The sequence below is a fragment of the Centroberyx gerrardi genome, chromosome 23 (genome assembly GCF_048128805.1).
Source record: "Centroberyx gerrardi isolate f3 chromosome 23, fCenGer3.hap1.cur.20231027, whole genome shotgun sequence".
Classification (NCBI taxonomy): Eukaryota; Metazoa; Chordata; class Actinopteri; order Beryciformes; family Berycidae; genus Centroberyx; species Centroberyx gerrardi.
Window position 1 is genome coordinate 19,527,890 of NC_136019.1, and position 137,284 is coordinate 19,665,173.

The following is a 137,284-nucleotide window of genomic DNA, read 5'->3' on the forward strand; positions in this document are numbered from 1 at the left end:
TTACTCTTCCTTTTTAGCCAACAAAAGCTGATAACAGGTCTCAATGGAATCTCAATGGATTTCAGGGTGTGGGATGGATTCACCTCAGAAAACATGAGTATAGTGTGGAATGTGAGGTTCACTTATGGATGGCATTGGGGTCCAGGTCTTCATGTTTCAAAGAACAAATAAAATAAATACATGAAAATGAATACATTTAAAAAAATAAATATGGATGCACTTTCACTGGAGTTTGTCCTGTCCAGTGTCTGAGAAGATAAACTCCAGTGAAACTGCACCTGTTATCCATTGCTACAGAAATGGATCAGGCATAATATTGTTGTCTGCCCCTATGCAGGAATATGTTGAGAATGCTCAGCATGCAAATGTATTAACGCCTGCATGAAAAATCATAATACATATTTGAATAGCAAAAAATGGGAGCCAACTGGGAGCTCAAACTGCAAGTGTGCCTTCAGCTTTAATACTAATCCACCAAGAATGGCACACTTGTGGCCTAAAGCCCCTTTAATTGGAGCGTTTTCTGTCAAGCCCTCTTCTGAATGGACACATCTCTTCATGCAAAGCCTTTAAAGGATCTTTTATACAAGATAATAATTTGGGGATGATGGTGTTGCAAAGTGTTAGTGAACTGGATGCAATCTCGATTAGCATGGCCCTGTGTACAAATAACTGTTATGTGGTCAAATTACTGAGATTTACATAGGATACATTTTGATCAGCACTATCAGGCGGCTTTGTGCACAGTTAATGAATCACACACAGTCAACAAAGAGGTGTTTCTCAGTGGGTTTATTACTTTATGTACAGGCATGTCTGTCCCCGAGGCGGAGACTGTCCGAGAAATACAATGTAGAAAGTAGAAAACGTCTAAGGTGCAAAAACAAACACTGCTGCATGAGCAGAGTCATCTTTTGGATTTCACTCTGAAGTTTTGATTCCTCATTTCCTGTGGAGAAAATTTCCCATCAGTGACCATACTGACACCAGAATTTAATTTGGGCAAATAGAGTGAATCTACGGATGGGACGTTCTTCTCTGTTGCAGCCCCACTTGCAGCATGCTCAGTAGTATAAAATGGTAAGTTAAAAAATGTTTGCCATTTCTGTATGTTGTGAAACTAAAACCAGCAACACTTATTTTCTTTCAATAACAATGTGAATGCTATGCTTGTGTCCTGCTCAACCGCTCTCACTGTATGAACAGTTTTTAAATAAATATATTCACATCTTTAAAAATAAAATAAAAGGTAAATAAGAACAGGCTGATTTGAGGGGTGGGGCGGTTTACGTGCCGGTCTTCAGCTCCCATTCCTGTGAAACAAACACACAGACACAGTTTGCATGTTCTTACATGACACCTTGAATCTGTCTAAGATGCGTATCAGTTTGTTTTTCATATTCTATCATATTGGGTGGGTGCATGAGGGCCTTATCTGCACATATGAGGAAAAATGCAAATATGTATTTTGTGCTGCTATTCAATGACATTAAATTTAGACCATTTCCATGCCAAAAAAAAATCCAGTATTCAGCATTTCCCCCAAAATTGTATTTTTGTCAGGGTGGAAAAGCCTCTGAAAGAACATTTAGACCATGGGACACTAAACTATCCATTGAAACCCAGGAGAATAATAATAATAATGATAATAATAATAATAATAATAATAATAATAATAATAATAATAATTAATTCTACATGTGTAGAATTTGATCAAAATGTTGATTTAGAATCAATTCAGGGCTTTTTATAAACAACCAGCAAGACATTAATCAATTCTACAATAAATACTAGAGGTGCACCGATACCAATGTTTTTAGAACCAATACTGAGAAGTTTATGAAGTAGATCAGTCAATACGAGTGCCGATCTCAATCTCAGTTACCTTTCATTGACTTACTATGAAACAACTGCAGGAACAACAGCTTCATTTGATCAAAATATACTTATAACAAAAGAAAACGATTACAAAACAGAAAATGAGCAGAATGTTCTTTTTCACAAATGTTGACATTTCAGCATTTTCATGTTGGTTTGCCTACCAGTGTCAGAAAAGAATAAATAAATAGTTTGAGGAAGCTGCTTGGCCTCTCCTCCACTCTCAACACTGCATACAGTATGTTCTATTCATATGTATATCCTCTCTGTTGCTGCAATGACTCACAGGAATCATTCAAATTTAATCAAATCTGATGTGAGACCGGTGTACAGCTTATGTTTGTGGAGTCGTGCGACCTGAGTTAAGTTAGTATCAACTGACCAGATATCCTAAACAACACTCATGTAGGATTTACACAAAAAGGCCCCATTAACTGCAGGCTAAACATGAAAAAGTCACAACATTCGGGTCATATTCGTTTGTTCCAGCCTGATCTCTTGAAATGATGTGAAATGAGCACAATGTGCTAAAATGCAAATATGTGCTCCGTGCACAAAAAGTGAGAGAAATGTGTTTTCCCACCAGGAAAGGGTTTTGTGAAGCAGGCACGACTATAAACTGATGTAGTATGACATGGAAATAATGCAGTAGAAAGTAAGGGTGTAGTGGTCAGGGTGGTGGATGGGCGTAAATCCTCAATTCCAAAGACCCAGGTTCCATTCCAAATTCATACCAAGAAGATTTCTACTATGAGTGAAGTTCTAACTTTTAGCTCAAGTTTTTCTTATTTAACCATGACCACAACCTTTCCCTAACCTTAACCAAATTGGTTTGCTTGCCTAACCTTTACCTAAACCATAACCCAAACCTTAACCCAAACCTTGACCAAGTTTTTTTGTTTGCCTAAACTTAACCACTAGCGGTAAAATGGCCTCTCCAATTCGAGCTTTTGTCAAATAATCCAATTTGTGGTGGAGGAACATAAACTTCACATAATTTGTGTCCACAACATGTAGTCTACGTTTCAGAGTTCATGCTCATTTCACAATTTTTAAAGGGGGTGGGCATGTAAAGAGAGGCACTGAGGCCAGAGTCCTTTACCTCCCTTCAGGACGGGGGAAGGTGTAGAGAGACACTGAGCCTCTTGATGCCGTTCATCACCAGCAGTGGAAATGCTGCTGGTGCTTGCACTACTGAAAAGGTCAGTCATTTTTGCACATTTTGATGCCTCAGCTTCACAGCCTTTATTTTTTTATCCCTCAATTCCTCTGCCCCACCTTTTCGTTTTTTATTTTGTTACGTTTTTTTTTTTTGGTTAATCATATATGCTTGAGTTGTTTTATCAATAGTATCCTTTTTCTGTTACAATGTTACTTTATCTGAGGAAATGGTAAACTGTAACAATTACCCCAAACCAAAATAGTTTGGACCAAGCCACCTAGGGAATATATATATATATAAGTGCATATTACTGTAAATAAATAGATTCTTCACATAGAATATTTCTGGACAGTAACAACAATAACAAAACAAAACAAAAAAAAAAAGAATGATAAAGAATTTGTTATACATGTGCTTACTAAGCAAAGTTAAAGAAGGGATTACAGAGTTGATGTGTTCTTTATTATGGCATGACATCACATACTGAGCACAGAGTTCCACTGTTTCAACATTTTCTCTAAGCAGGATACACATTTTTTCATTGATACTGAGATTTTGAAAATTCTCAAATTCTTTAAAGATTGAACAATGAAAGTTTTATTGTCAATTCATGATTTCCCTATCATCACTCCCTGCTCTCATTTGGTGAGCTAGGTGTTTGCTGCAGGGAGTGACAAGATCAGAGCCTAGACACCATACTAAACTCTGTCTCTATATTTGCATTCATTCTCAATAATCTGCTGACTGAAATGCTTTTATATCCTCATGTATCGACTACTGCAACTCCCTCTATTCTGCTCTCAGTAAAAAAGCACTAAAGAATGCAGCAGCTAGACTTTTAACTGGAACTAAGAGAATAGACCACATTACCCCCATTTTAGCATCCCTCCTTTGGCTTCCAATTACCTTTAGAATACATTTTAAGATTTTATTGATTACTTTTAAAGCTTTAAATGGATTAGCCCCAATTTACATTTCTGACCTACTCACACCATATGTACAGGGACGCTCACTAAGGTCATCAAAGTCTCTGTTCTTAGTTCCAAGGACTAATCTGGTAACCAAAGGGGAGAGGGCATCAGGGCACTTAAGCTGTGGAACGACCTTCCTTTTAAACTTTGTACGGTCACCTGTCTTATGTCTTTTAAACATCAACTGAAACCGCACTTTTTAAACTTGCTTTTAACCGACTTTTATTCTTATATTTTATTATTTTATTTATACATTTTATTCTGTTTTATTATTGTCTCTTTATGTACTCATGTTTATTGATGTTGAAATGTGAGTACTTACGTCTTAGATTCTTTTGTTTTTATTTTGTTTTATTCTTTACATGATCCATATTATTTACTCTAAGCACTTTGTAACAATTGTTAAGAAAAGTGCTATATAAATACAGTTATTGTTATTATTATTATTTGGTCAAATTTTTGACATATATAATGTACATATGTATGACCATGACAGGGGCATGACCAGCACTATCAGGCAGCTTTCCACACTTCACAGTTAATGACTAACACACAGTCAACAACATTAACTGGTAACAATGCAGCTAAACGAAAGAAGAATGAAAATACAACTTCTTATAAAAAGTGGTCCCTTGGCTCAATTTGCCCCAGGTTGGGGGTAAATTGATCCTAGCAAGTGGGTAAATTGAGCTGCTTGGGGGGCAAACTGAGCCACTGAATTATTCATGTTGGCATCTGGATAAAATACAAATAAATTATTTCTGTTACAAAGATGGATCATGTGAAAACGACAATGACATGTCTGTCTGTTTACAAGTTAAATTCACTTGAACACATTGTTTTATCACTCACATTGAGTTGAAAATAACACAGAATGTCTACTTTCTTCTTTCCCGACATTTTTACAACACAACCTGTCAGGTCCTGGCTCAGATTAAACTGTCTGTGCCTGTCATTTGATTGTGCGTTTGTTTAATGTGGCCCTGCTTCCCGGTTGGGTGGAGTTTTCCGTTTTGATGCACTGTGATTGGCCCGAAGATCCAAATACTGCCCAGCCGGCAAACTTTGGTAATAAAACGAACCAAACCAGTTGTTTAAGCACCAGGTGCAATCACCGGTATTGCTCTGCATTTTCTTTTTTAGAACAAATTCACTCCTGGAACACGGCCCAATGACACCCCTGGATATACGGTTAATATAAAACCTCCTCGCTTCCCTCTGTCAAAAGATTCGGGGCTAGTCAAAAAACATTCCCGGCTAAAGCCCCGGAAGCCCGATGCTGGTGACGCCACTGAGTTGCAGGACAGGGCGTCCTTGAGGTCTGAGTACAGAAACACTGCTCTATATTGTTCAAGATACTAAATAAATTAATTAATTAATGAATACATTAAGAAATTAATAAATTGCACAGTCACATTGCACATTCATTAAGATGCTATTGTTAATATCAGAAATCAACAAGGTGGACAACTGGCTCAATTTACCCCTTGGATTTTGGATCAACTTACCCCATAGCCACCTTTTCTACACACTAGTCTACACACTAGTTCACTGCTAACCTTTTGCTAATTAATTCATATGGTTTTAGTCCTTGGTAGTAGACCAACATTTATTGTATATATGTTTGAATGTAGCTAAATTGGTATTGAGACAACAGCCATTAAAATCTAAACTAAAAAATGTACTTTTTGTTGCAAAAAACAAAAGTTTTATGAGCATAAATGTACTTACTACTTAGTGGCTGATTCCATCACAGCCATGTTGAAATGGAAGTCTCTTCCTAAATGCCTGGTCACATGACACATAGTGCTTACCATTGCTAGGACACAGGGGGTGGTTCAACTTACCCACTGGCTCATCTTACCCCTCTATCCCCTACCTGACCAGCTGATGGCTGCTGCAGCAACGCTGACGAGCTAGCCTGGCCTAGCCTGGCCTAGCCTGGCCTAGCCTGGCACAGGGACTCCACTCTGCCTTCCTCCTCCTCCTCCCCCTCCTCCGCTCTAACATCAACCCCCATGTAATCCCAAGGAGGAGAGGGGGCGACCTCCCTCTATCTCCTCCTCATTCTCTCTCCTCCTCTGACTCTTCACCTCTACTCCACGGCCTCCTCAACTGGCCCGCTCACCTCCGTCCCGTCCTTCCTCCTTCCCCTCCGTCTCCGTCTCTTCTTCACCTGGGTGGATGGAGGGTGGATGGGGTGAATTTTTACATCATTTTGAATGATTACTAGACACTCTCACTCTTTAAAGGCAATAATATTCTTTCCAAGGAGAGAAGGATGAGATGAACCCTTATGGAACTTGCAGGAATTATGAAGAGTGTACTCAAACACAAGAGGGTGGTGTTGCACTTTCTTTAAACATCACACACACACACACACACACACACACACACACACACACACTGTATACGCCTATATTAGGCGTAGCCAGTAGTGGAATCAAGTCTCCATAAAGATTTGGTTTGTTGTATGTAAATGTGTAAATATGAAGAATCTCCACCTTGTACATAACGCCCTTGACATGAGAATGAGTGTTATACCAAAATGATACCAATCTTTTTTTGTCCCTTCACTTTCCCTTTCCAAGTGATGTGTCGTCTTTTTATCATGTTCCCCTTTAACAAAGGGTGACCATGTGAATTTGACCACACTATTAGATTTGTTTTCCCCTTTTGGCTGGTTTGTTTGTTGTATTGATTTTGGTATAAAGAAATGTTAAAGCATCCTCATCAGGAAGCGTAGTGCACTTAACCTGCATCCTGGAATAAATCACTCCCATAACTGTATGTTTATTGTTGTTTTTATATTTATATAAATGTCACTTGAGTTCACAAACAAACATGAAGCTGGTTACAAAGCGTCGGCTTGTAATTATGGTTTATTCAGGAGATGATTTAATGAAAACTCACAATAACATTGATGATGAAAGACCAAACTCTAGACAGGCTACACATTCAAGGCTATGGTTAAGTATTCATTATTCTGAAAACTACATGGTATATTCTGTTTAGTAGCAGTAATAGAAAGAACATTCACAGTGAAAATCACACTACACTCAGCAAATCTTAAGTTGGGTTAAAATTTCAAAGGTCTCTCTTTTCTTGCCACTTCCTTTTTTCTTTCTCATCAGGACTTTTTTCCTCCTTGTGGAAGACTTTTCCATCAGGTTGCTCTCGCCACTTCAGGACCACTCCAGTCACCCCTTGGTCCTTCAGTCTGTCCTGGAGCTGCAGGACACATACAGTAACTATTTTTACACACAAGGCTTTTGGAACACCCAACATTCATTAGATCCCATGTGAGAAGACTTGCCTTTTGTAAGATGTCTGCCTTCACAGCAGGGTCATTCAGATCCACAGAGGAGTCCTCCGGCTTTATCTTCAGCTTAAATATCTGCTTCATTTGCGCTTATAGGGACAAAGATAGAAGGAGAAGAGGAACAAAATATGCTGTGGGAACAAATACAATGGCATGGTGTTGCGAGTCTTTTAAATGTAAATGCTGTCTAAAGCATGAACAAATCATTTATAACATGAAGAGTTAGATGTTCATGGTCAGTATAGGGTATGGCTGGACCATGGAACATTCTTTCTCTCTCTCTCTCTCTCTTTTAAAAAGACGACACATCACTAGAAAACTAAGAACAAGCTGAACATGAGCAGAATATGTACAAAAGATGAACATCTCTCTCTCTCTCTCTCTCCCTCTCTCTCTCTCTCTCCCCCAGCATGGCTATCCATCATGTCTCTCTCCTCCCTGTGTCCCTGAGTAACCTTTGTTTGTTTGGAGACCATTTTTCTGACCCCGGTGCTGCTGCTTGGCTGGATAAACAGTTGGTTTACAACTGTTGTTAAATCTTAACAGTTTTTTTTAATTTGTTAGTATAAGTTACATTTACATTTGATATTATTTATATACATTTTTTGGTAATTTTTTTAAAAGTATATTTGTACTTTGGACTCTATGATGATGCTACTCCTAATCTAGTAATATTTATAGTTTACAGCTGAAAATGGTTTGCTTTATTAAAACATGTTTTCAACTGTTTGTCTATCAGTAATGGGTGACATAGATCATAACAAAGGGCTGTAGAAAAAAAAAGGTGTTGAATGTAATCGCACTATTTTCATGCAGAATTGACTGTTCCACCCAGGGGTATAATCTATTCAAGCAGAAACTGTTAAGTGAGTGCCAAACTATTTTATTTTTAAAAATAAATAGCTAGATTTTGTTCACTCTGTCATAGACTTCAATGGAACAGGAGCCACAAACTGGAATCCAATGGAATCTATTTTATTCAAAGCTTCAGAATGAGGTATGTTGTATCGGTATAATGTATAATGACTGGTGTTTGAGGCAAACTCTTTTTATTTTCTTATAAAATTCTATGCAATCCCTTGCAATACTGTGTGGGTGTTTACACAGAGTGTGGCATGGAGTCTATGACTTGTGGTGTATCGCTGAGCATGTGGGCCAGTTTGAGTGAAAAACGTCCAGGGCCATTTTATATTCCCAGTCTGTCCCTGACTGGAGGTACAGTATGGGATGTGGATTTCTGTGGATACAGAGCAGGCCAGATCAAAAGAGCAATCACAAGTAAAAAAAATTCTGTGTGGAGGTTGAAGTCACCTAAAAGAGTTAGAGGTGTCCCATCTTAAGAAAATCTGCTATCAGTGGTTCAACTAGAGTTTGCTGGGTTATATGAATAACAAATGACGTTTTTTTGATGCAATTCAGTATTCTATCTTCTCAACCAAAGTACAGCAAACCACTCACCAGGGAAGCTGTAGCAGACAAAGTAAAGTCTGTAATGACAAGGTATTGCTCTCCATTTGAATGAGTTCCGTTTGTTTGCAACAGCACACATCTCATTGGACAAGCTGTAATAAGGTGGGTCGTCCCAGTAAGTGAAGGAGGAGTCGCTCCCATCAGACCAGCGACTCTGAGGCTCTCTGTACAGGCCAATCCAGGCCCAGTCTCCCTGTGGCACCAACTTCTGGATCTCCTGGTTCTCAGTCTGGCTCCTAACACTGGCCAAGTCTATGAAGTTCTCCTTGCAGTACCTCTGAGCACTGGACCAATTCATTCGATCATTTATAACAACAAATTGGGGATCCATCGTTGTTCCTACAGTTAGATTTTGGCAAAGAAAATGATGAGTCCTTTGGAAAGGAATTCAAACCTACCATCAAACTTAAAGAAATGCCCCAGTTCATATCTGGGCTTGGTTTAAGCTAGACTTCATAATCATCTTCATGGGCAGAAAGCAGAAAATGCTTTACTATGTTCTTACCGTTATAACAGATGAATGGATAATTTGTGTTGCAATCGTGATCACTCCATCCCCCATTGTCTCTGATGTTCACACAAAACTGACGACCCCTATAATTATCAGGTTGATTGAAGTCTATGTTCCAGTTCCTGTAGTCAGCCCCACCCTCTGGGTAGTAAGACGCATCTGAAAAAGACCACCTCCAATCAATTACATCGCGCAGGCCAATCCAGACCGACCCAACGCTACCTAATTCTTTAACTGTGTTGATGAGGTGGTTCATTTCTTCCATATTGTCTATGGTGGCCAGGTCTGTGTATTTCTCTCTGCAGTAGCTCTGGGCTTCGGTCCAGTTCTTTGGTTCAGCAACATAGTGGTACTGACGAGGAAGGCATGTGGAGAAGGTGTGCCACCCTGTGAGGACAAAGTCTGTATGAGTGCTGTGAGGCTGTAGAGCTAGGTTTGCATCCACACTCTAAAGTCTGTGTCAACATACATGCCCACTAGTTATTAACATCTTTTAACATGTCAGGTAATGTGCTTGAGTTGCTCAAACTGACATCATGGTACTTTATCTCAGAGAGAATCAGCAGTATGGTAACAAGAATAAGAAAATCACCAGGGCCGGCCCCAGGGTTTTGGTGGCCCTAAACAAGAAATGTGTGGCCCTATAACACTAAACATTACACATGCGCAGCTGACCGGATAAACACATTTCCTTGCTTACAGCAGTCATCACATATGGAATGAAACTGTACAGCCCCTTTCATACCAAAGCAATGAGCTGGGTAAAAGTTAGAACTGGTGGTGTGAAAGGGTCTAACCAGGTGATCTCAGTAATGCAACCCTGGAATAGACTTTTTATTAGGCATTCAAAAAGTTGTTATAGTCTGAAAACTATTCCAAGCTTACTCAGAGGGATACAATTGTTGACAACTGTCTTGTGCAGTACAGTGTAATCTATCAAGACAAAAAAGATATAGATCATGTAAGGTTAGCTAGTTAATTATAAGCCTGTGTACTCGGATGTGTGTGTATGAGGCCTCATGTGTGGCCCTAAAAGAGCGCTTAAACTGTTTATGTCTGGGGCCGGCTCTGCAAATCACTATTGTACATAGAATTGTGTATTGTATTACAATAACACAATGCAAAGTTGTGAACAATATTATATCAGTATTATTCAGTAATATGCACAATTTGACCTTAACAAAGATTTCACTGACCTGAGAGAAAGAAGATACCCAACAAGACCTTTTCCTTCATGATGCTGGATGAGTGAACAGTTCCTCTGCGCTCTGTGCACAATGTGCTGTTGTACACCACTTTAAAGCATCTTCTACCTGTATTAATGATGCCAATAGGCAAATCAAGGGATATTTTTACACCTGCTTCTCACCTCTGCTAGTGATAACAATTGCCCGCTTTATGCAAAAACACACTTATGGTTGACTTTGTGAATAGGCTTTTGTTCTGATGTGAAGTTTTCCATCTGAAATGGAGTTGGAGTTGAGAGACGACGTCTACGACTGGATTGTTTCACAAGTAGCCAGTTTACACTAGTCCAAACTAGGTCCAGACGACATTTCGGCTAATCTCTATAAACAGATATCTGCATATGAGACGTCGTCTCTCAACTCCAACTCCATTCTCGCGTCTCAAGTTGCTAATCGGATTGTAAACAATGACCGGCGCACGGAAGAGGAAGTCTTCCGCTGGCTACACCGGAAACCCCGAAATATTGGCCGTCGCCCCCAGAGTCTAATTGTCATCAGACCGATAGACAATGGGTTCCGAGATTGGTCTTTTACCAGCTTCAGCTTTGAAAAAGAGTGTTCCACTGAAGCAGCTGTAATAGGACTATAGCTGCTAGCTGGCACTTATTTGCCACAGTAACATTAGCTTCAACTAAAGCTAGATGCCTCATTTTAACTTCAAAGCTAGCTATCAATAGCTTACCAAAACCATCAATAAAATACGAGATTGATTATAAGCTAGCTAGAGAAAATAACACAAAGCTAGCTGGAAAATAGGCTACTTGCTGAATTATTTGTTTGATTTGTTGAGGCAGACAGCAGCAGTTTCACTGCATATAGATGCTGCCTGGATGTTGCAGGATGCAATTTATCTATTTTCCTTGACTGCTGCAAAATCATTTTATATCAACTTGGTAAATGAAATTTAGCCAAGTAAAAAATCCTTCATTAAAGTCTGACCTAACACCAACATAATTTCAAATCAAAATTGATTGAATAGAATGACATGAAAACTGAATGAAGCTGAATGAAAACAATTATTAAGGTACTTTTAAAGTGGCACGACCTCATCAACCTACACTTACTGTGAACACACACATGTAAACAGACAACACATGTACACACACACACACACACACACACACACACACACACACACATACAAACACACAGTCTGGTGCTGCCTGGCTGACAGACCAACAGGTAAACAGTGAGTCAGTGCATCAACCAGCTGTTAGGTGTCCCATTGGATGAAAAAAGTGAGGGTTTCATGTTTTACTAGGGTGCCCCACAGTAGAAAAGAGACATAATTCATTTGCATTTTTCAGTCATTTTTGCCGTAATGTCACACCAGATGGGGTTTGAGCAGCTCAAGTGCCCCTCTGGTGTGACAGTAGGGCAAAAATGAAGCATGGAAGGGGCCGGAGCCCCGGTGGTTCAACAGGTGGAACGCGTACCATTACAGTTTTTTACAATTGGTTACAAACTTTTCTCAATACTGAGTCCACTTTTTCAAAACTCTTCACACTGTTGTCTGTACCAACACGCAGCTTGGCACAACAGTTAATTTCACACCCAAAATGCACCAAAACTACCAAAACACTGCATACTTGTGTCAAAGTCAAATAATAGCACTAGTTTTCTCCAACAGCAACACTTTGTCACTCATAACACAATTACCTAAAAAACGCTAACAACAGGTAACATTACAGTAGATGCGTCATTTTATGGCAATCTTTGATGTAGTAAATAATTTTGTGCTCTATAGTTTTTTGTTGTGTGTATATATATTTTTTGTTGTTATTGTTAATTGTATAAGAAATGTGTACATTGTCTTATTTTACAATAAACAAAGTTCCCATTACAAAATACAGTAAGAATGGTACCTCTTTATAGAATGTACTACAGTATACTACAGGAACAAGTCATAGGAATGCAACAGGAAAACAGGAAAAGCTTCAATGTGCTTTTTTTTTTTTTTACCATAAAGTAATTCAAAAATAAAGTAGAGTAAATGAAAATTGCTGTAAGGAAAACAAAAGTCAATACTGTAATAGTTTGCTCAAAAAACAAAACAAAAAACAAAACATACAAATCATGTTACAGTAGTCCACCCGGTCTCCTGCGTTTGGCCACAGGTTTTCGTCCACATCACACCTGTATAGGTGGTAATGAGATGGGACTGAGATGAAATCACCTGTGGTTGGTCTCATTTACATAATTTCAATAATAATTTTTCACTATTTGTCTCCATAACCATCTTTTTTTAGGATTTTGAATGTATTTCAATGGAATGGGAAGGCAAATTGCTGTCCACTTGAATGTATGTATGGTTTTGAACTTGTAAATTTAAGTTTTGAAAAGAGTATGTAAGCATTTGCAAAATGGGCTGTAGATACACATGGTTCTGCTGGTGGTCGACTTTGAGTGAGAAAAGAATTCAAGAATTCTGAAAGTTGTGGTCATTGAATGTCTTTTGTGTTAAACCAATGCATTTTGTGTTAAAGCAAGGCAAGAGTCAGTCACAGTTTGGTCCGCATACACTTCTGTTGTGTGAAGAGTTTTGAAAAAGTGAGTCTAGCATTGAGACATGCTTGTAACCAATTGTAAAAAACTGTAAAGCAGCGGCACAGGTTTGAATCTGGCCCGTGCCTCTGCTGCCTGTCATCCCCTCTCTCTGCCCTGTCTGTCCTGTCAATCTCTACTGCCCTGTCAATTAAGTTGAAAATGCCAAAAAAATAATGAAGTATTGGAAGTGGCCATTAGGGCCTGGACCTACCCTGGTTAAATGAAGGTATATAGCTAAAAAAAAACAGAAAAAAGGGGCACTTCAGCACTCACAGCGAAAAGGGCAGAGGCCTTTTGCCCCTATGCAGGAATATGAAAACTCAAGAGATGCTCTGGCCTGCTGTCAACAGACTGTTTTGAGAATGCTCAGCATGCAAATGTATTGACGCCTGCATGAAACATCATAATACATGTTTGAATAGCAAAAAATGTTGAAGTTGAAATACCCCCCTTCATCACCACATGGAAGCTCAAACTGCGAAGTGCCTTCAGCTTCAATACTAATCCACCGAGGCTAAAGCCCCTTTATAATTGGAGCATTTTCTGGTCTGTGAGATTTTCAGGTGGCTAAACCTCTTCTGAATGGACACATCTCTTTGTGCAAAGCCTTTAAAGGATATTTTATACACAATAATAATTTGGGGATGATGGTGATGCTTAGTTTAGTTTATTTGAGAATAAAAAGCAAGACAGGTGCAATAAACAAAATGCATCTCAGGTTAATTTGACAAGGATAACACAATAAAGTGGCATCAGGCAGGCAGAGACCTCAACAACAAACCAAACTAAAAACACATATAGCAAAAACAGGTTCAATTAACAATAACCCAATTAGTACAACCAAACCACACAATACCACAACAATTCAATCTGGATTATTCCTAGGCTAAATATATTTTCAAATTTTCTATGAGCCAGGTTTTGACCTGCTTTTTAAAAAGGTGTGGGTTGGCTCTACCTTTTATGTGCAGTGGGAATTAACTTATTCCAGTTCTCAGCACCACAAAACTTAAAAGAAAATTTACCGATGTTGGTTTTAAACCTAGGCAAAGATAAGTAAGTATGCAAAGTGTTAGTGAATTGGACGCAATCTCGATTAGCATGGTCCTGTGTACTAATAACTGTTATGTGGTCAAACTACTGAGATTTACATATAATATACTTTGACCAGCACTATCAGGCGGCTTTGTGCACAGTTAATGAATCACACACAGTCAACAAAGAGGTGTTTCTCAGTGGGTTTATTACTTTATGTACAGGCATGTCTGTCCCCGAGGTGGAGACTGTCTGAGAAATACAATGCAGTAGAAAACGTCTAAGGTGCAAAAACAAACACTGCTGCATGAGCAGAGTCATCTTTTGGATTTCACTCTGAAGTTTTGATTCCTCATTTCCTGTGGAGAAAATTTCCCATCAGTGACCATACTGACACCAGAATTTAATTTGGGCAAATAGAGTGAATCTACAGATGGGACGTTCTTCTCTGTTGCAGCCCCACTTCATGATTTAGACTGACGGGTGCATTTTTACATAAAAATCTTGCCTAGTGCAGCTTTAACGTTAATGCTTTAAATCATTTCTCAAATTAACATTAGATATTTGTTCTTCAAGATGTCTCGCAGCCATACCAATCCTCTTCCATTATAATTAACACTCGATTACAGTAACATGTTATTTCATGATGTTATTTGGCTGATCCTGAGAACAATCCTGCTTTTTGAAATGTGACCCTTGGTTGATCTTATTGCTTAATAGCACAAAATGGTGAGTTAAAAAAAGGTTGCCATTTCTGTATGTAGTGATACTTATACAAACACCAGCAACACTTATTTTATTTCAATAACAATGTGAATGCTATGCTTGTGTCCTCCTCAACCTCTCTCACTGTATGAACAGTTTTTAAATAAATATATTCACATTTTCTATACAAAAAAGGTAAATAAGAACAGGCTGATTTGAGGGGTGGGGCGGTTTATGTGTCGTTCTTCAGCTCCCATTCCTGTGAAACAAACACAGAGAGACACAGTTTGCATGCTGTTACATGTTTTCCTTGAATCTGTCTATGATGCGGATCAGTTTGTTTTTCATATTCTATATATATCGTATTGCGTGGGTGCATGAGGGCCTTATCTGCACATATGAGGAAAAATGCAAATATGTATTTTGTGCTGCTATTCAGTGTTATTACATTACGACCATTTCCATGCCAAAAATAAATAAATAAATAAAAATATTCAGCTTTTCCCCCAAATATTATTTTTGTCAGGGTGGAAAAGCCTCTGAAAGAGCATTTAGACCATGGGACACTAAACTATCCAGTGAAACCCAGGACTTCCGGCATTATTCTGACTGTCTGTGGCTGGTTTGAGGGAGCTGCTTCGCCTCTCCTCCGCTCTCAACACTGCCAGACAGCTTTGCTTGGCACAGCTGGTCACATCTCTGTTTCTCTACCCTGCTTCCAAACAACTCCTGAAGCAAGCTGCCCCTGTGAGTAAGAGAATCACAGTGTGGTCTGAAGAAGCTCAGTGTGTGTGACCAGTTACATCAGCACCTGCATTGATAACATAGTACCCACGTTACCCATACGTACATACCCCAATCAAAAGCCCCGGATAAACAGTCAGGTACGGCCCATGTTGCTGCTTTCAAATCAGGCAACGCTGAGGACTATAAGAAAGCAAGGTATGGCCTCCGAAGAAGAGTTAAAGATGTTAAGAAGCAGTACAGACAAAAACTGGAGGACTACTACTCTGTCTCTGATGCCCGTCATATGTGACAAGGCCTGCAACATATCACAGACTACAGGAGCAGGAGCTGTGAGGTAGCCACCATCTATGCCTCCCTACCAGACCAACTTAACATCTTCTGTGCTCGCTTCAAAGCTTCTAACACTGAGACACAGAGGACATCCCAAGCTGCTACTGGAACACAGCAGCCAACACTAACAGTCTCCTCTGCTGAAGTATACAAGACCCTGAGGAGAGTTAACCCACGCAAGGCTGGGGGCCCAGACAAAATACCCGGACGGGTCCCCTCTAGACCCCATAGCGCCCGAGAGCGCCCGTCATTTTTAAATCGTTTAAAATGTACCAAAAACTGAAAATCAAGTTATCAGCTTTGTTTTATATATACTTCAAGTTGTCATCAATGAACAGGAACCGGAAAATTTAGCTGGTGACACAGACGTTTGATTTTCCCCGGGTGTAGTCGTCCTCCACCGGTAGATCTAAAAATGGCTTCGCCGGCTAAGCGTCACGCTTTTTCAACCTTCTGGAAGCTGTCAGATTGTGCTGTGAGACAGAACCTGACCCGCCGTATGTAGTGGAAAGTTACGAAGACATTGTGAGTTGAAGTCTTTTGATCGAAATCGCTTGTTCTTGCTCGATAAAACAAGACACAAGATCACCTTCACTAAACAGCGGGACCTACCGCCGGAGACGGACGCTGTTTTCCGGGAGGCGGTACGCCGAAGAGTCGGTAGGAGGACTGGCCGGGTTGAGGCGACTTTTATCCATATAAGTTTGGCAACTTGTTCCATATTTGTTTGGCGACTACTACTGTCTGACCTTATTACTGTGTGGGTTGAGGCGCTGGAGGTTTTGTATGGATTTTGAAAGCTTATCGTTAGCCAAGATAGGAAGGATCTGTTTTGTTGTCATACTTTGAATGACACTGAAGGAGACGCCCTGCATCGCCTTGCCATGTATTTGGTACCAAATTAAAGGGAAAGTTGTCTTTTTTTAAATGGAAAAACTTGTGATTGTCAATTTCTTTTTATTTTTTAGATATAGCTGTTTGTTTGGAATGAGCAAGAAAATGCTGATTTAAGTGAGAATTCCCAGTGAACTGCAGCAACATTCTAGAATTGTACTGGGGTCTAGAGGGTTAAGGTGTGTGCATCAGAACTGGCAGACATCTTCACTGATACCTTCAAACTATCCCTTGCCCAGGCCACTGTCCCCACCTGCTTCAAAACAACCACTATCATTCCAGTCCCAAAGAAAAAGCCAGTGACTTGTCTGAATGACTATAGGCCAGTAGCACTCACTCCAATAATTATGAAGTGTTTTGAGCGGGTAGTCCTAGCCCACATCCAGAACAATATACCGTACACATTAGACCCCCTGCAGTTTGCTTATCGCTCACATAGGTCCACAGAGGATGCTATTTCCACTAGGGATGCACCGATACAGTTTTTTTACTGCCGATCCGATAACGATACCAGAATTTTGAGTATCAACCGATACCGAGTACCGATCCGATATTGACCCCTTTTTTTCTTCTGTAATTACACAGCTGCATACAACATGTAAATAATATGGGAACAATCATTTTATTGTTAAAAAAAAGAAAAGCAGCAGGCCAAAAGAACTGACCAAAATAGGAATGACAGTTCCTAGGATATATAAAAGACTGCTGCAATATAGGGATACAGTGCAAAAAAACTCACAAAAGTGCAAAAGAGCAATAAACTGACCAGTGCATACTGCTACAAAACAATATTGAAACAACCATACAGCCTTTGCTTATATTTTTTTTCCTCTTCTTTAGTGTGAATAACTGACAGAAAAAATACTGCTACACATAGGCTTTTTCTGGGCATAACATCCAGTGTGTGCCAAGTCTAGTCTAGTTTTAATCACTTAAGGACAAGGGGCAGGTTTTTCTTCAGAAACAGAAGCATCTCACCTCTCTCTGCTGTCAGCCTGTTCCTCCGTTCACTGACAGTGTTGACAGTCACTGACGCTGACGCACGCACAGGTCGCATCAGCATCATCAGCGCGGTAGCATTAGCTTTAGCCCCCATCTCCAAAAAGCTTTGTTTTGTGAAAACGGAAGACTTAATTGAAACCTTTATGGTGGCGTGTATGTGATACTAAGCCCAAGGACACTCGATGTAAGTTTGAGCTAAGGAGCAGGCGTTTGGAAGGCGTCGCCAGATGACGTTCTTGGTAAAGTGAGTTGGATAAAGATCTTTGGGATGCTAGTAATGGCATAGCCATCTAGTAATACCATAGCCATCTAGCATCCCTTTGGGGCTAAAATAATTCCCAACCGCTGACATGTTTACATCAGCACATTGCCTGCACGCTCGCTTTCTTTTTCCAACTTCTTCACTCACTCGTGTCGCGTCACGTGCAAACTCAGGCATGTTTTACGGCAGGCGACTACGCCCGTTTATTACTCTGGGGGCTCAAACTGATTGCTCTGGATCGGATCGGATTATAACGTTAGCTGCCACCGATGTCCGATCCAGCATTTTAGGCCAATATCGGCCCGATACCGATACCAAGTATCGGATCGGTGCATCCCTAATTTCCACAGCCATCCACACAGCCCTCTCCCATTTGGAAAAAAAGGAAAGTTATGTATGAATGCTGTTTGTAATCTACTGTATAGCTCGGCATTCAACACAATCACCCCTTCCAAACTCACAGACAAACTGTACAGCTGTGGCTTGGCCCCCACTCTCTGTGACTGGATCTTGGACTTTCTCACAGGCAGACCCCAGTTTGGGAATCTCACCTCCAGGACAATAGAGATGAACACCGCCACTCCCCAGGGATGAGTACTCAGCCCCATGCTCTACAGTCTGTCCACCCACAACTGTGTTGCCACCCATGATAACAACATGATCATTAAATTTGCTGACGACATCACGGTTATAGGCATGATTACGGGAGGCGGCAGACCTAGTGTCATGGTGTGATGAGAACAAGCTATCCATGAACGTGAGCAAGACAGTTTCTACCCCCAGGCCATTAGACTGATGAACAGCTCCCACCTGGTCTTGGCCTTCCTGAGGACGTGTCCCCGGACTGGCGAGGCCTTCTGGCCGCCCTGCCCGGCCGCACCGTTTCAAGCCAGGAGGGTAAGCTGTCCCTCTAGTCAATTGTTTTTGATTCCAATAGCAAATTAAAAAATTATTGGGTTGTCACATCAAAACATCTTTATTAAAACTATTTTTGGCTTATTTTTTCAATAGTTTTTCGCATAACATTAATAGTAAACAAGAACAGTAGTAAAACGTTCTTGCATGTCATTTTGCAAGCCAACCTGAGCTAAATGTGACATTGCTTGACATTACAAGTAACATTACTTGCAAAGTCTTGAAAATAAAAGATTCAAAGCCAAATTATTTAAAAATGGACATTGCTGCAAACTAAATGCAAATGTTTTTCGTAAACAAACTGCTATCCAGCAGCAACAAATAGGCTTTGTGTACACTCTAGGCTATTAAACATTTATTTCAATATTCCCCTACAACTCAATATTCCATGACTTAACTTTTTTTTATTGAACCAACCTGACGACACATCACTAGAAAACTAAGAACAAGCTGAACATGAGCAGAATATGTACAAAAGATGAACATCTCTCTCTCTCTCTCTCTCTCTCTCTCTCTCTCTCCCTCTCTCACTCTCTCTCTCTCCCCCAGCATGGCTATCCATCATGTCTCTCTCCTCCCTGTGTCCCTGAGTAACCTTTGTTTGTTTGGAGACCATTTTTCTGACCCCGGTGCTGCTGCTTGGCTGGATAAACAGTTGGTTTACAACTGTTGTTAAATCTTAACAGTTTTTTTAAATTTGTTAGTATAAGTTACATTTACATTTGATATTATTTATATACATTTTTTGGTAATTTTTTTAAAAGTATATTTGTACTTTGGACTCTATGATGATGCTACTCCTAATCTAGTAATATTTATAGTTTACAGCTGAAAATGGTTTGCTTTATTAAAACATGTTTTCAACTGTTTGTCTATCAGTAATGGGTGACATAGATCATAACAAAGGGCTGTAGAAAAAAAAAGGTGTTGAATGTAATCGCACTATTTTCATGCAGAATTGACTGTTCCACCCAGGGGTATAATCTATTCAAGCAGAAACTGTTAAGTGAGTGCCAAACTATTTTATTTTTAAAAAATAAATAGCTAGATTTTGTTCACTCTGTCATAGACTTCAATGGAACAGGAGCCACAAACTGGAATCCAATGGAATCTATTTTATTCAAAGCTTCAGAATGAGGTATGTTGTATCGGTATAATGTATAATGACTGGTGTTTGAGGCAAACTCTTTTTATTTTCTTATAAAATTCTATGCAATCCCTTGCAATACTGTGTGGGTGTTTACACAGAGTGTGGCATGGAGTCTATGACTGGTGGTGTATCGCTGAGCATGTGGGCCAGTTTGAGTGAAAAACGTCCAGGGCCATTTTATATTCCCAGTCTGTCCCTGACTGGAGGTACAGTATGGGATGTGGATTTCTGTGGATACAGAGCAGGCCAGATCAAAAGAGCAATCACAAGTAAAAAAAATTCTGTGTGGAGGTTGAAGTCACCTAAAAGAGTTAGAGGTGTCCCATCTTAAGAAAATCTGCTATCAGTGGTTCAACTAGAGTTTGCTGGGTTATATGAATAACAAATAACGTTTTTTTGATGCAATTCAGTATTCTATCTTCTCAACCAAAGTACAGCAAACCACTCACCAGGGAAGCTGTAGCAGACAAAGTAAAGTCTGTAATGACAAGGTATTGCTCTCCATTTGAATGAGTTCCGTTTGTTTGCAACAGCACACATCTCATTGGACAAGCTCCAATAATGTGGGTCGTCCCAGTAAGTGAAGGAGGAGTCGCTCCCATCAGACCAGCGACTCGGAGGCTCTCTGTACAGGCCAATCCAGGCCCAGTCTCCCTGTGGCACCAACTTCTGGATCTCCTGGTTCTCAGTCTGGCTCCTAACACTGGCCAAGTCTATGAAGTTCTCCTTGCAGTACCTCTGAGCACTGGACCAATTCATTCGATCATTTATAACAACAAATTGGGGATCCATCGTTGTTCCTACAGTTAGATTTTGGCAAAGAAAATGATGAGTCCTTTGGAAAGGAATTCAAACCTACCATCAAACTTAAAGAAATGCCCCAGTTCATATCTGGGCTTGGTTTAAGCTAGACTTCATAATCATCTTCATGGGCAGAAAGCAGAAAATGCTTTACTATGTTCTTACCGTTATAACAGATGAATGGATAATTTGTGTTGCAATCGTGATCACTCCATCCCCCATTGTCTCTGATGTTCACACAAAACTGACGACCCCTATAATTATCAGGTTGATTGAAGTCTATGTTCCAGTTCCTGTAGTCAGCCCCACCCTCTGGGTAGTAAGACGCATCTGAAAAAGACCACCTCCAATCAATTACATCGCGCAGGCCAATCCAGACCGACCCAACGCTACCTAATTCTTTAACTGTGTTGATGAGGTGGTTCATTTCTTCCATATTGTCTATGGTGGCCAGGTCTGTGTATTTCTCTCTGCAGTAGCTCTGGGCTTCGGTCCAGTTCTTTGGTTCAGCAACATAGTGGTACTGACGAGGAAGGCATGTGGAGAAGGTGTGCCACCCTGTGAGGACAAAGTCTGTATGAGTGCTGTGAGGCTGTAGAGCTAGGTTTGCATCCACACTCTAAAGTCTGTGTCAACATACATGGCCACAAGTTATTTACATCTTTTAACATGTCAGGTAATGTGCTTGAGTTGCTCAAACTGACATCATGGTACTTTATCTCAGAGAGAATCAGCAGTATGGTAACAAGAATAAGAAAATCACCAGGGCCGGCCCCAGGGTTTTGGTGGCCCTAAACAAGAAATGTGTGGCCCTAAACAAGAAATGTGTGGCCCTATAACACTAAACATTACACATGCGCAGCTGACCGGATAAACACATTTCCTTGCTTACAGCAGTCATCACATATGGAATGAAACTGTACAGCCCCTTTCATACCAAAGCAATGAGCTGGGTAAAAGTTAGAACTGGTGGTGTGAAAGGGTCTAACCAGGTGATCTCAGTAATGCAACCCTGGAATAGACTTTTTATTAGGCATTCAAAAAGTTGTTATAGTCTGAAAACTATTCCAAGCTTACTCAGAGGGATACAATTGTTGACAACTGTCTTGTGCAGTACAGTGTAATCTATCAAGACAAAAAAGATATAGATCATGTAAGGTTAGCTAGTTAATTATAAGCCTGTGTACTCGGATGTGTGTGTATGAGGCCTCATGTGTGGCCCTAAAAGAGCGCTTAAACTGTTTATGTCTGGGGCCGGCTCTGCAAATCACTATTGTACATAGAATTGTGTATTGTATTACAATAACACAATGCAAAGTTGTGAACAATATTATATCAGTATTATTCAGTAATATGCACAATTTGACCTTAACAAAGATTTCACTGACCTGAGAGAAAGAAGATACCCAACAAGACCTTTTCCTTCATGATGCTGGATGAGTGAACAGTTCCTCTGCGCTCTGTGCACAATGTGCTGTTGTACACCACTTTAAAGCATCTTCTACCTGTATTAATGACGCCAATAGGCAAATCAAGGGATATTTTTACACCTGCTTCTCACCTCTGCTAGTGATAACAATTGCCCGCTTTATGCAAAAACACACTTATGGTTGACTTTGTGAATAGGCTTGAACTTGAACTTGAACAGGCGCACGGAAGAGGAAGTCTTCCGCTGGCTACACCGGAAACCCCGAAATATTGGCCGTCGCCCCCAGAGTCTAATTGTCATCAGACCGATAGACAATGGGTTCCGAGATTGGTCTTTTACCAGCTTCAGCTTTGAAAAAGAGTGTTCCACTGAAGCAGCTGTAATAGGACTATAGCTGCTAGCTGGCACTTATTTGCCACAGTAACATTAGCTTCAACTAAAGCTAGATGCCTCATTTTAACTTCAAAGCTAGCTATCAATAGCTTACCAAAACCATCAATAAAATACGAGATTGATTATAAGCTAGCTAGAGAAAATAACACAAAGCTAGCTGGAAAATAGGCTACTTGCTGAATTATTTGTTTGATTTGTTGAGGCAGACAGCAGCAGTTTCACTGCATATAGATGCTGCCTGGATGTTGCAGGATGCAATTTATCTATTTTCCTTGACTGCTGCAAAATCATTTTATATCAACTTGGTAAATGAAATTTAGCCAAGTAAAAAATCCTTCATTAAAGTCTGACCTAACACCAACATAATTTCAAATCAAAATTGATTGAATAGAATGACATGAAAACTGAATGAAGCTGAATGAAAACAATTATTAAGGTACTTTTAAAGTGGCACGACCTCATCAACCTACACTTACTGTGAACACACACATGTAAACAGACAACACATGTACACACACACACACACACACACACACACACACACACATACAAACACACAGTCTGGTGCTGCCTGGCTGACAGACCAACAGGTAAACAGTGAGTCAGTGCATCAACCAGCTGTTAGGTGTCCCATTGGATGAAAAAAGTGAGGGTTTCATGTTTTACTAGGGTGCCCCACAGTAGAAAAGAGACATAATTCATTTGCATTTTTCAGTCATTTTTGCCGTAATGTCACACCAGATGGGGTTTGAGCAGCTCAAGTGCCCCTCTGGTGTGACAGTAGGGCAAAAATGAAGCATGGAAGGGGCCGGAGCCCCGGTGGTTCAACAGGTGGAACGCGTACCATTACAGTTTTTTACAATTGGTTACAAACTTTTCTCAATACTGAGTCCACTTTTTCAAAACTCTTCACACTGTTGTCTGTACCAACACGCAGCTTGGCACAACAGTTAATTTCACACCCAAAATGCACCAAAACTACCAAAACACTGCATACTTGTGTCAAAGTCAAATAATAGCACTAGTTTTCTCCAACAGCAACACTTTGTCACTCATAACACAATTACCTAAAAAACGCTAACAACAGGTAACATTACAGTAGATGCGTCATTTTATGGCAATCTTTGATGTAGTAAATAATTTTGTGCTCTATAGTTTTTTGTTGTGTGTATATATATTTTTTGTTGTTATTGTTAATTGTATAAGAAATGTGTACATTGTCTTATTTTACAATAAACAAAGTTCCCATTACAAAATACAGTAAGAATGGTACCTCTTTATAGAATGTACTACAGTATACTACAGGAACAAGTCATAGGAATGCAACAGGAAAACAGGAAAAGCTTCAATGTGCTTTTTTTTTTTTTTTTACCATAAAGTAATTCAAAAATAAAGTAGAGTAAATGAAAATTGCTGTAAGGAAAACAAAAGTCAATACTGTAATAGTTTGCTCAAAAAACAAAACAAAAAACAAAACATACAAATCATGTTACAGTAGTCCACCCGGTCTCCTGCGTTTGGCCACAGGTTTTCGTCCACATCACACCTGTATAGGTGGTAATGAGATGGGACTGAGATGAAATCACCTGTGGTTGGTCTCATTTACATAATTTCAATCAATAATTTTTCACTATTTGTCTCCATAACCATCTTTTTTTAGGATTTTGAATGTATTTCAATGGAATGGGAAGGCAAATTGCTGTCCACTTGAATGTATGTATGGTTTTGAACTTGTAAATTTAAGTTTTGAAAAGAGTATGTAAGCATTTGCAAAATGGGCTGTAGATACACATGGTTCTGCTGGTGGTCGACTTTGAGTGAGAAAAGAATTCAAGAATTCTGAAAGTTGTGGTCATTGAATGTCTTTTGTGTTAAACCAATGCATTTTGTGTTAAAGCAAGGCAAGAGTCAGTCACAGTTTGGTCCGCATACACTTCTGTTGTGTGAAGAGTTTTGAAAAAGTGAGTCTAGCATTGAGACATGCTTGTAACCAATTGTAAAAAACTGTAAAGCAGCGGCACAGGTTTGAATCTGGCCCGTGCCTCTGCTGCCTGTCATCCCCTCTCTCTGCCCTGTCTGTCCTGTCAATCTCTACTGCCCTGTCAATTAAGTTGAAAATGCCAAAAAAATTATGAAGTATTGGAAGTGGCCATTAGGGCCTGGACCTACCCTGGTTAAATGAAGGTATATAGCTAAAAAAAAACAGAAAAAAGGGGCACTTCAGCACTCACAGCGAAAAGGGCAGAGGCCTTTTGCCCCTATGCAGGAATATGAAAACTCAAGAGATGCTCTGGCCTGCTGTCAACAGACTGTTTTGAGAATGCTCAGCATGCAAATGTATTGACGCCTGCATGAAACATCATAATACATGTTTGAATAGCAAAAAATGTTGAAGTTGAAATACCCCCCTTCATCACCACATGGAAGCTCAAACTGCGAAGTGCCTTCAGCTTTAATACTAATCCACCGAGGCTAAAGCCCCTTTATAATTGGAGCATTTTCTGGTCTGTGAGATTTTCAGGTGGCTAAACCTCTTCTGAATGGACACATCTCTTTGTGCAAAGCCTTTAAAGGATATTTTATACACAATAATAATTTGGGGATGATGGTGATGCTTAGTTTAGTTTATTTGAGAATAAAAAGCAAGACAGGTGCAATAAACAAAATGCATCTCAGGTTAATTTGACAAGGATAACACAATAAAGTGGCATCAGGCAGGCAGAGACCTCAACAACAAACCAAACTAAAAACACATATAGCAAAAACAGGTTCAATTAACAATAACCCAATTAGTACAACCAAACCACACAATACCACAACAATTCAATCTGGATTATTCCTAGGCTAAATATATTTTCAAATTTTCTATGAGCCAGGTTTTGACCTGCTTTTTAAAAAGGTGTGGGTTGGCTCTACCTTTTATGTGCAGTGGGAATTAACTTATTCCAGTTCTCAGCACCACAAAACTTAAAAGAAAATTTACCGATGTTGGTTTTAAACCTAGGCAAAGATAAGTAAGTATGCAAAGTGTTAGTGAATTGGACGCAATCTCGATTAGCATGGTCCTGTGTACTAATAACTGTTATGTGGTCAAACTACTGAGATTTACATATAATATACTTTGACCAGCACTATCAGGCGGCTTTGTGCACAGTTAATGAATCACACACAGTCAACAAAGAGGTGTTTCTCAGTGGGTTTATTACTTTATGTACAGGCATGTCTGTCCCCGAGGTGGAGACTGTCTGAGAAATACAATGCAGTAGAAAACGTCTAAGGTGCAAAAACAAACACTGCTGCATGAGCAGAGTCATCTTTTGGATTTCACTCTGAAGTTTTGATTCCTCATTTCCTGTGGAGAAAATTTCTCACCAGTGACCATACTGACACCAGAATTTAATTTGGGCAAATAGAGTGAATCTACAGATGGGACGTTCTTCTCTGTTGCAGCCCCACTTCATGATTTAGATTGACGGGTGCATTTTTACATAAAAATCTTGCCTAGTGCAGCTTTAACGTTAATGCTTTAAATCATTTCTCAAATTAACATTAGATATTTGTTCTTCAAGATGTCTCGCAGCCATACCAATCCTCTTCCATTATAATTAACACTCGATTACAGTAACATGTTATTTCATGATGTTATTTGGCTGATCCTGAGAACAATCCTGCTTTTTGAAATGTGACCCTTGGTTGATCTTATTGCTTAATAGCACAAAATGGTGAGTTAAAAAAAGGTTGCCATTTCTGTATGTAGTGATACTTATACAAACACCAGCAACACTTATTTTATTTCAATAACAATGTGAATGCTATGCTCGTGTCCTCCTCAACCTCTCTCACTGTATGAACAGTTTTTAAATAAATATATTCACATTTTCTATATAAAAAAGGTAAATAAGAACAGGCTGATTTGAGGGGTGGGGCGGTTTATGTGTCGTTCTTCAGCTCCCATTCCTGTGAAACAAACACAGAGAGACACAGTTTGCATGCTGTTACATGTTTTCCTTGAATCTGTCTATGATGCGGATCAGTTTGTTTTTCATATTCTATATATATCGTATTGCGTGGGTGCATGAGGGCCTTATCTGCACATATGAGGAAAAATGCAAATATGTATTTGGTGTTGCTATTCAGTGTTATTACATTACGACCATTTCCATGCCAAAAATAAATAAATAAATAAAAATATTCAGCTTTTCCCCCAAATATTATTTTTGTCAGGGTGGAAAAGCCTCTGAAAGAGCATTTAGACCATGGGACACTAAACTATCCAGTCTGTGGCTGGTTTGAGGGAGCTGCTTCGCCTCTCCTCCGCTCTCAACACTGCCAGACAGCTTTGCTTGGCACAGCTGGTCACATCTCTGTTTCTCTACCCTGCTTCCAAACAACTCCTGAAGCAAGCTGCCCCTGTGAGTAAGAGAATCACAGTGTGGTCTGAAGAAGCTCAGTGTGTGTGACCAGTTACATCAGCACCTGCATTGATAACATAGTACCCACGTTACCCATACGTACATACCCCAATCAAAAGCCCCGGATAAACAGTCAGGTACGGCCCATGTTGCTGCTTTCAAATCAGGCAACGCTGAGGACTATAAGAAAGCAAGGTATGGCCTCCGAAGAAGAGTTAAAGATGTTAAGAAGCAGTACAGACAAAAACTGGAGGACTACTACTCTGTCTCTGATGCCCGTCATATGTGACAAGGCCTGCAACATATCACAGACTACAGGAGCAGGAGCTGTGAGGTAGCCACCATCTATGCCTCCCTACCAGACCAACTTAACATCTTCTGTGCTCGCTTCAAAGCTTCTAACACTGAGACACAGAGGACATCCCAAGCTGCTACTGGAACACAGCAGCCAACACTAACAGTCTCCTCTGCTGAAGTATACAAGACCCTGAGGAGAGTTAACCCACGCAAGGCTGGGGGCCCAGACAAAATACCCGGACGGGTCCCCTCTAGACCCCATAGCGCCCGAGAGCGCCCGTCATTTTTAAATCGTTTAAAATGTACCAAAAACTGAAAATCAAGTTATCAGCTTTGTTTTATATATACTTCAAGTTGTCATCAATGAACCGGAACCGGAAAATTTAGCTGGTGACACAGATGTTTGATTTTCCCCGGGTGTAGTCGTCCTCCACCGGTAGATCTAAAAATGGCTTCGCCGGCTAAGCGTCACGCTTTTTCAACCTTCTGGAAGCTGTCAGATTGTGCTGTGAGACAGAACCTGACCCGCCGTATGTAGTGGAAAGTTACGAAGACATTGTGAGTTGAAGTCTTTTGATCGAAATCGCTTGTTCTTGCTCGATAAAACAAGACACAAGATCACCTTCACTAAACAGCGGGACCTACCGCCGGAGACGGACGCTGTTTTCCGGGAGGCGGTACGCCGAAGAGTCGGTAGGAGGACTGGCCGGGTTGAGGCGACTTTTATCCATATAAGTTTGGCAACTTGTTCCATATTTGTTTGGCGACTACTACTGTCTGACCTTATTACTGTGTGGGTTGAGGCGCTGGAGGTTTTGTATGGATTTTGAAAGCTTATCGTTAGCCAAGATAGGAAGGATCTGTTTTGTTGTCATACTTTGAATGACACTGAAGGAGACGCCCTGCATCGCCTTGCCATGTATTTGGTACCAAATTAAAGGGAAAGTTGTCTTTTTTTAAATGGAAAAACTTGTGATTGTCAATTTCTTTTTATTTTTTAGATATAGCTGTTTGTTTGGAATGAGCAAGAAAATGCTGATTTAAGTGAGAATTCCCAGTGAACTGCAGCAACATTCTAGAATTGTACTGGGGTCTAGAGGGTTAAGGTGTGTGCATCAGAACTGGCAGACATCTTCACTGATACCTTCAAACTATCCCTTACCCAGGCCACTGTCCCCACCTGCTTCAAAACAACCACTATCATTCCAGTCCCAAAGAAAAAGCCAGTGACTTGTCTGAATGACTATAGGCCAGTAGCACTCACTCCAATAATTATGAAGTGTTTTGAGCGGGTAGTCCTAGCCCACATCCAGAACAATATACCGTACACATTAGACCCCCTGCAGTTTGCTTATCGCTCACATAGGTCCACAGAGGATGCTATTTCCACTAGGGATGCACCGATACAGTTTTTTTACTGCCGATCCGATAACGATACCAGAATTTTGAGTATCAACCGATACCGAGTACCGATCCGATATTGACCCCTTTTTTTCTTCTGTAATTACACAGCTGCATACAACATGTAAATAATATGGGAACAATCATTTTATTGTTAAAAAAAAGAAAAGCAGCAGGCCAAAAGAACTGACCAAAATAGGAATGACAGTTCCTAGGATATATAAAAGACTGCTGCAATATAGGGATACAGTGCAAAAAAACTCACAAAAGTGCAAAAGAGCAATAAACTGACCAGTGCATACTGCTACAAAACAATATTGAAACAACCATACAGCCTTTGCTTATATTTTTTTTCCTCTTCTTTAGTGTGAATAACTGACAGAAAAAGTACTGCTACACATAGGCTTTTTCTGGGCATAACATCCAGTGTGTGCCAAGTCTAGTCTAGTTTTAATCACTTAAGGACAAGGGGCAGGTTTTTCTTCAGAAACAGAAGCATCTCACCTCTCTCTGCTGTCAGCCTGTTCCTCCGTTCACTGACAGTGTTGACAGTCACTGACCCTGACGCACGCACAGGTCGCGTCAGCGTCATCAGCGTGGTAGCATTAGCTTTAGCCCCCATCTCCAAAAAGCTTTGTTTTGTGAAAACGGAAGACTTAATTGAAACCTTTATGGTGGCGTGTACATGATACTAAGCCCAAGGACACTCGATGTAAGTTTGAGCTAAGGAGCAGGCGTTTGGAAGGCGTCGCCAGATGACGTTCTTGGTAAAGTGAGTTGGATAAAGATCTTTGGGACGCTAGTAATGGCATAGCCATCAAGTAATACCATAGCCATCTAGCATCCCTTTGGGGCTAAAATAATTCCCAACCGCTGACATGTTTACATCAGCACATTGCCTGCACGCTCGCTTTCTTTTTCCAACTTCTTCACTCACTTGTGTCGCGTCACGTGCAAACTCAGGCATGTTTTACGGCAGGCGACTACGCCCGTTTATTACTCTGGGGGCTCAAACTGATTGCTCTGGATCGGATCGGATTATAACGTTAGCTGCCACCGATGTCCGATCCAGCATTTTAGGCCAATATCGGCCCGATACCGATACCAAGTATCGGATCGGTGCATCCCTAATTTCCACAGCCATCCACACAGCCCTCTCCCATTTGGAAAAAAGGGAAAGTTATGTATGAATGCTGTTTGTAATCTACTGTATAGCTCGGCATTCAACACAATCACCCCTTCCAAACTCACAGACAAACTGTACAGCTGTGGCTTGGCCCCCACTCTCTGTGACTGGATCTTGGACTTTCTCACAGGCAGACCCCAGTTTGGGAATCTCACCTCCAGGACAATAGAGATGAACACCGCCACTCCCCAGGGATGAGTACTCAGCCCCATGCTCTACAGTCTGTCCACCCACAACTGTGTTGCCACCCATGATAACAACATGATCATTAAATTTGCTGACGACATCACGGTTATAGGCATGATTACGGGAGGCGGCAGACCTAGTGTCATGGTGTGATGAGAACAAGCTATCCATGAACGTGAGCAAGACAGTTTCTACCCCCAGGCCATTAGACTGATGAACAGCTCCCACCTGGTCTTGGCCTTCCTGAGGACGTGTCCCCGGACTGGCGAGGCCTTCTGGCCGCCCTGCCCGGCCGCACCGTTTCAAGCCAGGAGGGTAAGCTGTCCCTCTAGTCAATTGTTTTTGATTCCAATAGCAAATTAAAAAATTATTGGGTTGTCACATCAAAACATCTTTATTAAAACTATTTTTGGCTTATTTTTTCAATAGTTTTTCGCATAACATTAATAGTAAACAAGAACAGTAGTAAAACGTTCTTGCATGTCATTTTGCAAGCCAACCTGAGCTAAATGTGACATTGCTTGACATTACAAGTAACATTACTTGCAAAGTCTTGAAAATAAAAGATTCAAAGCCAAATTATTTAAAAATGGACATTGCTGCAAACTAAATGCAAATGTTTTTCGTAAACAAACTGCTATCCAGCAGCAACAAATAGGCTTTGTGTACACTCTAGGCTATTAAACATTCATTTCAATATTCCCCTACAACTCAATATTCCATGACTTAACTTTTTTTTATTGAACCAAGCCCTAATAAAGGCTAAAGTGGCTACTTGTTGGAATTAAACATGTTAAAATCACACATAGGCAACACAAACTAGACTTAGGAACATGGAAACAAAATATAATAGGGACTTTGATGGAATGTTTACCACCTCGTCTGTCTACTTAATTCTTGCACAGCTAGCTGTGAAGCCACACCTACTCAATATTCCATCTATCCAGGCTGCAGGGAAATACAAAATACAACTCTACTCTTTAAAGGCCACACATTCTCATGACACCTTAACTGAATCAGTTGTTCAAGAGTAGACTTGGAGCTAAAAGTTGCAGGACAGGGCGTCCTTGAGGACTGCATTCAGAAACACTGCTCTATATTGTTCAAGATAATAAATTAATTAATAATTAATACATTAAGAAATTAATAAATTGCACAGTTATTCGTTAAAATGCTATTGTTAATATCCGAAATCAACAAGGTGGTAAGTTGAACAACTGGCTCATTTTACTCCTTGGCTTTTGGCTCAATTTACCCCATAGCCACCTTTATTAAAACAAAAAAAAACAAAAAAAAACAAAAAAGGTCTACACACTAGTTCACTGCTAACATTTTGCTATTGCATTAATGTAGTTTTAGTCCTTGGTAGTAGACCAACATTTGTTGTATATATGTTTGCATGTAGCTAAATTGGTATTGTGATAATAATAATGTGATATTGACAACCATTAAAAAATGAATGTAAAAAAGTTACTTTTTGTTGCAAAACACATTATGAGCATAAATGTACTTACTACTTGTCCTTTGTGGCTGGTTCCATCGCAGCCATGTTGAAATGGAAGTCCCTTCCTAAATGCCTGGTCACATGACACATAGTGCTTACCATTGCTAGGACACAGGGGGTGGTTCAACTTACCCACTGGCTCATCTTACCCCTCTATCCCCTACCTGACCAGCTGATGGCTGCTGCAGCAACGCTGACGAGCTAGCCTATAGCCTTCCTCCTCCTCCTCCTCTGCCTCTCTAACCCCAACCACAATCCCTTCACTGTTAACTGGAAAGAATTTAATTGTCTTATCTACGATATTTACATTTAGACACGACTACGTATATGGATATTTTTGATACACATTACTAATGATGTAAGCAGTGCTGTCTTGAAGGTATAATATATATTGGACAGCAACTGAACAAGTCTACAGACTCTGAACTAAAGGCCTTTAGGGACTACAGAGGTCACTGAAGAGCACAGACTTCAATCAATGCTACTATTATTGGCAAGATCACCATTTGGTCGGTCTTGTATTTGATACAAGCAAACAGCAGATGGCACCCATCCATTCTGATTCACACGTTACTCATCTTTTGTACATATTCTGCTCATGTTCAGCTTGTTCTTAGTTTTCTAGTGATGTGTCGTCTTTTTATCATGTTCCCCTTTAACAAAGGGGAAAGTGGGAATTTCAATAGTCCAATATATTCATGAAGGACTTTCACAACTGATGGCACAGACCATGTGAATTTGACCACACTGTTACATTTTTTTCCCTTGTTTGTTTGTTTTGTTGATTTTGGTATAAAGAAATGTCAAAGCATCCTCATCAGGAAGCGTAGTGCACTTAACCTGCATCCTGGAATAAATCACTCCCATAACTGTATGTTTATTGTTTTATTTTCAAATTTCACAAACATGAAGCTGGTTACAAAGCGTCGGCTTGTAATTATGGTTTATTCAGGAGATGATTTCATGAAAACTCACAATAACATTGATGATGAAAGACCAAACTCTAGACAGGCTACACATTCAAGGCTATGGTTAAGTATTCATTATTCTGAAAACTACATGGTATATTCTGTTTAGTAGCAGTAATAGAAAGAACATTCACAGTGAAAATCACACTACACTCAGCAAATCTTAAGTTGGGTTAAAATTTCAAAGGTCACTCTTTTCTTGCCACTTCCTTTTTTCTTTCTCATCAGGACTTTTTTCCTCCTTGTGGAAGACTTTTCCATCAGGTTGCTCTCGCCACTTCAGGACCACTCCAGTCACCCCTTGGTCCTTCAGTCTGTCCTGGAGCTGCAGGACACATACAGTAACTAATTTTACACACAAGGCTTTTGGAACACCCAACATTCATTAGATCCCATGTGAGAAGACTTGCCTTTTGTAAGATGTCTGCCTTCACAGCAGGGTCATTCAGATCCACAGAGGAGTCCTCCGGCTTTATCTTCAGCTTAAATATCTGCTTCATTTGCGCTTATAGGGACAAAGATAGAAGGAGAAGAGGAACAAAATATGCTGTGGGAACAAATACAATGGCATGGTGTTGCGAGTCTTTTAAATGTAAATGCTGTCTAAAGCATGAACAAATCATTTATAACATGAAGAGTTAGATGTTCATGGTCAGTATAGGGTATGGCTGGACCATGGAACATCTCTCTCTCTCTCTCTCTCTTTTAAAAAGACGACACATCACTAGAAAACTAAGAACAAGCTGAACATGAGCAGAATATGTACAAAAGATGAACATCTCTCTCTCTCCCTCTCTCTCTCTCTCTCCCCCAGCATGGCTATCCATCATGTCTCTCTCCTCCCTGTGTCCCTGAGTAACCTTTGTTTGTTTGGAGACCATTTTTCTGACCCCGGTGCTGCTGCTTGGCTGGATAAACAGTTGGTTTACAACTGTTGTTAAATCTTAACAGTTTTTTTTAATTTGTTAGTATAAGTTACATTTACATTTGATATTATTTATATACATTTTTTGGTAATTTTTTTAAAAGTATATTTGTACTTTGGACTCTATGATGATGCTACTCCTAATCTAGTAATATTTATAGTTTACAGCTGAAAATGGTTTGCTTTATTAAAACATGTTTTCAACTGTTTGTCTATCAGTAATGGGTGACATAGATCATAACAAAGGGCTGTAGAAAAAAAAAGGTGTTGAATGTAATTGCACTATTTTCATGCAGAATTGACTGTTCCACCCAGGGGTATAATCTATTCAAGCAGAAACTGTTAAGTGAGTGCCAAACTATTTTATTTTTAAAAAATAAATAGCTAGATTTTGTTCACTCTGTCATAGACTTCAATGGAACAGGAGCCACAAACTGGAATCCAACGGAATCTATTTTATTCAAAGCTTCAGAATGAGGTATGTTGTATCGGTATAATGTATAATGACTGGTGTTTGAGGCAAACTCTTTTTATTTTCTTATAAAATTCTATGCAATCCCTTGCAATACTGTGTGGGTGTTTACACAGAGTGTGGCATGGAGTCTATGACTGGTGGTGTATCGCTGAGCATGTGGGCCAGTTTGAGTGAAAAACGTCCAGGGCCATTTTATATTCCCAGTCTGTCCCTGACTGGAGGTACAGTATGGGATGTGGATTTCTGTGGATACAGAGCAGGCCAGATCAAAAGAGCAATCACAAGTAAAAAAAATTCTGTGTGGAGGTTGAAGTCACCTAAAAGAGTTAGAGGTGTCCCATCTTAAGAAAATCTGCTATCAGTGGTTCAACTAGAGTTTGCTGGGTTATATGAATAACAAATAACGTTTTTTTGATGCAATTCAGTATTCTATCTTCTCAACCAAAGTACAGCAAACCACTCACCAGGGAAGCTGTAGCAGACAAAGTAAAATCTGTAATGACAAGGTATTGCTCTCCATTTGAATGAGTTCCGTTTGTTTGCAACAGCACACATCTCATTGGACAAGCTGTAATAAGGTGGGTCATCCCAGTAAGTGAAGGAGGAGTCGCTCCCGTCAGACCAGCGACTCGGAGGCTCTCTGTACAGGCCAATCCAGGCCCAGTCTCCCTGTGGCACCAACTTCTGGATCTCCTGGTTCTCAGTCTGGCTCCTAACACTGGCCAAGTCTATGAAGTTCTCCTTGCAGTACCTCTGAGCACTGGACCAATTCATTCGATCATTCACAACAACAAATTCAGGATCCGTCATTGTTGTTCCTACAATTAGATTTTGGCAAAGAAAATGAGTGATGAGTCCTTTGGAAAGGAAACCAAACCTACCATCAAACTTAAAGAAATGCCCCAGTTCAGATTTGGGCTTGATTTAAGCTAGACTTCATAACCATCTTCATGGGAGCAGAAATTGTGCTTTACTATGTTCTTACCTTTTTAACAGATGAATGGATAATTTGTGTTGCAATCGTCATCATACCATCCCCCATTGTCTCCAATGTTCACACAGAACTGACGACTCCCATTATTATCAGGTTGATAGCTGCTCGTCTCCCAGTTCCTGTAGTCAGCCCCACCCTCTGTGTAGTAAGATGCATCTGAAAAAGACCACCTCCAATCAATTACATCGCGCAGGCCAATCCAGATGTACCCAAAATAATCTGAAGATGGAACTGTGTTAATGAGTTGGTTCATTTCTTCCATATTGTCTATGGTGGCCAGGTCTGTGTATTTCTCTCTGCAGTAGCTCTGGGCTTCGGTCCAGTTCTTTGGTTCAGCAACATAGTGGTACTGACGAGGAAGGCATGTGGAGAAGGTGTGCCACCCTGTGAGGACAAAGTCTGTATGAGTGCTGTGAGGCTGTAGAGCTAGGTTTGCATCCACACTCTAAAGTCTGTGTCAACATACATGCCCACTAGTTATTAACATCTTTTAACATGTCAGGTAATGTGCTTGAGTTGCTCAAACTGACATCATGGTACTTTCTCTCAGAGAGAATCAGCAGTATGGTAACAAGAATAAGAAAATCACCAGGGCCGGCCCCAGGGTTTTGGCCTCCTTAAACAAGAAATGTGTGGCCCTATAACACTAAACATTACACATGCGCAGCTGACCGGATAAACACATTTCCTTGCTTACAGCAGTCATCACATATGGAATTAAACTGTACAGCCGGTTTCATACCAAAGCAATGAGCTGGGTAAAAGTTAGAACTGGTGGTGTGAAAGGGTCTAACCAGGTGATCTCAGTAATGCAACCCTGGAATAGACTTTTTATTAGGCATTCAAAAAGTTGTTATAGTCTGAAAACTATTCCAAGCTTACTCAGAGGGATACAATTGTTGACAACTGTCTTGTGCATTACAGTGTACTCTATCAAGACAAAAAAAAAAAATCATCATGCTAGGTTAGCTAGTTAATTATAAGCCTGTGTGCACGGATGTGTGTGTATAGAGCTCAAACCTGGGTAACCTAAATGTAATTCAGTTTCATAAGTATCATTCAGCAACAATATTATAGCCTACTTTCTATGCCTGTTCATTATTATATTGATAACTGAAGACCTTGCTTTCCTGTATGATTTCACTGCAACAGTAGATCTATACACTCAGATCCTCAAATCCTTGATTATAAGGCCCCATGATGGACCACAGACGTGTGTGGCCCTAAAACAGCACTTAAACTGTTTATGTCTGGGGCCGGCTCTGCAAATCACTATTGTACATAGAATTGTGTATTGTATTACAATAACACAATACAAAGTTGTGTACAATATTATATCAGTATTGTTCAGTAATATGCACAATTTGACCTTAAAGATTTCATTGACCTGAGAGAAAGAAGATACCCAACAAGACCTTTTCCTTCATGATGCTGGATGAGTGAACAGTTCCTCTGCGCTCTGTGCACAATGTGCTGTTGTACACCACTTTAAAGCATCTTCTACCTGTATTAATGATGCCAATAGGCAAATCAATTTTTCCAGAGCCACACCTTTGTCATGGGCAGTGACACATTCATTTGGAATGAATCTTCCATCCAGCTGAAACATGACTTAGTGTATTAGTGTATAGAAAATGTTATCTTATCCATAAAACTTCATAAGTTGACTTTCCCAAGTAGAAGTTGTGTGATGATTATGTTTTGAGATCCAACACCAAGAGGACAATGGAATCATCTCACATAAGCTTATCAATCATCAGTCAGTAGTTCAGAGAATAAGCTTTTACACAGTTCAAGATGAACTGTGTAAAAGACTCCTGAGGATTGTGGGTCAAATCCTTAAAGGGTAAGTTCTGTGATTTTGGCCCTACATATAATTTGAGTCTTACATACAGCGCCATGAAAAAGTGTGTGCACCCGTTGAGTTTTTGCACAATTTGTTGGGCTACAAAATTATTTTAAAATGAAAACAAAAAATGTTTTCGTCGTCTGAGATCTATACAACGTTTTCTATTACACTAAGGAGAAAATTCAAATAAATGAAAAATAGTTTGTGCAAAGGTAAATACACCCCTTGTTTCATTAGAGCTAAATTGTGTCACTGACAATATTTGACCAACATTTCATATCTTTTGCTGCTCAGATGTCATACTTAGATTGTTGCTATAGGTTTCAAACATTATTTGCCATTCAATATTGCAGTTACTCTTCCTTTTTAGCCAACAAAAGCTGATAACAGGTCTCAATGGAATCTCAATGGATTTCAGGGTGTGGGATGGATTCACCTCAGAAAACATGAGTATAGTGTGGAATGTGAGGTTCACTTATGGATGGCATTGGGGTCCAGGTCTTCATGTTTCAAAGAACAAATAAAATAAATACATGAAAATGAATACATTTAAAAAATCACTTGGATGCACTTTCACTGGAGTTTGTCCTGTCCAGTGTCTGAGAAGATAAACTCCAGTGAAACTGCACCTGTTATCCATTGCTACAGAAATGGATCAGGCATAATATTGTTGTCTGCCCCTATGCAGGAATATGAAAACTCAAGAGATGCTCTGGCCTGTTGTCAACAGACTGTGTTGAGAATGCTCAGCATGCAAATGTATTGACGCCTGCATGAAAAATCATAATACATATTTGAATAGTAAGCTCATGAAAATGTTGAAGTTCGACAAGAGTAATATGTAAGCAAATACCCCCCTTCATCACCACCTGGAAGCTCAAACTGCTAAGTGCCTTCAGCTTCAATACTAATCCACCGAGGCTAAAGCCCCTTTATAATTGGAGCGTTTTCTGGTTTGATGTGAGATTTTCAGGTGGCTAAACCTCTTCTGAATGGACACATCTCTTTGTGCAAAGCCTTTAAAGGATATTTTATACACAATAATCATTTGGGGATGATGGTGTTGTAAAGTGTTAGTGAATTGGCCGCAATTTCGATTAGCATGGCCCTGTGTACAAATAACTGTTATGTGGTCAAATTACTGAGATTTACATATAATATACTTTGACCAGCACTATCAGGCAGCTTTGTGCACAGTTAATGAATCACACACAATCAACAAAGAGGTGTTTCTCAGTGGGTTTATTACTTTATGTACAGGCATGTCTGTCCCCGAGGCGGAGACTGTCCGAGAAATACAATGTAGAAAGTAGAAAACGTCTAAGGTGCAAAAACAAACACTGCTGCATGAGTCCCTACCAGAACCCCCCCCCCTCCCCTCCCCCTGCCATCCCCCACCAAAGCTATGTACAGTGGGTTCACATTTATTGACATTGTACATCCTGCTCAGATAAAAGCCGCACGGAGCCGAGAGGGAATCAAATCGAACTGAATGGTTTTTTTTTTAGATACAACTCCCCTATGCCTCCGTCTTCATGCCGACATGCAGACTACGCTCTAGCTTGCAGACTTGTGGGGGAATCCGTCTGAAAGCAAGGAGGGGATAGAAGATATTTACATGACTAAAATGGCGCCCGTGTACCGTATGTAGCCTTGATTTCCCAACCCTATCCCACGATACACCAGGGAATGAACGCATTTAGTAAGTGAGCTTACAAGCAGCAGTGCATCCTAATGCTACTTTTAGCATCAATCCCAACAAAGCACCTCGGTACACTTAGCAGTGTGAACATGGAAATATTGCGTTGGCAGTGGAGACGCTGTATGGTAAAGCCATTACCAAAAAAACAAAAAGCACCATAAAAAATATGTGACATTGATTAGTGTGTTTGTGTGTGTGTATATATATATATATATATATATATATACACACATATAGCAGGCTGAACATCTAGGTCACAGTCTCTGATTTAGCAGAACACACAGCAATTTGGAGTTTACAGCAAGTGTTTCTATTTCAGTCAGTGTATTGATGATGGGTTTGGAATGTGCCTTGGAGACATTTACACACGCACACACACACGCACACACACACACACACACACACACACACACACACACACAGATCACAGGGCTACAGTAGACCAGTGGCGTGATTAGAAGAGCTGGACTGAGACTCTTGGATGAGGAAGCACAAGTCATGGCGGCCACATCATTTGAGGTTTCAGAGTTTTCCAACGGCGGACGCCAAATCTAAGGCCAGCCACGCCTAAGCCTGACCTGCCCGGCTTCCCAACGGCAAACACACACCAAGCCGGCGTCCCAACAGCCTAATGACAGCCATCCATCATCAAACCAGGGGCACCATTTAACGAAGCACGATTACTCTTGTTAGCCAGATAGAGTAACAGTGACACAGAATCACAGTTAAAGCCGCACTAAGCCACATCGCACGTTGGCGGCCCCAAATGGCAGCGGGAGGTAACTGTTTGAATTTGGAGGACTTCATTACCCAGGAATCCTGTAAGGTGACGTCAGTAAACTGGATTTCTTCCTCTTAGTGGCTTCAAGAAGTTCAGCCAGAGTTGGTGAGTCCAGCTTTCTCTGGACAGAGCACTCACTCACTGCTGTTTAGGAGACTCTTTAGGATTTCATTCTTAAGTTTTGATTCCTCATTTCCTGTGTGTTGTTGCCTAGTGCAGCTTTAACACTTAATGCTTTAAATCATTTCTCAAATTAACATTGGATGTTTGTTCTTCAAGATGTCTTTTAGTCATACCAATCCACCTCCCGTTATAATTAACACTCGATTAACATGTTATTTCAAGATGTTATTTGGTTGATCCTGAGAACAATCCTGCTTTTTGAAATGTGAAACTTAGTGGAGCGGTGCAGTGTCTTTCTTAATGCCGTCGCCCCTGAATGAGAGCTATTCACTGCGTAGGAAATGGGAGTCTATGGAGCGCCACAAACGCTACACAACAACTTTAAATATATCAACATAAATAAACAAAGGGAAGCTAGTATTTCCTTTAAACATTTACAAATAAATACTTGGTTTTGACCTTTGACCTTTTTGAACCCAAGCTGTGAATCTGCTGAAACAAACTGAGTGAAAAGAAAACTTAAAAAGAAGAGTGATACACTGCTTGAAAAGAAAGTACAGCGGACAACACAAGTTGCACAACTTAGTACACTAAGCATGCTCAATAGTATAAAATGGTAAGTTAAAAAAAGGTTGTCATTTCTGTATGTTGTGAAACTAAAACCAGCAACACTTATTTTCTTTCAGTAACAATGTGAATGCTATGCTTGTGTCCTCCTAAACCTCTCTCACTGTATGAACAGTTTTTAAATAAATATATACACATTTTCTTAAAAAAAAAAAAAAAAAAAGATAAAAGGTAAATAAGAACAGGCTGATTTGAGGGGTGGGGCGGTTTATGTGCCGGTCTTCAGCTCCCATTCCTGTGAAACAAACACAGAGACAGTTTGCATGTTGTTACATGATACCTTGCATTTGTCTAAGATGCGGATCAGTTTGTTTTTCATATTCTATATATCGATCTATCGGTGCACCTCTAATAAATACGTACTCAAACAAACTCCTATCAGAGGTGGACGACACTGACTGGCTGATTTTCAATAAAAGGCCGATACTGGCCTGATATATTAGTAAACTATTATATATCGGTGTAGCCCTAGTGTGCACCGTGACCTCTGACCTTGGCCTTCCTGAGGACGTGTCCCCGGACTGGCGAGGCCTTCTGGCCGCCCTGCTGCCGGCGGAGCAGCGAGGCGCTGTTGACCGGCAGCGAGCAGGACTCGGTGTCGCTGGTATCGCAGCTGGAGAAGGGAGAGGACTCCTGGGTCCGTCGCAGCACCACGGGTGACTACACACGCACACACAGAAAGAAAGAAATGATTCAGCTATGTTGGTACAATGCTATGTTGGTTGTTGGTACAATTTGGTTTCTGAACTGCTGAGCAGACCGTTTCAAGTTAGTTACATGATATCCTGTGTATTGGTAAAAGGGAAATTTTGTGATCATTTTTTCGTGAGGAAATTTAATTGTGAAAATAGATGAAAGATGAGCGTAAAGAAACACATTGAACCGAACATCAGAAATGACTCCATTAGAAGCCTTCAAGAATCAAGTATCGTAGCACAGGAGATCTCATTTACATGTCTGCACACAGTTCTGTATGTTCTTAAAGCTGTATTACTGATAATGTGAACAGCTTGTGATGCACATCCACTTCTAACAGCAACAAAGAAACCATATCTTTACTTATTTATCTGTAGTGTTCTCAGTATGTGCTCTTGTAGTAGTTACTTGTTTCAGTACTCTGTATACAGTACGCTCTATTATCTATATCCTCTCTGTTGCAATGACCCAGTTTCCTCACAGGAATCATTCAAATTTATTCAAATCTGATGTGAGACCTGTGTACCTCTTATGTTTGTACGGTCGGGTTACCTGAGTTAAGTTAGCGTCAACTGACCAGATATCAAAACACCACTAAACAACACTCATGCTATTTCTCTAGGCTTTACACATAAAGGCCGCATTAACTGCAGGCTAAACATGAAAAAGTCACAACATTCGGGTCATATTCGTTTGTTCCAGCCTGATCTCTTGAAATGATGTGAAATGAGCACAATGTCTTAAAATGCAAATATGTGCTCCGTGCACAAAAAGTGAGAGAAATGTGTTTTCCCACCAGGAAAGGGTTTTGTGAAGCAGGCACGACTATAAACTGATGTAGTATGACATGGAAATAATGCAGTAGAAAGTAAGGGTGTAGTGGTCAGGGTGGTGGATGGGCGTAAGCCTTTGCCTTCAATTCTGAAGACCCAGGTTCCATTCCCAATTCATACCAAGAAGATTTCTACTGAGTGAAGTTCAAATTTTTTTAGTTTTTCTTATTTAACCATGGCAAACCTTGACCATTTTTTTGCTCGCCTAAACTTAACCGTTAGCAATAAAATGCCGTCTCCAATTCAAGCTTTTGACACAATTTGTGGTGGAGGAACATAAAGTTCACATAATTTGTGTCCACAACACGTAGTCTATGTTTCAGAGTTCGTGCTCATTTCACAATTTTTCATGAGATCACGTAATGTTCCTATGTGAATCCCAGCAGCATGTATGGTGCTGGGTGGCTGACCTGGGGGCCCGAGGTGCCAGCTTTGGGTTCGATGGTGAGGCCCAGGGTGACCCCTCCGCTCAAGGCCTTCTTCAGGCTCTCCTTCACCTCCGTCAGCTCCAGCTCCAGGTTCACCCGCTCCTCCTCCTTCTGCTTGCACTCATCTTCCACCTTCTTCAGTCGCTCCGACAAGGAGGCATGCGAACGCTTGCCTAAGGGAGGAAGGTTCACGTTATCGCTCTATTGTTAAAGCGGCACTAGGCACAAGTTCTAAAAAAATACACCCGTCTTATCAGTTTTATCAGCCACTTTAATGACAAACTCTTATACACAAGGATGGACCTGACGCCATCTTCCATCATCCCTCCATGTCTCTTACCGGCAGCGGCCTCCACGGCGGTGCGCAGGTCTTTCCTGTCCTTCTTCAGCTGGGTCAGGCGGTTCCTGATCTCCTGCTTCCTCTTCATCAGCTCCTCCTCCTTGGACTGCAGCCGCTTGGCGTCGGCCTCCACACGGTTCTTACCGTACTTGTACTGCTCCGCATCTACACAAAAAAGATTGAGGGGAGAAGAAATTGGATGTATGGATGTAAGATCAGTGTCCAGAAATAGTCGATTGGTTGTGTCTCCTGCCCTCTGGAACCTCTCTCTTTCGACTTCCCCACTGTCTAAATCATCCTTTATATGTGAAAAGCCTTAATGTGTCAAGGAAATAAGAAAAACAGCCTGGTGTTTAGCTTGACAACCATGTAGTTTTGGGTCAAGGGTTTTCAAGGGTTTCCTAATGGTTGTCAAACTTTCTAAACCCATTGAAAACCAGGTAATCCTTCAACTGAAGGTAAAACATGAACGTTTGCGAAATGCTGTCCGTGAACTGTAGAGCTCTGGACTCCAAGCAATCGAAACCAAACCGAACCAAAGGTTTACCAGAAGGTTCTCAACCGAAAGTCTGCTGAGGCTGTTACAGAGGTCTTTATACATGATCTCAGTCGGGGCATCAGGAGCCCCCGAGATGGTGCAGCAGCGGAATGCGTTCCCCAGCCTTCCAACATTTGACTTCTGCAAATAAGGGAGATTTTCCAGCACAATGCGACCCCAAACCAACACACACAGGAAGAAAAAAAACAGAAAAAGAGCGGTGCCTCACTGATCAGGACAGTGGGAAGACATGAACTGCCCAGAAACCCGCTGAACTCACAGCCGCAGCCTGAAGCACTCATTAATTACACAGGGACCATCCCTTTCCTTGCTGGAAAATACACAGAGACTATGCCACTGAGGGCAACCATCAAACATCTGTGTATGTGTATGCATGTGCGCATGTGAAGTTTGCTCATGAAGACTCACTCAATCAAACCACCACTGACGTTTTCAAATTCAGTACAATTATTTGGGCTGACACTGGAAATATACGGATTGTGCGGCGTCCTCTAAATCCAACATGACACATACTTGGTATTTCCATTCCTACGCAGCGTTTGGAGGGGTGACAAGCTACACAAGCGGTCACAACCCTCCTCGTTCACACATTAGGCGAAAAAATACAATTCCCGACCACACAGATTAGCGCGACCGCGTTTCACCCTCCGCCAAATGTCTGGCCGCGCTTCTGCTATCGCGGCTGTTTTAGCGTTGCCTTGACGTTGGCAGAGGGTTCAAGTTCTCCGGTCCGCATGCGTCACGTGGATCGTCTCGAGGGTAGGATATATAACGCTTGGCTGGGAGACGCTGAATTAGGTCTTCGAGTTATTTACTCCCCCCCCCCCCCCCCCCCCCCGCCCCACCCCCTGCTTAAACCAACTGTAATTTGGACATTCCTGCATTTTCCAGATTGCTGTGGAGCTGCATTTTGCTAGAAAGCAATCAGCGGTGGGGAGGCTGGGGCTGGGGAGCCAGACACTCTGTCTGCTACGCCTGGTTTCTAGGCTGCTGCTCAGTTACAGCACAAGAAGCTGACTGGGAAAGGCGGACTTGGCATGGGTGGTGTTGGATGATTACAGTAATTCTATTTGTTGATTAGTGTAACAAATTACTATTTCAATTTCAGTAATAATGCAGTTACCAAATCAACAAAATAAGTTAATTTTGTTACCACACCCACTAAATACCAGATTGATGTTGAATAATCTAAAAACTATATCCCACTGCCATCTACCTGATTAGTTTTTGTGATTTTTGTTTTTGTCATTGTCATCTCACACTAAAGCAGCTTGGATGAGAAATGTTAAAAAAGTTGACTTTCTCTGGGTGGAAGTATTCCCACTACCTTGATTTTATCCAGTAAAATGATGACAAGATCATTGGACATCAATGAGAAATAAGTAAAGTAATCACATTACCCTTTTGAAATTATTAATGAGTAATGCGTAAAACATTGTTTATTTAAAAAAAAAACGACCCCAATAATGGTGGCGGGTGACTCGCTGATTGAATTATCAAACTGTAGTTATCAGTCCACATTAAGTGATGATGCACACACACACACATTTACCATCAGTACTTACTGGAGTTGTTGCGTTTCACAGACGCTGTCCCATTTGTCCCATTAACTCCATTCTTCTTGGCCTGGTTCTTCTGGTCTGCCTTCTGTTTAGACGCCGTCCCATTGGTGACAGAACCCTTCTTTCCCTTCAGCTGATTGGCGGAGAGCAAGGAAGAGAGAGATCAAACATTTACTCGAGAGAACTTAAAAATGAGATATGGTCCAGTTAGTGATGACCACCTCTGATATGATGCAGTTTGTTTGATTGCATATTCATTGTATAATTGATCATTGAACATTAACCTTAACCTAATTGGATTCTAATACAACATTTAGATCAGATTCCACACAGAGGCTTTTCCACCCTGCCAAGAATAAAGTTCTGGGGTGAAACACTGAAACCTTGCAGGATTTGGAAAATTTTGGCATGAAAATGATAACATTTACAGATATTGAATATTGGCATACATTTCAACTATCATCATTCTCAGTCCCAAAATCCTGGTGCTGTTATCGGCCTTCAAAAACCCATATTGGTTGAACCCTAGTCTAAACAAACCTCCAAAAAAGTCCCCCTCTCAACTTTATTCCATCATAATCCAATTTATGATCTAAGCAACCGGGATCAAACACACACACACACACACACACTCCCCACTGTTGTCTAAAACGCCTGGATGTGGCACTAGCATTCAGCTTGATTTTGGTTTCACAGGCCCCGTCCTGTTGGCCGCAGTCTTTTTGACACCTTGTACATTGAAATCTACTTCTTAAAGTGGAGCGGTACTTTGTGGCGATGTTAACACCTCTTGGCCACGCCACACACACCACACACATCAAAGGGGATGGTGTGGGGGGGAAAGCGGAGCTCCATATAACGCCATGTGGTGACTTATGTGGCTGGCGAGGCAGGGTGGCACTTAGCAAGGCTGTAAAAATATAAATTACACACATAGCCGACACTCATTGTAAAGGAAGGGAGTAAATATGTGGAACGACCGCATATGCATGCACACACGCATATACACATAGGCATGGAGTACACATACAAATACACATACATGAACACACGCATACGGTGTATACATACCTATACATGTACACACACATATGTCGACACCATACACATATACACTACCAGTCAAAAGTTTGGGCACACCTGATTGAATGTTTTTCATTCTCTTAAAGCCATTTTGATCTTAAAGGCTTCTGCTTAAATGCTTGAAATGAGTTTCTTAGACAAATATAAATAGTGAGTGAATAGTGTATGAATTTCTTTCCAAAGCCTTTGCCTTTCCATCAAGGCAAAGGGCGGCTACTTTAAAGAATCTAAAATATAAGATAGTTTTGATTTGTTTAACATTTGTGTTATTTCATAGTTTTGATGTCTTTACTATTATTAAAAAATGTGGAAAATTGTAAAAATAAAGAAAAATGTGGTGCGTCCAAACTTTTGACTGGTAGTGTATACACACATACAGTCATATAGACATAGATATATATGCACATACACTTAGAAACTGTACATACTGTACATTTATACACATATGCATGTACACCTAGGTGTTCATGCATAAATGGATGTACACACACATACACACAACGCAGTATGTGTGTTTGCATGTATTTGCATGTCCGTGTACAAACAAACAGACACAAAACACAAGACAGCAGAAAAAACAAAATAACAAAACAACTTAACTGAAATTAACTATGAGGAAATAATTAATATGTGCGCAGATATCTTATATCTTACAAGATCTGGTCGCGCGCAACACATTTGGAGCTGAAGAACATGTTTGTGCGTTTCCAAAGACAGGACACAGGAATCAACTAGGGCCCGGTCACGGTTATAATCGAATTACTAAGAGCTACACCAGGATGGGAACACGTTTCACGGGCTGATGGGAAAGAGAGGTGGGTTTGTGGGTGGCCAACATCAACACCGTGTCTATTAAGTCAAAGCATGTCCCTGCAGGAATAATAAATGGAAGAACAAATGAGGGGCAAAATTTCCTCCTTCCCCCAGCCAAGCACTCTCGCTTCCAGCTAACTTGTGCTCAGCGCATGTAAAAGAGGCAATTCACCATTTGAATAAAGGGACTATTCACCACTGCGGTGACAGCAGTAGGATTTAATATTCAAATTACATTTGAGGGATGTCTGTGGAACAAATAATTTGGGACCAATACATGAGGCAGATAGTGGCCTTTTATTAAAAAATGGACATTAAAAAGATTGAGGTTCCTTCCTGATCACAGCTAGTCAATATGTGTTTATTATTATTATTTTATATCAGATGTCTGACCAGAGAAATCATTCCAGTGTGGTGTGGGAGGATTTTATGTAACAGTCTGTAAACCTGCAGTGAAACCTGCCTCACCCTGCCTTAAAGAGCTGCTAACCCACTTCAAACTATTTCATCATTATGGCTTTCAGTGGAGAGTTTTAGTGTCCCATGATGGTCTAAATGCTGTTTCAGAGGCTTTTCCACCCTGACGTGAACAAAACTCTGGTGGAAACACTGAATACTTGTAATTTTGGGGCATGAAAATAGTCAATTTTAAAGCTATTGAACAGCTCTTGTATCTGCCTCCAAAAATCAATATTGGTCGAACCCTACTAATAATTCTGTGTTCAGATATGGGAATCAGGAACCACTTTGAGCACTAACTTTATGGAAAAATACCTTTTGCTGAAGAAAGAAAATCACACAGAGCCAAAGACAGATCCAAGCATAGCTGTGTGCCCACATTAAGGTTAAATGCCAGTGTCGAGGATGTTAAGAAGCAGAAAATGTTGAAGGAAAAATCCACCCTAAAACACTTTAACCCTGTTAAAAAACAGCTATTGGTGATGTACTTTACATTTCTGGGCCCATTTTGTTGTTTGGTGGTGTATTTTTCTTATTCTTGTGTATAACTGGTCAGATGTGGACGATGAGACGTCACATCAAGATATTTCCAGCACAGCTACAATGGAGTTTTTCTAATTAAAGCTGTAAATATCAGGTTTTGGTGTCAGTCCCTCAGAATCAAAGAGGGAGAAATCCATCATAGAAGACACAGAGATACCAATTGCTGCACTGACAGCAGCCTCGATTGACCAGAATGCAATGCAGCCACAAGACATGCTGTATTGTGAGTAAGGGGCACGATTCTTTTCTCAGCTGGAAAAACTGTCGCCTCACTATCGCTGTTGCTCTCTTCAACTATATGTAGGGGAGAGCGGGGTAAGATGAGCCAGTGGGTAAGTTGAACCACCCCCTGTATCCGAGCAACGATAAGCACTATGTGTCATGTGACCAGGCATTTAGGAAGAGACTTCCATTTCAACATGGCTGTGATGGAACCAGCCACACAGGACAAGTAGTAAGTACATTTATGCTCATAAAACTGTTTTTAGCAACAAAAAGTACATTTTTTACACTCATTGTTTAATGGCTGTTGTCTCAATACCAATTTAGCTACATACAAACATATATACAATAAATGTTGGTCTACTAGCAAGGACTAAAACCATATTAATTAATTAATAAAATTCAGTGGCTGAGTTTGCCCCCAAGCGGCTAGGATCAATTTACCCCAACCCTATGGCAAATTGAGCCAAGGGACCACTTTTAATAAAAAGTTGTATTTTCATTCTTCTTTCATTTAGCTGCATTTTTACCAGTTAGTTTCAGTCAACATCCTGAAATATGGGTGGAAGCATTTGTTTTAATTCTGTCTCATTTTTCTTTGCCAAGATAACATTTTGAGCAAAAACTGGCTCATCTTACCCCGCTCTCCCCTATAACCCACAGCTGAATGCAACAATTTCCCACCCATTCTCTGGGGGCTGCCACAAGGCATTCTGGGAAACATAGGAAATCAGTAACTGAAGTAGAAGTAGATGAGGCAGGGTGAGGGAAAGTGGGCTCACCAAAAAAGTAAATTACAGCACGTCATCACAAAATAACTCCTGGAATGGATTGAACATCACAGATTGATGATTTTAGCAGTGTATGAGTATCTGAGGGTGGATTCTTCCTTGTAAGTTCATAAAATGTTAAGGTTAAGAAGCAGAGTGTTAGTCACCTTGGTGCCGTCTTTAGCTTTAGCATCAGCAGCGAGGAATTTAGAGGAGATTTTAGACACAGGGGTTTTGTAGTGACCAGCAGAGGTGGAGGAAGAGGTGGTGGAGGAGGAGGAAGGCTTGGGAGAGAAGCGAGCAGCCAGCTTGGGCGAGGGCATGTTCTCATAGAGGTCGGCATTCTCATAGTGCGCCTCCTCTTTCAGCTGACGCCCCCCTGTGGCGGGACTGGAGTATAGCGCCTCCGGGTCCTTGGGTTAGACCAGGCAAGCATGCAGGCAAGCAGATGAGAGAAAGAGGAAGAGAGGGGGGGAGGGAGATGAGGAACATTAATGAGGGGAGGAGAGGAGAGGAGGAGGGAGAAGAGAAGAGAAGAGAAGAGACGAGAAGAGAAGGATAACAAGCAATGCATAACAGGAAAGAAGGATATAAGGATAAGAGAAGAGAAGAGAAGAGAAGAGAAGAAAAGAGAAGGATAACAAGCAATGCATAACAAGAAAGAAGGATATAAGGAGAAGAGAAGAGAAGAGAAGAGAAGAGAAGAGAAGAGAAGAGAAGAGAAGAGAAGACGGCAATAGAAAGTTACTGTTACACTAATTGGCTAAGCAAGTGTTATTGCGGTATACATAGTTGTTAATTAAAGGTGCTACATGCAGCACTTTGACATCAATAAATCATTAATTTTGAGACGTTAGTATTATTACCAGAAACAAAGAAGACCATCACCGAGTAGATTGTCCACCTCTACCGCCTCTACTCTGCATTTTACATTGTGATCCACTGGGTCAGTTTTCAGGAAATCTGCTGGATTGCTTTACGGCACAAAACAGGAAGAGGGCGCTGTAACGAGGTAGAGGCTACAAATTGGTCTCATTTGTTTATGGTAATTATACCAAGGTATCACAATTAATTTCTCAATGATATATTACAGTTTCAAAATGCTACACAAAGCACCTTTAATGTTAGACAAGTGAAAAGAAGTTGGCAAAGAGAGCAAAAATGAAAGTGGAGTCCAGCCAAGATTCAGAAAAACAACTGAAAGGGTTATTAAAATGGTTAGTGTGTTGAGCTGCTTTAGCTTATGAGTGTGTGTGTGTGTGTGTGTGTGTGTGTGTGTGTGTGTGTGTGTGTGTGTGTGTGTGCGTGTGTGTGTCCTTACTGTTCCGTTGATGGGCACGTCGTCATAGTGCAGAGCCATACCAGTGGGGCAGGCGTAGCCGTTGACTGGGTTGTCCAAGTATGGGTTAGGAGACACAGCACGCTTACTAGTGAAACTGCAGAAAAAAAAAATCCACATCCATCAGTACCTGACTTACCGAGAGATATTGTTCTGAAAACTGTTTGCAGCTCTTCAGCGAAAACCATGCATCTCCAAAAACTAAATTTTAAAAATGAACAATAAAATGAAATAGATAACAGATAATTTCTCATTCCTCGTTTTACTGGGGACCCCCTGGAAGCACCTCAAGGACCCCTGAGAGTCCAGTTTGAAGTTATATCTCTTTAAATTGGAAACACCATAAACTGTTTTAAATGTGATACAGGGATAGACAACCTGTTGCATTCATTCAAAACCGTTCACTTATTAGAAACGGAAGCCGATTTTTAGTTTTGTTATATAGTAGTTTAGCTATATAGTGCATGATTGTAATGCTTCATTAGAAACAAAGTTGTGCATCTAAAAATATACAATTCTGAAAAAAAAAAAAAAAAAAAAGACAGAAAAATCACATCCCTGCTCATAATGTGTTCCGGATTGCACATGCTATAGTGATAACAGCACTGTGTGAAGTGATACATCGAAAGGCCACACACACACACACACACACAGCTCATCATCAAAGAATTTTCCTTTCTGGGGTGACAAATGACACTCTCAACGGAGGGGCCACAGTGTCATTGTGTGTGTGAGGTGTGTGTGTGTGTGTGTCCCTCACCAGAAGGACTGCTTGGCCAGCTGGATGACGTTGGCGGTGGTCTCGACGTCGATGTAGTCGTAGTGCAAGGCGGCCGGGTCGGTGGTGGATCCGGTCTCGGCCAACAAAACCCCCAACCAGCGACCCATCGCCTCGGAGGAGGAGGCCTGGAGGAGGAGAAGGAGGAGGAGGAGAAGAGAAAAGTTTCTTCTTTAATATAAGCTTGGTTTATTGGATTTCCCACACATGTACTGAGAAGATGGGAGTTGGAAAGAGGGGGCGAGTGTGGTTCGAGAGGTTTAGAGGGGTACAGCAGTGTTAAGAAAAATGTATACAAAATATCAAACACTTCCTGGGTAGTGATGATGTGTTTAGGGGGAAAAAAAACAGAAGCAAACGTCTAATGAAAGATAGCGTGCAGACAGAAAGGAAATAGAATAACAACATAATGGGCAAAATGGAGGAAACCCATATATACGATCGACATCAAACACACAGGCAATCGCTTTACCACATGAGAGGAACACCAAGAGTAAAGAACAAAACAGTACAAGCAGTGTGTGCCTGTATGAGTGTGACCAGGCTTCAGCAGTCTACAGTCTGTCTCCTCATTCAGTCAAACAGCATCGCACAGAAACCTTCCATCCCTAAAAAGGCATCTGGCTGAAAAACTGGTTTGTATTTCTGGTAGTTTACAAAGCAAAATCAATGAGAGAAAAAAGACAAAGAGAAGACTGCCACACTGGCTTTGGCGATGTAGCCTCTGATGCAAATGAAGTGTGAAATCCCGCCTCCTCTTTGTTGTGATTGGTCGGTCCATGTCATGTGTGCACCTCTAAATTTTTTTACTTTGCTCTGCCTAAAAAGAAGCCAGTCGCAGCATCTTTTCCAAAGTGACCACACTCCGTCCGTCTTGCAGCTGTTCCCCATTGACTTTAATATAGTAAAAAAGGCGGTGGTAGTTGAGCAAAAAGCCTCTCTAGGTCATGGTCACAGACTCATTTTGTTCCCCAATTTCACTGAGTTTCATGTTTTTTGTTTCAAAGTTCTATCTTGAATGGCGGCGGAGATAAACTCGTCGACTTGCACATGGAGAGATGCATCCCCGCCTACGCAAGAAGAAACAAAAATGGTCGACAATATTCCTCACTACGCGGCTTACCTCCAGCACAGCCACCTCCTGGCCGTTGCGGAGCAGGCGGAAGGCGAAGGGGTGTTTGTGGTCGAGGCCGGGGCTGACCTCGCAGCCTCGGAGGGGCAGCGAGGCCATGTGGCTCTTCAGGTCGTCCCGGTCCTTGTGGAGAAGCAGCTGGTTGTCCTTCAGGCGACACCAGCGCTCCCGCCAGCGGTTGTTGGACAGCACGTTCAGGTAGCCTGTCAAATCAAACGGAATATGGTCAGGGGTAAGACACCCTTAGAGGACTACACCGACTCTGTGCCTCTGCTAGATAGTTCTGTCTGGTACGCATGCTAACGCTTTAGCATACTGTATGTTAAGTAGTCGTAGGTGATTAGCATTATCCAATGTATGAAGAGAGATCTTTGAGTAACCCAAAGTTGGTGCTGGTGCCTGTAGATTCATAACTTCTGAAAACAAAATCTCAATCTTCATCATTAGTGAAGTCCTTTTATACATCAACAGTGTAAAGACTTCAGCTAACTGAACAAGTTATGTAAGATGTTTTGCCAAGTAGTTCCAAAGAGTGTATTTTTTGGTGAATTTTATTTCTATTTTCCCATCCCCTAAACAAGCCTGGCAGGTTTAGATGTGTTATTAAAATTAACTAACCATGTAGCCTTAAGAGCTGCTACAATTTTCTCAATACAGTTACTGAGCATACTGTATGCTAAAGCGTTAGCATGCGCACCGAACAGAATTATGTACCGGAAACACATGGGTAAGGTCACCAATGGGCCAAACTCCCAAAAAGTTGGTCTAGTCCAAGTACACGGGATGGTTACTGTCCAATAAACCCTATCAAACTGCTCAGTATAGACGCATTGAAGCTGTTAGCAATGAGGTTTTGTTAATCTGACCCTAGATAAGCAGTTAGGGTCTTCTCGCTCCTTCCTGTCAGACAGTCTTACCACATGTGGGCACGTCCTCCTCGGCCGACGAGGTCTGCTCGTCGGTGGACAGCTTCTTCTTGCCCAGGCCGATGATCTTAGTGATCTTCTTCCCTGCCCCCTTCCCCATCGTCCCGCTCTTCTGCTCCGACTTCGAGTTCTTCTTTCCTTTTCCTGCGAGAAAGAAAAAGAGAGATGAACTAAAGTCATGATTTAAAATGAAGGGGAAATGAGTAGAAGATGTATTGATTGGACCCCTGCAAACATAACGAACACGACCCTCGGTGCCTATGCATGGAAATTAGAGGGAGAGACCAACTTTCATCTTGGTAAAGAGAAAAGAGAAGAGAAGAAAAGACAAGAGAACAGAGAGAGAGAGAATGGAGGGGAGCAGAAAAAGAGCAACCTTAGACTCTGCTATAAACAACCATGAGTTCAAAATCGGTTGCATCGGGTTTAATCAGACCCTTGTGGGTTCAAAAGCTCTTTGTTGGTGAATTAGCCTTGTTGTGCAATCCCAGCATCCCCACCGGTCAAAATGGGCCAATGTGTGCTGCCCTAGTTTCTAGCCAGAGAAGAGAGGAATGACAGTGCACATTCTGCTGGAAACACCACCGAACTAGAGTAAGCCAGGTCTTAAGAGGCTGTGTCTCAGTCCCCATGTCTGTCTGTCTGTCTGTAGGAGGAAAATAGCTTCTGCTTGGCTCTCTTGTTTAGATAGCGCGGTCTGTGGTGTGTGTGAGAATTAAAGTGAGAGAGAGAGAAAGAGAGAGAGAGAGAGAGAGAGAGAGAGGAGGGAGGAGGGATGGTGAATATTGCCAAAGCTTCAGACAATATGGTTGGTGTGTGTGTGTGTGTGTGTGTGCTCGCGCATGTGTGTGTTACAAAGACAAATGCATTACCCTGAAAACATAGTATGCGCTTTCAAATGCGACATCATCAGCATAAGGTCCAAATGTCAAGCATATAATACAACTGGATAGAAAATTTGACTTTTCTATTGAAATCAATGACTGTCTGGACCCCTACAGGCTGAGGCAGAAGAGACAGTGGAGAAGACTTGGGGGGGAAAAAAAACATTCCCCTTCACTGATGTCATCATGCGGAGACGGCTAACACCGAGTGTCTGGAGTGATTCTGCAGACACACACACACACACATATACATCTAAACAGCTGAAATGCATGCATACAACTCCTGTGCAAATGGTGAAAAATGGCGATACAGGTATGACAGAAAAACTTTTATTAATTTATGTGTTAAAATCTTTTTTTGTATCATACGCCTTGGACTTTCCCCTTTTTCCCGGATTCCCTGATATGACGTGACAACTACCATGGCGGCTGCCTTAATTAAATACGAAGCCATCTGCACTCAATTTCAGCTGTAGGGTTTCTCTCGCAATACAAAACGTATACCCACACACACACACACTCGCACACAATGCGGGCCTAAGGTGGAAACCAGACACACAGATGTGAAAGCGCTTCGAAACTTTTTAAAAAGGGAGGAATTATTATTATTTTTCCCCTCAGAAGCAGGGGAGGAAAACTCCGATCAGGTAAATTTGATTCCAGTAAATCAGAGCCCTTCGTTACCAGCTATGGAAGGAATGTGGCTGATTAAGCTGAAAAGAGGCTTTCGGGACTCAGACTTTTCCCTCGTCTTCATCAGAAATGAGAGACTGACTGACGTATGCGGGGGAATGGGTGAAGTCAATGGAGACGACCTCCCTGAGCTTATCACGCTGGTATATCCAAATATATTGTGTTTATTAGATAATAATTAAGAGTTAGTATTAGAATGAGACAAACAGGCTACGCTCACACTGCAGCTGAAAGTGTCCCAATTCTGATTTTTTTTTCCCCCTCACATGACACAGATCTGATGTTTTCTAACAAAGTGTGAACAGCAATATGTGGTGCAAAATTGAATCCCGATAGTTGCAACCTACATGCGACTTGTATTTGAACGCTCTAATCGGAATTTGTTCGCATTACCATGACAATAAGTAAATATTATATCTTTCATCTGAGGCAATGGTCATCATTTTCAGTCAAAACTCAAAAGCACGCACCGTAACTGAAATATCTTGGGAACAAAAATGGATGACGCCTTTTGTTATGTTAGTCCTCCAAAAAAATCTGATACGTGCAGCGATTTGGAATTCAGCATGAAGGCCTTCAGTTTGAATGCTGCCATAGAGAGTACTGAAGTACAAGTAATCAAGTAAAGATACAGTACTGGATGAAGCGGATATGCAAGTGTGCATCGCTAGCTATTCGCATTATCAGGTGTACAGCTGGAAGAACATGTGCAGAAATATATCTAGGCAAATATGCATGGTAGCTGTTCACTTGTTCACTTAATCAGATTTACAGATGAAGGTAGCATACAGTATGTAGGAATATGTGCAGATGTGCAGATGTGCATTTTTGCCTATGACCTACAAGTTAAGGTAACATGTACAGAAATTGGAGAGACTGTCCCAAAACCAAAAGGTCCCAGGTTCAATCCCCCCCAACAGCCAATGTGTCCATGAACAGCCATGCGTCATTGAGCAAGGCACTGAACCAAAAAGGTTAAGACCTACTTGTCTAGAGAAGTATTTCTAGCCAATCAACTGTATAGCTGAGATTCTCATAAGCATGAAATACACTATGCGTAATTCACATTGGGAAATGTGCGGTGAGATGTCAAAAAATCACCCATTTGAGATGATTGCATTAAGCTCAACGATGCTGCTCTCGCTATTTCCACATTTCCCATAGTTTCGCAGCAATGACACATGAATTACACACTCAAGTCAATGAATCACGAGTCTGCGCTGACTCCACAAAAACCCAATTGGTTGACGAATTGAAATTAACTGCCGGTGGGAAATCTGTTTCAGACATAATGTTGGAAAAATGTCCCAATCTTAGCGAGGAAAAGGAAGAAAAGCGAGTGCTAAATTTTCTTTGACAATCCAAATAACAGCGCTGACAAGTAAAATGAAATTTCTCTCCCGGTGGAATTGTGCCTGCTGAGCAAACAAACGTTAAATAATCTCATCGGACCATTTAGACCATATCTCTTTGTTTTGGCACCTCGCTCCGCAGGGGAAGAGCACCTCGATGTCAAATACACCTTAAATAAATCCAAATGCTCGTTCGTCATGCTCATTATTATTGCAGGCTGACCTTTGCGGAGCTTGAAGAGAGGAAACCCCCAGCAATGTGAGGAAAAAGGCAGCCGTGATATCTTGGGATTTAGAACCGGGTCCAGGCTAAGGAAGGTGAGAACAATACTTTGTCGGTTCCCAGACAAAACGATATTGATCTTGTCCTAAATCTCTTTTTTACTAGGTGATTAGTCATGTGTTCAAAGACGAGGGGAAAGGCATATTGAGGTTTCAAGTTATTGGAGTTTCCAATTTTCTTCCCCACCAACATAAATAGTGGGATCCTTGCCATAGCAACATGTGAGATATCTACTCTATTGTGCTTTAGGTGCTACTAGTCATGGCATTGTACTGTCCAGAGTGGATGTAGTGTTTTATGGTGAGGATTATAAAAAAGATTCCCACCTAAACACCTAACCAAGCAAACATCACACAACATGCACAGTAGATAGATGCAAAAGTGATGCTTTTCTCAGGTGCTGGTTAGAGAAGGAAAGATTATCCATACAGTGATGCAAGTACTTTACCACACTGAAAGGCTACATGGTCCATTACATTACTTTCATTACCCATTCCATTGCGATGATGTTTCACCTCCAGCCTGGAGACGAAAAACATTGTTTTCTCTAATATATTTCTTGTTGATCTAAAGAACTGGTTGGCGTTATAAGTAAAATAAATGGTATTTTGATATAACAAGCAATGAGGCATGACATAACATTAATTCAGTAAAGACAATAGTGGAAAACAGCACAGCACTACTCATGTCAGGTGCTGGAACACTTTTGTAAGTACTTAGTTTAGCATATTATGTTTGTGAAGTTACATTGTATTGCTACACTGCTGAAAGTACATTATGTATCAGGGAGATTTTCATCACGTACCTACACTTTCCATAGTAAATACACAGGTTAATGTACTGGAAAAAGGCCATTGTAAAGTGCCACCCAGGTTTCTATTAACTGCATGGGTTGATGCACAGGTTGTTCTGGAAAAGGAATTCTGTGCTTGAAAAGCTGACTTGAAGATGAATAACTTATAAGTTATCCCCTCAGATATGATACCAGGTAAGATTAGAGTGAGCTAACTTGTGGCTTAAAACAGTGAAAGAGCAATTCAATAGATGTTTTCTGTATAAAATACACATAACACTACACATAATATGGCATCTTAATACAAATTCCAAATATTCAGTAATGTGTTTTTTTAATAATGTTTAGGTTATAAACCATATACAAAGTGAGACATCTCTGTCATCAAAGTTTACTGGGCCTGAGCTTCATCTGATGAATCATAATGCAGCTGGACAGATTGTTGTGAGAGTTCATAGAATTTAGAATGTGAGTGTCATAAAGACAGATTGACCTGAAAATACACTCAGACTCACAGTTTCATCTCTGATCGGTGTTCACCTGCAAACTGAGAAAGAAAACTCATATTGCACATTGGAGAAACATCAACAACAATATCAACTGTTTAGAAAGGAGAACATGGAGAGTGATTTCCATCCTGGTAAGCCACATGTGCAGAGGATTTTGCTGAACAGACAAACAAGAGACAGTCAGGATAGACTAGTTGTTTGTGTTGAAGCATTTAGATCTGTGTCCAGTTCTTTCTTATTTTGATTTACATTGTAAATTCACAGTTAGTTTGGCTGTTGAAACCAAATGCGCACATCAGAGATTGTCCATTTCTTGCTAGCAAGTGTTATACCAGATCCATTTCTATACATTGACCAACTTTTGATTTTGTGCCTCTGTATGGGAAACACTGCATCTCACAGTCAAAGATGCCCTCTAGAGGTCATCTGACGAAGCGCATCATCTCAGTAAGTGACAGATGACAGACTGACTGACTGCCTGACTTGAAATTGCCTCGTGATGCCCTTGGCTGCACCATGGGAGAAATATGAGAAATTTACTAGGTTATGATATGGAGCATTAGCTAACAAGGTGAAGAAGTAATTTTTCATTTCATTGTGACTTTAAAGATATGAAAGTAATGTTATGGTTATGTTATGATCTTTGGTGCGCAGCGCTCATTGCTGTGGTGTTTCTGCACTGCACTGCCCAGAAATCACCTGTCAATCAGTGAGCGGGACTGTGAAGTTTGAGTTTCTGTAGGTGACGCTCTTTTCTTTGTCTGCTCAGCCATGGTGGCTATCACTGCTCATGCTAACTACCTAGTTCTTCAATTAATTTCAAACTAACCGAAAACGTAAAACGCATCACGTCCTGTGTGCCAGAGGATTTTTCCCAGGAAAGAGTTACCAGACACCAGGTGTTTAGAACAGCAAAAGAAAACCTCTGTGTTAGCAACAGAGGCATTTATTTATATGGAAATGTTGCGGATTATTACTTTAATGTTGCTGTGGATTCTCACCTTGGTCCTTGCAGTCGCTGTGTCCGTTCTCATGGGGCGCCTCACCGTCAGAGCTCGGCCTATCACACGACGCCTTCTGGAGGACAGGGAGGAAAACCATGAACAAGAGTAAGAATGGATGGACGGGCGACCCGGTGGCTCACCGAGTAGCGCGCGTACCATAAGGCTCAGTCCTTCCCGCAGCGACCCGGGTTCGAATCCGCCCCGCGGTCCTTTGCTGCACGTCCTTCCCTCTCTCTCTCCCATACCTTCGTGTCTCTCTCTAACTATAGAGAGCCTAAGTCCCTCCCCTTCCGCTGTCCCCCATGGGACCTTATTTCGGAAAAAATATGTACGGTAGTCAACGGCGAGAGACAAATAATTGTTTGATCCCGTTTGAATTGTGCCATGACTTACACATATGATGTTTTGTCAATTTAAAAGATAATTTTGCAAGTCAAGAAAGTCGCAGTTTGTTGTAAAACAGTACAGTAATGTTTAGTTTTGTGTGAAACCGCTCAGTGAACTACATCTCTCGTCTCGCACAATATACGTCACCAACACCATCATGGAACGAAACATAGGAAACACACACAGGCATCGCGTTAACGTTAGCCCCCACTGTACTAAAACTATCCTAAACCAGTTTAAATCCATTCTTACTGTCTACCTTCCAGGTTGTGTATAATACTCCTGCTATCTGAGAGGGACTTAGCTTCAGCGGCTCTGGGTAGCTTGTGGAGAGAGGAAGTTACGTCACTTGCGCGACTTTTGGGTGTGTAGTCTTTCTAATTACGTATTTTTACAGTCTTATAGTTCAACAGTTTTACGACAAACTGGGACTTTCTTGACTTGCAAAATTATCATTTAAATTGACAAAACATCATATGTGTAATTCATGGCACAATTCAAACGGGATCAAACAATTATTTGTCTCTCGCCGTTGACTACCGTACATATTTTTTCCGAAATAAGGTCCCATGGTGGTCCACCGGAAGGGGAGGGACTTAGGCTCTCTATCTCCCTGTCAAATAAAGCATGAAAACGCAAAAAAATAAATCTTAAAAAAAAAAAATAACGGATGGACAGGTACAAACTGAACAAAACTGTATTTCCTTCAAGAAAGACAGGCAGGCAAAGGCATGAACGCACAAACGCAACTATCCAAGTAGGCCGTACACTGTAAAAACCGTTAAGAGCATCTGCAACATGTTATGGATAAATAATTAGGCTTGGGCTTGTGTTTGCTGTGCCAAGTTGGGAGCGGTTTGTCATTAAAGAGCCTCTGATCTAGCTCATTTTCCACCACTAAACACACACACACAGGCACACACACACGTGCCGGGTACAGTACGGCTCCAGCGTTAACTGCAATTTACCTGCTTCTCCCAATAAAAGCCAATAACGCACTCTTTTCCCTTCACCTCCCTATATTTTCCCTCCTGTGCCACATGTAATGAAGTGCTATTTGGCAAACAATTACAGCTTTTACTGCCTTGTGCTGCCTGCGTTCGATTAGGCCAAGGAAAGAGGCCCTTATAGATGGAGGTATATCTGCATGTGTCTGTCTATGAGAGCCCGACCAATGCAGGAGTTTTGGGTCCAATTAAACCAATACTGATAACTGGGGAGGAACATAAACCCCAGAATCCTCTATCGGCTGTATTGGCCCACACTACTTAAATTGATTATTATTTATTAAAAATCATAATCAGACCGCTCAACAGACAGCATTATGAACTATACTTTTAAGAACTCCAGCGTGAATGTGCAACTAAGCATAAGTGATTTTGTCAACATATCAAGTTGTGTGGTCATGTTCATGGTGCATTACCGGTGGAATATATGCCAATAATAATATTTGTGAAAGGGCAATATCCGCCGGTAAGATTGGTACAGCAATATCTGCATCAGTCTCTCTGTGTGTGCGTTTACCTTTTCCAGTTCGGGTTTGTGCACCGGTGATCCAGATCCGGCTCCGTCCGAGTCTATATTGCCGTTGACGCACACCTCTCTCATCACCTGGAAACATAAGGGAACAGCGGCGTTAACTAACGAGGCTGCGCTTTACGTTAAGCAAGTGGAAAGCACACGCTCGCACACACATCCTGGACGCCAGCGAGGGAATTCGATTTATACGCCGTGGCGCCCGTGGAATGTTCGGGGTCCTAGCCGTGATCATAACAGATGGGTGGATCTCCCGTTAAAAAATCTGAAAATATTTCCTCACACCATTGCCACATAATTAAACAGCTCATTCCTTCAGGCTAGAAAACATGCCTCGGGGTAATGTGGGCCACATGTACGGTGAACTCCCTCCGATATCCCATCATGCGATTGAACGGCAGCCAAGGGATCATAACGCAACACGACACATGCAGTATAGTAAGTCAACAGGAGGTAAAGTGTGTGTGTGTCTGGAGGGGGAGGGAGGGAGTGTGTTTGTGTGTGTGTGTGTGGGGGGGGGGGGTCGAAGCCACAGGGCCTGCTACACACATTACGCCACGGTATTTTACTACGCCCATGGAAGCCTTATGCAATACGGTCCGTTCGGGGTGAATGAGATATGCAGGGCTCTGGATGGGGCGCCAGTGTGCATTACCGTGACCTCGCAGGACTTCAGCCCTGGCGACCCGCCGGCAGATCTGGCAACCCTGGGCGTGCGGCGGTGACAGGGGTGTGCGTAGATGAGCGGTGGGCAGCGGGAAATGAGAGTTTAGAGGAACCGCTGTGTGCGCAAGTCGGCCAATGCGCTCTCTGACACACGCGCGCAGACACACACACACACACACACTCCCCCTCGTCTTCTCCACAAGCATTTCGAACCATCTCTGGCCCGCTGCAGAGCTCCTCAGCTCATTGGTTTTGGCAAGGAGAGAGCATAATTGGGTTTCGCAGGGGAAATGACAGGCTGTGGCTCCATGGGTTTGGCTTGGAGAGCAGCTCGGAGGCCGGAGAACGGGACAGACAGCAACATAATGTCTATCTCCCGCTGGAGGGCCGCGCTGCCAGATCGGGTTGCCAGGTCTGACGACGTCCTACAAATCAAGCTCAAAGCAGTGGGACCGTGTGCGGTAGTTTTGGGTGTTGAAACACCGCTTTCAATAAAGGGACATGTTGCTGATCGACAAGTTGCTGCTGCATGCTTTAGGGCGTTACAGTGGCTTTAAAACGTATTCACCAAAACATTTTTGGATAACAGAACAGTCTAGTTTTATCTTTGAGTAATATTTTGAATTTGGGGGATTTTGAATATATATTGAATATATATATCTAATTTGACCTTTCTTTCCAGGAACTGTTATATCAGGTCTGTTCCATACATTTCAATAGGATTTTAGGGTGTAGGGTGGTTTCTGCTGCAGAATGATGGATCACAGTATGGAATATCTGTCTTACTTAAGAAAAATGAAGCTAAAGGGGCGTGAATACCTTCTATAGCCATTGTATTTCTGATGGGGATGGACTATTCAAGTGGGCAATCGTACAGTCTTACAATGATCTGATGGCATTATCATATAGACTCGTCAAATAGCCAAGCATTAACCAATGCACCGAATACATCACATCTTACCAAGGTGGTGGTGTTGAGTTCAATGCATTGTGACAATACTGTATGCAGATGATATGCATTGCTCCAACAGCGAACAAACCACACTTTCATGCAAGGCAGATTTATCCAGCAATGCACTGCAAAATGGTGTGCAGCAATTTGCAGTGGACAATAGCAATGGCCTAGCAGTTTAGACTGTTTAGGTTGCGTTTCAATGCACACTTAAGCCAGGACGCATACAACTTACTCCAGCGACGACAGCTTCCCCAAGAAAGAGTGGGAAAAGGGGCAAGAAAAGACAAAGAATGAGCAGAAAGATATTGCGTTAGTCAGAAAGACAAAGAAAACCAGGTCATATTGAAGCGGGGGTCAAAGGAGAGATGAGGTAAGAGAAGGAGGAGGGGGTAAAAAGGGGGAGAGAAGAGAGAGAAATGCATAGAAACCAGAGACAAAGCCCTGGGAAGGTTTGGGAGAATGAAGTAAGAACACAGTATGGACATGTCTGTTCCATAAACACGTCATTAGGAGACGATGTCTGGAAGAGTCATTACTGTAACTAGTCAGCGTCGGAAACCCTCAGGTACTCTCCTCTCCTTCCCTTCCCCCTCCTTCCCTCTCTAGTCTCCTCGGATCTCATCTCATCTCTCATTCCTTTCCTCTTCTGTCCTCTTCCTTCCTCTTCTCACCTCTCTTCTCTTTTCCCTCCTACCTCTACTTTCCTCTCATTATTTTCCTCCTCTTCCTATCCTCCCCCTGTCTCCATTGACTTAATGCGATTTTTACATGGCGTCGGTTCGTCATGAGGACATACTGTTGGCTGGCGGATTCAAGGAGGGTGGGAAACGTCTTAAGAAATCTTTATTTCCATTATCCAAATCTGTAATGTGAAATGCGAGAATGATTGTTATTGAAGTTTTATGCCTCTGGGTAGAAAGAGGAGGTCGAGAGAGGGGGGAAAAGAAAAAAGGAAGGCTGGAGAAAAAGAGGTCAGGAGACAAAAGGAGACGGCAAGAGAAGACGAAAAACGAGGGGAATAAGTAAATGAGCGAGTGCAAACTACCCTGTGGTCCTAGCAACACAATATCCAAACACAGACGCAAAGACACACACACACACACACACACACACATATGCTCTAATCTTTCTGGCTGGACGCCGCTCTAACACACCCTCAGGCTCAACAGAACGCGGAGCGGGCCAGGGAATCTAACCCTCGCTCACTCCGCCGCTAATGACGCGAACGGAGCAGATGGACTTCCAATCCGGGCCCGTTTTGGAAGGGAAGGGCTAGAACCGCCGGCCAACTGGGCCTGATGACTGCTGATTGCAGCGGCATGACGAACTACATGCACATCGATTAAACAAACGAAAACACCGGAGCGACTGCCAGGGTGAAAAACTCACGCAATCGCTTTGCCATAACGTTATCAGTTCAATGTGTTTCCAATATCCAGGCACCTGACTAAATATATAGCTGAGATCCAGTTTCTCCGAGCAACAATTACTGCAGTTGTTGCTGTAGTTTGGGTGGTACGGGGGTTTGTATATTTTCACGGGTCTGGTTGCGACCGCTCGCATGTACCTCGGTCCCGACTGGGTGTGCTCCCCCCCCTTAAGCCAATCAATAAACATTGACTAATTACCTTGCGGAATGAGTAATTGAATCGAGAAAAAAACTAGCAAACTGTTTTCATCTTTGTTTCCTGACAGCCATAAACACGGAGGGGTTGAAATTGTAAGAACAGAGGGAGGAAAAAAAGACAGAAAGCAAATACAAGAGGCTGGTGTTTCCATCAATGGTCCGCGGGGCAAAATTGCTCATTTTTTTTTAACAAGGCCTTCTCCAGCTTATGAAAAAAGGCGCGGCCATGTCCAAAAGCCTGTTGGTAAAACGGCAGGAAAGGGAATTGGATTGGCAAGGACGAGCGGGCACAACGGTAACTGGAGAGATTAAAAAAAAAAACGTTGCGGAAATGGACGAGAAGGGATCTTAAAATAGCGTACAATAGGTTGTCAAGGATAAACAAGGGTTTCCAGCAGATTCTCAGGAGAGGTGAGGAGGAAGAGGGGGGAGGCTTGGGTGTTTCTTTTAAATCCAAAGACCAGACGAGGCCCTTCTTTCTCCTACCGTGATTGAAATAGAATAGCCCAGAGGTGCTGGCGCTGCAGTAACAACAAATGGACGGAGGGGTTGAAAACGAGAAAGCACCGGACCCTATTTGATGTCGGCGGGGTGGGTTTGTTTTGCAGACTCGTCGAGCGCCCAGAGGGAAAGATCAGAGAGCAGGAGAGAGAGGGGGGGGGGGGGGGGGGGGGGGAGAGGCAGAGAAAGAATGTGTGAGAGACAGAGAGAGAGAGGGGGGATCAGAGAAGGACTACAAACCAAACAATCTTGACATCACAGCGTAGCCATCAGAGCCACCTGTTCATAACAAAGCGCTACTCATACAATTTCAGGAAAAGGCGCCCATCCTGAAGAACCAAAGTTATTCTTATACTAAGAACTACGCCCTTTACTCCTGAAGAATACTAGGGCTAAAGTGCAACTTACAGTACATCTAATTTTACCTTGCTGACAAAAACATCCGAAATGAAACCTGCGGACGGATTCCAAGAACTTCACCCCCACGTGAACTATGCTGCAACAATCTATGGTGAGCAATGCTGACGCTGGTGTACAGCACCGTTTACTGTGTTTGACAGCTCACTAGTTTAAGCAATAAGCCACAAGAGGCTGTGGTTCACAGTAATTTTAGAATAGCTAAGAAGCCTAAAACCCTCTTAGCTGGTCAAAAATCACTGTAAATCATGGCCTCGAGTGGCTGATTACTTTGAATTTTATTGTAAAAAAAAAAGGTACACAAATGGTAAAGAAATCTTAGTTTGTCCTGTATAGCTTGCATCAGGTCTCTTTGTCCCCAACATAATTAAGGTCATAAGTTCACCATAAGCAATCGACATCTACCTGTGGTGTGTCAACTAACCGTTCATATTGGTTAACATCACTGGTGGGAAAAAAAATGATTTGAGTACCGTTCTATTTAGCAACCTTGAACCACATCTTAGTCTGTTCTTTTTCTGCCTTCATTTCATATGGGAAAGATGGTGGATACGATTGTCCTACGAGAAAATACCATTGACTTCAGCTTTCAAGCAGCCTTATTGCATTGTCATTGTCCATGTTACTGTCCATTCGACTGTTTGTCCCGGCACCTATTGCGCATTCAATCGTCCCGGTGGGGGATCCCTCTTTGACTTGGTCTGCCCAAGGTTTCTTCCATTTTTTCATAATAAGGTTTTCTTGGGAGAGGCATTGAGGGTCTACGGTTGGTGGTGCCAGGTAGGCTATGGTAGGCTACGCCAGGTAATGCCTATCTAGGATAGGTAGGCTGTTATGTCTTGCTAAAACTGGCTATTGTGCATCTTCTGCTTTGTTTTGCTTCTTTGTGTTCATCATTCTGTTCTATGATTGATTGTTAATCAGTTAGATCTAGGTAGGCTCATTCTCTCATGTCCTTTGAAACATGCTTGTGATGAAGGTCTATATAGATAAATGAACTTGAAAATACTGTTCACCTCAGTTTTCTGGCGGTAAATACTAATAAAAACTACTATTCACCTCAACTTTCAGGTGGTAAATACTGCTGGGGAACTTGGGGTATGGCAATGGACCTTTTCTCAGACTTTCCGAATTCAAACAAGTTCGAACGCATGAACATTTTCAAGTCGGTGCTTTGAGCCGTCAAGTCATTCGGGCGATTATTACGATTATTATTATTCTCATATGACTTGAATTCAGCATTTGATCTCAAGATTCTATCTAGGTTACCCTTCCTGGTGTTGTCATAAAGCTGGTATCCCTGTAAACCGTGTTACCTTGAGCCACTCCTCAGCCTGTTCTTTGCTCTGTACGGCCAACACCAGGGCATCTGCCCCCTGGTGGACGATCTTCAGTTCGTGTTTCTTCTTCTTGCCGTCTTTTGGAATGTGTGTGATGCTGCAGCCTGATAGGACCAGCTCCATCTGGGGGGTGTGGTCTTTGGAGGACTTGTAACACTGGAGGGAGAGAAAAGGGGAAGGTACTGGGTAAACTGGAGGAACTCTGGATGACTCATCTAAAGTGCAATGTAGATTTAATCTGTGTGTGTGTGTGTGTACATACGAATGTGTACATAACGATCATATACCAGCAGTTTGTTATCCTTGATAACGCAGAGGAGTTTGGTCCACTGGCCGAAGCGTTTCTTGCGCAGCAGAAAGGCGCAGATGCGGGCGTCCTTTACCAGGTCCATGGATGCCTCCTCGGACGGCCACTGGTGACGCATCTTCTGGCCCTTCCCGTCCTCCTCCTCCTCGTCGTACGACTCGTAGGAGCTGCTCATGGCGTCCGAGTCATAGTCTGGAGAGAGGGAGGAGGGCGAGAGAGGTTAGAGGGACAGAGAGAGAGAGAGAGAGAGAGAGCAGGAAAGAGTGAGAAGGGTAGAGATTGTCTGAGACCCAGAGTAAGACAAGAGAAGTGTTTTCTAACCTGAGAAATGAATTCACTGTTTCTCTTCAGCAACATGTGCATTAAGTATGCATGTGTAATTATGAGTGTGTGTGTATTATGTCAGTGATATGTATATAAGTCACTCACTGGAGGTGATGTACTCAGGAGCCTTTCCAGGACTTAAAGGAACCGCCTCCTCATAGTAGCCTTCTGGTAGAGAGGAGCTGGGCAGAGGAGGAGGGCCGCTGTTTGGAGGCTGGAGAAAGACACAGAAGTTTGAATTAAGTATTATAGACTATTTCATGCTTTTGTACATATTTGGGGCATTGGGGCTGTGCTGTGTTCTGTCCACGGTGATTTGTGATTCCTATATTTTGAAGTAGCGGAATAGCAGCCAACTCTGCACACACACACTTTGATTATATATTGAAATTTCGAAAATTGAGGTGAAACCATACATGTTTGAGAAGCTAAATATGAAATTTCATATCAAGCGGTGTTCGTCCGGATGTAGTCACTGTTCCATTGCTGCCCTTTTTCTTTTCTTCAAAGGTGCATTCTGTAAGATTTTTACTGTCCCATAGCACAAAATGACCATAATATATCTGCAGGGGGTTGATAGGATTGTTGATCAATACCAATCACTCAACAATTACTTTGGGTGCTGACATTTCTAGCTTGGTTGCTTTGTGTTACATGAAGCATTTTCATTAAAGGTCATTTTTAAATTCAAAAAACAGAAAGACAGGGAGATGCTTGATGGTTGTCACACATTAAGAGAAATGGGCGATAATACTGATATCTAATTTGTTCTTATTTGATAGTTATTGCATTATAGTGAATGTAATTCATTGTTTCCACCCTCTGCTTTGGCAATGTATGGGATCCTTGATTTGAGCGCTGGTGACATCAATCAAAATTAACCATTTTAGCTCCCATTCAGCTACATATTAAACCACGAGACCACAGAACGGGAAGTAGTTAGTGGTAATGTGTGGTTTCTGTGGTGTGGGAGTGGACCCACTTCAAGCTGGCATTCATCCTATCACCGGGTCAGGCCGGGGACAATATAGGGGAAGTCATTTATAATGTTATCAGTGGAGCAGGCCCATAATTTGCCTTTGAAGTGTCAATGCAAAACAGAGGCAACCACTGTGTAAAGAAATAAGAGGCATTTGCACCGTTATATGACGAGAGATGGGGGGATGGAAGGAAGGACTAGTTATATAGACGAGTTATAGAGAGTGTGTGACAGAGAAACACATAAATGTGAGTGACCAAGACCAGGTTTCAGAAAGCCACATTTAAGACTTTTTAAGACATTTAATGTCGTCTGGAATTGAATTTAAGACCGATTTAACCACCGACAAAGAAACAAAGTTGGTAAAAGCGGCCTGTTTCTGATGGAACACAGCTAATAAAAGTTGTGAAACTATAAATGGGCAGAATAAGAAGGGACACCACAAACTTAATTATTAAGGGGTATGAAGTCGAACTGTGTTTAGTAAAGCAGATATGAGAGTGGGCATGCAGCACAAAGAAACCTGTTACTGCATTGTGAGAAACATAAGACCTCTAATAACTGGATTTAAGACATTTTAATACTTTTTAAGGCCTTAAATTTAGATAATTTAACACCTTTTCAGACTTTTTAAGGACCCACAGATAAAACTGAAGACACACACAAACAGTGGATACTGCAATGTCCGATATGTGCTTAGTGGCTTTTGAATGATTTGCATAACTCCTGTCATGTAAATCATGTAAATCATCATCTCAATATGGTTTGAATGTATAAACTGAACAGATAAGCTGTCTGTTGGTTTTTGAAAATTCACATTATGAGAGAGAGAAAGAGAAAAGAAAGGTTTGGGTATGGCAACACTGCATGCCAGAACTTTTTGCAGAGCTCAGACCTCATGGGAGGAAGAGAAAGAGAGAGAAAGAAACAGGGGGGAAAGGGCGGAGGACGGATTGAAATGAAACCTCCTTTGTTTGTGCGCGTTCCCCTTGGCATCGCAGCGCCCGGCAAATCCAGCTTTTCAGACCGGGGGATCGACCGCACCGCCTGACGTGATCCGTCTTGGCCGGCGCCGCGCGCCATTTCTCTGACGTTTTACCTCTTAAAAATAACATCATCGTGCCTATAAACATCAAATCTCATAATCTCGCAGCACATAGAAATAAATACTTCATTGGCTGGCATTCATGGCTGTGATTCCAGCATTTCCACACTGCAAAAAAAAAAAAAGTTCATCGTATTGAGTAATAGTAAAAGTCTCATTAGTCTCTAGTAGTTTTCTTAAAGTGGAAGACTTCTCAAAACAAGTATCGATATCTTGAAATGCCACTTAATTTGTGAAAAGTCTTGAAAAAAACTGACTATTAAGCCATTAAGAATTGATTGCACCCTGAATGACTCGTTAAGATTCATCCAGTATTTAAGTGTATGTGACTTTGCCACCAATAATTCTTAAGGGTGCAGTGAAAGTATAGTTTTCTTTAGAGCCATACTTTTAACATTCATTATCTCCACTTTACTTCGATTTGCTCTTACAAGGAGGAAAGTAGTGGAGGGGGAACCCACCTAAACTCACTTTACTCACATTTTCATGTGCAGAATAGAGTTTAACACCTTGTTAGGCTGACATAAATCTTTCTGATATAGTATATATCATAGTAACTAGTATCAAACTGATGTAGGTTATATGAGGATGGGGTCTTTTAAGGGGAAAACTAATAAATTAAACTATTAAATTCTGAGAGTGTAATACATTTTTGTTTTCTGATCACAGATTGGAGCTGATCGTTTACATCCCTGCTTGCAAGGAGTATAGTATATATGAATATATAAAGGGGTATAGGGGTATATGGGTCCATTTTAAGGATTTCTTGTTTCTGGAAGTTTTGAGATTAGTAGACTACTGATTTGCCAGTGCTAGACCGCCTCAAAGCATGTGAGCCTTTGTCGAGCCGTAAAAAGATGCTTCAGGGTGTCATAACTCGTCATCGCCATAACATCACACACTCTCACTCTCCCCCAGAGAACATGCCCAACCTGCTACGGCTGCTGATGCCCACTCTTTTTTTTCCCCCTCTCATGGAAACCCCTTTTTATTTCTCCTTTTTATTTCTCTAATTTTATTTGCTGGTGGGCAGCGGCAATTTTTCCGTCGCCGGGGCTGGGTTTTTAAAAAGGGGAGAGAAACTAAACCGCTGTTATGAAACGCCACGCTACGGGCCATTGGCCACAGCTGACCCAATCAGGCGTCACCACCGCGTGTGATGTCGCCATCCGTCGCCGTAGCAACATGGAACATGTGGCTCTTCGTAAAAAGGGCTTGGCCCGAGATGCAACGGGTGACTTCTTCAAAGTGCAGAAAGTGTGTGTCACTGTGTGTAAATTTGAATTCAAAGAGGTAGTGAGTCCAGCGTGTGTGTTGATTACATTAATTCTGGTTAACATACTGTAATGGAATAGAATCTATGGCTTTCTATGTACAAGCCTCATATGGACTCAAACCAGATTATTGTATTAGCAAAGCTTACAGTTGTCATTTTCTAGTATCTGTTAATGATTTTTTTCTTGCTGGTGCAAATTTATTGGCCTAAATAAGTGATATTGAATGTTAGAAGTAATCTAGTAATTTAGCTGGAGGTGATTTCTTTGTGCTTTGGGTGAATGGACCATAGAAGTGGATAGGCAATGGATAAAGACTATCTCTACATACACTCATACAGAACTATTTAGACAATCCCACTCAAGACTTCTCAATTACCTTCAAGGCCTTGTTTGGTAAAATTCAAGGACAGTGTCTCATGATGTAAAGTAAAAAAAATCCTGGTAAATTCATTCATTTTAAAACCGCTACATCAACACAAATCTCATCGCAGGCTTTTTCCTCAGGATGTGAAGTGTTGATCCTAGGTTGGAGGGAAGGGCCAGAGAGCTAATCCACAAACCTTCAAGGAATTTAAAAGGACTTCAAGGACTAAGAATTGGCCTATTGTCTGATATTTGACCCGGGCCTACTCTGTACCACTCAATAACAAGAGGGAGTCAACCCCTCCGGCAGACCAGAGATGAAAGATAAACACTGAAGAATTACACGCCCACAACACTGTCTGCCCAGCGCTCCATTAGCGATGCTGTTTAAAACTCCCTGACCTGACCTTTTCTCTATTCGTTTTCTCTTTCCCATTCATTTTCTCTCTCTCTCTCTCTCTCTCTCTCTCTCTCTCTCTCTCCAGCCAAACACTATAGTCTACTTTCCCTCCCTATTCATCTGTCTTGCTTTACTGTTGCAACCGTACACTGCAAAAAAAAAAAAATCTGTCTTCATCTAGAATCCAGTCTTAAAATCCTATTTTTCTAAAAAGAAAGTGGGCAATTTCACTTGTTTCCAATGCAAATCAATGAGAATTTTCTTGTGGAATGATCAGACTTATTCTGCCTTATTTCAACATATTGTTCTAGAAAATTATTTAAACACAGGTGAAGCTGCATTGGAACCAAGTGTAATTATCTCACCCCATTGGCAAAAGTCTTTTTAAGAAAAAATAAAGATAAGGATAAAGATTGAACATGAGACTAAATCACTTGGCAAAGGAGTCGAGAGCGACTTTACGTTGGACATTTTCTGCAGTGTACCTCCCATCTTTCTGTATGTCTATCTTTCTCTCTCCCCTCTCCCTCTCTCTCTCTCGTCTCAGTCTATACGTTCACCCTCCTCGCTCCCTCCCCCTCTTCATCCCTTGCCATTTCCCTCTTTCCGTCTATAACTCAAGTGGTAGCCCAGAGGCCTCTAGCGGAACCTTATCGCGTCTCCTCGGGGTGGGGGGTGGCGGGGGAGAAACGGCGGTTCGGTGAACTCATTTCTTGGCAGGGAAACGCCGCTGCCCCACTAAACTCCTCACATAACCGCCTGGCTTCTCCTCCCCGCCCCGGCCCTGAAAATCCCCGGGAGAGGAAGACAGAGAGAAAGAAAGAAAGAAAGGCAGAGGAAAGAAAAGAAAGAAAGCATTCAGCCGTGACGGTCAAACAATACGGCGAGATATCAGGTTTGAGACAAAGGAGCTGGAGGTGAAACCCGACTTGTTTGCATTGGTGCGGAGAGGTTGTTGATACGGGAAGTCTGCAGCCTCATATCTCATATCGCAGTTATTTCCTTTTGAAGGTTTTCGAGCAGCAATAATATCATCCGTAATCGCAAACCGATTGTTTTGGGTAAGCATTTTTCCCCGAGCACAGCAGAATACATTACATTACACACTAGAGGACGGAGCTGTGATCCCACTGCTCTGCTATGTAATGACTCAAAGCTTAAGAGGCACTGGGGCGAACACACGCTTTGCATACAGACGTGCACATAAACACACAATCTGACTTTCCCTTTGTTTTCCTTCCCCCGCAACAACAGCTTGGTCGTATCGTAATCCGCGCAGATCGATTACACTGCGACACACCGCAACTGACGGGAGTTCACCGCGGTCAGGGTGCATTCCGCCCCACCGCTGACCGTAAACACACACACACTCCGTAATCGGCGAGATGTGTTGGTCCGCGTTTTCCCCCCGCGGTCTCGCTCTGATCGGCCGCATCTGCTCCACAGATCTGCAAAACATCCGCTCGCCGTCCTCGTGCGGCAGTTTCCTATCCGCAGTTTCCTATCCGCAGACTCCGAGTAAACTGCGGATCCGGACGGTCGCTCCGCAGCGAGGCTCCTGAACCTTCTCGATCCAGATTCCGATAAATTAGATTAGACTAGATGGAACTTTAACGATCCCCGTGGGGAAACTGGGCCGTCGCAGCAGCATAAATCAGGAAATTAAACAATGAAAGAATGAAAGAATAACAAACATAGAGAGTACTGAAGATAAAACAGTAATTGCAACAGAGCACACAAATGTGTGTACAGAAATGTGTATAAACATGCAAATGTAAGTAGCTATTCACATTATTAGTAATGTGCAGAATGTGCAGATGTGCAGTGTTAGCTATCAATGTGAAATTTACAGATGGAGGCGACAGAAATATAGAAATATACAGAAATGAGTACAGGCGGGCAAATGTGCATTGTAGCTCTTCACATTATCTGATTTACAAATGCGGGTAAAATGCACAGAAATATTTGCAAAATGTGCAGATGTGCATTGTTAGCAATCAACTTGTAAAATTTAGAGGAGGTGACATACAGTGGAAATGAGGATGTGCAGATATGCAGTTTACATTTCGGCTACAGATAGAGGTGGAATACATATAGAGATACGACGTAGCATTTGGTAACACTTTACTTTACAGCGGCCTTATTCCAGCATATTAACCTATGGAAAAGTATTCTAAGTACACAATGTTACTGTGTAGGTACTTGATGAAAATCTCCCTAATACATAATGTACTTACAACAGTGTAGCACACTATTCGAATGGTACAATGATACAAACATATGTGGAGGAATATGTGCAGGTCATGTGCATGGATGCAGATCAGAAATGTCAGAATTCCACAGTCATAATGTGTAATTAGGGAGTGGTAAGGGAGTCTTGACCTTGGTTTGGATACTTGGTGTGGGAGGTTTGTCTGCCGGTCTGGCCTGGCCTGAAACTCACATCCAAACTTTCATTCCAAGTATCCATTTTTGCCCTGCGTAGGAGGCCCGGACTTGAATAAATGTGTCTGCCGCGGTGCCAATGGCAGGCTGGAATGGATAAACTGAGCGGACACCGGAAAGCCGCTCCCTTAAGAAAGGCTTTGAAAAGGGCAAACTGCATTTCCCATGATGCTTGGCGTATCACCCACTGTACAAGTGCATGTGTCTCCTGCTGGTGCCCATTCTAAAAGATTTTGGGGATTTTATCTGATGGGGAAAACTTTAGAAAATAAAACCAATTAGGCCAGTAAGGTGACTTGGTCTATGTTAGACTAGTTGATGGTAAAGGGACACTTCATTTTGCTATGTTTTATTCATTATATCACCAATGAATTTTGTGAAACGGTCCGCCAAGTGCTTCCATTTGGAGGACGCTGAGCCTTTGTTGTTAATGAAAGCTCAATGCAATAAAGCAGATCAAAAATAAGCATCGCCCTGAGCGTTAGTTAGGCATACTATTGGAAAGACATAGTTTCCAAGTTATTACGTTTTTATATACACTTATAAAAGCAGAGCAAATAGGGTTCATAAAAAAACAAATGAAAATAAATGACAACCAAATACTGAGCTAAGGTCATAGTTTGGGATCTGTTTGGTTCGATGAGTGAAAAGCCTTTTTAAGCTGTGCTTCACACTTTATTTATCCAGGGAAGGGTTTTGCTGAACACCATGGTCTTTTCCAGCACCCACCCTGCTTCACAGTTATACACACTCACATCTGGGAACTGCCCAGTACAACCACAGTCTTCTACTGCTGGCCACTGGGAGCTGCTCTACTTGCACAACTGGAGGTTCGGTGCCTTGCTCAGGGTCACGTCGCCGGTAGTTATCGAGGGAGGGGAGCATGTTACTCATTCACTTTCCCTACCCAGGTTTTCCCAGCTGGCCCCAGCTGCTCCTCTAATCTTCAAGCTACTGCCGGCCCTATTTATTCAAGCGCACGTGTTTTCAGTCTTCTCTCTTGTTAATGGGTCAAATGAACCGTGGACTGACCCAATGCTTCAAATCAGGAAGCTGTTGCAATATCAGCACACCTCCAAACAACTTGAAAGGGTTTTAAGCAGGAGTGCAATGAACTTTATCGCTCAAACACTTGGAGTACAGACAGAGGAGCATAGGAACACACACATGCACACACATAAACAGAGGACACATGGACAGACAGGCACACACACACACACCCCTTCCCCCATATTCTTAAACACATGCTTCAGGATGAGGTCAAGCCAAGGTAAGGCATGGGAATGAGTTATAAATTGATGCCAGACGGCAGAAGAAGATGAAAGCACAAAGAGCAGAGGGTTGCAGCGTTAGTTACCCATCAGCCTTAGGGTTAGAGCGGCACGGCCCACCTTTGTCCTGAGATAACCTCGCTTTGGCCCGACTCAGCCAGCTTCTAACATTGTCCTATTCAGGCACACAGATGCAGCCATCGTACACACACCAATGGAGGATTGATGCTGAGTAGTTACTCTATATCCATATTTCATAATGTTCGATTCGTTTTCTTTCATACACTTTCTTTCATACACATGCATGTACACTTTTGATGGAGTACACTGATGAGGTGAATCCAGGTAAAAGCCATTATCCATTAGTGATTTCCCTTATTAGATCTACAGTATATCAATCACAGAGGAGATGTGGACTGTAGCTCAATATCAGGAAGAAATCCCTAATATTTTGTGCATTCAGTGTATATTTTGAATAATCATCTACATATACAAATACATTTTGTGCTTTTTCTGTGTATGTATTTTGAAACATATCTATGAAAAACGCTCTGATGATTCTCATATTCCAAGAAAACGCTCTGATGATTCTCATATTCCAAAACATGTTAGAATATGGTAAATATTGAGTATAAAGTGGTAAATACTGTATATGGTAAAAGAATATGGTATAATTGAGTTTTTTGGATGTCTGAAATGTATTTTTTTACATTATGGGGCTACTGACAGATATTAGGCTGACCCTCGCATGCTAAACTCTAAGAAAAGTCATCTCAGACATGCCGACACACACTCGCTGCATATAAATCTGGGTTATCAGTGGGGAATATTGTGATAACACACTGTAGAATGCATTATGGTAGTTGTAACGGTGGCAGCTGTCCAGCAGCGCTACTGAAAGGCTCATTGTGTGGGAGAGGAACTCAATCCGGGGCTCAGCTGATTAGCCTGCGCACACTTTACATAAGAGGCCTCTCTAATACCACACACACACACACACACATAAGCATACATTCAAACATAGAATGCATGTGTCTGGGAAAAGAAACATGGCAAAATGGACCGAGACAGGCAGGCAGACAGGCACTTAACAGCCACACACACACACACACACACACACACACACACACAATCTCTCCCTGTTTCTCTTGCTCTAAAAAAACCCCTCTGTGTAGGATTCAAGGCCTTGGCCAAACCCAGGACTTGCCAACACCCCCCCTCCACTTCGATACACATCTAACTGTTCCACCTCGCTATTTATACATGATCCGCCCATGCTAGTGTTACCTCCAGCAAAACAAAACCTCTCTCACATTTCCCTTTTTAAACCCCATTCTTCACTTCCCCTCCATTCATCCCTCTCTCCCGTCCATCCTTTCCTCCCTCCCTTCCTTCCTTCCTTCCTTCTCAGGGTAATACTGGCGAGTTGTGTGTGTGTGTGTGTGTGTTTTGAGGGACAGGTGCATGAACAGTTCACACAGATGTGAGGGGCTGGAGTGCCAGTTCTAGCGGATATGCCAGTCTGCTGGCAGAATTGGGGAAATAGGTGGAGAGTGAGATGTAATGAGGGCGGCAAGGAGGGTGGTGGTGGTGGTGGTGGTGGTGGTGGGGGGGGGGGTCTATCCGTCCATTTCCAGACCTCTCCACCCCTCTTCCTCCATTTCTCTCACCACACAATTAAGGGTAAACGTCTGGAGGAGGAGGTGGGAGGAGGTGGGAGCCGGTAGGAGCCGGTGGTCCTTGGCTTTGGAGGAAGAAGGGTGGGGTGCCCCTGCTTTCATTGGATGGGAGCCCCGACACTACAGTATGTCTGGAATGGAACCGGTCTATTGTACTGGGAATGAGCTGGCACTCGCGTCGAGGAATATACAGTATATACAGTATATACACAGACATTTATCCAATCACCTAGACACAGGAAGCGGACGATGCCAACCTACCTAAAAGTCAATGGTCATTCTGAATGATAATGTAGTGTGGGTGTGGCACATTATGGAACACTATACATTTATAACCAAAATATAAAAACTCACTTTGCACAATTAAAACCCAAAGCTGTATCTTTATCCAACTGTAAAACTCTTGAAAGTGTTGTATAAAAGCAATAAACACCTTATTTTGTGATACATTGTGGTTTATTTCCCCCAATAATGGTGCCAATAACCACAATATAGCAATAACTGGTGCCAATAACGACAATATAAACTAGCACTCCCACTCATATGTTACTGCTTAATTGTCAAGTTGTAGATCAACATGAGACTTTTGCTCTATATAATATGATTTGCAGATGGGTGTGTGGGTGTATAGCATGTTGGAATGAAACCTCCCAGTTACCGGGTCATGAATGAATGTTGGTAGTTAATTCTTGTATTCATTACTTTGTTTTCTTGTATGATGGTAACTGTTTGAACCCAGAAATCATGGTAACACCTCAAGTCAGTAAACTAAATGTCTAATTCTCAGTGTCTGGAGGTTCAGCCATGGTTGGTGAGTCCAGCTTTCTCTGGACAGACCGCTCAGTTGCTGCTGTTTAATGAGGCAGTTTGTATTCCCCTCTTTGGTTTTGATTGAGAATATGGTGGATCTATGGCATCTAAATTAGGGGCGATGAGACACTTTTCTCTGCAGCCCACTTCATGATTTAGGCTGACTACTTAAAAATCTTGCCTAGTGCAGTTTTTAATAATTTGGTCTGTTGCTCGTTGTTTCCTGTATTGTTTTATTGTCTTCCAAGGCATTTACTTTGCTTGCAATAGTTCTCTGGACTATGATTGTGTGAATAAAAGAGAGTGAATGAGTACATATTCTCCATTAAAGCTGGTGGAGATGGGCAAAAAGGGATATTCCATCAGCTAAAAGCGGGTGTTCATTGAGCCCATCAATGACCCCTAGATTTCATTCAGTTAAACGGCAAACTGTATTAGCTCTCTAGCAGCTTGCAGAAATAGCTTCAATTTTCCCTCTGCTTTATTTAGTCACTTCAATCACATCATGTGCGAGGGGTGAAAAAAATACTGTTGGCATTGTAAAAAGTCTTCAAAAGCACTGGGGTGGGGGGGGGGGGAAAAGAAAAAAGGAATGAAATAGGTTTTCCATCCGTGCTCCAGTTTCTCAGCGGGGACTTTTTCCAGAGAGTAGCCTCAAACGGTTTTGGGAGCTCAGGACTAACCATGCTGCAGTCATGTGTCGCTTTGGTACAGTCTCGCTCCCTCAGGAGAAATGCTCACGGTAGTTAAGACATGATGAATCTACAATTTGCCACTTGTTTGGTTACCACAGTGACAAAGTGCAACGTCTCTCCATATGATCTGTTAAAGCAGCCTCATATCCTGTCTGAAGCCGATGACACAATAGCGTTGATGTCACCGAATACTTTGCTGTGGTTGGCCAAACCGCCAAGTAGGGGAACCCCGCTGAGGCGAACAGTCAAATATGAAAACAGATTCATCAGCCTGTAAGAAGCCGACGGGCCCATCGATCCCACAGCGAACCGACACTTATCCCGAACGCAAATCACTCGTTGACACACGAATGAGTAGAACCGATTCATCGGGACCTGACTGATTGTGCGCCAACTCCCGCTGCGCACGCACGTCGTAGCTTGATGCAGCACAGTGACACATTTACTTAGACGCTGCAATGTGTTTCCCCTTTAGGCTAGAAAACATTTGGCTTGGCAAAATGCAGCAGGCCTACATTTATTCCAAATGTGATGCCGCTGGTACAGTAAATGGCCACCAACATGGCAATGACTTGCAAGTGGATGAGGAATGCTTTGAGGAAGATGGTGGGCTTCGAAACAAGAAAGACCACTCCCAAACGCCGATGATACCCAACAATACATTAGTGAAAATTTGTGTACAAAGTACCGGCTACATTTGAATACAAAGCTTGGGCCGAGACACATATATTTATCTTAGAGAGTGCTTGGGGAGGAGGGGTGGGAGGTTGTCTGACTGAAAATAAGAGAGAGAGAGAGAGAGAGAGAGAGAGAGAGAGGAAATTAATTCCAAATGGGAACTAGTCTGCCACGGACAATGCAACCCAGCTAGTGCGCATCTGTCCATCAACACACAGACACACACGCTTCTGTACACACTGCGCTCTGAATGCATAAGAGAACGCAAACAAACATGACGCGTGCTGTGCATAGTATGTACATGCGCGCATGGGTTCGACACACACCTCCGCCGTGCGCTACGAGGTTCATTTGAGGAGCGAGGAAGGGTCTGGTTTGGGTGAAGAACCAAGGGAGGAGAAGACGAGGAGGAGGAGGGGAGGATGGGGGGGCGCTGCTCTCCAACATCAACACAGATGGAAGTCATTTGTGTCTCAACAAGAGGACTGGCCCAGATTCTGCCCAAGCGGAGCAGCAACGGAGCACCGGTTGCTCACGCAGCCCATGTTGAGGCCACGTACCTAGATGCAACCAGTGATGTGACTGGAATACGGGAATATAGGCCGCTGATGTAAAAAAAACAATGAGACAGCGCTTCTGTTGGTAAGGCGTGGCCGAGCCAAAACATTGATGGGCTATAGCTGAAGTACTTTAATGCAAATTCTGATGTATAGAGTTAGAAAGGCTGAATGGAAGCGCTTATTTTTGGTAAAAATGTTCTCGCTTGAGTGAGAAAAAGTTTTGTCGACACTAAAATAATGCAATAAACAGCAATGGAAAGGCATTTGTTGAATAAATAATGACATAGGCTTGGTTCAATCTCATTGTACCACATGCTGAAATGTCTGTAACATGTCTGTCCACCGCAACCTCCAGAAATGTCATGAATGATGTCACTCCCATGTATAAAGCACCCATCATAGTTGGATGGCCATTAGTCGGTGCATTAGTGCAGATCCATAGTAACTTACCCAATACAAATCAATTGAAAGCCTATGGAAGCCTATTTGTTTGCTTCAACGCAGCTGGTGGAAACGTACCTAATTTACATTTTATTTTTCAGGACATGTCAAAAGCTCAAAATTCCCTTTGATACTTTGATGGAAACATAGTTCATGTGTTAGTGGCTGAGGCAGTAAGGGTGTTGATGGCAATGTATTTCATGTCAAAGATAAAAGAGGAATTTTGTATAGCATAAATCGCAGACAGAAAGAAAAAGAGTGAGAGGGAGACTCTTCTAGTCCTGCAAGACTTCAGTCGGATTTAGTCACACTTGTTGGTCATTATGATTTAATTAGAGCCAGACCTCGCTTTGCATGTGTGTTAAACTGTGTGTGTGTGTGTGTGTGTGTGTGTGTGTGTGTGTGTAGGTGTGTGTGTGTGTGTGTGTGTGTGTGTGTGTGTGTGTGTGACATATCACACATTGTAAAATTGTACAGTGATCCTCTTCCTCAGATCGCTACAGAGATTTATGAGGTGAGGGATGTGGAGAGTATCAAACTGACATGAAAAGATCCTGCTTGTGTGTGTGTGTGTGTGTGTGTGTGTGTGTGTGTGTGTGTGCGCGCGCGTGCGTGTGTATATGTGTGTGAACAAATTCACTGCTTTTACTAAATTTAACTCTTCACAGTCCAGAGATGGCATTCATAAAGATGTTAAACCTTGTCTTTCTCTCTCTTTCCCTCACACACACACACACACACACAAGGCCCTACACCCATGGTAGGGTCATGAGTCAGGATGCTTAACACCCATGTCACTGATGTCTCTGTCTGTATACCACTGTGAACAATAGAGGACAGAAGACCTTTGTGTATGACAACACCCGCAAGAATTTAGCATTAATGCCCATCTCTCTGGCCTTTCTCTCTGTTGACTTTACTGTTTTGTTTTGCACTGACTGACCCCCCTTTCACACACACACACACACACACACACACACACGCACACACATTCACACATACAACAGGGGAAGCCCACAGGGTGGTTCAAAGCAGGCCAGTTGGAGCTTGAAGGACTGAAAAGGGCCCAATCGCTATCTATTTGATTAACGGATATCCTGTTGGGTCTCCTGATCCCTAATGATATTTGTGTGTGTGTGTGTGTGTGTGTGTGTGAGAGAGAGAGTAAAGGGGGAATCAATAAGTCAGCCCTTGGGAAACAAGTGCCTATTCTTAGCTAGATAGCGGCGTATACACATCATCTCTTTATTTCTAAGCTAATGGCCAGGCTAACTGGTGTCACACATGTGACTATCATGCCCTGCTAACAGACACACTGTGTTAGCATGCTAGCGCGTTTCAACCAAACATCAGCTGACTCTCCTGAGGCGACGCAAGCGCTCCAGCTGTAGGAATGCTAAGGATGTTTTGCAACAATGTTAAGGGTTGCAAACACTAGGTTTAGTTGTATTAGCTTAAAAAAAGCCAATGTATGTGCGAAAACCAGTTTCATGACAACAAAAAACAATTGTAAACCAATTATTGCTTTTATTTGTTGTTAGCTGTGAATGAGGAAAATGGCTATGGGTTGCCACACTGCTGATGCAGTTTCTAAAGCCACAGGCTCTCACCCATATGGAAACAATTATTTTCACGTCAGAATAGTTGTAGACAAATGTTTCAAAATATATGAAAATTGGCCAATGAATGTATTTGCAAATGACATTCAATCAAAGTATATTTAAAGTGGCCAAAATATACTGTATGTTGGATAGTTGCAGATACAGTATATGTTGTCAAAAGTGCATAGAAAGAAAATATACTTGCAGTGTAGTTGCAATATACTATTTGTCATGTTTTTACACCACTTTTTGTATATTTTTGTATATGAAATGTAGGGTATTTTTTTTCCCCATAGGGGAACAAGCACACTATGTTAGCTAGCATGTTCCAGTTAAACATCAGCTAGTGAGGTGATGCTAGCACACCTGCCAATTTAAGCAATAAGCCACTCAACGCAGTGCTTTACAGTGATTTTAGAACAGCTAACATCGCTAAAATGGTTTTATTCCACTTGGGATTGTGCGTAACATCGCCTTGTAGCTGTTCTAAAATCACTGTAAACCACAGCCTCTCAACGGCTTATTGCTTTTGTTAAACAGCAGTAAAATATCAAGGTAATAACGTTTTGCTTCGCAATATAATTCTTGAACAGCAGCTAAACAAAGTGGTTGCTAAGCGACGCATACAGTAGCATATATATTGAGCGAGTGATGTAGGCTACAGTTAGCGTGTTAATACTTTTACTTTACTAAATATTTATATTTCAGCATATTTTAAGTGAAATCTAAAAATATTTATAATATTCTTTTAATTTACTTAATGTTTAACTGCTATTTGGCCACAGGTGTGTGTTCATATATTACAATATAATATAATATTGAAATTAACTGCTGTAGTCACATAGCTAACCCTAACCCTAACAGCTTCGACTATGACAGCCAGTCAGACCTTAAGGACCAGAACTGTCTTATAACTATGTACAAAACCAGTGTAATAACTCCACAAAACCACTCTAAACCAATTATTCCTCATATGCGCTGCTAACTGTGAGTAATCAAAATGGCTACCATGAGCTATGGGTTGACATAGCGTTGATGTAGCTTCTAAAGCCACAGGCTCTCAGTCTTGCAGAGTGTTGGTTTGGCTCGGCGCTGAGCCTTGACGGGTCACAGACAGACCATGGCCAAGGCCGTCTCTTCCTCCGCCATACTCTTTCATTCTCTCTCTCTCTCTCTCTCTCTCTGTCTCGTCTATTTATTGCACTCCTTGCTCGTCCGCTCCAACTCATAAGTCTGATACTTCTTAGAATAATGTATCCTACAAATAAACTACATTCCACACATAAAAAAGGTGATGGAACAGAGCTGAAGTGGGTTTCCCCTACATTATTATTCGTTTCCACTCTCTAGCCTGTTTACTTCTTATGTCTCTCTCTTTCTCTTCTGCAGTCTCCTCTTTCCTCTCCCTCCCTTTTTATCCATCCATCCATCTCTCTCCCGCAGGCTGAAATTTATACAACTTAAAGGAACGGAGAGTGGAGAGATGGAGCAGAACAGACATTTTTTCTCTGCCTGGACAGCTTATCCAGAGGTCAGTGTGGGAATGTGATGAATGGTAATTTCAGAGGAAAGAGACAGAGAGAGAGAAAGAGAGAGAGCTGGAAGAAAATAAAAGACAGTAGCTGGGTTTCCATCCAAGTATATTTATGCGAATTATGCTGTACCGCTGTTACTTTGCTCATATATCTCATAGTTTTCCATACTCATATTTATACTACACTAGGGATGGGACGATATATATCGAAATTCAATATATCGCAATACAAAAATGTGACAATACGTATCCTGGGGCAGAAAAATGAATTGCGATATTAGCTACAATTTATTCTGCTGTAGTAATCACAAATGAGACAGCTCGACCGTCACAATTTCACAAGCTCTCCATCCAAATTATATTGTTTACACTGTATGTAATGATATTTTTAAATTGTTATTTACATTGGAGCAAGCCAATGCCATCGCTAGAAAGATTTGCGTCTCAGAAATAAACATAATTCTGCACAGGCATACTTTGTTGTCATTAAACTTTTATTTATTACATTGTATTGTCGTATTGAATTGTAAACCCCATATCGCCTATCGAATCGTATCGTGACATAAGCATATCTCTCATCCCTACTTAACACGTTGCTTAGGATGTATCGAACTAGAACAGAAACAACAAAATCCGATAGAATTTTCTCAATATCGCAAAAAACAAAAGTTTTTACGCTCGAGGCTTGAGGCAGAAAAGTTTTTGGTTGACAAAGAAATGACGCAGTAAGTAGTCACAGAAACGTATTTAATGGTTGAATAACTAATGATGTAAAGTCGCAACATTTTTCTGTAAAATATCTGTCCAATACGACCTCCCATACTACGCGCTGTTGTTCACATGTTTAAGTTGCCTGTCGTGGTTTTATGGCCATTAGTTGGTGCATTAGATTAATAGGAAGACAAGGGCAGAGGAGAAAGAGATAGAGAGAGATCACTCCTCACTCCTCCTCTCTCCCCTAGTTTTCCGGGAAAGCCTCCGCTGTGATTTCCAGACACACACTGGGGTCACCGGAGGAGGCTGAGGCTGTGGACTGGTTCTAATTACAAACTGCACTGTAAGGCCTTGTGCCTGAGTGTGTGTGTGTGTGTGTGTGTGCTTGTGTGCATATGAGGTTGTGTGTATGAGGGATGTAGAACAAGGTGTTGTGGCTTATTGTCATGGTGAGAGGGCTTTGCGAGCCATCATAGACACCTGCTTCCCATAAGGGGCATCTGCTCTGAGACTAACGACACACACACTCCTCATTAACCCTCGCGCTTTGTGTCTCTCTCTCTCACACACACACACAATTGCCTCAATAAAGACATTACAGTCCTCACTGTCTGTCAGGGTGATGCAAGGCTATATGACAGAGGGGAAAATATATTGAAGCCATGACTACCCTTCCTACTGCTTTACAAGTGACTGTAAAAACACCCTTAAACACGTTTCAGATGGCTTCGACATCCCACAATACCATCAAAACTGACTTTCATGTGACTACAGGGCACAAAGCTGGGTTGTAATTTTACCTTTAAGCTAATGCAGGATGTCATAGTAATCGTTAATAAGGGAACTGGAACCCTATCCATACAAACTACTTCAGTGATTTCTGTCTTTCCTGATTTTCCACTTGTGAGGATATCAAAAAGACACATCTGATTTCAATGTACCAAGGAGACAGGTAAAATCTTTCGCCAAGACTTACTGTTATTACCATGCCCAGTTCATGCCAGGGAGTTCTGGCTTTAAAGCTTGCATCATTTCAAAGTGCAAAATACAGGGTGCCTGAAAAGTGTGGAATCACAGAGATAAGTAGCACCATATTTTTCTTGTTGGACTTGTTTTCCCCACGCATGTCGTCACGGTGGCGGAGTGCGTGAACTAGGCGCCAGGGCTTCTGGTCTCCAAATGGATGCTAGCTTCGAATCCCTTTAAGTTCTGATAGTTGGCGGTTTCCCCGTGGCTACGTTCACGCTGTGTTCGGACTCCAAATGTAGTACAAAATCAAATCCCGAGGCAGGTGACCTACATATGAATCACATCAGAATTTGTGAGCATTGCCATGACATTAAGTAAATCTTACATCATTCACCTGAGAGAATTGTCCTAGGGTTGGTACCACAGAAGCTTGGCTGACAGGACAATGAGACATAACAATGGAAAGAAAGCAAAATAGCCAACTCAATTGGTATTTGGGGAGATGCCTCAAATGTGTTCAATAAGTGGGAGAAGCGTAGATACAAAAATGGATGTGACTTTGGACGTGTCTTTCCAACCTCGCTGTCAGAACATACTGGCATCAGATATGGGTTACATCCTAGAATAGATATGAAAAGTCATCCAAAAAAATCAGATATAAGCAGCAATTTGGACTTAAATTAAATGTTGTTTGTGTTGACTATAACTCCCTAGGTTTTGTAGGGTATGATGCTACGAGGTCATGGGTCAGGGTGTCACAAGGATCAGGTTAGGTGGTCTTACCAGCCAGGGGTGAGGGATCTCAGGGAGGGGCATCTGAGGGGGGGCCGGCAGACCGCTGTGGATCTCTGACTTGAATGAAGGCTCTGGGGAGAAGGAGAAAATGACACTTCTGCATCACCAGACAGTGGACATTAACAAGAGGGATGGAAGAAAAAGAGGGGTCAAGGATCCTTGAACGGATTCCAGTTGGATCCCTAGCTAAAAACAGCACAATGGAAGAATGTATAAGGAGTACTGTTTGGATCATAGGTTTCTCTGACCCTGCTGTTACCTCCTCACCTCCATTATAGACAGTTACGTCATATCTAACAACAAAAATCTCCACAGATGGCCAAAATCTGGTCAAAGCGGGATTTTGTGGTCTAAAGGAACCCCTGGCTTAGCACACTTAAGCCACCAGGACATTTTTTTCCATCGGTGCAAGGAATATTCTGTACTTCATGCTGTCAGGAAGACCTTAGCTGAACTGACCAACAAGTTCACAGAGTGAGTAGAAAGTGAAAGTAGGTTCTGTTCCTGATATCTAATTGTTGCAAATAAGGTCACAGTTTTGCTTTTGGCCAGCATTCTCTTTATGGCAGAGGACTTGAAGATGTTAAAAATTTTCAAAGTGGGAACTCAAAGAATACTTAAAAATGACTAAGTCTGTGTAGGCTGAGGTTTTCTCCAAGTCCCCCGCTAAGAGGAATCACAGACTCGTGATGAAGATACCAACCCCTACCAAGACGAATGTTAAAGCTTGCTTTCTTTAGGAAATCGTTAAATCTGCTTGCTCAGTAATTTCTCTAGAAGCACAGGAGGTGCATTTTGAGTATTATGCTTCTACGCTCTGGACATATTTATGGACAAATTTATGTACACATGCCACTTCCATCTGTTAATATTTTCTGACAACGTGAATAGCTTGCGATGCACATTTGTCAGATAAAATCTTTTGCCAAGGACTGGAAAACATCACCACACACAGGTTATTCCAGGTATCTGTGATTACCCAACATCCAATAGACAACTTCCAGACATTTCTCAAGAGGTTCCAAACTGGTTTTCTAATGTGAAATGTGGCTTGTAATCTAACCTTTATCGGAGAGGACTCTGTGGAGGATGTTGGATAGGTGCATCTTCTTCTCTCGGACCCCAGCGCTCAGGTACTCCCTGTCCAGCAGATCCAGGAACAGACGAAGCTCACACACCAACTCCTCCATCGCTGCAGCACAAAGAAACACACACATAATATAATCAGGGCTGTCATTTTTCTTTTAGGCACTGTAGCAACTCAGAACTTGTATTACATGATGCACTGTAGCATCTCGTAACTTTAATGTAATATTACATTATGGGCCTTTATTACATTATGCGCAGTTATTACATTATGAGTTGCTTCAGACACGCAACTTCCATTCATTTCTAATGGATAGATTACAGTTGTCATTTTTGTGTCCCTGTAAGGACTGATGTGGAAACAGAAATGATTTAACATCATTATTTCACATTCTCTGTAATTCACAATAAAATACTTGAAATTAAGTGTTGGTTCTTCTATTAGAAACATCTGTTTCAAAGTTGTATTTTGCACTAAAAGAGTCATAACGTTCTAATGTTGGTAAAAACCTGCTTCAAAGTTGAATCTTTTTGTACTGGAAAACATACATACATATATGATATAGGCTATGACTAGTAAATATGATAGAATTCGTTCGAACATAAAGACATCAACATTTTTAACACACTACTGCTACTCAGTCTGTGTTAACAATCTGTATGGCACAAGAACAAGCAGCTTAAAATATTAAGCAACAGAATTTAAGTCATCAGACCTCTTATGAAACAAACTACACAGGCAAAACCATTGCTCATCAATCAAGCCTATTGTGTGTTTTAGTTGAAACAGTAAGCTGTGAAAGTCCCGTGTCTTTCGGCACATTGGTACCACTCATCGACAATGAAACAGACCGCTGTACAAAAGTAAAAACACCATTATATAAGAGATAACTGGGCAGCCAGGTGGACAGACGGAGAAGAGAGCTTCCAGTCAGTCCATCAACAAACCACCAAGCACTTCATTCCAGCTGAAAGATCCAGCAGGCTGATAGTTACCCAAAAAGGGCAGACCTGGCAACCCACCTGAGGGACATATCTCACTGCTGAGCATCAAAGTAGAATTATAGCCATCTGTGGAAAATACACCACCGCCGCCCCTCATACAGCAAAACAATAGGTAGAGTAGAGAGGCCATATAAACCACATAGCTAGAGGTTGAGGTAAGTGTGTATGTGGTATTCGAGTGTGTGTCTCTGTCTCTCTGTGCGTGTTTGAGTGCATACACCTTCCTGTACTCGCTGTGCTTGTTGTGTTGTGATATGGATCGCATCACGCTGAGTTCATAGGGGCGATTCCGAGCTGCCACGCTCTGCACAGCAATGCGTAGCCACTCAGACGATAACAAGCACCCCTCTCCAACTGATTTCGGTGCAGCTCAAGCGTACTGTAAACATTTGATTGTATCACGGGTGTCGACATCATGCTCTAAAGCAGTTCAAAACTGAAGGGGGCAAGTGGAACTAATGGCAATAATTTTGTTTTTATTTATTTAGCCGTTATTTATCCAGGAAAAGTCAACTGAGCTCCATGCTCTTTTCCAGAAACACCCTGCTTCACATTCATACAGTTGCATTCATTCACACTGGGAGCTTCCCAGTAAAACCACAGTCTGATATTGTCAGCCACTCAGCAGCTCCACTGGAGCAGCTTGGGGATCAGTGTCTTAAGTGCTCAAGGACACCTCAACAGTAGTTGTTGAGGCAGGAAACCTTCCAGTCACAAGCTGGCCTCTTAGCCTATCACTGCCCTATAATGTAATGATAATCTGGTACTTTACTGCTCCCTCTCTGTCCTTTCCTCCACAGGGAGATCAAAGGTCAGAGGTCAGGTACAAAACATCACTGCTGGAGCTGGTAGGGATTCAGTGACTTGCTCAAGGACACTTCAGCAGGGGGTTGAACTCAGGCCATCCTCTCACTCTAATTTAATTATACTGTAGTTTGTCCATAGTTGATATTTCCCTATGTCCCCGACAGAGAGGAAAGTCACACAGAAGATGAAGCCATCATCCCCTGCCAAGACAACCCCTATATGCTTATGTTCTTTAGATAATCACATTAAATCAGCTCAGTCAACATTTAGGCTAGAAGTACGGGAGGTGTACTGATTTGACCTGGAGAGATAATAACGCAAAACATCCCAGCACTCGTAACCTAACTGGACCCCATCTGAGCAATCTCCTTCACCCACTCCATATGTTGGACGTGGGTGAGGGATTGGAATGTACCAAGAAGTCTTTTCGGCATAGACTCGATGTTCTCGCATACCCGGTTTATTCCAGGTATGTATGATTACACAACACACCTCTTATATCTCCTTAAAAACATGTCTGAATTTCCAATCCAATCATAATTCACTCTCGTCTACGAAACAGGCATCTATGATTAAACAACAACAGGTGGGAATGTCGGTCCAAATCCCGAGGCCGGGTCAGTGGATGATAGCTGGCGCGTGACTGTGGAGATTTATCCTAGACTTTTGATCGGAGCATCTCAGTGTTACCACACTGCGTTCCATAATCTCCCAAAGACATTTATACGAGTTTCCAACGGAATCATAATTCATTTCCATAGCTGCGGGAGAGGCTCGGTTATTGGATAGCGTCTCCGCAGCTAGATAAACAGCCGCTTTCACACATTCCTGCCGTAATCTGATTATCCTACAGGAGAGAGAGAGAGAGAGAGAGAGAGAGAGAGAGAGAGGTATGGATAGAGAAGTCAAGAGAAAGGGAGGGAACAGTAGTGGAGGCAGAATGTGACTATGAGAGGGTGAGTGAAAGAGAAAAGAGAGAGAAGGTAAGGTAGAGCTCAGTTGGGTTGAAAGTGAGAGAGAGGGAGACAGAGAAAGAGAGAGAGAGGGGGGGGCGTGCAAACAGACTAAGGAGAAGCAAACATGTAAGCAATTTTGTCGATAAATTAATTATGAGGTGAACATTGTTGGAAATGCATTTGTCGAGTCAATAAGGATGCAAAGTCAAGACTTTCCGAGACGTTCCATTTTCTTATGGACGTTTTATCTGACATTCACAATGCTGATGTTTTCACTTCAGCAGATAGAAAGCACCTAATTCGCATTTACCCTTTAGCAAAATTTGCAAAAGTTGAGTTTAAGTTCATCTAGAACCTTTATCAACCTCTATTGGTGACCAGTAGGAACTGCAACAACACTGATAGAACTTATCTCATAAGAATCTGGCACATCCCCCCTCCCCTCCTCTTGAGCTACGGTGGCTTATAAGTGACACAAACAATAAAGTCAAATTTTCACAATAGAGACAAGTAAGCTAGCGAATTACAGCCGAAAACCAATAGAAATGTCTAGTGAAGAGGTAATACATTATATCACCATGCAAAAAACAGGAATGATAACACTGCTTTGTCATTTGCTTTTCTGGCTTGAGAACGAGGCTTTTTAGCCTTTGTAGCTAAAATGTGTTGCCGCTGGGGAACAGGAGTGTCTTGACACTCCTATGGGTGGGGAGTCTTTGTTCCAAAACAAGATTACGGGCCAGAAAGTGAGTTTTGAAAGCCAAAAATCTCAGCACCTGGCCAAAAAATTGCGGAGTCTTTGGCACTGATCGATCAAACCCTGCAGATGCTGTGTATTATAGTCATTTCGTACTATGGAGCAGGAAAAATCTTACTTACTGCCCCTTTAAAATTCACTTGACCAGTCGGATGGAAACGTTGCTACCGTGAATCCATTCGCTCTGTCATTCTCTATGCAAGGCAGATCGATTCCACAAACTCGAGACCCACTAATTTCTCCATTGTGGAGCCACATAGTCAGACAAATCCTGGATCAGTTTCGCCGTGGCACGCAGTACAAGTATGACATACACTACTGGCCTCCTGCCTGTTTTTATATTACAATGAGAAGGTTCCAAGCACTCTTTTAGTGCTCCATTTACTGTTTCACGGTGCTTTGTGCAACCCAAGCAATAAGTTACCTCCACCGGGTGGTCAAAAAACCTGTGTGTGTGTGTGTTGTTAAAAAGCTAAAGCGAGCTCTCCAGATCACCAAATGGGGGGGTGGGGGGATTAAGTGGTGTGGAGCGAGGAGGACCACCCTCAAACAAGGCCTGAGGGCGAGCAGAAAAGTACCTCGTCGTGCAAACAAACCACCCACGCCCTCCTTCCACAACTCTTTTCTCTCCCTTTCTCCGTTTCTCCGTCCGTCTTTCGACTCCCTCCTCCAGTCCCGTTTTCTCCATTCCCTCCCTCTATCTCTCTTTATCCCTCACTCCCACTTGCTTTATCGTTCTCTCTCCATCCTTCCTTAATTTCTCCCCAGCAATCAGCACCTCCTAATACTCCGAAAGATTTAAAAAAAAAAAGTATTGTGCATGTAGCATTCATGTGCATTTGCATTTGCATTTGTGCATTTGTCATCCTAATGCACACTGTTGAGAATATACTGTATTTCAGCAACTACACCCAAAAGAATGTCTTCTACATGCACAAATGCATTTTGGCCAATTTTCAGTTGTTTTGAAACACATATTCTGGAGTGTGTTTATGTGAAATGTATTTTCTTGCAGTATGACTAACCAGACTTGCTGTGCCAACAAGCTTGCATGACAAAGGATAGTTGCTCCTTCCAAAAAAAAACCTAATTAATCCCTCCAACCACACCACCCTCCCCACCATGCACACACACACACCTACTAAAAACACCTTGACAAGTTGGAGGGATGTTTTCACTGTGAGGCATGCACAGTATTCACACTTCCCGGACCTCAGAACAAAGGGGGTTTTCCCGAGTGGGGTGTGTGTAGGTGTGTGTAGGTGTGTGTAGGTGTGTGTGTATGTATGTGAGGGAATGGGGTCATGTTTGGGTCTAGGGGAGAACTTGAGACCCTGCGGCTCCATTGTGAACTTGTTTGCGGCGAAAAAATGCTTAGCCAGGTCGGAGGGAGGCGGGATTTCTGCCTTCTTCCCGGAATACAGGTGTTGTGATTGACGGTGCACTGACAGATGCTATCCCACTCTGTGTGTGTGTGTGTGTGTGTGTGTGTGTGTGTGTTTCGGTGTCTGTTTCTTGTTACAAACAGTGTCTGTAACACTTCTGGGATGTGTTTAGTCTAGAGACGTGACAGCTTTCAAGTCGGGATCTGCCTCTCACACACACACACACACACACACACACACACACACACACAGATTGGAGACTCTGTGTCATCATTTGAATATCAAATATCAGTGGTTATGCAGTCGCACACATACACATTATTAAAATAAATCCAATTTTTCTTGCAGAGTTAAGACATCGGTTTTTCCCTTGAGAAAATGTGTCCTGTTCATTCTAATTACAAAGCATCATCATCATAAACCCAGGCCGCTGTTGTAAATAATAATGGGTTCTTAGTCAGTTTGCTTGGCTAAGTGAGGGTTTAACGAAGATCATAAACGTCTCGGAGCCTTGGCCGGGCCTACAAGCTGTTGATGCCCAAAATGAACACTGCAAAAAAAAAACGTCATATTGTCATCTCTCATATTCTCAAACCCAGTGAAAATGTTTGCCAGTACGGTGAGGTAATCTCACTTTTTTTCAACGCAGTTTCACTTGTTTCAGGAATTTGTCTGTGTCAGTGTCTTGAAATACGCCAGAATGAGGCAGATCGCCCATCTAGTACCAAGAAAATGTCACAAAATTCTTGAGACAAGCTGATTTGCGTTGGAAACGAGTGGCATTATCTCAGACGATTGGCATTTTTCTCTCTAATTTTCCTGAGGCTCAGCAGCACTAGACTAAATGACTTAAGCTGGATATTTTTGTATTATAATTAGAGGACAGTATTTGTTACTGTAAATCTACAGTGCGTCTTCAAATCCACATCTGAAGGAGGAAATGTCAGATCGCGCAGCTGCGGACAGCATGTCGTCCCAATCGCACATCTTGTCAGATCAAAGGAGACGCTGACTTTACTTCTGTTTGGGAAACTCTAGCCTTGCTTCTGATGGATTCAGTATAAGTCAGTGTTGTTGTTTTGTAGAGCTGCACCGATAGTATCTGCAGTATCGGGATTGGTGTCGATCCAGCTCTCCGGTCCTTGTATTCGGATCGGGAAATGAAGCTGTCCGGATAACACTACTGTAATGGAGAGCAGCTATTGTTCCATGCTGAACTATTCTGAATAAGCTGTTTTTATCTGTTAACTATTCTGAATAAGCTGTTTATGAGAGTGCGTCAATACGCTGTGCTTGACCAGTGTTAAAAAAATGCTCAGGGAGTAAGACAGACTCAACATTTGTTTTATTATTCAGCAGGATTTGAAAGGGTTTCATCAGCCCAAACTGTCCCAACACTAAAGCTTGCGTAAGTTCAGGCAGGACACGCAAGTCATGGACGCCACATCAGCCCATTGTCAGCTGATCCAAACAAACACCAATCACGTTCGGCACTTCAACGAGGCGGTCTACTTAAGCTGCCAACTGCTCATTCTTCCCCGCAGTTCCTACTGTTTTCATAGACGGTTTTTATGTCCTTGGTGCTGCGGCTTTTACGTCCAAGACAAATTTCCCTGCAGGGACAATAACATTTATCTTATCTTATCCTTCAATTCAAGTAAAAATATAACAATCACCAAAATTGGAGTTGCAGAGATTTTACCTGCCAACAGCGACATGCATTATTATGAGAACACACACCACAAGCACATTTCTTCCAGCCTGACCACACCCAGGGCAGGGATGGGGGGGGAAGGAAGCCCACTCTAGCTGGGGAAGTCATATCACTGCCTATGGGCAGCAGGAAAATCCAGTCTGATGCCCATTGTCTAAGGGTGTTTTCACACCAAGTTGGTTTAAAGCAGAACCCTGGAGTTGTTTCTCCATTAGCTGGGTTCGTTTGTGCATATGACAACACAGCGATCACCCTCGGGTGCAGACCAAACCGATCGGACCAAGACCTTGTTAAGAGTGCGGTTTCTCAGTATGTTTCCAAACCAACCCTAGAGCTTTGTTTGGAGTGAGAACATGATCCGACTGTGATCCCACCCAACTACAGACAGCACTGTGCAGTGTGTTTTAAACATAATTGTCATTTTTTTGGTGAAATATGGGTTACACAATTGTGATTTCTGGATTAAGGACTAGTTTTGCCATGGAAGAAAACCATTTCTGACCAATTACAGCAATGACTGCTCCCACATAGCCTTTGTTGATGGTTATGGATTTGCTTGAGTCTGGCGAAATATAAAAGAACCAATGTGTAAATGCAACAAACAAACAACTCATCCGCTGCTTCAGACCAAAGCAAACAAATGGACTTTAGATTTGAAAATGCCCTAAGATGCACTATTCATTGCCCTTCAGCCTGGGCAATCATAATGCCTGAGTCTAGATACTGTACCTGCAAAAATCAAACAAATGCAGCCAATGGACTGCTAGGGCTTCCGCTTCAATCGATCACTGCCTTTGAAGAATCTATGACTACAAGAAGTTTATATATCATTTTTATATTTGTTAAAGAGTAGTCTAACTAAACCCCAAACCCAAATTTTCACCACCTGTTGTACTGTGGAGGGTGACATCATCTGGCACTAAAGATCAGCCAATAGCAGATGGCAATTTCACTAGCATGCTTTTTATGTTTAGTTGCTGAGCTGTTGCTCAAATGTATAAAGCACCTGTCATGGTTGCATGGGCATTAGTTGGTGCATTAGAATATTGCTAACTGCATTTCTTTGGTTTTGTCTTCAGACAGAATGAAATGTGGCACGACATTAGCTGACACGAAAGACTCGTTCCATTTAGCTCCGCATTCAGGAAGTAAATTTATTCACTTCAAAGCAGCTGATGGAAACACAACTAATTGTCAACATTTCAAAAATTTTATGGAGAATAGCTTAGCCTATGTGTTAGCGGCTGATGCGGTAAGATTGTTGATGACAGGAACCACACCTAATTTTCATTTTGATGATGACGAAAATGCACCCGAGAATTCAAAAGTTCGTTCTAAATTCTCTCGACAGTTGGATGGAAACATAACTCGCATCTCAATTTTATTCCTATAATGGAGAAAGTCTTACGCGATGGTACTTTCTGGTCCGTAAATCACTGCTGAGAAGCTGTGAACATCGCGCAATATTACCAGTCATAAATATTTCACGCAAAGGTTCGTAAACCCTAGACTTGGATGCACACCAAGAACGAGGGATCAGATCAGAGGACGGGCGATGCTGCATTAGTTTATGATGAAAGACAGGCCGTCTCGCTGTCTCTCTATTTATCAGGTCTGTAATTATGAGGTTTGTGTGTTTTCTCCGTTCCGTTGGACATGCCAACTGAACATCACAGAGCAGAGTGATTGCTATCGAACAGTACAGGTGGTTTACTGTACAAGCAGATGTTTCTCCGACCACAATTAGACATCTGCGAAACCCTGATCTGAGGGAAGAAGGGGGGGAGAGAGGGTTAGAGATGGGGGGTAGGGTAATGCTGATGGAGGTTTACAGGAGTTATGAGAGAGAAAGAGAGAAGAGGAGGAGCAGGTGGAAGGAAAGGGGGCGGCAGAAAGAAGAGCTAAAGAGAGATACTGTATGGGGAGAGTGATGATGCTCCCCTTAGTATCTCTTTTAAAAGGATAATTAGAGGGCATTCAGCTTAAAACCACAGGCCAAGGAGAGGGAAATGGGGTGGAGGGGTGGAAGGGAAGAGCTTCAGAGGCTCCAGCTTCAGGATTCAGCTTCTGGTAAATTGGGAGGATGGAGGATGGAGGAGATGTGGGTTCCTCAAATGGACTGGGAATGGTGGCTGTCTGGGTGTGAGAAATGGGTGTCATATTGTACACATCTCTTTGATCAGTGAGGTTACAGCGCCGCCAGACCCAGCAAGCCTAAATGATCACTCATTCATCCAGTATTGACACACCAAACCCAACCCACACTTAAGCGGGGCTCTGGAATTATCACCCACCCTGTGTTTTTCACCCACCAATTGCATTAAGTGTGATCCCAGCCTATGCGTGCATTCGAAAGCATCAGATCTGCGGGGATGTGTCAGTCTTCCCAGTGACAGAATAGAACTGGCCCAGCAGCTCTGTGTTCTGGTCTCGTGCCAGGAGGATCTTACGCTCGGATGCTCAAAGAGCCCAGACTGCCCAGTGACTGACAGCTCCCCCTCCCCCCCGTTACTCCCCGCCCACAATGGCAGACCACCAGACAGCCAGCGCCACTCAGCACCAGACACACCCATATGGGCATCTGTATGTGTGTGTGTGTGTGTATCCTTGTGACTTCATGACAGTGGGTAAACGGGCAGACACAAACGCACATAACCACATCCATATACACGCAAAGCAGGCGCACTCAGTAAACCCACAGAGCACGTGAACCCCAAGTAAACACATAAACACATGCAAATATACACATGCAAACACGCAAACCCATTACGCACTCGCAAGCGCATCCGTCCGTCCGAGCCATTTCCTGAGTCCTCGCTTTGTTGTTGTTGTTTTCTCGGAGGGAGGACCACCCTTAATCTACCAAGCCTCTTGTTGTGACAACTCCCCCACTCCGCCCCCCACCCCTCCCTCTCTGCCCCCCCCAACATCAGCTCCACCACACCCCTATCCTGGCACGCCACCATTGGAGCTTTGGCCTTGTAATCCTAAAAGCTTCGTCCAAGACAGACAGACAGGCTAACAAGCTAACAGGCTCATCCTATTACAACAATAAGCCTATTAAAGACGCCTGGTGAGGCTCATCAGAAATGATCCTCACTTAATGGACCCAATTACCAAGGTAGCCATCAATGCCAAGACTAAATAAGAGTATTTCAACTGTTAGTCTTCCATTTTGAGGCAGGAATCCAAAGGTAAATGTTTGGTTGACGATGTTAAATCAGTAGGCTTCATGCCAGTTGCGTTTAAGCCATATGAAACTGTGCTATTTGGCATGCAGCAGGGTTCTGCTGAAATGTGCTCAAGCTTGGCCCGCGATCGCAATCCTTCTCTCTGTGTTTTTCCAGATGGATATTGACACAGGGGGAAGGCCGCGAGGGCTATGATTAGTCGCCCCGAAATTAAAGTCTCTGTTCCCGCATGCCAGCTCACTGACAGGCCGGCTTTGGAGGGGAAGGAGAGAGAGATTACAAAGTCATTTCTCTTCATCTCTCCTCTCCACTTCTGGGATCCGTCTTCCCCCGCCGCTGAAAAGGAGGGGTTCCCAAGTCTCTCTGACACATGAAAGCTTTTAAACTTCAATCATCATTGGGGGAATGGGGTTCTGAATGAGAGAGGGAAAGGAACCCCCTAGTCTAAAGCAGAACCAAATGGGCCAAGTGGGCCAGAACGGTGACACCATGTACCCGTTCTACCCACATCACACACACCCCAATTAATTGCAAACCGACTCAGGGTTTCCGTGAGGAAAGCTACAATAATAAATGGCCATAAACACTTTAACACTTTGTGCAGTTTTGCCCCCCGAACATGGCACCTCGTAAGTGCGAGAGTTCTTGAGTGGGGACTTGCTGAAAGGGACCCCTAACCCTGCCAAACTAACTGTGTTGCAAGCCGACCCCCACCAGCTAGAGTCAACAGGCAGGGAAAAGCAAACTCAGGTCCAATGTAGGATTAGACCGATTAGACATCGGCCAGTCAGTATCATGCACCTCCGATATGATGGATATGATGCAGTTCGTTTGATTATAAATGTATTGTAAAATTGATCAATATTAGTCTGGTTGTCTATGGGAAGCCCTTAACCCGAACTGATTCGAATGTAACATTGGATTGCCACACTAGTACGCAGGAATATGTTTTTACTATTAATATTATTATTATTAGCCTGGGACCCAGGCTAGTTTCAGAGGCTTTTCCACCCTGGCAAGTATAAAATTCAGGGGAGTAACACTGAATAGTCCTACTTGTAATGTTTTGGGCATGGAAATGGTCAAATATGAAAATATTGAATATTGCCACAAAATATTGTCTATTGGCAGCAGTGATATAGATCAAATATCAATTAGTCTACATTTTCAGAAAAGTTTTAATCCGTGTTTTTTCCCCTTACAAGACCCTATCCTAATCCGTTTACCATGAATTTACCCCATGAAATTAATCTCAGCCTTAACAGGTGGGAAAACCGTGTTAAGGTGCTCCACCCTCCACTACATACCTGGATATCGGTCTTCTAAAACCCATATCAGTCGAACCCTCGTTCAAATCTTCCCCCCCAGGCCAAAACACACTCTGCTACATTCTCGTGTGCCGCTGAGATGTGATTACAACCTTCTACACAATGGATGTCTGTCAGGACCTCACCAAATGCCGGGCAGGGAAGCATCGCTGGGCCACCTGATACCCTGCAGCTGCCAGCAGAGGTCCTGTTATTGTAGGACTCCATTCACTGCTACGAGGAGGAGAAACTAGAGATATGGAGCACTTGTGTTGTCGTTCCAGGATCATGTTAGGAAACCTCTGGCTGCATTCTGGAGTTTGCCCAAGCTTGACCTGGACTGTGTAATATTTGACTGGGCACTGGCAGCGTTACTTGAGTTGGGAAATATGAGAGAAAGTAAGCTACGTTGTTGAAAAGCAATGTTTCAAGTTACTTCGGGGCACTGATGCAGTGGCAAATAAAAAAGCGGGTGAACTATGACCTCCAGATAAACTCTGACAATAAAAAGGCGGTCAGGCGGAGTTTAGGTGGTTTAGTGTATTGGAAGTGCAGTGTCAAGAGTTTGTATCATTTGAAAACTAGGCCATATGAAGAAAAAACACCAAAACCACCATGTTTATACAGTGAGAGGGTCAGCCAACCCTGTGCAGTACAGAGTGTAGCTCCAACTCGGAAGCTAGGGGAAGGGAAGGGTTTCTCACCAGCCCACTTTCCATCACCTCCGCCTGTCATCACTTGCTCTGAGTTCTGAGTGAACTGTAGAACATAATACAAGTGTTGTCGACATATCTTTCTGTTTCGGCTACACAGCCATGAAAGAGAATTGATTCTAGGTCACAAAACGCTACCAGGTCAGGAATTATGTCACAACATTGTTACGTCAAAAAGATACAGTTAGCATAAAGTTACGATAAAGTAACGTTAGCTAGCAAGCTAACATTAGCACCCGCCAACTTTCTGCGAGTCTCCTTCATGCAGCAAATTTTGAAAATGCCAAAGAGTTTCTGTGCACCTTTCGGTAGACTATAAATACACAAAGCTCTCCAAAAAGAGATATAAAATATATGCTTACATGCTAATATGCAACAGGCTTTTGCTAGCTGTAGTAGCCAGTTAGCATTAGCCGCTAAAGTGGATTTTAACAGTCATGCATTTGTTTCTCAAAATTAACAGCAAAATATGCGACAGGCGACAAGACAAAGATGTCGCAGTTGCTGTCAGGATACAGGAAAAGTTATGACAGCTTCAAAAGAAAGAGAAAACGTGAGGTGCTGTTCTGTTTCTGTCTTTCTATGGGAGAATATTTTTGCATAACTTTGGACTTTTTCTGAAACATTAAGATTCATTCTTCAATTTGGAATGCATAATCCATCAAACAACACTTTTTGTCAGTAAAATGTCAACTTTTATATTTGGTTTGCCTGTTATTCCCACAATCTAACCCTTCCACCAAAATACACTGTGGTGGCAACTAGCCAGCAGTGTGAAGAAACAATTCTAAAAGTTGAAATTCCATTAAAACAAGCGCTGCTTTATGTATGGGATGTATATGCTGAATGGAAGACAAGCTCCTAAAGATTCAAAAAAGGTCCTGAGTCTCATTTTATGAGGCATGTATTTTCTGCGATAAGCAAAGCCACATTAAATTGCCAGATGATTGAATGGAGTTTGGCGTGAAGTTCTCTCCATACTGGAGATAGACACTTGACATCCAACCACAACCCTAATGACACTGTCAGGAGCCAGCAGTCTTTCCACAGTCTCTCTCTCTCTCTCCCTCTCTCTCTCTCTCTTGAGAGGAAACTCATGAGTTGCTTTTCATAACCGTTGCTCATTTGATGGGTTTGTGTGTGAAATGCAGGCATGGCACATATAGGCAAATTTCTGAAGTCAACACAATGACATTTTATTTCTAGGGAAATTGTTACAAAATATCAGCTGGGAATTGCGTGGATGGTGTGTGCTTCTCAGAACAAGGTTAAGAGGTTAAGGTAGACTAATGCAATATTCTGTGTGTGTGTGTGTGTGTGTGTGTGTGTGTGTGTGTGTGTGTGTGTGTGTGTGTGTGTGTTCGCCAAGATGTGATGATGCAAGTCTAGTCTAGGCACTATCTGGGTGATCCATAAGCGACCATTCCCCTACCAATATAAACAACAATAAGGACACTATACAAAGATCACAGAAAAATGTGTAGAATGCCTATAGGAATATTTTGGGATTACTATAGTGATGCAAAAACACATAAAACATACCTTAAAGTACAATAAGGTTACTATAAACTCACTATAGATTACCAAAGAGACACTGTAAGTCCCTATAGGAATACCATAGGAATAGCATAGAAGTAGAAGGTAGAAGGTAGAAGTAGAAGACTAAACTTACGATATGAGTATCAGAGACCCGTTTAAAGCCTCTATATGAGTATTATAGGGATGTCATAGTGATGAATAGACGATAAACCTCCATAAAGTGCAATAAGGTCACTATAAACTCACTTTTGAATATCAGACACTCACTTTAAGCCCCTACAGTAGGCTACTACTATAACGGAATACTATAGGAATATTATAGTGATATTTCGTGTAAAGACAAAACGCCTCGTTAAGACACTCACCCCTGCTGGAAGTGAACAGAATCGGGTCGCTCCTCATCGTGGAGTCAAACTCATCTAATCCGCCCGACAACGTACACACACACACAGGGGCAGGCGCGTGCCCAACGGCTCCCCGGTAGCAGTAAAATCCGCCCGGTTCCCCAGCCAGAGAGACTTTGTGCCGCTTCAAGCCTCCCGTTTCAACCTCCAGTTATTCCTTTTCTACCGACCCGACCGGCGGTACGTCTCCCTTTTCCTTTCAAACTCTTTCTACGGATCTTTCTCCTCCTCCTCTTTCCTTTTCCCTTCCTTCCTCCTCCTCGCTCTCGCTCTCGCTCTCTCTCTCCCTATGTCGCTCTATCGCTCTCGCAAGCTGCCTGCATGGATAGTTATGCTGCTTTCAAGTGCTGTCCGGAAATATCGCGATTCCGAGTTGGGTGCATGAGAAGTGGTAAATACGACTGGGAAAGTGGTAAATACGACTGGGAAAGTGGGAATTTTCCAAAGCACTATTCAAACTCGTTTAGTTTTATCAGGGGAAGTCCTGCTGGGTTAAAATTACAAATGCTGTTGGCAATAATTACAATTACAGGACCTCCTCCAGTAGTGTGAACAGGGCTTTATGATATCTGAATTGCTGAGATGTGACATTTAGTGGGTAGAGAGCATGGAAGTATCAACAAGTGATGGTAAAAGTATTTTTTTATTTTATTTTTAGGCTATATTTATTTTTTGGTATTTTTTGTAAATATTTAGCGATTATAGGCTATGTTTCTATTTTCACTCTTTATTTAAAATTTTTTAACAATTAAATAGTAGCCTACTAAATTGATGAAAAATTATAATGGTGATAATAGCAATAATAGATAATACTAGTAATAACAAATGAATAAATTAATTAAAACATCAATTCATGACTGTCATTCTTCATTCTGCCACGGCAGCACAAAGTTTCTTAAATAAACAATACCAACAAGAAAATACATTTGTACTAGGGCTCATGCATTTTGTTATTATTTCCCTCCAAAAACACTTGAATCAGCCTCAAGTCATATTTGCTCTGACGCAGGGGTTTACGAGGCACGCATGAAGGCAGCATTTCTCCTCCTCCTTCCTTTTCCTTTCCCTCCTCCTCCCCTTCTCTGCCTGCATGGACAGTTTGTGGAGAAACAGAGCAGCTCTCTGCTTGTTTCTGCAGCCTGTCAGGGGTTTTGACAGTGGGACAGTGGAAGGCTATAGAGGCCAGACCCTTATGAACTTAATACCATAGAAAATCCCATAATGTACAATAATATCACTATAAACTCTCTATAGAGTACCACAGATACACTGTAAGTCTTCACAGGAATATTATGATACCATAGGAGATAAAAATACCATAATGTACAATAAGGTTACTGTGCGCTCACTATTGAGCACCACAGAAACACTATACGTCCCTACAGGAATAGGCCAATTATAGTAATATTACAGTGATTTGTCCTTAGGGGACGGCGCTTTAATAATATCTGCCATTCTATCTTTCTCCCCTGAACTGGTCGTGCTGAAAGGTGAGCCAGGACATTATTCTCTCTCTCTGTCTCTCTCTCTCTCTCTCCACCCCCGGTTCCCTCCCTCGGTCTCGTGTTCTGGACTGAAAAAGTGCAGTCGAGGAGAAGAAGAAAAAAAAAAACACAGCGTCGAATAGCCCTGGCCTAACCCCCCCACCACCACCACCACCACCTCCACCACCGCCGCCGCCACCTCCTCCTCCTTTTTCTCCGGCGGCAGATGGGATATTGAACTCAGGCTGGCTGTTTCTTGCCCCTGGGGATGAGGGGGAATCGGCGGCTTATGGTAATGGAGGGTAATTAGGGAAGCGGGCCTCTCTCTCTCTTTCTCTCTCTCTCTCTCTCTCTTCCTCTCTCTCTCTCTTCCCTTCTCTTAAGTGGTTTAACCTCCAAATACCGTAGCAAACGCCAGCCATGACCATTCTGAAGGAGAGATCGAGGCTACAGGGATGGGGCCACTAACCTTCACCCATCAAGGCCCCACATGATTGAGAACTGAATTATGTACTTTTACATTGTTCTTATCTAGAGTGACTTCTAAGGAGTGCAACAGTAGAATAAGCTTAAATTCCTATTCCACCAAAAATAACAAGCAACCAATAGGAAAGAGTGCAAAGGTCAGATATTACAATAGTCCTGTGACAATCACACAAGAGAGATACAGGGCATTTTCTACCATTTCTGTCATTTGTGTAATCAAAGCTGCCCTAGGCAATTTTGCACATTAGCGGCCCCAACTGGCAGTGAGAGGTAACTGTTTGAATTTGGAGGACTTCACTACCCAGAAATCCTGTAAGGTGATGTCAGTAAACTGTGTGGAGAAGATTTAATTCGGCCAGATAGAGTGAATCTGCAGCGTCTCAGTTAGTGGAGATGGGACACTCTTCTCTGTTGCAGCCACACTTCTTCATTTAGACTGATAAGACGGCTGTATTTTTACATAAAAGTCCTACCTAGTGCAGCTTTAAAGCTTTGTTGGAGCATAAATGAGTGTTCATGTAGACCCATCTGCACTCTAGCTTGCCGTACTATAGCAGCCCATGGCCTTGCGTGTACTTTTTTTTAGCAGCAAAGAGCCTTGAGTCGAGCAAAACGGGCATTAAGAGGCCACACACACACATTGCGGTCGGAGTCAATTGCGTCGGACAAGCCTGTCAAAACAAACGGCGGTCTAATCCGAACCCAGAAAACCCTCCAGATTTTATCTCCATTAAAACTCACTTTGCCAGTCTGGAAAAAAAGAAAACAAGTCGAGACAAACACGCAGGCCGCGAAACACAAGAGGCAGGTTGGGTTCGGGGTGTTTTTTGGCGCTGTGCGGGACAGATGACCCTAAAGTGGGTTAATTGCAGTGAAGAAATCCAGTGGGAGGATTGCCGGTGGAGCCATCAGACTCTTATCATGGTGAAATGTGGAGGAGTGTGTGTGAGTGTGTGTGTGTGTTGAAATGATGTGACCGTGATGAAAGGACGGATGGATTACGCTGATTCTATTGTAGCAGATGTGGAAAAGCTGTGTGTTGTAACGTTCACTGTAGTCTTCATTCAGTGTATTCAGTACCCTTATTTGTGTGTGTGTGTGTGTGTGTGTGCGTTTGCACACTTAAGCTGCAATGTGTGTGCGGTCCCGGTGACCTCTGATATCAGAGAGTTGCTGGCTTGGCTCTGCTGTATAAAAGTCAACAGTGACATCAGTGTTTGGAGATTAAATCTAATAGAGATTGAGACACTGTAATAACTTGGACCCTTCAACCTGTCATGTTGTTCAGACACCCGCTGAGTACACACACACACACACACACACAATCGCGGTCCAACTCATGCTGGCTATGAGCTGAAGTTCCCTCTGGGACAATGGTGGTTTTCATTTGAACTGATATCACCCCGCCTCAAACTAGGTGTTACCACATTGTGGAAGTACTGGATTACAGTTACTGTCATGACTGTAACCTGGCAGCTTTTGTACATACTTGTACTAAAGACCTAAGTATTATACTTTGATACATTTTAAAACGCATCCATTACAGAGTGTAAATGTTATGTTTGTCCATACATCATCGTAATCATGTTGAATGAGTTTGTTCATGCTTTACTTTGTTTATGCATTTGGTTTTCTTTTTTCAGCACAAGGAATCTACTTTTTTCTGTCCTCTTGTCTTTTTTGCATTGCAAAGGAAAGATCATATGCAACTACATATTCTCTGTGGTAAACAAGTAATTTTTGCTCTGCATTTTCAATGAGCAACCTCTTATTTAGCAAAGTAACAGTACTTCTACTTGATTTGGATATTTTGGTACTCTTTTCACTCCATACCCTATGTTTTTACATATAACGTGTTTAAATTACATCGTCATCTGCTGAGATCCTCCTGTGTGACACGGAAAGCCTTACCCAAAGAGCTCGCGATAAGGTCAAGATTAACAACTTAAACCCATTTAATCGACAATAACAATAACAATTGGAGAAGTTGGACTGATATTGGGTTTTTGGAGGCCGATACCGAACCAAATAGACCTAGTAGACCAAGATAGAGTCACATATCAGGAAACAGACTTGGAATAAATAACCTTCCCTCTTCCCCTCCTCCTCCAGTTTGCCCTTATTGAATTAAGACACATAGCTTGGGTTTGGAGACAAGGCGAGCCTTGTCACTGGTGGAGCGTGATGCTGTCAGGGGCTGATGGGAAACCAGAGACGCGGGGTCACACCAAACTCTGACAAACACACTGTCAAACTGCAGCACGGCAGCATGGGGGTGGAGGGAGCCGAGGTGGAACTGACTGAATGTGTGGTGTGTGTGTGTTTATGTAGAGGTGGGCATGCATGTGTGTGAGCAAAAGAGAGATGTTGACATGGATAGTGGGTGATAGAGTATATTGACAGTAACCAGTGTGCTTGACTTTCTGTGGGTGGAAGAATTCCCTCTACTTTGATGAGAAATGGTACAAAAGTTGTGGTACAAAAGTCGTGGTACATATAACTGTTGAAGCAGGTATTCCAAGTGAAGCACATACAACAGGTAGACAGAGATGGAGGAGGAAGAGGAGAAACAGACACAAGGCTCAAGAAAGAGAGAAACACCAGAGAGTCTGTTTGAAAGACGTGTGTGTGTGTGTGTGTGTGTGTGTGTGTGTGAGTGTGTGTGTGTGAGTGTCTATGAAAGAGTATTTGTCCAGGGTGTTGCCACAGGGGTCACTGCAGGTGTCGGGGCTAAGTAGTGGAGCAGTGCATTATGGGATACCTAATGCCACCCCTCTCACTCCGCCTCACCCAGCTGTGTCAATGGGCTAACTGGTCAGCGATGTGGACTAAGACTAACTCACCCTGACTAAGGCCATCTGCTGTGTGTGTGTGTGTGTGTGTGTGTGTGTGTGTGTGTGAGTCTGTGTGTGTACAAGCTTCTATGAACAAAGAAAGGGGATATGAGAGCATGAGTGTGCGTATGTGTGTGCGTGTGTGTGTGTGTGTGTGTGTGTGTGTGTGTGTGTGTTAGCCAGCCTGTTTTGATTCTGTGAGTTTCCCCCCTTTCCCAGAAGAGACTGGTATTCAAGGCACGCCTGTCAAAACAGCAGCCAACCTGCCCACCTCTCAGCACGCACGCACGCACACACACACACACACACACACACACACACACATGCACATGCACACACACACACCTGTGACAAGCAAAATAGGGTGGAGAAACTCATAAGGGAGGGGGTTCTGGATTTCACTGTGTACGTGCGTATGTGTGTGTGTGTGTGTGTGTGTGTGCAAGTGTCTTCTAGCTGCAGCCTGACATTATCCAAACAGTGTAGTAATGGGTTGTTTAAGAGGTATTGAAGTGTTGGAGTGATTGCTTCCTCACACAGGGAGTCAGTCTGGACTCTTGAAAGGTAAGCCGCTGTGCTGCAAGGTCAAAGTTTGCCACGTGTGCCCCAACCTGGCAACCCCCACCGGTTTCCCTCTCTGTTTACCGAGTGTAACTCACTCCCCTCCAAGTGCAGCCTGTTCCCTCTTCCCCCATGGGCAGAAAGGTTGGGAAGGTTGGGAGTTCAACCCAACCTGGCAACCCCCGATGATTTCCAACCCCCAAGAAGTGAAGAGTTCGGGGTTTCAGAGGCCGCTCCCGAGAGGTGCAGAGGCTGCCATGTTCGCCCGACCTGGCAACCGTCTGGCCCCATAGACGGGAACTGTCATTTCTTTGAACGGGGCCCGAAATGGGGGTGCAAAGGTCGTCAGAGTCGAAGCCGAGAGAGGCGAGGCTGTAACTGATGTGTCCTTTTAAAGTGCCGTGAATCGACTGGAACGGAGCATGCTTCCCATCAGCAACAAATGTTGACAGCTCAGATGTTTTGGGGGGTCAAACCACTGACCTGAGAGGATCATAAAATGTAACGTGCCAGTTCGTTACACTCAGTTCAAATCTTTACACTGAGAATGTGAATATTATAGGCATTATAAGTGCTGTGAGTGCATGATAATTATTAGAATCAGAGCTGATATGTGCAAAAAAAATAGGGGTTTGAATACTTTATAGGTCAACTGTATAATTCATAACATGATATGAAATTGAATGCGAGTTCCTGATGTTTGTCTGATGATTATATTGTAAGGAAACTTGACCTGTGTTTCTAATTACATTATAATCTGCTTCTCATTGCGCAAAATTGTTAACAAAAACCCTGACAGATAAATCTCCAAAGTCCAGAAACAAAATGCTTTTTCCCCAAAGTTCAGGCGTGTCGACAACGCTGACGAGCTGGAATGTGGGTGAGGATGGGAGGAATTCCTCTGGATCCCCAGACCGCCTGCTGGCTGCGGTACAACAGGCTGCAGTGTATCACCCCCCCCAACCCCCAACCCCCCACCTCCACCCCACCCCCCAAATCAAACACACAGCGTTGTTTTCCGAACGAATCCGGTAGCAAGCGTGCAATCACTCAGTAATGTGTGTGTGTGTGTGTGTGTTTTTTAATCTGGCCTGTGCCTGTTCCCCATATGGGACAGGCAGACACAATCCAGGATTACAAATTAGGTGGATAGGAAATACCCCCCCTACACACACACACACACACACACCATCCAATTTGGTTTAATGTACTAATGTACTTTGCACCAAACCTGGGCTTTGCCAACAGAAGGGGAAAAACAGGAAAATACCCGCATTGAAATGCAGATTTTTCCAGCTGGTTTTGTTTGCTTGATCTCTACAGTATGCATTTTTGCGTGTGTCCATACATATGTATCGTATGTTCATGTGTCTGCATGCACATGTGTGTAACCGTACAGTCACACTGTACAGATGTTTCGCATCACGTTAATGCCGTACGACCCACGGGCAAACCAGTCAATGTTTTTTTACGCTTGTAAGAGAGCAGAAACGAAACGAAAGTACCTGAGATCAACAGCTCAGAGAGACGCCGGGAAACCAGTCCGGTCTCAACTGGGCTTCAAATCACCAGGATAGCAATGTAAACAGTATGATTGCACACACGCACACACACACACACGCATACGCTGCAGGCTCACCTTTCCTACCAGGAAGTGTATGAGGGATGCTGACGTCAACCTATTATAAATCTAAGGTCGCAGTGCGTCACAGTCTAGAACCGAGCCAGCTCTAATGTCCAGGTCTGGAAGTCACATCATCATTATCATCATCATCTTCACTAGTGTGTGTGTGTGTGTGTGTGTGTGTGTGTGTGTGTGTGTGTGTGCGTGCATGTGCATGTGTGTGCAGCCATGAAGGCTTGAGAGTGTATGACTGCTTTTGTGTGCTCTTGTACGCACGTGTATACGGTGTGTATATGTGTGTGTGTGCATGTGTGTGTGTGTGTGTGTGTGCATGTGAAAGTACAGTATGTGTGTGTACGTGCAACAGTGTGTCTCTGCCAGTGTCGCGTCAATGTGACATTCTATCTGCTCATACAGCGCTTTTATTTTGAAAGAGGAGCAGAGGGGAAAGACATCTGGACCAGATTCATATATATACAATATGCAGAAGTATAGCTTTGGTATTTTTTCACGATTTGCACAAATGTAAACAAAAACTCAGCTGAAACTACAATGCAACCACAAACTACCACCAGACACACACAGTGCTTTACAGGAAGACATAAAAACAAGAATAGTAAATACATATTGGGGCAATAAAAATAGGAAACACAATGGAGAAAATAGGTTTAAAGATGAATTAATACATATGTAAAATTAAATGAAAAAAAATAAGATTAAAGGTTACAGTTATGTACTTTTCAGAGTGTCACTTTGCCTTTTTTTAATTGAACATGATGATTGCCCATGTGGATTGTCATTAATTTTATGATGTTTCACCAACCTCAACATCAAACCTCAACCTCAAAAAGTGTGAAAAATAATGACAATTAAGCTTTAATTGTCATTATTTTTCACACTTTTTGAGGTTGAACCATCAAGCCAGCCATGGAGAATTGAATCTCAGCAATATCTGAGATTGGATGCTACCATCGGATGCAATGCAAAGTGAAGGCAATGCAGGACTGGAGCAGCTTTCAATGGTTTTTCAGTTATGTTGGGGACGTTTTAGGGCGTATACCATTTGCTGTGGGCGAGGCCAGCGGTGAGATGGGTTGTGGCTATCAAGCAAATAGCAAAAACACCAATGGTGGAAAGCAGTAAGAAAATAAAGTGCAGCGAAGCTAAAGGTACACCAGACAAAGCCTGTTTTTTATTGCAGATTGGCTGCATTCGCTATCTGCTTCTTCAATGCCTGTGGTGGCTTGACAGACGTGTTGGGGCAGGAACTTGACCAACTGAGAGGGAAGAGGGACTAACTTTCTGTTTCATAAGTCACATAATTGTAGCTGTGAGATGATTCTTGTATCCGGATTGTGTCTACATCTTTCCTACATTTTTGTTTTTCCTTCGCAAAACGCAGAATGTCATGCATGCCACTTCTTGTCCTAATATATCTGTCTTTAAAAACTGGCAGTAAACACCTCATCTCACATGTTCCCCATGCATGAGTCATGCCAATCCAGTGCTTCATGGTTGGATCCGTGCACAAAATGTAATATAGTGTCTATACATGGATTGGAGACTCATTGCATTTAGACTTTGTTGTTAATGTGGCCAAATGAATCTCTGACCACATAAAGAGGTGGTTTGTGTGCACTGACACCTGGATTTAATGTGTTTTGATTACAATCTAATCACCCAGAGTGCATGTTAATACAGGTGGAAAGGGGATCAAAGATTTCAAAAAATGCATCCCATCCGTGGCTGATGTCTGATGGTTGTAGGGGAGCTTGGGGGTAAGGAGTATTTCCCTATGAAAGGGGGAGTTGTTGCATAATTTGATACCTCTGTCTCTGTCCGAGTACAGCAACATATGGAGCCGTGGCCACATTCCAAACTGAAAAAGATGTCGGCAGACCGGCGAGGGAAACTAGGTCAAGAAAGGAACCGGGTCTTTTTTACAGTAAGTTCCTCGAAGGCATCCAACAGTTTGAGCTATGGGGGGGCGGGGGGGTGCTGTTTTGTGTGTGTGTGTGTGTGTGTGTGTGTGTGTGTGTGTGATGTCATGTCCTTGCATATATGAGTCCGTGTGTAAATGTGCATCTGTTTGTGTGTGTATGTGAATGCATCTGCTTGCACTGTATGTAGCTATGTGAATGTGGGTGTATGTGCATTTGTGCTTGTTTCCATATGTTTAAGATGTTAAACATGTGTGTGCACATGTTTGTGTGTGTGAGTGACTGCTACATTGGAGTGGCCACCAGTATCAGACTGTGGTTGTGCTGGGCAGCTCCCAGTGTGAATGTGTGTGAATGTGAAACAGGCCGGTGCTGGAAAAGAAGTCTCTCTACATAAATAAAGGTTTAAAAAATAAGCAGTCGCATCACTTCACACTAGATTAATTAATGCAATGAGGAAGAAGCAGTTAAACCTATTACGTCTTCTCCATCCTTCTCTTATTAGCCTTTACCCCAGTATATTTCACTCACACACACATTAAGGCTCTGAGCTGGATCATTCATCAGTCGACGCCTATTGGAACCAGATGCAGTGATCAGATAGAGGGACATAGGGACTGGATTAGAAGTAGTGGACTGATATATCAGATGCACAAATATGTTTTATAGTATTTTAAAATATATATATATTATTATGGATTTCAATGGAGAGTTTTATGGTGTAAATGCTGTTTCAGAGGCTTTTCAATCCTGACAAGAATAACATTTTAGATTTTTTTAGCATGGAAATGGTCAAATTTAAAGATATGGAATACTGGCTCAGAATATCAGTGATCGGCAGCTTTAATCCTAAAAATATTGGTAATCGGCCTTTAAAAATCCTATCAGTCAAACCCTAATAGGAAGTCTTACAGACTACAGACAAACAGACAAACTCTCAGCCACTGCTTACTTTGCTGCGGGTTAAAAATCTCAGGGGAGAGCAGCATGAGCGCTTCCCAAAGTGTCAGATGGGTTCAGGCAATGGCAACAGATGAAGGACGCTGATGGAATAGTGGAAAGCGGTTGCTCAAGTTTGTCTGCAGAGTCGAGCGCGAGAGTCATCGCCACACAAGGACTCACATGAAACTGATTTAGTGCGTTTCTATAATGTTTGCAGTTCAGTAGATGGAAAACATCCCCCGTATGTTTCTAAAGTAAAGTTGGTTTTCGTCAAAGTTCGAGCATTCTGCTGTCATGCTTGTTCTTAAAGGATAAATTCAGGGATTTTGGACCTATATATATAATTTGTCTCTTACATACCTGTAGTAGTTGGACCCACAGAGAATATTGGCTCCCGAATCAGCTGTCGGTTGAAACAGCGAGCTCTGTTCTCGACTTGCTTTGCCTGTAATACCGGCTATGAGGTGAAAGGAAATCTGTTTCAATGTCCGGCCTTTAGAGTCTGTACTTTATTTCACATGACTCTTGCCTTTTTTCTCTTAAATCCTCCTTTGTCTTCACCAGCTGAATGCTCAACGCTTCCGAAACAGATGCAGTCCTTCCCTGCCTTTACTTTCAATATAGAGATTATTATGTTTTCAACCTTTATTAATCCTATGAAAGTCCTATACTCTTTTTTCACATTCATACAACCCCACATTAATGTAATGTAACACACATGCACACACAGAAAGGGAGAGCGTAATTGTCATAACTAGAAGAGAATAACTTAATACCTCAGCAAAGCCTATAATGATACACAGGATGCTCTCTCTCTCTCTCTCTCTCTCTCTCTCTCTCTTTCTCTCTCTCTGTCTATGTCTCTCTCTCATTTGAGCCTCGGCAGCTTTTTCCAATGGAAATTTAAATGAATTGAGGTTTAAAGCAGCTTTGCAACTTCACATATATCCCCAAGTATCTTTCCATCTTTCCTCCGCCGCTTCTCCTTTCCATCTCTTCTACCCTCATCCCTCCGTCCTCTCGCCTTCCCATCATGCTTCCTTCGTCTCTTCCTCCCTCCATTCCTTCCTTCCATCTCTTCTTCCTCCACTTAGTGATATCAGTTGTTGTTTTCACAGCTCCCAGTAAGGCCATAATGACAACTACTACTACTGCTACTACTACTACCACTAGTAATAATGATAATACTAATAAACTTCATGTACATAGCACTTATCTAAAAGTAGAGTTTACAAAGTGCTTTGAAGGAAGAAAACAGGAATAGTAAAATATAAAGGAGATGACAATTTTACCCATCCTCCCCTCTTTCCTACGTCCAGTCATCCTTCACTGAACCATCTGGCCTTGCAGGAGTCCTGGTGTGTGTGTGTGTGTGTGTGTGTGTGTGTGTGTGTGTGTGTGGGACTAGTTAAGAGACATAATAACGCATCTGCTCCTGTTTGCAACAGCCACCACACTTTACTTGGTTTGTGCACAAGGCCCAAGCACAATTACAGCCCCAATAGGGATGCTATTAAAAATGTATGAGCTAGTGGACAGACCGGCTGTCATTAAATCAGAGATCCATAGAGAACACAGGGCTTGGAGGATTGACACACTGACCCTTATTGAACCCACTCAGATCAATGGCAAGACCAAGGAAATACCTTTGACTTTTGTGAATACGGTGAAGTTGACATCAGGTCTGGTATATTTCTCATAGACTGCAATTCTAAACTGTATCCCATTGGAAACGATTTTATATTAGTTTTTGAAAATGTAAATGAAACCTATTTGTAAATTAAAGCCTTGTGGTTTTGAATCTAGATTATTTACTGCGTTGTTTGCTCCAGCACTTTAGCATGCACTAAATGTTAAAGTGTTAGCATGGAGCCAACTATCACTTAGCATAGTGTATGCTAAAGTGTTAGCATGAACCCTACTATCATTCAACATAGTTATGCTAAAGTGTTAGAATGAAGCCTCCTATCACTCAACATAGTGTATGCTAAAGTGTTAGCATGAAGCCGACTATCACTCAACATAGTGTATGCTAAAGTGTTAGCATGGAGTGCAATGGGACAATATCCCAAAAACTTAAGTTGCAAAACACTGTGTGTGTGTGTGTGTGTGTGTGTGTGTGTGTGTGTCATATTGCAACAGCTTTTTACTTTATAGAGTAGCTAAGCAGCCTTCCACTGGTGCAGGGGGATATGGTCTGTGTGTGTGTGTGTGTGTGTGTGTGTGTGTGTGTGTGTGTGTGCGTGTGTGTGGGAGGGGCAGGGGGGGCATGTATATGTGTGTTTCAGGGGCCCGTGTCACCATATTTCAACAAAGGAAACCCAGACTTCATGCACCATCGTTAATTACACTGTATATCCGCTTGGGACTACAGAGTGAGAGAGAGAGATGTCAGAATGTTCTCTCTCACCTCCTGCCATAGCCTGATTTTGTGTATTTGTGTGTGTATATATGTGTGACGGCTTTGTAATCCAATACTGTATGCTGTTGTAACTGACCTTACTATAACTCCAAAAGGGTTAATGGAGGGAAGAGAAATGGTATATTTCACTGAAATTAATAATAACCAACATTTTCACATAAATAGTCGTTTTCGTTCTCATGATTGAGACATAAACAAGCACATTGAAGCCTATCGTCAGTTACTGTAATGGTTTCTATGTATTTGTGTGTGTGTGTGTGTGTGTGTACGTATGCACACTCAGAGCAGGAGCTTGATTAAGCTTGATGCACACACGCACACACACACACACACACACACACACAGTGTCACTGGTGTGAACAGAGGGTCAATTAGTGGGTTAATTAAGGAGGCTTGTTTAAAATTTCCTGTCTGCTGCCTGATGATAGCCTTCTTTATGTAGACCCCAGGGCAAACACACACACACTCACACACACACACACACACACCTACACCACACCAACACACACCTCTACACACACACACTTCGCCCCTGAGCCTCCCTTCACTGCTGCAAAGAGGAAACTGACTAAGTTTCTTGGGTTTTGATACTATCCATTTACACTCCCCATGCTGTCTGTTTTCACCATTAGCTCAGGTAAAATACAACAAGCTATAAAATGATTTGTAACAGCAGTAAAGGCGGTATCACAATAGCTAAGGTGCAAAGGGTTGACCAAGATTTACGAGTTGGGGGTTAAGGGTTTTTTTCAGTCAGGTGCTGAAAGATAAAGGCTGCTTTGTGGGGGGAGGTGGAGGTTCAGGGATGTTTTGAGGGGAGAGTTGGAGGTTTAGGGTTACTTAAAGAGGGGGTAGATGGAGGGTTAAGGTTATTTGAGGGAGAGTTGAGGGTTTGCTCGAGTCCCAGGTCAGTCTCAAGTCTTGAGGCACAAGACTTAAAACAATTTTGAGGGCTAGTTGGAAGTTAAGAGCTTTTTTCTGTGTCGTAAAACCAGAAAGAAAATCCCAGTGGCAGAATGAAGGCTGGAGCCGGCGACCTTTAACCCTGCGTATCGTGCTTTGACCTCAAGCACACACTCTTCCGACGCTTCCACGCTTGACTTCCACACACACTCTTTGCCTCACCTCCAGCTGTGCAGGGAGCATGGGCGTCTGCATATATGTGTGTGTGTGTGTGTGTGTGTATGTACGTCCATTACTCTGAAAGCTGTCCCATTGAGAGCGTAAATCAATATCAAGGAACGTTCATTTCAAGTAAGGAAACAGGAAGACATTTTAGCACCAGGAAAGCATTCAACAATCACTGTAGTTGCTCTATTTATCTATTTAACTGCACTAAATATTTCCCCATAAGAGAATTATGTATTACCCAAACTTTGGTGATATTTCCCAAGTGACAAAGACAAATCTAGATCAGTTAAACCATAATACTTCTGGAAAAAAAACTCCTGTAATCTCTGAAAGATATGTATTGTTTTTGATTCATTTTCTTCTGCTAAAATCCATCTATAAATATTACATGCATGTATCAACTTGCTTTTACTTGCATGCTGTACATTTTATAATAATATCCACGAGTGCTTTGGCAAGTATACTTGTCATGCTAATAAAATCTGAGTTATCATTGGTAAAACAGCCACAAAACAAAGGGAGAGAGACAGAAAAAAACATAGGGAATGACAGAAAGGGAGGAAGGGGTGGAAACTGAATGGAGTCAAACTGTACTGTTGACATTTCTCTCTTTTCAGCAGGCTGACACTCATCTGTCCACCCCACCCCACCCCCCTTCCCCGCTTGACTGGGTAATTGTTTTGATGGACGGCTCGTCTCTGTCACCTAGTAATTACAGGTGGGTGGGACCCAGGCCTGTCATGTCAGCCTAACGAAACTTTGATCTTGTTGGAACGGTTTCGCTTTTTTCCTAACCTCCATTGTGTGAGTGAGTGAGAGAGAGAGAGAGAGAGAGAGAGAGAGAGAGAGAGAGAGAGGGAGAGAGAGAAAAACTAGGGTGCTGAATCCCATTTTAAAGACTAGAGGTTAACCGTCCTGGGTCCCGTCAATTGTTGGTGTGAAAATGCACATGCTTTACTCCAACAGGAAAAACTTTTGAAGGGATTGTCTGATTGTTTTGCTGTAAATGCCAGAACAAACTACACTTCTGGCCTGTTAAAATGGCATATTGTTTGTGCAGCTACGATGACGAGATCAATCCAAATCAGGCCCATTAAAGTCGCACAGTGTGTGGATGAGTTGCCGATTTCCCCCCAAGTGATCTGGTTGGCCTCCCTGCCAGTGAGAAAGCTTTGTCTGACAGTAAGCACTGACTTCACTAAACAAGGCAGAGACATCTGGAGACAGACTTTCAGAAGCGCACTTGGAGAAAAGACGCTCAAAAAAAAAAAAATACACTGTTATGGAAGCCCTTCAGATGGTGGTAGAATCAGTTTCCAGATTCCATTCCATCACACAATGATCAGAGATATATAGGCGTGTAAATGAGTAACAGCAACAAGGGCACTGCAGAGTACGACCGCCTATGCAGAAGCCACTGTATGATCAGTTACAAGACAGCTGACAGGGCCTCTTCCAACCCCAGTAAAATGCTTCAGTAGATGAGAAGATGGTAGCTAGAAAGGTCAGGATCTCACTGAAAGGCTGGCTACAAATCAGATTTCTCAATTTACAGTGGCAAGTCAACATTTCCAGCTGGAACTGGACTTGGAACTGGACTATGAACAAAACAACTTTTTGGACACAGCTGCTATCTGTTCTGTGATAAGTTCTACACCGGTCAAGTATGGTCCAGAGACCTACTGTATCATGATGGAAGAAGAAATCCACCAACTACCTAAGTGAATGCACTTACAAACAGATCAACAAGACGGTTTTGAATCTAGAGGATTATTTACTGACTTGACACTGGCTCCTATACTTCCATGGTAACGCAAAAGTGAGAAAATTAGAACTTTTGGCAGCTCAATGGTAAGCCATTTTAAATGATATGCTGCAAAATCTGTCAGTTTGTTGTCACGGGTCCCCAAGAGGGTTTAAGCGGTGGACCTTTACTCTTTGTGAAATGGAAAGATCAAAGAGATGGGTCATTCACACAGTGCTCTCTGGAGAGGCTGTCAGCTGGAGAGACAAATCAGTCAATATTCCAACTCTAGTGATGGAAAACAAGCACAAGGTGGGTGTGAATATATCAAACCAGCTCATCCAGTATTACTCAGGTCTAGTCTATACTAATCCGGATAAATTTGGCTTTTTTTGGCCTTCCATCCACACTAAAATGGCGTTTTCGACCAGAAATGGCGTAAAGCGGCCAGGCCAATTGGCCTGAGCATGTGGGCGCATGCCCATGGACGAAATTAGACATTTTGGGCAGTTCACTGGACAGGGGACTTTTAGAAAACACTAGTGTGGACAGAAAACTTTCAACACGAAAACGGCATTTTGAAATTTACCCGGATTAGTGTGGACTAGGCCTCAGTGACACCAAGACAACTAAATGGTACAGAACGCTATTGTACTATTTTGTTGATATTACAATTCCAAAATGCTGCATCCCCCACAAGGAGTTGTGAGGTTAAATTAATGCGTTAGTGACACACAAGCTGTTCATGCTGCACCTACACCCATATCAGAACTGAGCAAGCAAGGCTCCCAGGTGATGCAATGCACCCTCTGGCGGCCATATTGGAGGTCCTCAGCTTATAGACAACCCAGACTCTGTACAGCTGGTTGCGTTTCTAAACCTACAACTTGTCTCAACAGAATTCAGTAGACATTGATAAATCTAATTTTGTATGTAAATAATGTTTGCTTGTTTTCTAGCTAACCATAGTATCAGCTAACCATCACCGTCTTCTTGTAAACCCATCTAGTTTGCTGTTACAAGCTAAAATTAATGGCTGGCAATTGCATGCTAACGTTAGCACTGGTTTCTAAAATGCTTGCTAAAGTTAGCTTTTTGGCTAGTTAGTTAGCAAACTCAGCTAAAAACGAGCTTTGTATTGTACTGGGGAAATACATTTTCCCTAAAGCTGTGAAAGAGCTGGGGTGAAAAATAAGGAGAAAAATTGTGTTTGGAAAATTTTGTGTGTTCTGAATAAATTTTTTATTATTAAAATTATTTTTTTAAAAATCATTAGCCTAAATGTATTATCGTGTTATTTCTGATCACCGCATGGAATTTAAGTGGTACTGACCATTTAGCTGAGCGTGCCGAAAAGATTCACGATCACGATTCATTCTACGATCAAAAACAGCTTCACTATGTGAGGTCAAATGTAAGCTTATGAAAAACAGAGTTTTAGGGTTAGGGTTAATTCCCATTTTAGGCTAAGGGGATAAATCCCATTTTAATGACTATGTGGATAAATCTCATTAAAAGACTATGGAGTTGAATCCCAATGAGATTTAACCCCACTAGGGGGTTAAATCTCATTTTAAAGACTAGTAGGGTTTTGATATATTCAGGAGCTCCTACAATGACTCTAATTGTTTGTTTTAAGCCAATTCCAGAGCTAAACTGAGAGGTATCAGGCTCACCCTAAACTGTTGGAGTTATAAGATACATTCCAGATACACACACACACACACACACAAACACAAGCTCTGCACTGGATCAACATTGCCTGGCCGCCTACGCAGAGGATATGACATCACGGCTTAAGTTTTCTGTGTGTGTGTGTGTGTGCGTGTGTGTGTGTTTGTGTGTGTGTATGTTTGTGTGCACACGCGGATGTATGAGCATGTATCACATTCATTTGGATGAGAATGAGGTCACTGGACCCCTGCCTCTAGGCCCAAATGAATGCAAGCTACAGCTGTAGACTCACACTGCAAAAAAATATCCATTTTACCAAGTCACTTAATCTAATACTGAACATTAAAATCTTATTTTTCATAAAGCAAGTGAAAAAGTGAGATAATCCCACTTGTTTCCAATGCAAATCAACTTATTTGAAGAGTTTTCTTGGATGAAGCATATTTCCTTGATACTTGTCGAGTGATCTGGCTTATAGTGAGAAAACTCCTGAAACAAATGGAGCTGCATTGGAAACCAGTTGAATTATCTCACCCCATCGGTCATCACTTGACTCGACTTTAAGCCTGAATATGAGACTGAGTCATTTAAGACGATGATTTAAGATTTTTTTGCAGTGCGCCGAGGAGGCACGGGGACTTGAGTCAGCGCTATATAAAAGCCATATGCTTCAGCAATGTGGTCGGTGGATGCCGGGGATGGGATGAAACGCTGTGACCTCATCTCTTCCACTGAGTCCAAGGGGGAAGACGGAGGGAGGAGGAGGTGGGAGAGAGAGAGAGAGAGAGAAAGCCTGGAAAGCGAAGGATGTTTCGTCATGCTGTACAAAGCAGCGGCTGCCCCAGCTTACTGTCAGTTGGTATTTATAGTATAGACTGTTGCTGGCAGTCGTGTGCATGTGTGTATTGGAGTTGAATACACATACAATCTCATCTAAGTGCACACTCAGATATACAGACTCACAAACTCACATACATATACATACACGAAACACATAGTCACACACATACACACACATATTTCACCAGACTTGGCATGCAGGTAGGAAACCGAACATGGACGGTTATCCAACTTGTAACCGACTAGGACCAAGCAGTGTGTGTGTGTGTGTGTGTGTGTGTGTGTGTGTGCGTGTGTGTGAGCGAGTGGGCGGGCAGCGCCACACTCCATTGGCTGCAAAGTGGTCAGAGCGGGTTCGGTCTAGCCAACCAGAGTTTGCCACCAAATCATGCCTACGCTTCCTGTTTGGGCACCGGTCTGAGCAGTTCATACACGCAAAGGAATATTTTTAGCAATGGTTCAACTTCCAGTTTCAATAGCATCACTCACGTTATAATAAAAATAACAATACTATCACTCACTTTATAATAATAAAATCATAACAACATGCCTATTATTTATTGTAATTACTAAATATATGTATTGTGAAAGTATTGTGATTATTATTATTATTACTGAAATATTTCTTATTTATTAATTAATGTGTAATAATATTTTTTACTTTTTTCAGTTAAGGAGTATCAGGGGATTTTCCAAATGAAGCGAAGCCTGCAAAGCTAGTTCTGGCAACTGACTACACATCGCAACTCATGTCCAACGCCATAATTTCTCATACATACCTGTAATAGTTGGATATTTTGACATTTGGACTCATTGTTAGCAGGAAGAGGCAATGGAGCTCGCTGTTTCAACCGACAGCTGACTCTGGAGCCAATATTATTATTATCTGCGGGTCCATGTACGACAGGTATGGAACAGACTGCCGATTACTGCTGCTACAGTTACTGCTGCTGCTCACCATACCAACGTTTCATCATCCCCACCTCCACCCAGCATCCACCTGTAGGCTCTGATTGCTAGGTTCCCCCCAGGGGGAAAGTTCCCTATTGTTGTCAGACTGAAATGGGTGACTTTACAGGAATATAGCAGAATGTATTTTACAACTTGTGTCAGAAACTGAAACCAGACTGAAAAACCACACCAGAACAATGGAAAGAAAGACTGTAATACAGTTCAAAAGGCAATCTCTCTTTCTTTCTCTCTCGCCCTCCTCTCTTGCTCCAAACACACACCCACACACACACTATCTCTCTCCCCTTTCCCTTTCTTCCCAGAAATACAGAGAAAACAAACACTGGTTTGAAGCTGAAATCTAATCTTAAACACTTTTCTTTCTCTGTAAAATTGTAATGGAAGTCATCTAAATAACTAAATAGCTACCGCACTGCACTGGAACATCAAAGACAGCAGAGAAAACCCACATAAGAGCCTGGACCATGTTGAGGACAAACCAGAAGTCCATATGATTCATGTTAGGAAAACCAAATGTTCGGCTATGAAACACTATATGATCCATGGCTTAAGCTCCTATGCTGCTTCTTATTGCTCAAACCTCACTCGGTCTCCCTTGGCTCTAAATTACAGAATAAGAACAAGCTATATAAAGGGGATTTATTAAAGAGTTATTTCAGAAACGCGAAACACGTCTCGCTCTCACACAAGGCTTTGGCCGGCCTATAGGAACATGCATTACTCTGGCAGAACCATTGCAGATGGACATGAAACGAGGCACTACTTTGTCGAGGAGTCGAATATGTTTGCAAAAATTTACTTTTTTTGAAATTGGAAATGATTGATTCCATTCCTGTCGTGCCAAAATTTGTATATCCCAAAAATGTGTTTTCCCTGGCAGTGTGTCCTCGCTTTGTCCTCAGTGTGTGTTGTTGTTTCACCATTGCACAAGAAAATTATTACGGGGGAAGTGTACTTAATAACTCATAAGCTGCGCTCAGAATAGTTGCGTTCATAACTCATTCACTCAGTCACTTCCCTATGCAGTGTGTCATATAGTGAATTATATGGCCAACGACCGAACAAAGTTTTGGACACTACATTAAACATCATTGCTTCAATAAAAATGCACCGGATATTGGCGTGACGCACTTGGACGACCCTGCATCTCATACACAAACCAAGCACTCATGACAGCGGGTTGAAATGTACTCAGGTAGTATTGATTTTGCGAAGTTTTTAATATTAAATTACAAACAAATTGTTGAAAGTCCAATCATGTGCAAGTGTGGTTTTGTGAGGTATGGTGCTGTCTCCTAATGGTGGCAAGCTGTTTTAATTTAGCAAACAATAATTTTGTGAGCTAACGTTAGCTAGCTCACAAGCTAGCGACTAGGTAGCTATACTCTTCTCCTTCGGTAAGACACGATTGCATTGCATAGTGGTGACTCAGACCATGGCCAAGGCCCAGACTCAGGCCAAGGCCAAGGACTGGGCCAAGGCCTGGACTCAAACCCAGGCCAAGGCCCAGACTCAGGCCAAGGCCAAGGACCAGGCCCAGACTCAGACCCAGGCCATGGCCCAGACTCGGGCTCAGCCCCAGGCCAAGGCCCAGGCTCAGCCCCAGGCCAAGGCCCAGACTCTGACCCAGGCTCAAATAGAGGCACAGACTCAGAACCAGACTCAGACCCAGGCTCAGACCCAGGCCCAGACTCAGGCTCAGACCCAGGCTGCCAAGGCTGTGGAGGAAAGGATTCTAAAGCTCCATGTCGAGGCCTCTGAACTCCAGCTGCAGAGGGCACAAAATGATACAGAGCAGCAGGCCATCAAGATCCAGGCCTTTGAGGTGGAAAAGGGGGCTCTTCACTGTCAAATTGAGGAGTTAAAAGAAATGCTCCACCGAGAGAAGTACCTTAACATCCAGGCTGCACAGAAAAATGAGGCTACCAGACTCAGGCCAAGGCCCAGACTCAGGCCAAAGTCAAGGCCAGGAGGAATTGTAGGGTACATCATGTGTTCATTCCATCAATTTGCAGCGCATTGTGGGTATTTTATAGTGAACTACTGTATATAGTGAGTCAAATTAAGCACTGAGAATCCAGACACTAGCACAAAATGGCGGACACACAATATAGTGCACTATTTCTGTAATAGGGAACGGTATAGCCTGCCAACTTCTTTGAGATTCTACCATGACAAACGAGTGTGATCTCCATTCATTATGAGGTGACTAGGCAGTTACTTTCATTCTCTGTAATCCCGTGAAACGTTTGTACAATGTTGTTTTACCGTTTGAAAAGCCAGCACGAGAGAAAACAATCCACAACATCGAAAAGATTTTGTTTGAATCTTCACAGTTTGAATTTTTGTTTGAAGACATGCCGCCAAGGGAAACTCATTTTTTTAAGGGGGATACACATTTTGGCACAACCCTTGTGTGGTAAAATCCCGAGCTCCATTCCGATCTAAGGCCTAATGAGAAGCAAAAGAAGAGGAGTATCAGAGAGAAGATGATGAGGTAATGAGAAAATGGTGATGAGTTTCATATGCCTGCTTTATTAATACAGCAGTGCACACAGGACAGAACGGGGATGACATACTGCATGACAAAGATCATGAACTAGCTTTCAATATCCACATCATCACAAGTACATGGTATGCGCCATAGCCCACTGAGCTCCCAGGATGCCAACTGGGTGAGATCATTTCACATTTTTCCAATGCAAATTCTTCAATCAATCGCCAGTTTCTATAAACTGGTTCCTTATTCTACCTTGTTTCAAGATAATGACACTTTTCAAGAAAATTCCTGAAACAAGTGAAACTGCATTGGGAACAAATGGAATCCTCATCCTCATCTCCATAAAGACTTTAAAGGTCTAGTATCATGAAAATCACACTTCCAAATCTCATAGTTTTGTCTTAACAAAGAACATGTTTAATCCTCAAGATCTATGTTTCTTTGTTTTTTTGATCTTTGTTTGGTGCTCAGCGCTCATTGCTGTGGTGTTTCTGCACTGCACTTCCCAGAGATCACCTGTCAATCAAACAGTGTGGGCGGAGCTTGGATTTTCTGTTGATGCAGTTTGAGTTTCTCTTTTCTTTCTCTGTTCAGCCATGGCAGCTATCGCTGCTCATGCTAACTACCCAGTTCTTCTTCTGTTTATTCCAAACAACACGGAAACGAACAGCAAATGTCAAAGCTTTCATGAACCGGATATAGGTTGAATCACTATTGTATTATATCAGTTGGTGATAAAGAATACCAAAACCGGACATTTATTTACATGAAAATGTCACAGATGATTACCTTTAAAAAATTTCTAAGACTCAATATGAGAATAAACGGCTTGTTAAGATGGATATTTTTTGCCGTGTGTGTGCATGCGTGTGAGAGCGAGGGAACAAGAGCGAGCGGGAGAGTGTGTGACTGACTGTGTGCAGTGTGATGTATAAGAGGGGAGCCTTGTTTGAGCCTCGCTCTGCTTTCCATTCCCCCTTCTTGTTAATACAAATACATGTGGAGCCGCTATTTACTCAGGGATTCCAGTGCAGAGCTGGTTCAGTGTGGCAGGGAGTGGACACACCCTGGTCCACACACACACACACACACATACACACAGAAATGTACATTCACACCTACACTCATTTACTTTCACAGCTTCAGCTTGCACACACAAATACATGGAAGTAGAAACAGACAGAGAGATAAAGAAACGCTCTATGGCACACATACACACACATGCAAAAAACAACACACACACACACACAAACATATGTTCAAAGGTGTGCGCACACACACACACACACACACACACACACACACTCCAAGGCAAGGTGGAAATACCACAGCTGCCCTTCACAACTGTAACACCGTCCAACACGTTCCCCCCCCCCCCTTTTTCTTCCTCTCCTCCCCTGGTTCTTTCAGACGGAGGGTGTGTCGCTCTCATTATCAGGGTAAATACGGCGATCGGAGCCCAGAATAGCTGACATTTGCGTTGGGAGAGGAGGGATAAAGTGGGTTAGAATAATAACAGAATGGAAAGTTTGCGTGAAATTGACTTTCAGCCTCGCCGTTAGCACGCGGGCCTTGTATAAATAACGATTAGAGAGCGCCTGCCAGCATGCAGACGCACACACACACACACACACACACACACACACACACACACAAATGCCAGGCCCGGCTCATTAACATGAACAAAATTTGCCAAGAAAGCTACACATGGCAAATATGTGGTACTGTAAAAGCCAAGAGCGAGTAGAAGGAAATCAAACTCTAGTAGTTTACAGGAGGAGACAGAAAGAAAGAAAGAAAGAAAGAAAGAAAGAAAGAAAGAAAGAAAGAAAGAAAGAAAGAAAGAAAGGAAGGAAGGAAGAACGAAGAGAAAGGGGGATATTTTTTCATCTTTACTCCTTTCCAAACACAATGGTGCAGGCTGAAGTAAAACAAAGACAGAGCGGAAGAAGTGAGGAAGTGTGTGTGTGTGTGTGTGTGTGTGTGTGTGTGTGTGTGTGTGTGTAGGTTACATAGGCCTGGAAAAGCTCAGGAAAGCAACCCAGACCCTCAGTACAGCCCTACTGTAGCTCTAAAATACACAATCGAACAGCATGATTACATATACACACAGTGATGAATATAGAGGAGTGTGTGTGTGTGTGTGTGTGTGTGACATATACACACAGTGATGAATATGGAGGAGTGTGTGTGTGTGTGTGTGTGTGTGTGTGTGACATATACACACAGTGATGAATATAGAGGAGTGTGTGTGTGTGTGTGTGTGTGTGTGTGTGTGTGTGTGCGCACGCGCCCATACAAAGTGGCCTTGGTAGCCTTTAGGCAGATTACAGTACAATTTCCTCTAGTTGAGCTCCGGATGATAGAGACATACTGTTATTGCACCAAACACATGTATTGGGATTGGACAGACATTGTGTATGTGTGTGTGTGTGTGTGTGTGTGTGTGTGTGTGTGTGTGTGTGTGTGCATTCAGTGCCACACCCCACCTCTCTATCCTCTCTCTCTCTCTCTCTCTTTCTCATTGTCACATCTGTTTCTAATAGGTGATTGGAGTTGCCGTTGGCGCCCGGCACGTTTCGAAAATGGCGTGACACACACACACACACGCACACTCGCACACACACACACACACACACACACACACACACAGAAGAGACAGAGGTCACGGCGAGACCTTTGACAATCAGAGACACGAGTTTCCTATTTACACCTATCGCCCTCTGGGACCGATGGCTCTTTCATCATGATCGGCTACTTTTCCAGATGCTCTGCAGATAGTAGAGAGTTAAAGCTGCAATAGGCCACTTTTTGGACATTAAAATACCGATAAATAAATATGATATATCATACACTATCAGTCTGTGTGTGCTGTGACCCTGTGTGTTCTCGCCCTAAACTCCCTGAAATGTGAAGTAGGCTATTGGGGCGTATACAATTTGAAAGCAGCAAGAAATGAAAGAACAGCGAGGCTAAATGTTTTGTTTCTAAAATGGAGAGGCGATTCACCACTCTGTTTACTTTCAGTGTTACATCTGGATGATGAGCGCCCCCTGGCACAGTAAGTGTAAATGAGTACAACATGATTAGGTGTGAACGGGGCTACATAGCTAAAGCTGTCGGCAGATTGTGACGGTGTTTTGCGTTGCATTTTATGTCAGACTGTGCGATTGGAGAGAGGAACAAAGATTGCCAACCATCTTTCAAGACAAAACATTTTTCCCCGACGTGAAAAATGTGTCTGGAATGGCATTAAGATGGACACAATGGCACAGTCTGCAAACACCCTATCAGACCATAATGTTTTTGTGGTTTTTAAATTAATTCAGTTCCAACATCTCCTTACATCATAGTTTGCATGGCCACATACTGACAATTTTAAGTTTTTTCTGATTTTGCCTCTTCACTGCCACCAGTGGGCAGTAATGGAAAAAGTGGAAATAGTCCCCATTAAACGCAATAATTAGCTGTGTGATAACAATTATCAAACAAAGCTTTATACGTTTTTGCACCTGTAAGGGTTTTGCACCTTCACAACTAAGCAGTTAATTTGTCTGCACACTCATACAGAGAATATGATGTTAATATCCCTTGTGCCATAATCCAAGGTAAGCATTCATATAGAGGCCAAATTCAGAGTTTAACAGAATACAAACAGTATTAACTTACTGAATAAGAGGTTTTTGCTATAGATTTGTCTGTAAGATGCGCTCAAATTCGAATGGCTTGCAAATTGGATAACCAATACTGGGCCAACACTTACTTAAAATGGGTAATAAGCATGCACTTGTACACTAAACCACCCTGAATTTTGAACCCATTTTCTCCAATTCAATTCAGTTATTAGAGAGCTAGATCACAGGTGCACTTTATACTTGTCATCATTTACCCACATGTATATTGAATCACATGGACAGCGTGGGTTAATTTGGGTAGATGAATGAGGAAATGAATTTGCTCACATACCTTAATTAATAAAACATCAGGTTCCTCGTAGGTACTGAAGAAAAAGTCCTCAGGATTTCATTTCTGCTGTGTTGCAGTTGCTTGTGAACTTCACTTCTGACTCAAAGCTCAACTCTCTCTTTAGAATCCATGGAATGACCAGCTTGTGATGCTTCCATTGTCACATCACTCATAATCTATGTCACAATTATGCATCACTGATGTGTGGGAATGTCAAATTGACTAAGAAATATAAAAAAACACTTCAGCTAAAACAATGTGGTTAGTTGGATGAAGCCAAAATATACCTGGGGATTCATTTTTTGACAATGCAGTAAGTGAAATACAGGTGTTCTCCAGTGAGCTATAACCATTTATTTAGCCATTTATTTAGCCAAGTAGGCTAACAATTTACATATATAGTCACGGCCCATTTGCATCTATGTATCATCCCTGCTTCCATGGCAAAGGGCATCTTACTATACAGGCAAACAACCATTCAACCATGCTTCGTTTAGACTATTGCACACATAAAAACAGGCAAACAGGCAGTAATAATTGCAAACAAGTAACTGTTTACATAGGGTGCAAACATCTGGAGGTGTGGCACATAGCCAGGCTGTGAGCTTTTCCATGAAATCAAGGTGCGTCATTGTTTTTTCCCGCATTTGCTGTTGTTGTAGCTGCTGGTTGTGGCTATGTCAGCGATGTGGACAACAATAATCCGTACCATGTAAATGGAAATATGAATGAAATAGTTCCATAAGCAACCCAGGTAAACAGCTTAATCGTAATATTGTTTTATTTAGAATAAGGCTGGATACTGTAAATTTCTAAAAGAATTTCATGGAAAGAAGTCATTATTCATATAATTATATAATATACTTATTTGTTGAATTCTTCATTAATTTTAGTTAATTTCAAATTTTCTATACTACATAATTTCATGGTTCTGTCTTGGAAACAACAGAAGAAATTGGAGGTATTTACCGACTACCACTGAACTCTTTCTCTATTTTTCCTATAGTACATAATTTCATGGTTCTTTCCAGGAAACTTCCTAAGAAATTAACAGTTCCTTTCTAGGGAATGATTAGGAAATTTGCATTAGCCATTATTGTAACAAAGCCAAATGAAGGGAGACATCCAGCAGATATGAGGTGATTAGATGATGGAGAAAGTTCATAATATCTGTCAAACCCCACAATCTATTTCTGTTTAGAGCTGACAGCGGATGTGGAACTGCTTTCAGTCTTTGTCCTCTAACATCCAAGCCAGGTTTCGACATAGGTGCTCTCCCAAAATAGCACGGGGTAAACCACTGTGTTGAGAACGGGGACTGGACTCACTCAGTCCAGTGAGCGACTCTCCCTACAGCGCAGCAGGAAGTGACATTATGAATCTGTCACTAGCTATTTCCCCTCGCCGGTCACCCTTTGTGCTGCCTCCCCCTTCCTCCTCTTCCTCCCCCTTCTCTTACACATGCTTCCGTTGAGGGTAGATTCCATTGATTTTGGTTGTTGAAGTCAGATATTGATACAGATACTGATATTTTTGGATTGTAGCTAGTGTTCAAAATCCCCAAAAATCAAGTTTTCAGCGTTTGCCTTGGAATTTTATTCTTGTCTTGCTCTGAAACAGCATTTAGACTATCATGGGACACTAAAACTCTCCTTTGAGACAAACAAACAGCATCCTATCCTTCATATCAGAGTTGGCCGATATCCGATTTTTAATAAAAGGCCAATATCGGCAAACCGAAACATGAGTCTAAACCCTAGAAAGAACAGCGCTTTGGGAATTAAAGCCAGGACAAAATATGTGTTGATAGCCTTCTTTGATTTGTTGCTCGGCAGTGAATGCAGCCAAACTGGCACAGAGTGTATAGAGTATATAGACCGTGGAGCCGGCTGGCACTGTGCGCCACTGGGATTTAATTTCTATGGAGTCTGAAGCAAATTTAATACACACTGCAAAATACATAGCGTGAGAGAATGCGGCTGAGAGAGCCTGAAAAGGACAGTAACCAAGCAGCGGGTTGTAGGAAGACAAAGAAAGAAAGAAGCCAAAGAAAGAAGCAAGGAAAGTACAGTGGAGGACGGGGAGGAGAAAGTGCAGGAGAGATAGAAAGAGAGAGAGAGAGAGAGAGAGAGAGAGAGAGAGGGAGAGAGAGAGAGAGAGAGAGAGAGAGAGAGAGAGAGAGACCATAGAAGGCTGGTGGCCACACAGGAGACAGTTACAGTATGAGCTGTCTATTACACACACACTGCTGGACAGCTGGACAACACATTAACGCGTGCACACACACACACACACACACACACACACACAATAGCATAGCGGGGGACAAGGCAGGAGTATCAACAGTGAAGACATAAGCAGTGAATGATGAACAGATGAAGATGAAAGGAGGAGGAGAGCGAAATGAGAGGAAAGGGAAGCCTGGGGCACTCAATACCTGTATCCAGACACCTGCATCACACACACACACACACACACACACACACACACACACACACAAACAGATGTTGCCTCATATTCCTAAGCAGAGAAGCAAAGAATGAGCGTAATAAAGCCAGAAGAAAGAGAGAGAGAGAGACATCCATCTGGACCTTAAATCACCTCCCCCTCCTCCTCCCTCTCCTCCTCCTCCTCCTCCTCCTCTTCTTCTTCACATGAGCTTACATTAAATGTAGGTCAGTCCTCTGCTCTGGCCCGGACTTGTTAACCACCACACCATACCTGAGGTCCCCGAATGCCTCGCAACACCCAAAACAACACGTGTTTCCCTTCACTTCGCACCCGTCAACGTCTCCTTTTTTTACGGCGAGGAAGCTGGCAGTAGTTTACAGATCTAACAGGGTTCGCATAGGAATAATGCTGCCTTCAAGAGCTGGTCGGAAGCTCCGACTTCCGGGTTTGGAAGTTGGGAGTACGACTTTGACCGCTTTTGGCCGGAAATAGTAAACTGCAATAGTCGTTTTTTGGTGGCTGTTGTTTTATTTTAGAAATGAAGAAGTGCACAGAGCTGCTAAATATGCATCCGGTAATGGATATTTCCATTTATTTATTAGTCAAAATCACTTTGCAATCAATTGTGGGCTTCCATGCTCTGCACCCCCTAAACGTCACACCTCCGCAACTGGAACAACATGGAAAATCTCAACTTTCCCAGACATGTTTATCACTTTCTTGGATCATTCACGTTGTCAACTCGTACTTGTTGAGATATTTAGATTAGATGAAACTCGAATGATTTCCTAAGTATCACCCAAACCTGTTGAAAGAAACATAACAAAGTAACTGAATATAGAAGGAAATGAAGATACAGCATCTTCATTGACATTACATTGACATGTAGAAGCAAACGTGTGTGTGCTGCCAGCTATTCCCAAATTGGGATAACAAATACACAAATATACAGAAATGTGTAACTATATATTGTAGCTGTTCATATGTCGTAATGAAAAAGAATATGATACAAAAACATGAATAAACATGAAAAACAACAATTTCCGACAGAACGTGAACGCAGCACAAGTACACAACTGGTCGATGTGTTTTGTTCAAAGAGTTTGTGGTTTGTTGTGTAACGAAGAGCTACTGGCAGGTTTTCCATGTGGAGTACTGGCTCTCAGCCTGGCTCAGATCCCAAATACACACTGTCTGCACACTGATCCCCCACTTTAAAAGGATTATTTCAATTTATTTGGGGCTACATCTCATATTGTGTTCTGTTGTGCTTTTTTTCCATCTAGTTTCTGTCTTTGTCATCTCTTTTTATTTATTTATTTATGTTTTTGGAGGTGCGACAGATTTTTACAATAATTTACAGTTATTACAATATATCATTTGGCAAACAGCCACTAATTTATGCGATTTTTCCTCTCTTCACATAACTTACAACGTCTACTCCGCAAATCAAAAGGTGGTTTAACTGAAGGTTTAGGGTTTTATCCTCCACTGCATCCTGCCTTGTGTATTTTTTGAGGGTTTTCTGTGTTTTATCATTGTTCAAATAAAGAAACGAAACGAATCCCACCTAATTAAACTATATCAACATGAATTAAACCTATATCACTAGATCTCTAAGTAGAATCACATGATTAAACCATCACCTCTCATTTTTTGAGGGGTGTAAGTGGATAAAATTGTGTTGCAGACTTAGGAAGCGAAACAGCGCAGGATTATGTCTGCACATGCTCATGCACAAACACAAACACACAAATGCACGAACATGTAAAATTCCCTCACACACACACACACACCAGGGACCCTAAAGTGTGGCAAAGTCCGAATATGGGAAAATCTGGGAAAATTATTATTTGCTATATTATAATTTTTTTTAGATATGGTTTCCAAATACAAGACTGATCTTTACTCTCCATTATAATGATAAAACTCTGAAACCCATTGCTTCACTGCCAGTGGGGGTTCTATTTCCTGTATGAAGGACATAAGGACGGCGGGTCTGTCTTGTTGTTGTAGTCCGATCAAAGATAAAGGCTGTTTATTAAAAAGCCTGCAGGGTGAAGACAACAGAAAAATGCCCCATAGAGAGAGCAGCGCAAGCCTAATATCATCCAGAGAGACAAAGCAACACTCAAACACACACACACACACACACACATAGATCCCATCCCACATCCATGGCCTCTGCATACCTTTACACCGAGTCTAACAAGACAAACCGAGCCATTCTTAAGGCGGCGAGCGAAAAGCCGAGCCAGTGATTTGATGGAATGTGAAGTGACAGATTCATGCTGGTGTTGATGCTGCGGTCGAAAACGTCTTCCAGCTCGGAGCTTCGCAGGAATGAAATGCATTTTGTCCTCATGTGGATGCATAGACTTCATTTACTCAGGGCCTACGGGCAGCAGGAATGCACAAGCAGCGATTTCTGTATCAGAGTGTGTGTGTGTGTGTGTGTGTGTGTATGGTAGGTAGGTAGGTTGGTATTCCATGAGGGCAGGGACACAAATTATGTCGATGAAAGAATGAAGGGACTTTACTGTTCAGGTCTACAGTTCAAAACACCCATTAATTGTGTGTGTTTGTGTGTGTGTGTGTGTGTGTAATGACCACTGTGAACGCCCGGGGGAGAGGAACAGCTGTGCATGAGGCATAGCGGGAAAAATGTGATGACACAATGTAAATCTAGCACCTTCAGGATCTATTTGCCTTTCAGATTTTGACTGCAGCCTGACCTCGAATGGAGCGACTCACCGACAACGGCCAGATTCCCCACTTTGTCCTCTACGAGGCCTTTAGAAATGCAAATCGCCATATACTGTAACCTGGCTTGGATGTTAGAGGAAAGCAGGTTGGGTAAGAGTGAGTGTCATTGCGGTTATCAAGTGAAGTGGGCACCTCCCATCATACATTTTTATTAAATTACATCCACAACACCAACACAAGGGCTCAATATTCAATTCTGGTGTCCCACAACCACCTCCACATACCTATTCACAGCACTAATAAGACCGATACTAAAGGAAAACACACTAGACTCCAAGCTAGGACTTGTCAACATGGGATCAAAGTCCCTTGATAAATTTAAAAATGGCTGTATACTACCAAGACCCTTATTTTGAAACACCAAAACACTGCAGCCTATGGCTTTTGGACAGTGCACAATTCTTTGTCAAAGCCATACTGCTCACCCATGGCTCCAGTATGGAATACAGAGTGCGGCAATACTATAACAGTACCATGAAAATACAGTACAATGGTAAAACCATGGTATAGATAAAAAATGTCGGTATGGATGTTTTACTGCTATGGTACTGCCATCATTTGCAGCAAAATGTAATATCTGTACTGTGTTTTAAATTGAGTTATACCATGGTATTATTTAAGTACAACATCATTATAATGGCAAGACTTTTACCTTGGCTGTACCATGGTAAATTGTTTATACAATAACCAGCAGCCTCTGTGATGGTGTGCATGCTCCCAATGCATGCTGGGATAGGTTCCAGCCCCCTCGGAATAGGAATAAGTAGGTATGGAAAATGAATGAATGAATGAATGACCAGCACCACAGTAAAACTGATCATACCATGCAGTACCATCCAGTATCCTTCATGCCGCCATGGTACTTTTTGGTGAGGGTTAAAGAGGCAGCAGGTTACTGTTCTTTCTACTTCTACTGTTATCCAGAGATGTTAAACACTATTCACTCTATAGGCCTGAGCTATAGGCTAGCCCTACACATTCTGTCAACGTGGACTCATATTTTTCATGTATTTCAAATGATGGCGTTGCAGGGATTTTATCACCTCAATATGGGGTCACCTGCCATAAAAAGGAAGGGCACCTCTGCCTTAGTTAAAACTGGAGAGACTCACTCATTGGTGAGTCATTGGGTCATTCAGGGTGGCAGGGTGGTCTAATGGTTAAACAGACCAGATGTTGACTGATTTAATGTGATTATCTAAAGAACATAAGCATGCAGGGGTTGCCTTGGTAGGGGGTGATGGCTTCATCTTCTGTGTGACTTTCCTCTCTGTAGGGGACGTAGGAAAACCTCAGCTATGGCCTGTGACTAGACAAACTAACCAACACACACTGTCTCAGTTGGGACCGCTCTTCAACCAGATGACCTGTGTTTAAGCGTTGGCAAATATCTGATATCATTTTGTCACCAATACATCTGATTGATTTTGTGTTCAGATATTGTCAGTTTGTTAATGAACTAGTTATTTTGATCAGCTAACTATTGCTGTCTTGTAAACACTTCTGATATGCGCAATAGCTAAAGTTATGTGGCTAGTAGTGTAACATTCACATAGTTGCAGTTAGCTAGCTAACAGTTTGTTCAGGTTAACTGAGCTGACTCTTCTCAAGCTACAACTCAGAGTGTTTTGGAGTAGAGACTAGAGCTAAGAGACAGTTTACTGTGTCACAGTAACCTACATTTGGAAACAAATCCACCTTATCACACTATTTACTTTTATTTACACGTACATCATGACTTTCTAGACCTCGGCAAGATGGCGACAGTCATGGTTACTAGATTTCTGATATAACTGCAAAGCCTCTATTGAGTGATTCATCCACTAAATAGGCCATCTTTGAGTTAGCCTATAGCATCTGTGAACCATTAGCTAACTGCAGCTAGCTCTTAACAGGAGCTAGGCGCCACAATCAGAAGAGCACCACCCTTAGCTAGCATTACACCGTTCCCTTAAGCTAAGCGAGGTTGAAACTCCATCCTCTTCTCTTTAAATGCGTCTACTTTGGGCTCAACCCAAACCGCACCACTTCACTCCGTTTACTCCTCTTCCTTGGATGTGGCCGAGGCGCTAACGACACGTCCTCCTTTCATCTCTCTATCTCCAGCTCCTCATGCCTCACTTGCAATCGCTACCATGTGGGAGGACGCTCGGTGGTGAGGTTTGTGGCGTGGTGCGTGTGTGCGTGTGTGGACTAGACCAGACTTTAGCTATTCCTGTTCCATCTGATCAAAACTCACCCCTCGTATCTCCTTCTGGGGAAACACGAGAGCAGGGAAACTGACAAAGATGGAGATATGAGGTGTAATATTAAAGAACATGTAGCCTACACAGGTAAAGGGAAAGAGACAGACTCTGAAGTTAGTTTTTATTCTTAATTTAACCGTTATTTAACCAGATAACCTTGTTGACTTGAAGTTTTGAATGTTGTTTTCCAACTTCCAGCCCTTCTTTGCATTCACACAGTTCCACACATTCAGTTTGGAACCGACAAATCTGTGTCTATTTGGGGATGTGACATGAAAACAAGCATAAGCATAAGTAAAAATACAAGTAAAAATCATATAATAAGCAAGAGCAAAGTAGAACTCACTACACACTGATAAGGCAGATTCTCCAGTATAGAGGTCAAATGGAAAGAAGTTATGTCATTGAAAGAGTGAGAGAATGAGTGAAATAGAGTCGAAGTGAATTGAAAAGAGGGTAATTGGAGAGATTTAATGGAAATAATGAGAGTCTGTAGGGATGTTTTATAGACATATTTTATAGAGTGGATGAGAAAGACAGAAAGAGAGAGACAAAGAAAAGAGAGGGCAGACTCTCCTGGACTGTACGTGTACACACACACACACACACACACACACACACACACACACACACACACATCAGCGAGCACTTCATACCCCCTCAGACCGTGACTCATAGCGCCGAGGTTCATCTGTTAAATTCCTTGACGTTTCTGTCTTCACGCACACACACACACACACACACACACACACACAAAGAGAAAGCCTCCCCTCGCCACTAATGCTTTTCTCTTACCTGCCCTGCAGCAATGTCTGGATAGTATATGACATCTTAATGGAGAGCAACTCCCCTAAACAAGACCGACTCACACACTGCACACACACACACACACACACACACACACCTCTATGTTATACTTGAGCTGACATTGACTTAGATAGACTTTCTTCAGCACCTAAAGCCAAGCCTACTTATATAACGCCTAACACTAGCTTTACTTTAAACCTTATTTCAACCTTAGCAGAGCCATCGGATGAACATTTGGATCCCATAAGACAGTAGATACACACACATACACTCACACACACATATGTATCATGGACTACCACTTTAACCCTAAACCCAAGACCCCTTGTAGGTGTGAGGACTCTCCTCACTGTGGAGGATCTTTCTCATCTTTCAACACACACAAGGACATTTGATCCTCATGAGGATAGAAGTACAAGAACACACGCAAACACACACTCCGCCACCTTGTAACCCTGTAACATGATTTCTGATCTGCCTAATCACTTTTGCTGTTTTTCTCCTGTTCAAACGGTGCAGGATCACAGCGAGAGGGCAAGTGCCAACACACTCCCGATCTCATGAAAAAAAAAAAAGAAAAAAAAGAAAAAACACATCAGTCAGACAGATGATTGAATTACAAAGGCTCGCTTTGTGTCGGCTTCTCTCCGCTCGCTGTGTTACGTGCTTTTCATTCCCTCCGTCGCCGGCTTTCTGGTTCCCGTTCCATCATGTTGTTGTTGCCCGAGGGGTAAAAGGGAAGGATGGGACCTGGGGATACGCGTGTGTGTGTGTGTGTGTTTGTCTGTATGTGTAGTATGTGTGTGTCCGTCTGCGTTCAGAAAGTGCATGTAAAAAAATGATGAATGTGTGTTTGTGTGTAGTTGCGGTGGCGACGAGGAGAGGTGAGGAAAGAGTCAGCGCCGAGATAATACACCCACACACACACACACACACACACACACACACACACACAGACACAGCGCAAACATCCTGATCCCTCGCCACAACCAAAACACAGCCGTCCTGACTCGGAAAGCCCTGATGTTAAAGTGTCAGTGAGATGGGAGAAGACGGAAACGGAATCGCCTTCGCTGACAACTTGTTGTTTTACGTTAACCACCGACTTCCACTTTGGACAACTTCCCCCCCCCCGCCGCAAAACACTTTAAAGGTCCGGTATCGTGAAAATCACACTTCCCAATCTCATGCTATGCCAGAGATCACCTGTCAATCAAACAGTGTGGGCGGAGCTTGGACTTTCTGTTGATGCAGTTAGAGTTTCTCTTTTCTTTGTCTGTTCAGCCATGGTGGCTATCACTGCTCATGCTAACTACCCAGTTCTTCTTCTTCTGTTTATTCCAAACAAACCATGTTGCAGATTACTACTTTAAAGTAAAATATTAAGCTAAGCTTAATAGTTTGAGTGTTGTGGAAATTTAACAAACACCCTTTGAGAAACTATCACTCTGGTTGTCAATGGATTCAAACCTTTTTAGATATCCGATCTACTCCCAGTTATAAATGGGGCAGAGGGCGATGAAGCAGTGAGAACAAATAACAAAACACTAAAATAAACATGATACTCCTCACATTAGAAATCCAAACAAGCTTTTTCTGACTGAATTAAAAATCAGTGGACTGCATCTTTAAGTTACCCACCTATGCTTGAAAAAATGACTGTTTTAATACTGTGCTATCAATCATTTGAAGAGTTGGCTTCACTTTCAAATAGCAGATGCTTCAGTTTTGGTACACAACTCTACAAATACTCCCTGAAAGACAGTAAAGTACGAGGTGGAGAGAAAGGGAATGATGGTTTGGTGGACCTGTATTGGCAGAGTCTGAAACTATCAAAACACATTAGCTGTAAGCTGCAGATGCCGGCCTTGTCCTGACTTGAAGTTCACCGCCTCGTCTTTCTTACCACAAGCGTTGCAATCATGCATTTTCTCTCTTTCTCTCTCTCTCCTCTCGCAAGCACTGACAGGTAGGAGAGAGAGAGAGGGGGGGAGAGAGAGAGAGAGAGAGAGATGCACTCTACCAAGTCACTTTTCTACCTTCTACTTTTTTTTTTGGCTCTCACGTAAGAAAGCAATCAGTCATACAGCTATTGACATTTTAACAATAGAGGTACAAGTTGAGTTGTGCTGTAATAAGATCCTATTTGTTAAAAGAAGTACAAAAAAAAGAAAAGAAAAGAAATATACATAAATGAAAAACAAAAGAAGAGGCAGGGCTTACACTTGAATTTTAAAAACTAAAGATAAAGATATGAAAGCTTATGAACTCAATTTTTTTTATAACAAGTCAAACAATCCGACAACGGGGTTCAGGTCATTCAACTTGCTTCCAATGCAGGTTCACTTGTTTCAGGAATTTTCAGCATCAAGATTTTTTTTTTCACTTGTTTTAAGAAACATAATACTTTAAGACTCAACTCCAGACTAACTGACTTGTTACAATGGATAGTTTTTTGCAGAAGAGTGATTGTGGACTGCAGACATTTCTGAGGTTTTTTAATAAATGACCCCATTCCACTGCTGCGATGGATATATATGAATTATAACATATATGCCAATAAGACTGTGGGGAGGCAGAGAGAGGGAGCAGGGGAGGGTGGAGATGTACAGTATATGCCCAGACAGAAGAAGAAGAAGAAGAAGAAGAAGAAGAAGAAGAAGAAGAAGAAGAAGAAGGAGAAGATCTTAGTGAGAATCTGCTCAAACCCGATCGATATAGAAAGGCAGACAGAGAAGATAGTCAGAACACACACACACACACACACACTATGAAAGTAGACGTGAATCTACACAAACAAACACACACAAGTGCAAGTGAGCATACACTCACTCTGAAGTGCAAGTGATTTTAAACACACACACATACACACATTAAAGTAAGCGCGCGCACACACACACGACCGAATGTTTTCAGCTCTTCATCATTGTGTCTGTTTTATGACTCTGACTATGAGAGCAGAGTCCTCACCTGCAGGCAAACACCTGCACTCAAGACTGTAGAGAGAGAGAGAGAGAGAGAGAGAGAGAGAGAGGGAGGGGGAGACAGAGAGAGAGAGAGAGAGAGAGAGAGAGAGAGAGAGAGAGAGAGAGGGAGATAGAGAGAGACAGGGAGAGAGAGAGGGAGAGAGAGCGAAAGGTGATGGGGTGAGGGGCTTTACACTCATCTACTTTTATATTTCCTCTGGCCCTGATACACCCACACACACACACACACACACACACACACACACAGTCCCAATCCACATTACTCTGTACAGTCTACCACCCTGCAGCGATCCACTGTAGACTCCCCATAGTGGATATTGACGGGAGACAGACAGCAGACTGGAACAGCAACACTACAGGGGGGGGTGGAGGGTGAATCAGGGAGACAAAAGGAAAGGGTGATGGGTAAAGAAGAGAGGAAAATAGAGGGGTAAAAGGAGAAAGACAAGACAGGAAAGGAAAGGTAAGGAGACAAAAGGAGAGGAGTGGCAGAAAGACAACAGGAGAGAAAGGAAAGGAAATGAAAGGAAAGGAAAGGAAGGGAAAGGAAATGAAAGGTGAAGAGACAAGAGGAGAGAGGAGGAAAGAAGAGGAGAAGAAGGAAGCAACGGGAGAAGAGAGGAGAAAGGGAAAGAAAAATGTGAAAATACAAAGATAAGACAGGACAGGAGTGAAAGGAAAGGAAAGGAAAGGAAACAAGAGGAGAGGACAGGGAAAAAGACAACAGGAGAGGAGGAGAGCAAAAGGGAAGAGGAATGAAGAGAGGAGAAAGGAGGAGAGAAGAGAGGAAAAAAGAGGAGAAAGGAAAGGGAAGAGATAAATGGAAAAGAGAGTAAAGGAAAAACAAGAAGACAAGGTGAAGAGTAAAGAGGAGTGGAGAGGAGAGGAAAGAAGAGGAAAAGAAACAGTTATCAGGAGAGGGAAGGGAAAGGAAAGGAAAGGAAAGGAGGAAAAAAAAAGAAAAAAAAGGGAGAAATAAAACTGTGTCACCCCGAATATGATATTGGGGCATGAAAGAAAAGCATGGTGACATATTTATGCCCTCCACATAGACAGCAGCAGCGCTACAGGATTACCATGTGTTCTCACCCTGTATAGGCTTAGAGTTATGATGCCTTCAAGTGCTCCTGGTAAGCTCCGTCTTCCGAGTTCCAAAGTCACGAGTACACAACTTATGAAGCATTCAGATTCTTCTGGTTGGAAATAAGAAAATATCGATACAACCACATCGTGTTTATTGGGCCGTTCACACGCATTCAACTCGTAATCGCGATATTTCCAACTGCACTTGAACGCAGCAGTAGTAATGCTGGTAGCAGGGGGGATATAACTCAACACATGGGGCTATTCGGTGAGGGGGGGGGGCTGCGTATCAAATCTCAGCCTACACTGTTGCCATGGCATCTCTACGCTAACACACACACACACACACACACACACACACACACTGGACCCAGATGTCCAA

General features: G+C 42.2%; 3 protein-coding genes and 1 long non-coding RNA gene across 4 annotated transcripts in view; all 4 read right to left on the bottom strand.

Moving 5' to 3' along the window:
- Positions 1-10,635, bottom strand: part of LOC139917328 (C-type mannose receptor 2-like) — a 15,232-nt gene extending 4,597 nt beyond the window's left edge. The window contains exons 1-3 of the mRNA XM_078291728.1: positions 10,511-10,635; positions 9,309-9,701; positions 8,792-9,142 (exon numbers count right to left, since the gene is read on the bottom strand). Coding sequence (XP_078147854.1) covers positions 8,792-9,142; positions 9,309-9,701; positions 10,511-10,550 — 784 coding nt within the window. The 5' untranslated portion in view covers positions 10,551-10,635. The remainder of the gene's footprint in view (positions 1-8,791; positions 9,143-9,308; positions 9,702-10,510) is intronic.
- A 10,077-nt stretch (positions 10,636-20,712) lies between these two features.
- Positions 20,713-22,405, bottom strand: LOC144537909 (uncharacterized). The gene is made up of 3 exons (XR_013503919.1): positions 22,338-22,405; positions 21,115-21,507; positions 20,713-20,948 (listed from the first exon to the last, which is right to left on the bottom strand). It is a non-coding gene; the product is annotated as an uncharacterized LOC144537909 (long non-coding RNA).
- Positions 22,406-32,674: 10,269 nt separating this feature from the next.
- LOC139916940 (snaclec echicetin subunit beta-like) lies at positions 32,675-36,613 on the bottom strand. Its single transcript, XM_078281839.1, has 5 exons — positions 36,507-36,613; positions 35,111-35,503; positions 34,590-34,943; positions 33,136-33,230; positions 32,675-33,050 (listed from the first exon to the last, which is right to left on the bottom strand). The coding sequence occupies exons 3-5, from the start codon at positions 34,933-34,935 to the stop codon at positions 32,907-32,909; spliced, it is 585 nt and encodes a 194-aa protein (XP_078137965.1). The 5' UTR covers positions 34,936-34,943; positions 35,111-35,503; positions 36,507-36,613; the 3' UTR covers positions 32,675-32,906.
- A 1,582-nt stretch (positions 36,614-38,195) lies between these two features.
- afap1 (actin filament associated protein 1) lies at positions 38,196-99,682 on the bottom strand. Its single transcript, XM_071905939.2, has 17 exons — positions 99,404-99,682; positions 85,642-85,770; positions 84,567-84,649; positions 66,368-66,476; positions 65,919-66,130; positions 65,608-65,787; positions 60,114-60,200; positions 58,200-58,275; positions 52,676-52,828; positions 51,750-51,961; positions 50,609-50,754; positions 49,831-49,945; positions 44,623-44,752; positions 42,499-42,663; positions 42,141-42,331; positions 40,694-40,861; positions 38,196-40,436 (listed from the first exon to the last, which is right to left on the bottom strand). Exons 1-17 carry the CDS (start codon positions 99,438-99,440, stop codon positions 40,410-40,412), a joined length of 2,220 nt encoding a protein of 739 aa, XP_071762040.2. The 5' UTR covers positions 99,441-99,682; the 3' UTR covers positions 38,196-40,409.
- Positions 99,683-137,284: the final 37,602 nt, after the last annotated feature.

Excerpts from the sequence above, each read along its gene's own strand:
- LOC139916940 (XM_078281839.1), bottom strand. The coding sequence starts at position 34,935 with ATGACGGATCCTGAATTTGTTGTTGTGAATGATCGAATGAATTGGTCC. Across the intron at positions 33,231-34,589 it reads TGTCTGCTACAGCTTCCCTG|CGCAAATGAAGCAGATATTT; the intron begins GTGAGTGGTTTG and ends TGTCCCTATAAG. Across the intron at positions 33,051-33,135 it reads AGGCAGACATCTTACAAAAG|CTCCAGGACAGACTGAAGGA; the intron begins GCAAGTCTTCTC and ends TGTGTCCTGCAG.
- afap1 (XM_071905939.2), bottom strand. The coding sequence starts at position 99,440 with ATGAGGAGCGACCCGATTCTGTTCACTTCCAGCAGGG. Across the intron at positions 58,276-60,113 it reads ACAAACCCGAACTGGAAAAG|AAGGCGTCGTGTGATAGGCC; the intron begins GTAAACGCACAC and ends CCTGTCCTCCAG. Across the intron at positions 40,862-42,140 it reads CTGGCACCTCGGGCCCCCAG|TCACCCGTGGTGCTGCGACG; the intron begins GTCAGCCACCCA and ends GTGCGTGTGTAG.